This window comes from Ptychodera flava, chromosome 7 (genome assembly GCF_041260155.1).
Source record: "Ptychodera flava strain L36383 chromosome 7, AS_Pfla_20210202, whole genome shotgun sequence".
In the NCBI taxonomy this organism is placed as follows: domain Eukaryota; kingdom Metazoa; phylum Hemichordata; class Enteropneusta; family Ptychoderidae; genus Ptychodera; species Ptychodera flava.
In genome coordinates, this window is record NC_091934.1 from 26,600,142 (window position 1) to 26,730,107 (window position 129,966).

The 129,966-nt window shown below is 38.5% G+C and overlaps 6 protein-coding genes across 6 annotated transcripts; 3 read left to right on the forward strand and 3 right to left on the reverse strand.

Annotated features, from left to right (window-relative positions):
• The first annotated feature begins 5,759 nt into the window (after nucleotides 1-5,759).
• On the forward strand, nucleotides 5,760-6,680 carry LOC139136410 (E3 ubiquitin-protein ligase TRIM56-like). The gene has a single exon (XM_070704134.1). The coding sequence runs from the start codon at nucleotides 5,760-5,762 to the stop codon at nucleotides 6,678-6,680; it is 921 nt and encodes a 306-aa protein (XP_070560235.1).
• A 4,731-nt stretch (nucleotides 6,681-11,411) lies between these two features.
• Nucleotides 11,412-30,618, reverse strand: LOC139137131 (uncharacterized). Its single transcript, XM_070705098.1, has 8 exons — nucleotides 30,443-30,618; nucleotides 25,911-26,103; nucleotides 22,266-22,382; nucleotides 20,620-20,939; nucleotides 19,300-19,397; nucleotides 17,992-18,312; nucleotides 16,833-16,981; nucleotides 11,412-15,818 (listed from the first exon to the last, which is right to left on the reverse strand). Exons 1-8 carry the CDS (start codon nucleotides 30,523-30,525, stop codon nucleotides 15,714-15,716), a joined length of 1,386 nt encoding a protein of 461 aa, XP_070561199.1. The 5' UTR covers nucleotides 30,526-30,618; the 3' UTR covers nucleotides 11,412-15,713.
• On the forward strand, nucleotides 30,612-49,738 carry LOC139137132 (transmembrane protein 222-like). Its single transcript, XM_070705099.1, has 5 exons — nucleotides 30,612-31,109; nucleotides 42,710-42,794; nucleotides 43,829-43,948; nucleotides 45,174-45,304; nucleotides 46,994-49,738. Exons 1-5 carry the CDS (start codon nucleotides 30,904-30,906, stop codon nucleotides 47,070-47,072), a joined length of 621 nt encoding a protein of 206 aa, XP_070561200.1. The 5' UTR covers nucleotides 30,612-30,903; the 3' UTR covers nucleotides 47,073-49,738.
• A 2,609-nt stretch (nucleotides 49,739-52,347) lies between these two features.
• On the forward strand, nucleotides 52,348-69,841 carry LOC139137133 (uncharacterized). The gene is made up of 16 exons (XM_070705100.1): nucleotides 52,348-52,510; nucleotides 56,355-56,444; nucleotides 57,104-57,193; nucleotides 57,339-57,437; nucleotides 58,239-58,337; nucleotides 58,702-58,800; nucleotides 59,776-59,874; nucleotides 60,520-60,618; nucleotides 60,833-60,925; nucleotides 61,327-61,428; nucleotides 61,525-61,623; nucleotides 61,925-62,023; nucleotides 62,346-62,444; nucleotides 63,704-63,745; nucleotides 64,093-64,200; nucleotides 64,449-69,841. Exons 2-16 carry the CDS (start codon nucleotides 56,394-56,396, stop codon nucleotides 67,647-67,649), a joined length of 4,479 nt encoding a protein of 1,492 aa, XP_070561201.1. The 5' UTR covers nucleotides 52,348-52,510; nucleotides 56,355-56,393; the 3' UTR covers nucleotides 67,650-69,841.
• Nucleotides 69,841-83,357, reverse strand: LOC139137135 (organic cation transporter protein-like). The gene is made up of 10 exons (XM_070705101.1): nucleotides 82,590-83,357; nucleotides 81,583-81,686; nucleotides 76,352-76,506; nucleotides 75,121-75,295; nucleotides 74,461-74,599; nucleotides 74,019-74,146; nucleotides 72,780-72,994; nucleotides 72,197-72,305; nucleotides 71,425-71,634; nucleotides 69,841-71,019 (listed from the first exon to the last, which is right to left on the reverse strand). Exons 1-9 carry the CDS (start codon nucleotides 82,722-82,724, stop codon nucleotides 71,517-71,519), a joined length of 1,278 nt encoding a protein of 425 aa, XP_070561202.1. The 5' UTR covers nucleotides 82,725-83,357; the 3' UTR covers nucleotides 69,841-71,019; nucleotides 71,425-71,516.
• Nucleotides 83,358-107,102: 23,745 nt separating this feature from the next.
• On the reverse strand, nucleotides 107,103-112,531 carry LOC139136185 (organic cation transporter-like protein). The gene is made up of 5 exons (XM_070703933.1): nucleotides 112,333-112,531; nucleotides 111,700-111,803; nucleotides 110,507-110,661; nucleotides 109,687-109,861; nucleotides 107,103-109,082 (listed from the first exon to the last, which is right to left on the reverse strand). The coding sequence occupies exons 1-5, from the start codon at nucleotides 112,384-112,386 to the stop codon at nucleotides 109,025-109,027; spliced, it is 546 nt and encodes a 181-aa protein (XP_070560034.1). The 5' UTR covers nucleotides 112,387-112,531; the 3' UTR covers nucleotides 107,103-109,024.
• Between the last annotated feature and the right edge of the window lie 17,435 nt (nucleotides 112,532-129,966).

Below are 129,966 nucleotides of genomic sequence, written 5' to 3' on the forward strand. Positions count from 1 at the left end.
CTATAATAGTTGTCCTAGTAGCATTTCTTATGATATCTACATTACGTTTGAAACGACCATAACACAAGTTTTCTTCGTTGACTTGTATTGGCCAATAACAACAACAACACGACTAATAAAACATAAACAACAATACAAACAACAACAACAACAACAACAACTAGATTTCTGGGTTCCCTATGATATACATAGGGTAACCGCTGGGAATATCACTATATCGTCAAGTGATTTGCCTGTAGCAGTATCGCCAGTGCATCGGCTCATCTTGCGGACTTTTTTATCAAAAACACTGCATGCGGGATGTCTCATATAGCAGACGCCGTTCATTTTACATGACCAATTAACAAAGTAATAAACAAAGGTGAATCAATATCGGTAGCCAGCTGCATTTATGGTCAAGTAACCTGGCCAATGCTGGTCTCATATAGTGTTTCAAAACTATTTTGATTTTTGAAAAGTATTTGGGTTGTGTAATTGTTGAAATATTAAGAACAGCTCTTTGTATGTTGAGGATTTCAAACCATAATCTGCTTACTGAAAGTGGTCGTTTTTAAGGTCTAGCCAGAGAATATGCCAGTTATGTAATTAGCAATTTCTGCTTTATTTTTCCCGTGTATGAAAAAAATTCCTTTTTCCGTTCTTTTATGATCAACTCACGTTGTAAAGTTCATGAATCACTCACATACTCGCTATCACATATCGCACACAAACTTTATCGGAGCAATGAATGAATCGCTCAAACTTGGCGAAAGACAGCCTCGGGGGACAATTCTGTCCACCAGCAGAGCTATCATCCCAGAGTAGAAAGTACGGTGTCTTCAATCAGGGTTCGAGATATACACAGCTCTTCACGGATAAAACAATAGATAGAACATGTTTGACGTGTTGTTTCTCTCTGAAACTTTTTTAGATAGCGCAAACTCTTTCAATGATGTACTATTCCTGGGTTTATAGTTGAACGAAAATATAGAGTTGGGAAAAGAGCTTATATTCGTCCAACATTTGTTACACTAGAAGGTTTGACTTGGAATGTGATCAACTTGAAATCATGCCCACTAGAAGCATCAGTTTCCTGATTGCCAGTATTTATAGACCACCTTGTAGTTAATATACCATAGAATTAAAACACGCTCACGGCAAACGTAACTTCCGCGTTTAGGGGGGGGGAGGGTTTGGCTGTCTTTCGATTACCGTGCACAAAAATCGCACTGTATGTTTTCATTTCAACATCTCGCTCAACGTTTTACAGTATCGCAAAATATCGCGTTTGGCGTGTACCAGTAGTGGATTTGTCGAGTATTTCTGTCTGTTGGTTCTCCAATAGGGTGACTGGAAGCTTTATGTGTGAGTTCGAACCCGATTGAAAATACTGTATATTCTTAACCACGTAATTACCGATTGTATATAGGTGTGATACAGAATGAGGCTCGGTTGGATTGTCGGACTTCCAAACTTTCGTTTAGGAGGGGGGATGAGGCCAAACGCACTTAGTTTCGTTTACCGTGCGCATGCTTTAATTATCCACGACCCCGGAGTCTTGCGTTGACCATATCTATGCCTCCGATCGTGAGAATGTCGCCAAAGATTTTGTACCTGAAATTGGTCTTTCTGATCATTATCCTATTATTGTGGTGCGCAAAGGAAACTTAAATTTTTGGGGCGTACCCTCTCATCTTATAGTCAAATTTCGCTCTTTTACTACTTTTTACCATAGTCTGTGACTTTTGTCATTCACCATGAAATTTATTAAATATTGCGATCAATGTAAATATTGGGATGAAAATGTGGGTTACTATATTGAACAAAATTTGTGATATTCACGTTCCATTTATTGAAAACGAGTTAGACGTATTAGGCAACCTAAATGGATGAATACCTAATGTAATGCATGAAAGAGATGCTCTGCTAAACCAAGTGACATCGGACCCTAGACAGGCAAGGAGTAAAGTTGTTCACATGATTGAAAAATCAAATAAACGGAAGTATTTTCTTCAATAACTCAGAAGTAAAGGTTCTAATCCTAAGGCAGTTTGGAACATTTATAACATTATTGCAAAAGCTGCAAAAGAAAATTCCACGCCAATAATGGTTGACGGTACTCTTGCCCGGACCCTTCTGTTATTGCAAATGCGTTTAATTCCTTGTCGAATATTTCTATTACAAATGTTTCTGTAAACAATAATCTCGATTTCTCTCCATTGGCAGATCATCTCCGTACGCGTGGCAAGCTTGACAATGGAAGTTTTGACATCACACATTTATCATGTTAAAAGACACTCTTAAAGCGAAGTCCACAGGTGTTGATAACGTTTAAGCAAAACAATTGCGCATTGGTGCATCTGTCATGATCCCTTTGTCACCTTCCAAAGTGTTAATTTGAGCATTGCTAGTGTAATATTATATTCCCTGGTATTTTGAAAAGTGTAATAGTTGTTCAGATTCATAAAGGGGTCTAGTAATGTTGATGAAATGGCTAATAACAGATCAATTTCAATCTTACCAGTTATTTCAAAAGTTCTTGTCAATCATGTTCATTATAATTTTTGTAAGGTTTTGACTGACTGAAGTTTGCTGGTTTCAGAAACCTTTTAGGTCCGTCAATTGATGATACTTTGACATGGGATAAACATGTCAGTAAATGTCAGTAATGTATATAGCAAAGTTGCTTTAAAGCTTTTACATTAAAGTTTACCCCATTTTGATTATTGTTCGAACGTATGGGGTCATTGTTCAACCACTCTTTTATCTCGTATGGAAAGACAGCAGAAATCTGTTGCTAGAATGATTTTAGATAAGACTTTAATACTCCAAGTTATGTTTTATTTAAATCCTTAAGGTGGTTGCCAATTCGTGAATGAGTTTCATATAATGAATCAGTTTTAATGTACAAAGTTCTGAATAACCTTGCTCCTGATTATCTTAACGTTTTAGAGGTGTAAAGCAGATTCACGGACGTAACACAAGGTCTGCAAACAGAGAAGATTTTTAAGTAGTTGGGATCCTCTCACTTTTATGTACTTTTTTATTTGTGTTTAGATATATTATACTCGAAGTGTTTTTACATTATGTATTTTTTCAGTATAAAGTTTTGTTCCTGTATTTTTTTAAATATAAATACTGTAAATTTTGTTTTACTCGACACTGTGTGAGAATCTGGTCCAACAGCTTATCGAGTTTAAATAAAGGCTAATGATAATAATAAATATAAAAACATCACTCGTGTCAAACAGCTCTACTACGTATGTGTGACAATTATTACGAAATATTGACAATGGTCGTCTCTCTGCAGTCCTTTTTCAAGATCTTTCTAAAGCATTCAATCTTTTAGATCACGGCATTCTTAAAATTGTCCCTGTGTAGGCTGAAAGGTAAAGATTTAAACTGGTTCAAATCTTACTTATCTGGTCGTTCAAAGATTGTCTGTCATAGGGGTAATATCTCAGAAAGCCAAAAAATTGTGTTTCGCGTGTGCCACAAGGCTCACTACTTGGTACTTTGCTTTTTACGATGTTTATCAATGACTTAATGTTGTGCCTAACTTTCCTTCTAACTTAGACATGTACGCAGATGACTAGATTCTTCTTTCATCTGGCCTTTCGATTTCCCAAATTAACAACTCACTTCAAAATGATGCAATCTCTGTTAATAATTGGGTCATAACGAGCAAACCAAAGTTTTGTTAATGGGTCTAGCCAGAAACTGCATAATGCAGACTAGAGTGGTGAAAAAACTATTGTTATAAATAATATTTGTATTACAAATGTTACCTTTGAGAATCTTGGTGTAATTCTTTATAACTTGTCTCCTGGGATGAGCACATTCACGACCAATGTGCCACGTTGAGTCAAAAGAATTGGTTTACTTGGACGTCTACAAAAATGTATTCCCTCCCATCTTCGAACGATCTTTTACTATAGTTTAATCCATTCTGCAATCGACTTCTGTTGCGTTGTTTGGGGGAAATGCAACCATGAAAAATATTGACAGGGTTTATGAAATGCAGAGAGGGGCACTAAGAGTTCTTCTCGCTGATTTTGACAGTTCAAGTATTTTTGGAAACCGCCGATGCCCTCTCTGTAAAACGTATTTAGTGTTTGAATATTTCGAGAACTCTATTCCAATGTATATTGCTGACATGTTGTTCCATTAATAATATCCATACTTATCCTAGACGTGCCTCTTCTACGTGCAAATTGCAAATTCCACAGTTTCGAACCGAGTCTGGTCAGAGATCTTTGTTATGCATGCTTCCAGGATTTGGAATTCACCATCATTGAATCTTCCATTTCAGTGCATTGAAATATTAAGAGCTGATGATAGAAGGAAATCATAAAAAATACAGCATACTTTTGAAAGCAAGTCTTCGATAGAAAAGTATTTGGAAATGATAAAAAATGCACATCAAAGGCAGGTATGTGTAAACATAGAATTAGTGGCGTACTACAGATTAGACTTGTCGAATATAATAATGTGAGTAAGGTAGGTGGGAAATCCCCTTTTTGTCAAGGACAACAAAGAAACATGAAGCACAGGGACCCAGAAATCTGGTGGCTGTTGTTGTTTTGTATTGTTGTTTATGTTTATTAGTCGTTTTGTTGTTGTTGACCATAAAATTCAACGAACATAACTTTTGAGTCGTTGTTCTCTTGTTTCCAACGTAACGTAGATGTCACAAGGAACATAACATGGATGGCATCTACATTGCGTTTGAAACAACAATACAATTGCTTTGTTCATTGAATTTTATTGGTCAACAACAACAACAACACGACTATAAAACATAACAATACAAACAACAACAACAACCAGACTTCTGGGTCCTGTATGGATGAAGCACATTTTCTACTTCTATGTAAACACTACTCAAAACATCAGGAATCGGTTCTTCACTACGTTGAATTTCAACCTGAATCAAACACAGACAATCAGACATTTATAGGCAAAGAAAATACGGGTTTTTGTAAATTCTCTTACAAGAATGATATGTGACGATGCACTTTTGTTATTTCCAATTTCGGCTGGTAGAATCAAATAAAATAAAATACAACATGAATTACTACATGGAACTGATGCTGAAGAAGGAAGAATTGCGTCCAATTCCTGTCAAACTGACTGAGAGCTCCCCTTAGTCTAATTTCACAATCTCCGCTACATTATAAGTTACTATTTAAGATTTTGTGAAAGAAGTTTTCGTCAAGATAATCGTGTACAGGTTGCACATACATTTAGGTTGATAAATAAAAATCACAACTGAGAATAAAATTCACGTATTTCAAGAAGATTGAGAGGAATAAATAGGTAAGATTTTTCTTTGTACTTGAAGAAATAGACGTATAGGCGAAAGTGTACAGTAACACGAGTGGAAACTAATTTTGGATCATTAGGTAAATAGTGAAGTAATTATAATGTCGGTTTAAACTGCAAATGATAGCTCATCAGTTTTTCTTTGTAAGTCATACACTTGTTGATATGAGCAACATTAAGCTATAGGGCACCCAACACTTTTGAGAAATTTGAAAAATAAGAAGATCCAATTGTCTACATGTAAAATTAGTTCCAATCATGTTCAGTGCTTTATGACCTAATGTTTAGGGAGATTTTAGTTGCCAAAATACGCGCCGTATAAAGTTTGCGATTAGGTCGATATCATTTCTGATAGACTTTGATCTTTCAACGACCCATCCAACCTGATCAAATTCTACCAACCGACTGCACCTGGTAAACCGGTTTATACCAGCCTAGGTTCCAAGGTTTACAATATGGCTGCTAAAGCGTCGTTTCCCGAGCCTCTAGCAGGAATCGACGAGAATTTTCTTCTTTGCGTGATATGTTCAGAGCGATACAAGGGTGCCAAAGTCCTTCCTTGCCTACACAGTTTCTGCGAGGCCTGCCTCTGTAAGCTTGTGAAAAAGAAAAGCTCTCTTACCTGTCCCGTCTGTCGTCGCTCACACAATCTTAGCGATAAAGGCGTGGCGGGAATTTCCAGCAACATTTTCCTGAACGATCTGGTAGGACTTTTCTCGGAACGAGACAAGGAAGATGAATCAAGTAAGTGCGAAGGATGTGAGGAAGGCGAATCGGCCAAGCACTGCATTGAATGTGCCTTCGACATTTGTAACAACTGCGCGAAAACCCATCTCCGAAGTCGACTGTCGAAGTCACATCGCCTGGTGCCACTGGCCGAGTATAACGCGAAAAAGACTGCTGACCCCGCTTCAGTACAGCCTCCGATCTACTGCAGTAAACATCCGAACTATGAGACCGAATTCTACTGCGATACGTGTGCGAAGGTGATCTGTCTCAAGTGTACGGCGCTCGACCATCGCACACATAAATACGGCTGTGTCAAGGAGGCCGCTGAAGCATACAACAAAACCTTGGTCAGGATCGTCGACAAAGTGAAAGTGAAAGAAGTCGAGGCAGATCAGAGTAAGGCCAACGTGCAGAAGGTTTCGGAAACTCTAGACGAGTGCTATCAAAGAGAAGAAGGAAAAATAAAGGTGCATATTGAGCAAACGATTAAGAACATGACTCGCCTCATTCAAGAGGACGGCAACAAGATCCTCGCAGAGTTGAAGAACGAATACAACACGAGAAAAGTGAACTTGAATGCCCAGCTTAAACAACTCGAAATTGCGGAACAAGATATCACAAGCACACGCGAATACATCGAGAATTGATACGGTATGGAAACGCCGCGCAGCTGATGGCCGCAAAGAAAGATATAGCCCCTCAAACAGACGATTTGCTGGAGGAGATCCAGACCGAGCCGGTGGAGGACGAATACATTGAGTTCATACCGTGTGACGACTTCTTGGTAGAAATGAGCCTAGGGGTGGTACGCATGAACCTTGCAGCTGCATTTGAACTTGGTGCTATACCCATGGGCTCAACAGTCGGTGACGAAATCACAGTTGTCTTGATGAGCAATGAAGAAATCACCCGGCAAACGATAAATTCTGGGCTCATCAAAGTCGACGCTGTGATGATTACACCATACGATGATAAAATGGCTGTTGAAGTTGGTGGCTTTGAGGCCAAGGATGGTACTGTGACCTTGAGAACAACTGCAAATATCGAGGGAGAACATGAACTACACGTTTCTGTTCGTAAAAAAGAGTACATGGATCACCTGCTAAGATAACGATCTAACCAATAGAGATGTTGGCCGATTCCTTTCATCAACGCAAATCTTGGAAAAGGCGCGATCGTGATAGAGGATATGGTAGCTATAGAAGAAGCTATTATGATTAGAATTAAGCGACCTTTGATGGACCAATTGAACGTATATATCCACAGAAGGCAGTCAACTAACACAGCATCACGTGATTTTGACAAAATTATTGAGGACAAAGCCACTCCTTAGCTATTTTAGCTTACATATGTTATATGTATAGGTACCAAAGAGAGCTTATATGGTAGGTCGATAGAGTCTGTATGTATGGATGGACGGACGGATGGTCCGGGTGGAGATGTGAATTTGTTTGAATGAATATGTTAGTGTCAAACATTTCAAATACGGTAAAAAGGCCTGGGGCAAAATCCTGTAAATTGCTAAAGATCTGTAACAACAGGCCAGATTTTGTTGAAACTTGGTATGCAGGGATCCATAAAGGGTAGCGGTCGTCGGAACTGCGCATGTGCCACTTTCTTGTTTACAAACAATGTATTTCATGCACTATATATGAATACATCATATCAACATAGCTGCAACTTTTAAATTTTACGATGTACATTATGACAAACACGTTTTACTTTCATCAATCGCCTAGATACCTTGGATACAGAGTTTACATCATTCGTAAGGACCCTAGCGATCTTTGAGCGCAGTTCAATGATCACCTCCCTTTAGGGTGCCATAAGTTAGATTTGTGCAAATTTTGATGAAATTATTTTGAGGCGATTTTTCTCATATTTGCTTAAGAAATTCTCCGAAAGTGCTCATCATATTGACTTGAAACTCTGTCAGAGGTTTTTAAATTGTGTTGAATTTTCTTATTTGAATTTCTTGCATAATTTTTCTCATTTTTAGTAAAAAACTATCTTCTCAGAAACTGCTTATCTGATATGCATGTTCTTATGGGCAACCTTTGTTGAGAGTCTTAAAGTCATGGTGAAATTGTTGATATTTGTATTTTTGGGACAATTTTCCTATTTTCGGTCAAAAAATCATCTTCTCTGAAATCAGGAGTCCAAATACTTTGAAACTTGGTCTGAATGTTCCAAGGGTTAAACTTAATTTTGTTCAAAGTGCGATGAACTTTGCGTATTTGTATTTTTTGTCACTTCGTTCCTTTCTCGTCAAAAATAAATCTCTTGCTGGTCCAATTGCTTAAGTTTGACAAGGTTATCAGGGATAATCTATACCAGTTTTGTTCAAATTTTGACAAACTGTGCAATATTGTATTTGGTAAAAAACAAAATGTCAAATATCTCGTTCATGAATTCCCTGGTCCACTGAAAATATCTGAGAGCTGCTGCACAAATTTCGGCTTTGTATTCGGTGTGTAGATGCAAGCTTAAGTGTAAATAGGAATTTTTCAATGAAGTTATGATTTTCCTAAATTATGCTAATGAGTAGCAAAAGGTTTGGCTTGGTGAAAATCTCAATAATTGGAAGTCATAATTTCACATGTTTGTGATGATTTTTACAGAAAGACGACCAAAGACCTCCAAGACTGTTGTAAATTGTTTTCTTAAATATTACTGCTTGATGATTAGCAAGTTCGCTAATGCAATGCAATACAGTATTAAAAGTCTATGAGGAGGTCACTAATTTTGATGTACCAGGCTGCATGGTGTTTTATGTGTGTGTGTCCACTGCAAACGTTGCCAGCCATTTAAATACTTCGCCTTGTATTTGATGGACTGTGCATCAAAATGAGTTCAGATGTACTTGGCATTATGAATTATTACAAGCTATACAGCCCATAGTATGTGCCTCGAAAGTGAAAGACTTAAACTTTTGCTCAAACTTTCCTTGAGGAATTTTTCAACCATTTCAAAATCAGGAATAAAAATTGGGGTTCACCATGCAAATTTTGGTACTAGAGATGCAAATTACCCAAGATTTACCTATAGTCGAAATTCAAAATGGCTGCCATCCCTGTGTTAACTCTATGGAGAAAAATAAAATTTTCAATTTTCGGAAAACTAAGACAGTAAAACGTTTTCTTACACCAAGAGCTTTAAAATGAACCCCCACAAGTGGTAGATCAGAAAGGAATTGTAAAAGTTTGAAAGCCCGAATATCTGTCCCTGTTGCGCGTTCTACCTTAAATGCTTTATGTATCCCCACTCGGGCCTGCCTCATCTATCAAAGTGCCAGCAAAGTGTCACTGACACTGTTTTTCATGAATTTTGTTTGATTTTAAAATAAGTTTACGTCGTTCAACTTCTTGAAACATGCTGCAATACTCAACTGTGCCCAATCTCAATTCTGCTTGCTTGCAGCAAGACAAGATTAAACATTAGCCCAAGTGAAACATTTAATTTGCAGTCAGTAATACAAAATGTCGCATGAACACGTGGCCTGCTGTCTGTACAACTCCGGTAATACACCAATGGTCAACAATTTTAAATGGAACACAATTGGAACTAATTTGGGATAATTGGATTGTGAAGTAATGTCGGTTTAATCTTCAAATGTAAGCTTATCTCCTTTTCTTTTTAAGTTAGACAATTGGTTTTATGAGTAATTTGTAATATTGCAACATTCAGCTATACGACACCCGACACTTTTGAGAAATTTGAAAAATATGCAGATCCAATTATCCAAAATTAGTTCCAATCGCGTTATGGGATCATGGATTTATGAAATGAAGTTTTGAAGTCTATCGCCATCCACATTACCTATTGGCTATCACAGAAATTCTCAAATTTATCATAACTTCTTCTATTTCTGTCTGGTGAGAATGCACATAACGTACAACCCAGCTCTGGCTCATCACTCAGAATATCACAATACATGTGAAAGTTTCCCAATGATAATAAGAGTTGCCTCCACAAATTATTTCGGAGCAGTTTTAAAATATATAACAAATGACAGCTGCAGGAGAGTGTGTCTCAAACATTGTATCTTGTTGTAGGTACGCAGTGGCATTGAGCACAACCATAATCAACACAACACTGATTGATACTGATAAAAACTTGTCAGAAACAAGTTTCATGAAAGCTAGCAATAGAAAACTGGGTGTAGCTTTTGAAACTGACAACATTGAAATATTACACACTGATGATAGGAGGAAATCATAAAAATAAACTGCATACTTATAGAACTTTGACAACAAAGTCTTCAATAGAAAGTATTTAGACATTAAAATATGCACATCAAAGGCATATGTAAACATAGAATTAGTGGATACGTACTTACGGTACTACATATTTAGACTTGTCAAATATAATAATATGAATCTGGCAGGTGGGAGATGTCCCTTTTGTCAAAGCCAACAAGGGATGATGAAGCACAGGGGACCCAGAAATCTGGTGGTTGTTGTTGTTTGTATCGTTGTTTATGTTTATTGGTCGTGTTGTTGTTGTCGACCAATAAAATTCAACGAACATTACTTTGTGTTGTTGTTGTTTCAAACGTAATGTAGATGTCATAAGTTGTTGTTGTCGACCAATAAAATTCAACGAACATTACTTTGTGTTGTTGTTGTTTCAAACGTAATGTAGATGTCATAAGAAACACTACAAGGATGACAAGCATTACGTTTGAAACAAGAATACAATAGTTATGTTCACTGAATTTTATTCGTCAACAACAACACTGCTAAAAAAATAAACAACAACCACCAGACTTCTGGCTCCCCTGTGGATGAAGCATATTTTCTGCTTCTATGTAAACACTACTCAAACATCAGAAATCAGTTCTTTACTAGGTTGAATTTCAACTTGAATCAAGCACAGACAATCAGACGTTTATAGGAAAAGAAAAACATTTTTTTTAAGTCTCTTACAAGAATGATATGCGACAATGCGGTTTTATTTTGTTTTCAGCTTGTAGAATCGAGCTACCGACATAAAATAATTGTACGTATATATATATATATATATATCTATATATATCTATATATCTATCTATCTATCTATATATATATATATAAAACCATGAGGGAACATAAAACAAAACTTCCCATAAAACCCACGATGCGTTTTATACCCAGATGTTTGCTAATAGTTTTCCGATTTTTTTCTTTAAAACATAGACCGTTGCTTACACAGTCTGTGCTTAAAGGCCCATGTTGGTGTCAGATTGTCTTGCAAGGAAATCTACTTACTAGATTACAATTTCAATGGAAAACAAAAGGCTGCGACACTCCATAATCCTCTTACAGATCAGAACAAACTCGATCTGGGGATCAAGTTCCTGGCCTTTAAATGTGTAAGAATGACAATGACACAATGTATTCTGAGGATATATATATTTTATTTTAAAAAACAACACTTTAAACAAAATGTATTATGCTGAATATCATCACGTTACTGTTTGGATGTAAAAATAAAAGTATTTGCCAAGACTTGGAAAGTAATGAATGTACTATGGTTATTCCCCTTAAGGATATGTAAAAACCTGGTGTGGGGTCAAAAATACCTGTACAAAGTAGTTATGTATGTGTGTGTTTTTGCGGTTAAAGGGAAACAGTCGTAGGAACTGCACCTGTGCGAGTTTCTTGTTTACAAACAATGTATTTCGTGCATGATATCTAGATGCACCTCTCATCAGAGCTGCAACATTTAAATTATACGATGTAGATTATGAAAGACATGTTTTAACTTTCATCAATCACCATCGTACCTTGGATACAGTGTTTTGGTCGAATGGGTCCCATACGACCTTTGAGCGCAGTTACGATGACTGTATCCCTTTAACATTGAGTTTCATATCTGATATTGTGTGAGTGGAAAGACTACAAAAGAAATTTAACACTTCGTTTTATTTTGCACTATTTTGCAGTAACTAGATGACTGACACATACGCACCTATGAAGCTTTCACCCCTGATTACGTATCAAATGGTTTCAACCCATGATGCGAAACAAAAAGGGGTAATACTTCACTGGACTAGAGAAAGGGTGAAGTATTTGTCGCACCATGTAATCATTATACACAGTGCATTTCTTCACTATATTACTTCATGTAATTAACAATGAAGTCTTTTTTAACAGATGAGCTTCAGTTTTGTCATTAGTGTACTGTCTACAGAATGTACCAATAAATCAGTAATTGATATGTTACACACAATAACATCAAAAGCAGAATTACTTGGTATGAGACATTCAAAAGAATCCTTTCACTGAAAACAACTGAATGTAAGTCATGGAAAAAATAAGGAAACAGAAAACAGAATATGGTATACAATATAAAAAAACAGCCATGAATTACTGCTAAAATAGACATGGTACTAGGAATATATGAAAATATTATATGAAAATATATCAGTAACATACTTTGATGAATTATCAAGTGTTCTTCACACAATCATACAATTCCCATTCAATATGATTTTTGCATGACAATTATTGGAACAATGTACAAAGTAACATATACTAACAAGATAAAATTGAACCAATTTACATGATTTCTACGCTTTTACTCTCAAAACAAAAACGAATCTTTAAACTGAGGCATCTTGTCATTATGATATAATAGGACCAACGAGGAATTCATTCTTGTCCCTAGTGGCATTCTGGACAAGCACTGATGCACATATGCTTGCTTCATTATATGTTTTAACAGAAATAGAACAAAACCAAAGCAAAAACTGCCTGAGTCAACAATTCTCTTGGAGGGCTGAGCAGTTTTCTCTTTTAAACCATGCTGCATTCATTTCTTTCAAAAATCACCCAGTTTGGTGTCAGTCTTTACATCATAAGCTAGCTGTTAGTCCTCACCTCTTCCCCACCCCCCCCCTACCCCCCAAAAAATTACAAGTTCCTAACTACATGACCGCCTGACCAGCTAATGCTGACAATGACAGGGACATTTTCCCATGAAGAGTTCTCACAAATAGTGGTGCGGCATTTTACCTCGCTGAATATAATGAAAAAAATATAAAATTGTGGATTTTCTGCATCAATTTAAGGTACACTTTGATTCACTGGTTAGAACTGCCAATAAAATGGGCTCAGGCAGGATACATACAGACTTTAGAAAAGGTATTTCTATGTCATGTTTCACAACAAACGGTTGAGGAAAAAAACAAGGCCTAACACTAATATTTTAATATGAATACTTTTCAGTTGGTGTAAAATCAAGTTTTCAACATGCTGAAAAGTTTGATAGCAATTTACGTACAACTTCTAGACCCTTAGACTTACACGGTTTATCCTACATCACGGTGTCATATTTGACAATTAAAAATTTGCCCCTCACTTTTTCAACTTCAAAGATCAAAAGTGAAGAAAAAATGTAATCACTACAATTAATCTAATAAAATTTTCATCTGACCTGGATGAGGCAAGATTCATGCACAGTTGCAGCACTATCACGGCATATGATTTGGAAATAAAGCACCAAAGTTGTTAATTTTTATGATAATATTTGGCAGTAAGTATAAGACTGTAAAATAACTAGAAATTCTAATCCTGAGATCCACAAAACTTATTGAAAATGCATATCTCCAATTTTTAAAAATAGATCCATCAAAAGTTTACTACCTTTAATGCGTAAAAATTCAAATGAGTTATCTGTTTGTTATGTCATTTTAACTAACATTTCATCCCTAGCCACAAAAAAACAAAACAAAAGCAACCGGTATGTTCATGACTGGGGGCGCTATCATATATAAACTCTGAAAAGGCAGCGTAGGTATCCATTGACTCTTTCAATCCACTATGAAAATCAAACCAATGTGATTTGCATACATACAAAAATACTGTACAATAACAAACTTACTATTTCTATTAAACTTTCTAACTATACTAATACACAGAATATTAAACATTTCTGTGTCTCTGAAAATTGAAATCTTTGGTCAATGAAATGGGAAAAAAAGTAACTCTTTGAAACACTGGAAAAAATTCATTTGTCTGCTTCTGTATTACTCACTACATGTACATTTTTCAATTTTTAAACACAAGTCAAACTAAAGCAGTGTTTCTGCCTTTAAAATAGTCTGAAGAAAAAATAATCACTCTTTCATCTGTTGGTTAAGAATTTTGTAATCTGGAGACTAAGAAATACAGCAACTATCACTACATAGACAGTTTGGAATCTTTTCGTCTCTCATTTAGATTTTTCTGAATCTTGTTACCCGTTTCCTATAATAAAAGTCCAACTATACTGTTTTAAAAATGGAAATGAGATTTTTGTAGCTAGGATGAAGAGTTAAAGCATCAGTAAGGTCATGTGCCTGAAAGGGCCATGGCCATTGGCTGTTACTTTTGATGATTTTTTCCCTATTTTTGTTTATTAATATCAACCACAGTTTCTTGTTCAAACTCCCAAAATGCATATTAGGATACACAGTATGTGGCTTGTCAACTCAGCCTGTGCAGGTGTGGACTGTGTTGTTATTGTTAAAAGGTGAGTTCTGGCCTTCACTGCAATTCAAAGATGAACAGTAACACAGCATTTTACAAACATAAATGCTGTATTGACATGCCTAGTAGTGTATCAACATGCTCTGGGGAGTGGAACAAGAAACTGTAGTTGACATACAAAACAAAAATAGTGAACAAATTATATTACATTACAGCTAGTTGTGCTTCAACAGATCACAGAAAGCAACGATATTTTGTCATGGATTAAGCTGTTGAAGACGCTGTCTCAAATCAATTTATTAAGGATCACAATGACAATCTTATAAAAATTTGCTCTAAACAAAAAACCCTGACTTAATCAATTTTTCTAGAATATGGGCGTACTAAAGAACATGAGTATGTCTTCATCTGTTGACTATTTCATTAAAACAAGGCTCTGAGGTGTATATATATGTTTGGTTCACTTGTCTCGGTAAGAACAAAATAAAATGAGTAATGCGAAGGCATAATAATATGTGTTTCAAAATGTAAAGTTCTGTAAAGATTAAATTTCTATATTCTGTCATGTTGACACTATTAGTTTACATAAGCTATTCACCAACTGGGCTTCTTGAATGTGGCAACGCTGGTACCACTACATCCTTTAATTGGATTATAGCTATTCATGAACAAAAGATGGCATTAGACTAGAGCCATTGATTGACCAGATTGGTATATATATCAGTATAACCATTTCTGGTTATCTATCTACCAAATATGGTATTATTATGACCATATATGGTGTTGCAACCCTAATCATAAAATGGGTCCATCAACATAATCAAATACGGTATTACTGGCATGGCCATATAAAAGTATGAGTATGACATTACTGGCAGAAACTGTAATTCCATCAACTGGATTAATTTTACAAGCACAAGTTCTGTTAGAATGAGTATGTCCCAAGCAAAATTACATATTTCCAAACCAGCAACCAACAGACTGGCATTTGAGTTTACGAGTCATATCAACTCAACACCTTATTTATTGTAAATGTGGAAATTTGCATTAAAGCTGAACTTATCATTTGTTCTGTGACATTAGAAATCTACTGGATGAAATTCCAACAGGCATGGTGTGACAGACACCAAGAGTTGTGGCATCTTAACAATGTCCTTATTATACCTGTTCTTGAGAATTTCAAGGTAGGTGTTGTTTCCAGTGGCTGGCTGGTTGTGTCGTTCCATCTCAGATACAACCACAGTGAAAGGCTGTTCTTGTGTCCCGCACTGCATCATAGGTACAACCCATGCAGTCTACGTGGTACCAACCGTCGCAATCGTCACATTGTACCTGTCAGATAGAAGGATCAAATTGGTGACATAACACTGAGGGCAGTATAGGTCTAACTATTTCTTTTCATGCAAAATGTTGGCAGCAAACCAATGTGGATGTAATTTAACAATATACCACACCAAGGGATGGTTTGACTAGTCCACAATACCCGTGCATATATCTAGCGAACTGGTGAAAACCGAGTATTATACTGTCGCTGGGTGTAGTTTGTTGCTATTATATCATAACAATATATTGATATTCTGGCAGGGAACGTCAAACAGGGTTTTTCCTCTTGTCGATAGCTGACATGTATGTAACCATGCAATATTGCAAATATAGCATGGCTATTTTCAAGTTTCAACCAATCAGATCACTGTATTTGAACTATCACAGCACAGTAGGGAAAAATGTACCATAGAGCAATACATAGACTGGCATATGGACGTGAAATAACATTAACAGTGGCAACAATGATACTTGTGTCTCAGTCAACTTTATGTGAACCTCAGGCAGGAAATCACATATGAAGAGGAATGTTGTGAATAAATTACCTAATTGGCTGTTTGTGCAGTAAGCTGCACCAAGCCTATATACCAGTATGTACTGCAATTCATTGAACAATCTCCTGGACAGTTCTGCTGAATCATGGTAATCCCCCGAAAATTTATCAAACAAACAAAGATATTCACAAGGTCTACATGCATACAGCATCAGACTTGACCCAAATCAAGTGCTTCATATTGCAGCTCTAAAGTGTACTGAAAAGCATTCTGGCACAGTATGTTAAGTTGCGTGGAAAAGATGTCTGTGCTTTTATCCTGTTCTTTTTATATCAGTTACACTTCATTAAGTGTTATATAAATCTGCCACTTTGACAATTCTACATTTAATTCACCAACATATTTTACATTGATTTGAGCCATCGAAACCCGATGAGAAATGAATTCAAAGACATGTGCAGTCGCTGTATCTTGAATCTTTTGTAAAAAAAGGTGACGCCAGGCAGTAAAGAGTGAAAATTGAACTTACCCATGCAACGGTGTCATCCTGAGGTCTCTGACATGCATAGAAGTCACATCTGTCCCATTCCTTCTCTAAATTGCCAGCTGACTGTTTTGTGGCAGCTTTCTTCTTCTCATAAGGAGTTGGTCGTTTCTTAGTTTTACCAGCCGGCCTCCCTACAACAGAACATACATGACGTGATGTTTTCTGTTTGACCAACCTTTGTTGTATACAGGTATGAAAATTTTGACCAATCAGGGCCAAAATCTACATTCACTGGGTCATTGGTTTTACAAAGGGTATAAATGTTGATATTTTCAACACTAGTTCACACAACAAAACGCTATTTGAAGAAGTCCTATGCAAATTTTACATACTGCTGATTAAAGAGTGTTTGTGACTGATGAAAATCTCAAACAACACATGTACCAGCTTGGGTCTAGCTCATGGATATTCCAAGAAATTCCCAAAGTGATTCAGAGAGTTTGGAAATCTTAGAGTTGGAAGAAACACAGATGAGAATCAAGAAATTTTGATGATATTTCGTGGGTTCTCAAACAGCTCTGTTGATGTTGCAATGTCCTGGACAGAGACTAGACTCTGTTGAATAAATAAGAATGGTGGGTGGGGGCTCTAATACAGGATGACTTGGGGTTGAGCTGGGGTTGAGCGTCTTCTTTTTAGCTCAATAAAACAAAGTAATACTTATTTGCACATTACAGTTACTGAAATGACTTCAAGAAATTGAAACTTGTCTCCTAAGGCAAAAGATTTTCAGACTCTGCAATTTTCACAGTACTTTTCTGGTCTACTGCCTGTGGTGGCCCATTTCAAAACTCTTGGAGTGGGCAAATTTTCAACACAGTAGGTTTTGAAATTTCACTTTTCTCCATAGAGTCAACACAGGGATCATTGCGACCATTTTGAATTTGAAATATCACTAAACATTAAGCACTTTGCTTTTCTAATAAGAAGAAATTTTGCAAAGTGACCCCTGATTTTAATCTGGATTTGGTAAGGGGATAGTTGAAAGTTTCATCTAAGGAAAGTTTGAGCAAAAGTTTATGTCTTTTACTTTCAGAACCTGTGGTACCTTCTGATTCTCACTTGTATTACCTTCAAACATATCATTTCAAATATTTAGCCTGTAGTGTGAGTACTTGAAGCCAGTATGTAGGAAACTCACCTCTCTTCCTTTTGGCAGTGGCAATGACGGCTGGTGCTGACATGACCACCGGCATTATCACCGGAGCAGGCTCCGGCGTCATACTCGTATCCCTACACGACGGAGGGAATACCTGCTTCCTCCTGTGCCTGGAAGTGGATGTCCAGCTGGATGCCTGCAGGACTGGAGATGCTCCTCCTTGCTTGCTTGATGATGGCACGATGGGAGTAAAAGCTGAAGGCAGATTAATCTGCCCATTGGATGAAAATATATCCTCTTCACTGTCAAAGCCCGCAAAGTCTACTCCAATTTTCTCTGCTAATTTCAGAAGCTCATTGTCATCTGAAGAGAAGAAAACACGCTGCTTTCATATTCTGTGATGTCTACAGATTATTCAGAGAAACACGGTTGAGTACAGTGAGTTAGGTTTATCACAGAAAATCTTAAGTATCATGATTATGGGCCAGCAGCTTTCACTTTTGATAATATTTTCCTTGATGTTTATGTTTGTATGTCAATTACCATTTCTTGTTCTGCTCCCCAAAGTATGGTAAAAAGCAATACCTTACTATTAAGCTTGTCAACGCAGCGTCTATACGGTGCTTGTTAAATGCACTGTTATGCTGAATTCACCAGAATTCACTTGTCAACAATAACAAACACAGTCAGCACATGTAAAGGCTGAATTGACAAGCTGAATACTGTGTATCTCAACAAGTTTTGGGGAGTAGAACAATAAAGTGTAGTTGCTATAAAAATGAAAACGGTGAAAAAAATCATTAAAACTTGCATCTATTGACCCTTACCATTTCAAAAGTGATGTGTGGTGTAAAACTTAAAAGACCTGGTAGATGAAACATTTATGTTTTTCTTTATAAAAGTTCTCCATACAATTACTGTTGACAACAAAGTTCTGGCCTGATAGAAATCAAATACTATAGTCAACAATGAGAGCATAGGCAGCGATTACACGAACATAAACTGTTGACAGCCCATATACAAATTAGTGATTTCAAACTAGCCTTATGGATTCAAATCAAGAAAATGTGGCTGATCAAAAAAAAAAAAATGTCAGAATTGTACTTCTTTGACCACATGTATGGCAGTCATGTGAACAAGCAAGGTTCGCAAATCTATTAGTAATAGATTTATTTTATGTCAACCGTTGATCTCATCCTTGCCATAACTTTATCTTTCTCTGACAGAGTTCGGTAGCTTGACAGAGCTGGAACTGACAGAGCACAAAATTTGTCATTCTAATTTGCCAAACAAAATCAGCAAATGAGAAATATAATAATTCAGCTAAGAGAAATAGAAAGCCTTATTTACCTTCATCACTATCAAACAGATCATTATCAAAGACTCCGGAATCTCTCTCTACAAGTTTTGGTCGTAACCCTGATGTCGCAAGATTGCTGTGTGATGAGCTACAAGACAGGAATAAGATGACAAAGAACATGCATGAATTATCTACGAATGGTCTAACCCTTTTACGGGTATTTTTTGGCCGAAACCCATCATTATTGTGGACCGGTTTACAGCGAGGCAGGGGTGAGCAGGTTGATGACCACTTTTCAGGGACAGAAGTTATCATTGTTTGAACCTTTAACCCTTTTCCTGCCAGACAATAATAACTGTATCACTTCCCCACCAGCCAAGTCAGTAAAAAGCGGTATTGAGCCAAAACATGACGTATTTTCACCCACTTGGCTTGGTATGTTATAGCATCTTTGGTCCAAAAAAAATCAACTTTACAGTATTATGTTTTCAACAGCCTTCAAATGTACAGTATTATGTTAAAATACATCATATGGAATATGTTGTGTTTCATTAATTTTAACCATCTTGACCTTGTGGTGAAATATGGACTTGGCATAAAAAGGGTTAACTCTCTTCCTGCCAAGTTCATATTTCACTGTCAGGTCAAGTTAGTTAAAACTAGTGAAGCACAGCATGTCACATATGTGTATTGTAGCATAAAATTGGATATTTGAAGGTCCCTGAAGACACAGATACTGTAAACATGATTTTCACAGTTTTCACAGACTAAAGCTACTATAACATACCAAGCCAAGTGGGTGAAAATACACATGGTTTTGGCTCAATACCACTTTTTACTGACTTTGCAGATGGGGAAGAGATACTGTCTGGCAGGTAAAGGGTTAATTGTTTAAACAGAGGATAGAAAACGATTCTGAGGATTGATATTAAAAAAGACAAAGTGCTGATGAGATTAAAGAGAAAGTACATTATCTTAAAAAGTGTGAATCATACAGGCATCGAGGTAGACACATACCGCAATGGGTGTACCACGTAAAGGAATGCCCTTTGGGTTTTCCACAAGGGGATTTTGAGGGTAAGACCACCCCTCTGGTTTTGTAATACACAAGAATATATTTTCAAAACAAAAGAATAGGCGTATAATACACTGTTTTGTAAATTGGGTACCCCGTGTCTCAAAGATTTTGAGAACAGAGAGTGTGATACAGAATGTTTTACACGCAGACCTTTGGGAAGATTTCTCTGCAGCGAAATATAATTTGCTAATTTAGAAATTTAGAAATATAATTTGCTAAATTAGATTTTGTCATCAGTGGCTATAGAGACTTGATATTACAACCCTGACCTACTGTATTGTTCATTACATACCTGGGTAGAGCGTCATGTACTTGACCTTCTGAGGGCAAGAGCTGCCTTGGTTTGAAATCACTTTTATCAAATCCGCTGACAATCGGCGTCTCTCTATGGTTGGTTTTCACCTCTTTGAATTCCGTGCCGTCAGTCATGTCTGCACAGTGCAAGGAGTTTTCCTTTTCGACGGAATTCCCGCCGGCCCTCCCGGTTCTCCTGATCATGCTGAGTGGAGAGATGGAGTTGGAGTTCCACGTCATGGATAACACTGAGTTGACTTCCCTGGGAGGTGTTGACGGGAGCACTCCGACTTTCCTTTTTTCTTCACATTGTTCAAACTAGAAAAAACAAAAGAAAAATACCATGGCTTTAATATTGATGATGTTATAGACATATACAGGTCACTGTGTTAACGCAAATATAGAGGGCTAGTAGCTGTGACTTTGATAATTTTTTTCACTATTTTTGCTGTTAATGTCAACGGCAGTTTTCATGTTCTTCTTCTCAAGGCACATTAAAAAAAAAACTATTAAATTGTCAACACAGTGTCTATGCATGTGAAATACAATCTTAAAAATGTCTTATGTTTTACATTTGAATTCTAGTGCAGACTGGATTTCACTTTTCCCCACACAGGGATGGCAGCCCTTTTGAATTTCAAAGGTTGGTACATATTGGGTAATTTGTTTCTCTAATACCAAATTTGGCACCGTGACTCAAGATTGTTATTCTTGACTCAAGGAAATGTGATATAATTTAACATTGTCTTGTGGAAAGATTGAGCAAAAATAAATCTTCCAACTGTGAGGTACTTACTACCTTAACTCTCTGTATCAATTTTGGAAGTTGGCTGAGGTTTACTCCTGAAATTTATTCTGTTTTGATATTTATATGCCAACAGACTTGGAGCAAGTCTAAGTAAGTTACTTGATTCAAGAATGGCGAAGTATTTCTACAGAAAAGGCACACTTAGTGTTCCTACCAACACGTACAAGACAAAAAAGACATTTTCAGTTTGGTCATTGTGACAGGCCTCAAAATATTGTGCTTTTTGAGCACATTCTCAATTGAAAAATCGTCTACCGTAGTTCGTATGAAGCAATGGATGAGCTGAAATCTCAGAAAATCTGAAATATGTATGATACAATTACAATTCTACACCTCTTCATGCAAAGACATTTCTATTTGTATATCTTTGATTACAATACACATTATAAAAATGTTGATTAATAAAAGTTAGAATTCTATATAATTTTTTAATGTACAGTATTTGGAACAATACCTCTACTTATTGAACTAGACTGCTGATCTGAATAGCAATTTATAATGAAATTAAATCCTCTTATTATGCATATCAAAATTCTACAGTTGTCATACAGTTTAAGAAACAGGATAAAGCTTATAACCTACACACAGACAGTGGGAATAGAAGCAGACATGTATTTGACCATACCCTTTGCATAAAAAAATTTGGTTTCATATCAGGCTAAATCATAAATGATATCTGGGCTCCCGACAAAACCATTTCTCTTTCTTCCCAAATCTTATTACAAAAACCACAGACAGTAGATACTGCCTATGCAAAAACACAATAAAAATAAGCCAGTACAAAACTGGTCTTATTTATAAAATAAATAAATACATGTATGTGTGCAGTAACTTACCCGGAATATAAACTCTGTGTTGAATTGCTGTGAGTAAGAGCCTGGGTGCACACCAATGCCTCGGATATGTCCAAATGTAATTTTATCACCATGCTTCAGACATGCTGACCCCGCAACCTGCAATAAGAGCACAAAAAAATCTGTCTATCAGTGATGATTTTCAAAAAGCAAATTTTGTCCAGGAAGAATCTGTACATACAGGTATCAGGCAGACTTATTTGCAGAACGGAAATGTGGATACAGTCACGAAAATGCCCAATGTATGTTACTTGTACCTCCATGGAGTGACCAGCATGGAGCTGCTTCATAAAAACCTAACTGTAAGCATCGAGCTGCTTTTCCTCAGCTGCATGTGTGTGCTCTTTTGACCATAACCTTTGACCTTCCCATGTAGGCAACAATTGATAAGAGAGTCAGAGACTGTTCCTTTGATTTCAAATACCCCTTTATGAGGTCACACAGCGAAGCACTGTGCTTACAGTGTGCTATGGACAGACTTTATGTCTTCTTCTTTGTTGCATTGTGAACTGTTCATTCAAACCGAGAGCATAGACTGGGTATAGACACTGATAGAAAACTGGGATCCTGGCCTTGACAGCCTTGGTGCACCCATGGTGATCACAGGGCCTCTACCTCATGGTACAAGTTGTAGAAATGCACCTATAAATGTTTTCAACCAAGGGGAAGGATGTCATATTCAAGGAGTTGGATGTCATATTCCCCACCAACAGACTTCAAAAGTTTGTCAAATACTCAAAAGTGGGGAAAAACAGAAGCTAGTGTAAATAATTTAGGAATTTGTATCATTTAAAATTCTACAGTGCATATCGTGGTGATTAAATTACTGTGTCCTAGGATACGACTTGTGATTAATTTCCCCTGTTGTCCCCTGCCCCCTAGCTGCTGAAAAATATTGATAGGTGCAGAGTAGTGATGTTTCCCAGTATGCTAAAGACAGTGCACAGCAAATCCACAGATACCGTACAGAAGAAACTTCCAGTACAAGGGACTTTGCCCTATAACCACTCAATTATGTTAGACTGGACCTCTACAGGGTGAAATAGGGCGGTTATCAAGGGACTGTGGTTGAAATTTGGCAAGCACATGCCTACCCCTACACACAGTCTGACAATGGAGGTAGTTCTACCTCCATGGTCTGACCGTGCCCTGCAATAGGATACCTGTTGAGACTGTTTCATGACTTAGGTGAAATAAAGGTCTTGTCTTTGCTACGGAGGTACATGACTTAGGTGGCATAAAGGTCTTGTTTATGCAATGGAGGTACCCACATGTCTATATTGTGCTAAGCGGTCATGCTGCAAACCAGGGTTGGACTACTGGTACAACCACAGTCTCCTTACATTATAAGAACATTAATATGTAAATGAATGACAAGAAGACCATTTTAGATGCATGGACCCCTTCATTGTATAATTAGCAGATTGTCCAAAACACAAAAGAAACATAACAAGAATGGATAGCTTGTTGTTGACACCTAATGAATCAATACTTAGATGATACCAATTCAGAGTGGACAAGGATCTCTATAGAGTGTCTGGCTTTTGTGGACCCCATGTAATTCTGCTTGTAGAACCACTGACTGGACAATCATGTCAACAACAACAGCTGACAATAAACGATGCAAATTGAAACCAACATCGACAAGGACTGACAAGGATAATCTTAGGCAGATCTGCACTTGTCAGAGAGGGATGAACAACCATATGGAACAACGAACGACTGTTGACAATAGGCTTGGGACTGAGCCTTTATATGTGAACCAATCATTCCTGTAGTTACTAAGAATGGCTGGGGGTGGGGGATGGATACCCATGAAGGCAGTATGGGAGACCATGGAGGTAGCAGAGACCTCCATGGGGAGACCATGAACCATGGACACTATGGACAGTTTTTCACTACCTTTACCAGTATAGAACATGGTACCCTAAAAAGAAGATCTTGAAACACAATCTTATGATTATTGGTTCAGGATTGGTCAACTTTATGGTGAAAACAAACAATGTCTCACAGACCTGATGTTTTACATTGAATGAATCTCCAAAACAAAATTTGAATTTCAAATCTTACATAAAAAGGATCAGTTAACATTTTTTTGTAGATGATTACAAATTCTTTGTAATGTTCAGATAACCCATTACCAAGTCTTCAACATTCCAGTGCAAATTATCGGTGTTAGTTTTCATAGTATAACTACACAACTGGGGAAAAAAACCACAACATTCAACAAACAGTACTGTTGTGTGAACTACGGATATTTGACATGATATATATGTAATCATGGAGGGCTGTAATCTTGCAGACTGCCTGCCATTTGCTATGCAGGAAATGGCACATTTAGCTTTCAATTAACAAATGCACGTCAAAATGCAAAATTGTCTATGTCAAGACGAATCATTCAAATAACCAGCTACTATGTCCTCAATGTTTGGGTGCAAATGATCAATACAAACTTTACTTTTCATCATCATGGAAACTAAACAACTGTCAGTGAAAAAAAACTAACAAACAGCAAACAGTGTACTGCTGTGTTATCTACCACACACCTGTGATTTTTCTGACCGCTGTTTGATCTATTGTACAGGAAATGACACCATTGTGCTTACAATAAACACGGAGGTAGTAGCTCTCTACTACCTCCATGCAATAAACAAATGGGTGCCAAAATGCAAAAACCCAATTGACACTCTAGTAAGCTTGCAATTTAAAAAGCCTGTGACTTTGTGACTCTCATTTCGATAAGTCACACAATAAGTCGATAAGTCACAATGCAGTAAATCTGGTCACCTCAGCGACAAGTCATGACAGACAATATACAGAGTGGAAGTAATAATTACTAATATGGAATGTTAATAAAGTCTAAAAATTAAAATACTTGTTTACTTTGCACTGTGTGTGTTCAATCTTACTGATCGTTGGGGTTTACTGATTTTAAGGACAATAAATGATACACGAGATCAACCACGGGTCACTGTACCTAAAATGTTGCCTGGTTGTCGTACAGTCTCAGACTAACTCCTACCTCCATGTGGAGGGACTCAGGAGGAAATGTAGTCTGTGTCTCAGTGATTACCCCTCCCCCCTCCCCCAAACTCTTTTACTGGTAAGTTAATGACACAGACTGATAAGGATTATCCCATAAAAATCAGTATTGGTCAAAAGGGATTAAAAACAACTGTTGACAATACCTTTGGTGTTAAAATGTTCCCAGTGGATATGCTTTTTCACGGCAACAGTACGTGCATTCAGCCCCTGATCTACACAACAGGCTGCCAGCATGTAATGCTGAAGTTTATGCCATCAAATTTCTCTGTTTTGATTATGATATGCAAACAGACCTGGGGCAAGTCTATTTAGTTGTGTGAACTAGTCTTGATAATGATGCATTTCTCGCCTTTGGAATAGTATGTGAAAATAAAATGAATACAGATAACTAACCAAAATATTCAAAAGTAAAATCATTTCATGGCAAAATTTGGGACTTGTGAACATGGAGGTAGAAGCAAGAACTACTGTACTAGTACTACCTAAATTCTTCTCATCTAGTACATACATATCTCACAAACTTTATCATTTTTTTCACAAATACGAAAGGAGAGAATAGTATGAGGTCTTCTTGACTCCTACCTTGACATCATTCACGTATGTTCCATTGGTGCTTCTGTCGATGAGATGATAGGTTGGGCTGTGAATTTCTTGTTTACACTGCACTATCAGTTCAGCATGCACCCTGGAGATGAGTTTCTTGTGAACGGATGAGAACAAGAAGAAATCAACTTCATCTTTGTTTCTCCCAATCAGAGTTCGCGTCTTGGTTATTCTGTTGGCAAAAAAGAAACAAAATGTGAATAGTGCTGATTGCAAATGATGTCACTTTATCCCTCATTAATATGCATAAATAAATATTTGTCCTCATTTACCGCATAAACGATGAAAATAAAACCTGCTACTATTACAATGGCTGCTAAAAGTCACACTTATTTGTATGAATATATGGATTAGACTACAAGCATCAACAACAGCCTCGCATACAACAACAAATTTTGTCTGATTTCAGGCAGTTTTGTCCGTAGTTGCATGCCTGCAGCTATATTTAGTAACAAACCTGAAATGGCAATCAACACTATTCAGTTCTAGGAGTTAAAACGTTGCGAGTGGGAGAAGTTGGAAAACACACATGAGTGGAAATAATTTTTTACACTGATAATGTGTAACAGTGGGCTTGAGAAAATTCTTCCCTTGAAACATATTATTGATGCAAACACAGTGGTGGACCGTGGCGGAACTATGAAGTGTTCCAATTTTCATGAGCATGGGTGTCACAACCGTTATCTAAGACTCAGAGTATAGTGATTATTCACACTGTGTCAAAATGTACACCGGTGATGTTTGGGTCTGTTATCATCACTTGGTGAGATTGTGGAGTATATTGTACAAGAAGTACATCCATGGCGAGATAGAGGCTGACTGCATTGTTGCAGTAGTGGATTAATACTCACTAATGGCCACAGTGGGTGTGCTGACACAGTGGTACCACGATCACTCCATGGTGGAGTCACTGTGGAGATGAGACCATGGTGGTACCATGGAGGTTATAGGGGCTACCTCTATGGTGGTACTAAGCAAGATCTCAGCAACTACTAGTAGTACCTTCATCGTGCTGAGGGCTGTGGCAATCATTGGTTTATTTGTGTATTTAGAGTACAGCCTAAAAGGTACCACCATGGGTGGGTGTAGCCATGGAGGTACCTCCATGATGTAGCGTAGGCTCATTCGGTGCTTTGGAGGAATGTACCATTAAAGTAACATTACAGGGCTGTCAAAGTGCCATATGTACAGGCAGGGAGCGTGGTCATTCTATGTCCATGGTGTCCATGGTGTAAGCACTGCGAGGTTGTACCTTTTATTACCCTGACGCTTTTAAAAGTAGTGGGTTTAAACATGGAGGTAATCTACTACCTCCATGGCAGGGAAAGACACTTATTTTTTTATCCACTTGCCCTTCGGGCAAGTGGGGGTTCAGTTCACTTGCCCGAATTGGAAAACCACTTGCCCAGTATAATTACTGTTTGAAAAAATGCTAAAACATTGGTTTTTCATTTCACGCACTTTATTTTGAAAATTATGTTATCATGAGAAAATGTCAGACATTCTCATAGGGTTCTCTTCACACTTCTAAGAGTGCTGGATGGCTCATTTATATTCCATTAATTACTAAAGCCCCATTACCTGTACCTTTTAGCATTCTTTATGTGATTTTAATTCTGAACTAAAACAAGTTTTTTGGAATTTTCTCTTTGAGGGGTTGGAATACAAGTATTGTTAACTGCCCAGTGAGACTGCATATTATGCAATTTTGAACAAAAAATAATAAATATGTGCCCAAATGTAAAATGGCACCCCATACAAATGCAGCAAAACCAGTGTACACCGTGCATATATGCATTTGGATATTCACGGAAACAACAGAGTAGTCCAATGTAATGCATAGTGTTGAATGTTTTCAACTGGGACATGCTTTGTTTTCTTTTTAGTATGGTGGGAAATCATAATAAGGTTAAAATGTAAATTACTTGTCCAATTTTTCACTAAAGAATGTTTTGTAAAGCAGTAAAAGACTATAAGCTTATCCTGTAAATGGGTAGAATTTAAAGAAAACCAGAGAAAATAGGAAGCCTTTTTAGGTCAACAATTTCAAGATTTACAGCTAGTGGGGCTTTCATATTCATAGAAAAATTCTAACAGTTCATATGTTTGTATGTTTACTTTCTTGGGGCTTAATGTACAAATAATAACAGCCATTTCAATTGTACCTTCAAGGTCTTTTTGCTTTTAAAAGTTTTAACTTATCTATACAGAAAGAAAAAATCTGTAGCTATAAAGGAATGTTTTGAAGCTTCTGAAAAATAATGTACTTCTTTGTCATGTTTTTACTGCGTTTATATCATACACCAGCCCTATAAAGTTTGAATTGCCATTGCACTATACCAGTATCCTATGTTTTTCTAATAACCTAGGTGGTCTTATTATTGCTCATGCGCAGACTAAATAGAATTAAAACCAACAACCTAAGGCGTCGGTGTTTTTCAATGTGTCTAAAAGCTGAATTTCTCGATGTCAAACTCGCTCCAATTGCTTCTTGACAGTCATTTTAGAATGGGAAGATACACAAACAGAGAGGTTGGTCGCCACGGACAAGTAACTTTTGGCTTATTGACCTGAAAATTAAGTCAGTGTTTGTTGAAAATTCAAAGACTTGACCCGTTGACACCAAATATTGCTATTGACTTCATTGCATGCGGTCTTGCCACTCACTGTCCCTCAACAAGTTAACATTGAAGAGTACGTTTTAGTAAAAGTCCAATTTTATGTTGTGATTTTTAACCATTGGACTTTATTTTTACATTATTATAAAAGTTCATACAAAGCACAAAAACCGCTGTGTGTTTCTTTTTTTACCGTATCGACATATTGTGAGACACCGTAACTTCACAGTCAATGCAATGAACTTTGGTGAACGTACGTTCCACCAGCTGAACAGCTTTTTCATATGCAAAATCAGCGTACGGTAATTTACGGGTACCGGTGTATTGTTTGAACTGGATTTTATTGACAGCGATTATATGATTCTTTTCGTCAACTCTTCATGCAATTTTATGAAAAATCTTATGGAAATGTTCACAATGACATAATATGATTATTTTTGTTGTTTAAGTCCGTGTTCCCTCACCAGAAAATCGCTCTCGTGAATAAGATTTCTAGGTAATTATTTTTTCACTTGTCCCGTCGGGCAAGTGGCATCGGAGGTTCACTTGCCCGAACGCGACTTTCACTTGCCCCGGGCAATCGGACAACCCTTAGTGTCTATTACCTCCATGGTTTAAAGTACCAGGCCTCTCTACTACCATTGTAGTAGTAATGTTCAGCCATTGATCCTTGAAACCTTTGAGGGTCTATGGTTCAGCCATGCAGCCTTACCACAGCTCTTCTTTTGTTGCCATAGCCTAACAATTTTCAGTGATTAGCCTCGGCTGTCATCTATCGATTTCATGAAATCACAGAGGTAGTAAGGATATTCAAGTGGAAGGGAAAATTCACACCTCTACTGCCGACAGTGAAATAAAATTTCTAACGTTGCAAACTGAAAATCTTGATCATGCCATGATCACGCTTACTGCCACTGATTATCAATTTAATATTGATTATTCGGACTTGTAAATTGTACATCTCTGTGTCTAACTCCTTATTTTGCAATAATTGTTTTTCAATGACTCGAGCGAACATAACTATCTCAGTCAGGATGCAATTCAAATATGGCCAGTCAGCGAATCACAGCAACCTCTATACACTCAGGAATCAATTTATGAGAAAGGTCACATTTCCAACAAATTGATTCTCGAGTGTATCTGTGTATGGGACAGTTCTCTACTCAATTTGCATATTCAGTCGGTCAGCTGTCCAGTGATGAGACTAAACAAAGTTCAGAAGGGAACCCAACATTTCATGTGTGTTGAACCCCTTTTTTAGAAAAGAAAGAACACAACTTCCCGGGTGGAGAACAACTTTTTTCGAATATTTCTTTACCAGAACAGTCAAAAAGACAGAGAATGAAGGAGCTGTCTGTCTCAGGAAAGATCAAGACAGAAGCACGATCAATGTCCCTTGCTCCAAAGTATGTCAGTTGGTAGATTATGAATTGTTTTGAGCTATCGACACCTCTTTGATTTGCATTGACTGATTGACTGTTACACAACGAAAAACTAAACGCAAGTAGGTTGGTTTACATGTCTTAGTTTATATACATATCGCACACCAAATGCTTATAACATGACGCCAGACGGTGTACAAGATGTGCACCTCGGCCTCACTAAGCATCAGAATGTACTTGAAGGTGAAAATTTCAGTTTTTAAAAGATTTACGTACTCGCAAAGGATGGGTTTTTAACCAGCGCATAGGCAATTTTAAAAATTTAACCGAATTCTTTACTGGACACAAGCTTGTCCCGGGCGATAACGCCGTTGCTAAGTTCCCTGCAATTGAGGTGTGGTATGCGAGGCTAGAACACAATGCCCAAGTGTTGATATTTACATATTGTGCCTCTCCAGTATCTCGCAAATGTCAGAACTTCAGCAGATAACACACTCGCGCAACAACTGACCTAAATACATCAGGAACGCCTCGACACGTCGCTGGCAGGCCAATTCTTCTAAACTGGAAATTGAAGATATCTTCTTTTCCCATTCTGACCAGTCATCAAGGCAGAATCGCTCGAAAAACTGCAACGTGCATGGGGTTTTTACCACCGTTGGACAGCTTGCCTTGCTTTCAAAACTACCGCCATTAATTTATGCCAGACACGCAATGTCTCGCGTGATTTAAAACGTGATTTCCTGATATGATCTCGTCTTGAATTTTCGAATACAAGATTCCTTTTTAGAATTTTTAGATCATCGGATATAATGCAACTAGAATAGAGCGATCCCTTAATATTAACTACAGGACTAAATTTTTGTCAAAACTTGAGGAAATTCTCGGTCAGATTTTTTTGTACGAATTTTCACCGTATGACAGATTGCGAATTACACAATACTGTCAATTTTATCTCTGAGTGTATTTACTATGGAAGTTGCGAACGTCGACGACAACAGTAGAAGCTACGGCACGACGTCTAACTCGGAAGTGAACGTGAACGAGACGAGACCAAACCAAGAAGGTAGCATGTCAGAATCAAAAATTTCCATGTATTCCGAAAGCTCTTACAAGATAGACAAGGAACGTTGTCGGTATCCGTACAGCATTGTGTGGACTCCAATTCCTTGTTTGACGTGAGTAATAAAATGTAATATCATGACGTTAGCTCTTATACCTTCGGTTAGACTGTCGACAGTCCCTCGCGTCTTTCTTTCTCTCACTGATATAGTCTCTCGTACACACGACGGTGGGGGAATCGCCAGCGCCCCAACGTTGTGTCAATGCATGCATTGGGAAGGCCCAGCTTGCGCCCCCCCCCCCCCCCCCCGGTTGCATGCGAGAGACTACACCAATAACAGACAGAAAAGGCACAAGGGTCTGTCGACAATCCAGCCTTCAGACTTCACACCTCACAACGTTTCAGTGAACACCTTCATGTTGATGTAGACGCTATGCTTCTGCTGGCATATTTTTTATATGAAAAAAGGTTATATCCTAAAATGTGCAGTTGATATTCACGAATTGTAAAGTGTAGTTCTTCCTTGGACACTCGGGCCATGGAGTTAGAAAGAGACATTACCTCCATGCTCGGGCGGACCATGGTACAGTAGGTTTGTCATGGACGTGGAGCTATCTTCCTCCATGGTCATGGCGTAATTACACATACACACATATATTCTGAATTATATCATACCTGTATATTAATGGTGCAAATAAAGCAATCTAATTGGTCGAGATGTAAAAAGAACTGTGGTATATTCCTGATATACCACGGTTGGCACACAAACGCACTCTCAGCAAGAGCAAAAATCTCTTGTTGACGTTCCACGCCAAATTTTCAATATACTGTTAGGATATAATAGCAATAAATCACCCAGCGACAGTATACCACTAGATTTTGACCAGTTCACTTCATGTGCACTCATTATCGCTCATGATATATAAAAGTTTTAAGATCCATGTATAATCAAGTCAAAGCCAGTGTAAGGACACCACATGGGATTACTGAGTTTTTAGCTCCGCTGTCAGCGACGCGGAGCTTATCAAATAGGTTGATTTTCCGTCGTCGTCCGTCGTCGTCCGTCGTCGTCCGTCGTCGTCCGTCAACAATTGCCTTCTCCTCTGAAACCGCAAGTCCAATTGCTTTGAAATTTTATATGCAGTTTACTTGGGGTGACCTCACTTAAGTTTGTTCAAATTGTGGTGATATTTGCATATTTGTATTTTTGGGGCATTTTCTGCTGTTTTTGGTAAAAAAATCTTCTTCTCTGAAACCGCTTGTCCGATTGCTTTTAAATTTAATATGCAGTTTACTTAGGGTGACTACAGTCAGATTTGTTCAAATCGTGGTGAAATTTGCATATTTGTATTTTTAAGGCAATTTTTGTCATTTTTGGTAAAAAAATCTTAAAAAATCTTCTTCAAAACTACAAGTCAGATAGCTTTGATATTTGGTACATATGTCCCCAGGGATGATCTATTTCAGATTTGTTCAAATTGTGCAGAAATATGCAAATTTGCATTTTTAAGACAATTTTTGCCATTTTTGGTCAAAAAATGTTTTTTTCAAAAAGTACTGGTCTGATAGTTTTGAAATTTGGTATACAGGTTTCTATATATGAACTTAGTAATATATATTGAATTTCTGATGAAATCTGTAATTTTGTATTTTTGGGGCAATTTTTGCCATTTTTGGTCCAAAAATGTGTATTTCCAAAACTGCTGATCTGATAGCTTTGAAATTTGGTATACAGGTTCCTACAGATAAACTTAATGATATTTATTGAAATAATGATGAAATCTGCAATTTTGTAATTTTGGGGCAATTTTTGTGTATTTCCAAAACTACTCATCTGCTAGCTTTGAAATTTGGTATACAGGTTCCTACAGATGATCTTAATGATATTTATTGACATAATGATGAAATGAGTAATTTTGTAATTTTGGGGCAATTTTGCCATTTTTGGTCAAAAAGTGTGTTTCTCAAAAAGTACTGTTCTGATAGCTTTGAAATTAACTATAAAGGTTTCTACAGATGAGCTAAGTAATATATTGAATTTCTGATGAAATCTGTAATTTTATATTTTTGGGGCAATGTTGCCATTTTTGGTCAGAAAATTTCATTCTCAAAAAAAACTACTCATCGGAGAGCTTTGGTTGACATGTTCTTAGGGATGATCCAATGTGATATATTCAAAGTATGATGAAATTGTGTATTTTTGCAGCTTATTTTAGCCACTTTTTTCTGGCCATTGCATTGAGCTATCAAAGATTTCCACCTTCTTCATCAACATGTGTCAAAAATAGTTACTCTCTACATAAACACAGCGGAGCTATATCGGCCGCTAGGTCGCTTGTTTCAATGTACTTTTGGTGTCTAACAGGGCTCTGTGTTATCTCCTCTTTTGTTTAACCTTTTTATAGACGATATCGGTAAAACCCTTTGGAATGGATTATATTCGGGTGTTTATGTTGGGGTCTTAAAACTTTTGTATCTCTCTTTCGCAGATGATTTATCAATATTTAGCAGTTCTGTTATTGGACTGCAAAGACTACTAAATAAATTATCCCATTATTGTAAGTTGTGGAAACTGATAATTAATGTATCAAAAACCAAAGTTGTTGTTTTTAGCTACTATAGACTATAGTCTATAGAAGCTATTGGGATGGGTATCCGTCCGGCGTCCGTCGTCAGTCTGTATGTATGTATGTATGCAGGGCTCGAAATTAGCGGTAGTCCTGCGTCCACAGACTACCAACATTTCCCTGGGACTACCAAAGTCCACGAAATGATAGCCCACATGGACTACCAAAGCCTGGGACATGAAATTTAGTCAGTACTTTGCGTGCCATGTCCGGTCTTTCACTTTTGGACGAGCTAAATAGCTAAATGCAGTCAAACCCAGCTGGACACAGTAAGGCCAGACTATGACATTGTTTTGCAAATTACAAAGACGACCTTGCCATGGAACTTTACAACAAAGTTTCAATATCTTAACTGATGTACTTGGATGACAGGCACAGAAAATGATGGCCAATGAAAACGTATTCTCATTGCATTTTGATTAAAATGTATAAATCACAAACTCCTTACTACAGAAAGCCCATGGTCTGTTTTTAGCCCTGCTGAGAAGGTGGTGGTCATTGCCATGACGACTGTCAGAATTGGCATACAACTCTGAGAATGAAACGGATTGTCAATACAATGATAGGTCACCAAAACTTTTTAGTGTCACTGTCGTCAATTATACAAGTTTCCTTTGGGTAATAATGACTAAATGACTAACAAGTTCACTCTATTGACAGAATCTTGAAAAAAAGTATTTTTTCTCTTGTTAATGAAATATATCCCACAACTAAAATATGCATGGGCTACCAACTTCAGAAAATGGTAGCCCAATCGGACTACCAGGGAAAAAAGTTAATTTCGAGCCCTGGTATGTATGTATGTATGTATGTATGTATGTATGTATGTCCGTTTGTGAGGCGTCCGTCCACTCAAATATCTTGAGAACCGCAGTACTTACTGATTTGATATTTGTTGTGTAGATGAAAAATATGATTTTGAGAAACTATTTTTTTAGCTACTATAGACTATAGTCTATAGAAGCTATTGGGATGGGTATCCTTCCGGCGTCCGTCGTCAGTCTGTATGTATGTATGTATGTATGTATGTATGTATGTATGTCCGTTTGTGAGGCGTCCGTCCACTCAAATATCTTGAGAACCGCACAGTACTTACTGATTTGATATTTGTTGTGTAGATGAAAAATATGATTTTGAGAAACTATTTTTTTTTATTTTTTGATATTGTTGAAAATAGGCACATTAATGCCAAAAAAGGTGTTTTTGGTAAAAAATCTTCTTCTTCATAACCGCTGGTCAGACAGCTTTGTTATTTGGTATACAGGTCCCTAGGGATAACCCAACTTAGATTTGTTCAAATTGTGATGAAATATGCAAATGTGTATTTTTAAGGAATTTTTTTGTCATTTTTGGTCAAAGTTTGACTTACATTGTATGTAATTCTTGTACTGTAAAAACCCTATCAATTCACCCAGAAAAAAATAATTAATATGTTTTTAAATAATTGAATTAATTAGGAAATCATCAAAGCCAAAATAATTTTAGTGTGGAATTATCAGAAAGTTAAACTTTTTTTGACAGTTCATAGTGAATTGAGGATTAAAACATGTAAAGGCAACTTTCCTGAATCCCAACTTTGATATATTCTGAACCACCATCTAAAAGAAATTGCTCATAATAGTTTGTCGTGATAGGGTGGTTAAACAAATAGAGAAAGTTCTAATTTCCATACATGGTTGACTTGGTAAGGATAAAATAAGATTACTTTTGGAGCAAAAAAATAGTGGTCAATTAAAAGAGTGGTCAAAGTGATAGGGTTTTTATGGTAAAGCTTGGCTGTAAGATTCCTCATGTGCTATTTATAGCAATTATGCAATCTGTGTAAACAGTGCAATGAAAGTGTAACATGATTCCTTATAATGCTTTTGATGGCCTTGAACTTCTTAAGTTTCAAACATTTGTCTCTTTAGTGTGCTTTCTCTGAGTACGCACAGTCTCAACTTATTCAACAGAACTTACTTACAATGTTAATTTGAAAGTTAAAATGTGCTTGGTTAATAGGATGAAACTACTGATATTAAAAGATAACCAGCTCAAGATTCTTTATAACCTGACAGATATGCTGTTTTTTTATGATGTAAATCTTGATTTAAGCAAGTCTTGTTTACTTTAATTAGAATGTAATTAACTCTCGTTTATTTGCTATTGTAGACTAATATAGTCTGATGAAATATGCAAATTTGTATTTTTACGGAATTTTTTTCCATTTTTGGTCAGGCCATCCTGAAATGAGCTTTCAAAGATGTCCACTTTCATCAATACATGTGTCACAAAAGGTTATTCTCTACATAACACAGCAGAGCTCTGTCAACTGTTGAGTCGCTTGTTTTTTCAAAACCGCTGGTCAGACAGCTTTAATATTTGGTTTACATGTCCCTAGGATGACCTTAGTGAGATAATTTCATACAGTCAGGAAATACTTAATTTTGTATCCATGTCTATAGTAGCTTCAGGGACTTTGGCCCTATGTTTTAATTTTTTGATATTGTTGAAAATAGGCAAATTAATGCCAAAAAAGGTGTTTTTTGTAAAAAATCTTCTTCTTCATAACCGCTGGTCAGACAGCTTTGTTATTTGGTATACAGGTCCCTAGGGATAACCAAACTTAGATTTGTTCAAATTGTGATGAAATATGCAAATGTGTATTTTTAAGGAATTTTTTTGTCATTTTTGGTCAAAGTTTGACTTACATTGTATGTAATTCTTGTACTGTATAAACCCTATCAATTCACCCAGAAAAAAATAATTAATATGATTTTAAATAATTGAATTAATTAGGAAATCATCAAAGCCAAAATAATTTTAGTGTGGAATTATCAGAAATTTCAACTTTTTGTGACAGTTCATAGTGAATTGAGGATTAAAACATGTAAAGGCAACTTTCCTGAAACCCAACTTTGATATATTCTGAACCACCATTTATGTTATCTAAAAGAAATTGTTCATAATAGTTTGTCATGATAGGGTGGTCAAATAAATAGAGATAGAGAAAGTTCTAATTTCCATTTATGGTTGACTTGGTAAGGATAAAATAAGATTACTTTTTGAGGAAAAAAATAGAGTGGTCAATTAAAAGAGTGGTCAAAGTGATGGGGTTTTTATGGTAAAGCTGGGCTGTAAGCTTCCTCATGTGCTATTTATAGCAATTATGCAATCTGTGTAATCAGTGCAATGAAAGAGTAACATGATTCCTTATAATGCTTTTGATGACCTTGAACTTCTTAAGTTTCAAACATTTGTCTCTTCAGTGTGCTTTCTCTGAGTATGTACAGTCTCAACTTATTCAACAGAACTTACTTACAGTGTTAATTTGAAAGTTAAAATGTGCTTGGTTAATAGGATGAAAATACTGATGTTAAAAGATAACCAGCTCAAGATTCTTTATAACCTGACAGATATGCTGTTGTTTTATGACGTAAATCTTGATTTAAGCAAGTCTTGTTTACTTTAATTAGAATGCAATTAACTCTCGTTTATTTGCTATTATAGACTAATATACCGGTAGTCTGATGAAATATGCAAATCTGTATTTTTACGGAATTATTTTCCATTTTTGGTCAGGCCGTCCTGAAATGAGCTATCAATATCCATCTTCTTCATCAATACATGTGTCACAAAAGGTTATTCTCTACATAACACAGCAGAGCTCTGTCAACTGTTGAGTCGCTTGTTTTTTCAAAACCGCTGGTCAGACAGCTTTAATATTTGGTTTACATGTCCCTAGGATGACCTTAGTGAGATAATTTCATACAGTCAGGAAATACTTAATTTTGTATCCATGTCTATAGTAGCTTCAGGGACTTTGGCCCTATGTTTATCACAACTGGAAGTTGTGATATAGAGGTGGTTTCAACCGGTGTTTGATGTCGTCTATTTCCGTAAACGACAAAAAGTCAAAAACTGCTGAACAGACTGCGTTGATATTTGGTACCAATACATAGACTGGTTCCAAGGTTCCAATTCGGAAAAATGGAGCCAAACGGAGCGCCGGTTAGATAGTTTTGGGAAATTTCTAACCCCCCTTTTTATCTAATTGATTTTAGGGGTCTTTCATATATGTAGTTTTGGAATGTACACCAATCCTGCATTGTGGACTGTTTTATGAGTTGTTGAACAGAAATGAGGTTTTGATGAATGTTAGAAATATGCAGGATGGCTGATTCGAAGTATAAGAGATTTCTATGGTCTTTTGGGCATCAAAAGCATAAAAAAAACATATTTCATAGTTTAGATTCTCACTTTTGAGATGACCCTAGGCATTTGTTAAGTAAACATCCTTGAGTCAATATACAGACTTTGACATTCCAGAGATTAAGTATCCACAACCTCACATGTTACAGTCTTTCACTACAATGGTATGGCCCAAACCCATTGTTATCAATGGAGAGTGTGGACCTGTCTACAGGAAATTGGGGTGAACAGGTTAGACAATGACGTTACAAGTTGTAGGTTAGTTATCAAGGTAGCACCAGCATAGAGTCCTGAGCATCTGTCCATGTGTTCTCACAGCAAATTACAGGGAAAAAAAATAATTTGAGAAGTTTCTCTCCTTTAAATAAAGTATATTACAATTTAAACCTGTCATGGATAGATTGCTCTCAAATGATCTGAAACACAGTTATTGCCCATTAGCAACAAATCTATAGCAAGATTTATGTAAAGTTCATGAACTTACACAAGGTATTAGACAAAAGATGACCATGACTTTGCTACTTTTCAACAGTTATTTCAATCAGATTTCCCCAGCTTAGTGTATAATTTTGTAATCTTAATTACTGTCAACTTAGCTTTACTAACTTATTCATACCTCATTATTCTTACACTACTGTTATACCTTATAACCACAAAATTTCAAGAGATGCATATATGATTGTCACTTAACAAACAATTTACAAATATGTCTTCTGCTTTTTCTCCATATACATATACATGTCTCTTTTCTCATAAAAATGAGCTTAAAATCGCAATGTGAAAAATAGTCTTTCAGCTATATGTTGCTCATTGACTTCGTGGTCTGTCTAATTCACAGTGAGTGTGGTTGTTGATAAATGCCGATAATACTAGGCGGTCATAATGCACCATTGGCGGTATTTTTTAACACAATGACCATAGGTCATTATCACATCTGGAAGTTGTGATATAGGGTTAGCTTCAACCGGTGGTGGACAGTGTCCATTTTCCGTAAACGACAAAAAGTCAAAAACCGCTGAACAGACTGCATTGATATTTGGTAGAGATATTCAGACTAATTCCAAGGTTCCGATTCCGAAAAATGGAGCCAAACGGAGCAGCGGTTAGATAGTTTTGGGAAATTTCTAACCCCCTTTTAACTAATTGATTTTAGGGGTCTTTCATATATGTAGTTTTGGAATGTACACCAATCCTGCATTGTGGACTATTTAATGAGTTGTGGAACAGAAATGAGGTTTTGATGAATGTTAGAAATATGCAGGATGGCTGATTCAAAGTATCAGAGATTTTCATGCACTTTTGGTAATAAAATTGATAAAAAACAACATATTTAATGTTTTAGATTTCTCACATTTGTTATGACCCTTAACATTACAGACTTGATGACATAACTAGCTGCTGGACCTGTTTACTGGCGCATTGATTTAAAGACAAAGATCGTTTTATTTTGTAATAAGGACGTGTGATTTCGTAAAACATAGTCTATTAGCCTGGAAATGTGATTTTTGCGAATATTGCTTACCCCACTGACAAACAGTGTGGTTTGAAAATGGCTGGAATTCGCTACTTCGGGACTTTGTTTTCTGTGTGCATTTACAGACAAACTCCAAACCCGCAGCACCTACCCATTCAGTATTTCATGTACAGGTGTACCCAGAGATAGAGTAGTTTCACAATGTGCCAGTTGTGATCAAGTGCCATTGGCGCTATTTTTAGAAACAGTGGTAGGTTAAAAAATTATGAAAAATGGAATTTAGATGGTAGAGATCTAGAAACTGTATCTTATTTCAATTACCTGGGAATTTCTTTATCTTGTACTGGACTTTGGTCTCATGCCCAGGAAAACTTAGCAAAACAAGCAAAGAAGGCAATTTTCAATGTCAAAAGACGTTTAAGTGAATTTAAAAATGTGGATGTTGACATTGCGTTGCGTATCTTTGATTGTAAGATTTTGCCAATACTCATGTATGGTTGTGAAATCTGGGGGTTTCATGAGGGTAATGATGTTGAAAAGGTACACCTTTCATTTTGTAAGTATATTCTGCAAGTGAGTTATTCAACATGTAATGCCGCTGTCCTAGGTGAGCTTGGACGTCATTCTTTAAGAACCCTTCGATTATCACGGATAATTAAATACTGGATAAAACTCATTCACAGTGATGATACTAGATACATCAAACATGCTATAATTATCAATTTGAAATGTCCTCGAAGGGTTATATGTGTTGGGCAAAACATGTCAAAGATATTTTGTTCACTTTTGGTTTTGGTATTATTTGGGAATCACAGAATGTAGGGAATGAGTCTGTATTTCTTCATGATTTCAAACAACGATGTAAAGACATAGGATCACAACAATGGAAAATGAACCTGGAAACGTATTCAAAGTTAGATACATATCGTTTGTTTAAAAACAGTTTGATAGTTGAGGATTATTTGAAAGTTATAAAGATTGATATTTTTAGACGAGCCTTGTGTAAATTTAGAGTCTCTAACCACAATCTTCTCATTGAAAGTGGAATATCAGAGAAAATTCCAAGAGAAAGCAGAATATGTCAGATGTGTAAATTAAATCAGGTGGAAACTGAATTTCACTTCTATTTAGTTTGCCCTGTATTTCATAATTTAAGACAAGCTTTTTTACCATCATTCTTTTGGGAGTTCCCATCACATAGCAAATTTTCAATTCTTTTATCATCAAAGAACCCAAATACTTAATCTAAGTTTATATTTTACGCTTTGAAGTCAAGAGAAAAGTCACTCAGAAACGAACCGCTGTAAATTTCATGTTGTTTAGTTTTATGCATATTTCGCCTCACTGTGTCGAAACTTATTTCTTATTTTTTGTACTGTATTGTAAATAAGGCCGGAGGCCTCTATTACTGAATAAATTATCATATCATGATATATGTCGTGAACTTGTCAAAATCTCGTGGTATACCATTGCTGGGTGTGCTTTATTGCTTAATTGTCAGGCAACATTAAAATGGATTTGTATAGACCATTTTGTGCCCAATTAATGATAGAACACCTTCTGTATAGTGAGTGTTTTAACCATCACAGTTTGCAAGATGATCTTCAATCTTCAAGTGCTTCATTAAGCTGCTTGATATTATTCCTCCCACAGTGCACATTCCTACAGTAACTTTAACACTAGGTACAGTGACTCATCCAATTATCCATGATTGAATCATCATGCAGTAGACGTGAGATCTCACCTCTACCTAGTCTAGAGGTAGAGGTGAAATGGACTTAAAATACTCCTACCTGTGAGGGGAAATGAATATTACATGTACCATTGAGTCAAAACACCTATGTCAATGTATTATATTTTTAGGATGGATTAGAAGGTCAAGGATATTCACTGGTAACATTGGCTGTCATAGCAATTATTACTTGAGAAGTCAGTTATTATACAGTGTCTACAGCTGGTATTTACGCATTCAATGTTACTTTTATTTGAAATGTTTTGATTGAGATTCTGCAATATATTCATGCGCCATCTTCACTCTTGTGTGAGATGCAGATGAACACTGTGAATATTGGATTTCCACATGCGTGGAGTGAAGGACATTGACAGCAAGTTTCTCCCAGAATCACAGACATGGAATGCTTGCATTGGATGCCGTGTGAATCTTGCTGTAACTCCACTGCATCACTGTCAGAAAATACAGTCGCACTTAGTCTACTGCATCAGCATTCACTAAATTAGTGTTCATTCACAGATTCGGACAAAGTCTATACGGTGTCAATTAAAGAACAAACATACCTCAAAAACCCACTTACTTTCCTTCACAACAGATCAAGAAAGCAATACCGTGATATTTGTTATTTAACTGAATTATGGTACTTGTACATCAGAGTTCTCCAAAGAGGGATTTTAGGGTTGGACCACCCCCCACCCCGGGTCTGTTTTTAGAGCAGTCTATTCATATGTTAATAACCATACAAAAGTATACATTTTCAAAACAAAAGAATATGCACATCACAAATTGTCATGCAAATTAGCCGTCCTGTGTTTGTCCAAGTTGTGGTGAGCCAAAAGCTGCTATGCCAATGTGAATTATCAGTGTTCAGTAAAGTGATGTTTCCTTTGACAACTTATCATACAGGCATTCAATTTTTATGACCTTTACAAAAGGAAAGAGCAACTTTGCTGCTTCATAAATGAATCTGTCTACATCAGTGCAAGCACACAGGCACAGCTTCTTATCACATGTTACATTACAGCTTTATTATAATACCAGTGAATTTTGCGATTCCATCTATTACTGATAGTGTATTCAGTTATCCGGTATTATGACTCCTGATGTGCTATATATAATGTCCCCCCCCTTTCCCAGCCCGTAATGGATGAAAGGAAACTTTGTACAACCATAGAGGTAGAAAGAGAGACTCTTTCTACCTCCATGGTACAACATCATACATGTAATGCACTTGAGAAAACTGAGTACGTTATGGAGTACAAAGTTTGCATGAGTCTATTACAGTCTGGGAGGGGGTACTATACAATGTAATTATGGGTAAGAGTATTCAACTTTGCACGATTGTAATGCTTCCTTCACAAATGATCTGTCATCACAAACAGCAGTGTATTCAGTGTTTTTGCTAGGGCTTGGGAATAGTGGTAAATGATTTGGCAGAACTGCCCAGGTGACATTGCTGCTGTTCCCCATTCTAATTGTATTGATACACCAAGGGGAACCCAGGTAAAATTACTTGGGAACCCCAGTAACATTTACCTTCTTACCGCCTTTAGCAAAAACACTAGTATTTCTTATTGGAGTAAATGTCCATTGTTCTGTGAAATCCCGCAGGATCACTTGCAAGTATTGACATGAAACTTTACGATGTTTGTCTGATCACAGTCTGTTTTCTGTCTTTCTGTCCTTTTCAGGTGGATATTGCCTTTCATTGGTCACATGGGAATATGTATGTCGTCAGGCATCATCAGAGATTTTGCCGGGCCCTATTACGTTTCAGTAAGTCAATTTCTACATTGTAAATGTACCAACTATCTACACAAAGCTCTATTTGCACAAATTTGAAATCATCCTTTTTAGCATGTTCACTAGCTTTATTAATTTCATATTATAACTAGTGCATTAATGGGTATGGTAGTTCACTGAGTAAAAGTTAGGCATGTACTGACGAAATACGTGCCATGAAATTTTAGCCTCACTTCTTTTTGCAGTGTGAAACAGGGTTCTCAGCAAGAGGATTTTTATGGTTGGGCCAACTCTACTGTCTATGGACCACCCCCTCTGTTTTTGGAGTAGTCTATTTATGATAATAACTGTACAAAATAATTATCATGACAAGGGGATATGTAAATGGTGTATTGTTATGTAAATTGACCACCTATATGCTCTCAGCTGTTGAGGGCACTGTTGAAAGCTTGCAGAGTGTTACTGATTTTCATATCTTCAGAAACTAAACCACACTAAAAGTTGAGTATGCTCACAGTTGACTGACTGTGTTTGTGATCTGAGAATGCAACCTACTGAACACTGGAAAGCTGTACATCATTCCATCTCTGTACAAAATTCTTAGAGCCAAATTACATGACAAATGGTCAGCTGCTGTTATGTAAATTTAGCCCCATTAGTACTGTGTGAGAGAGAGAGAGAGAGAGACAGAGAGAGACAGAGAGAGACAGAGAGTGGAACAACCATACTTATTGCTATTCTTTTTAGTTGATGTATCAGATCACAGTACAGTGTTTACATTTTTTATTTGCATAGTAAAAGATAATGCTGGAACAGTCAAAGTTTGTTGGATAATAGATATATTCATCATGGACTATGGAGTAGATGTCCAGTTCACCACTGTCAGAAATGTTTTGTGATGGTTGAGGCAAGTTGGCAGGAGCAGTTGCAAACATCATAGACTGATTTAAATGGCATTCATACAATATGGACATAATATTCAAATCCACAAATGACTTCCCATCTTTCAAACTCAGAATATAATCTGTTTCTGTTTCACCGTGTCTGTTCTGTCACTCCACTCACAGGAAGACTGTATGGCGTTTGGCACACCGACAAGATACCTTCAGTTGAAACCATCGAATGCACGGAAAGACAACTGGGACACTGCAGTCTTGTCAGCATCTGAAGAATACAAACACAGAATGGTTAGTAGTTGCATTGTGAATAATAGATCTCATTTCTCACAAACATTTGATAATACCACACTGTAGACTGCAGCTTTTCATTATCTTATACCAGTAGTAACACACTCATGTGACCACCCTTACTTGTGATTAGTGCAACAGGACAGGGCAGACAGCCAGTGCTTAATTGATATGCTAATGTATGCAAAATACCTAGGCTAGGCACCTGTAACACAATTTTTGGGATAATGTGCAACGTCTCAGAAGCTGTTATCCAATTGGTTGAATCTTACTGTTATAATCGAATAATACAAATAGACTCCCTAAGTTGCTTTAAATAGTGACAATTGACCAATCAGATATAACCTGAGCGTGCTGCACATCAGCAAGGACAGGACAGGCAGTTAGTGCTAATTGATATGCTAATATATGCAAAAATGCAAAGGCTTTGAGCTTGTTATACAATTTTTGGCCTGACTGTGAAGCTTGCATGTCAGCTTCCATCCACTGGCTCAGCAGTAAACTTCCCAAGGGAAAACACAGGTCAATACAGGGACAGCATGGTTAATCACGTAACTTTCTCAATGTAACAATTTCTCAAACTCCTGTGATCCCTTGCATACATCTAGGATTTTGCTAGAATTATTTAGAAAAGTTAAAATCAGACTCTTCCCCTTGACATTGAGAAATGGCATCCATTTGCATTTCACATATCTGTTCAGTTTTTGCCTCATGGTTATCTAATAAAAAAATTTGAATCTTTTGCTTGTTTCTTGAGACTTATTAGAACTTTCACTGAGCAAAGTGTAATGATTCTGTAACCCTTTCAGGCCCGACTTTCTGGCAGCTTAACTTAATAAGAGCTACCGTAGTACATACCGGTATGGGAGTTAGGCCTGAATAAATAACAAATGAAAAACATTGATTCAAAATGAAGCCATCGTTCTCCCGTTCATTTTACACACTAATTTTTAAAAACAAAATATCTTTAAAGAATTTTGAAAGCTGTGTTAACAAATATATATCAAACTTACAGCATGATAAAACCATCGCTTTGATAAAGAGCAGAAGTCTAGAGTCACTTAACAATGGTGTACAATGCACACTATTGGCATGCTAAGCGATCATGATTTATCAAAGTGTATCATATGTGATGGCAGAGGCCTATGTCATGTACGCAGTGAAAAGAGCCTTGTAATCGTATAAAGCTGTGTTAAAAGAAATTACAACTCTCCTTTGTTTACAGCATAACCTTTGTTGTGACAACTGCCACTCACACGTTGCCATGGCGTTAAACATGATGCAGTACAACGGCAGCACTTCATGGAACATGGTGAAGCTCTGTTTCTGGATTTTTGTCAAAGCTAAATATGTCAAGTAAGTAACAAATTCAAATATAATTCATTAATAACCCTTAACGCTTTCACCCCCAGTTCCCTGTATACAGGTCCAACTTTGCCATAGAAAACAATGGATTTTGGACAAACCATGGTAGTGAAAGGGTTAAATCATTTCAGACAATGTAGTTTATCTCCTTTTCAGTAAACTGTGTGTGAATGTGTTCAGATGAACTATTGCAAAATGTTTACACTCACATTTCTACTTCATTTATATTAAAATGCACGTACATGTAATAACGTAATTACCAACATTCCTCTGGACATATCTAATAGTTCATGACTACTTTTTCTCCATTAGAAAATAAAGGAGGAATGTACAATCTAAATTCATTTTTGCAATACACAGTAAAGTCTCATCATGAATGCAATGCCATTTGTTGCCCATCACAAATGTAGACATCGCAGAGACAGTCAATCTACTACCGATTTTGGCATCAAAACAAGTAAATGAGCAAAGTTTTTAGTCTGTCAGATATGTACCTCTCAAAGAAATTTGGTGTTTTGGAAAAGTTTTGATTAAATCATGTATTTTTCGGGTTGGTAAAACCTATGTGTGTTCGAAACACACAGGAAGTATTCCAGCTGACACTGCTTCAATGCAAGCTGTGCAGTTAAAAACCTGAATTTCTCGAAATGAACAGCATGGCATTATTGAATGAAGTAGTGTCTGAAACACAGAGATGTCCAAATATTTGTGAAAGATAGTGGGTGGTTGGAAGTAAATTGACAAATTGGCGCTGAAAATCCTGCAAACAAGTGCCACAGACACCACCGACTAAGGACGCTAACACTGCTGTGAAATGATCAACTCCAAGCATAGGGCAAAACCTGCACTATGTTAACAGTGCAGGTGATTGACATCTTTGAACCAAAATGTTTCATAATCATTTGTGGAGGGGACCATTTACAACAACAGTAGTTTTAACATTTGATTGCGTTTTCAACATATTCTGATAAAACTTGTAATAATTTCGTTCTGAAAAACAAGTATGCCTTGCTTTTCCTTGCCCTGAACAAAACATTAGCCTTTTAAACATAACACACACTGATACAATTCTGGACCAATGGCAAAGGCTCACTGATCAATGATGACATTGGATGTTACATACATAGAGGCAGTGTTTATTGAACCCCGTACATATCACATCACTGTGAATGTTTCTTTTTCACAAACAAAAAAATACAATGGGCAATACATGAAAGATAAAGCAGATGCAGCTTGCAATTCCTGTAATCTAGTAGTTACAAGGTCCCAGCACTCCTTGGAGGTCCTGGAAAAGCCTTGAAAATGAAATTGAATCCCGGAAAAGTCTTGGAAAATTGATAATCCAACCACAATTTTCAAAAATGACAGGATGATCAGCTGTGATATGATGGCAATGATATGCAAACTAGTATGAAAATGATATATTGTAAAAAGAATATCTTGAAAAAGGTAATTTGAGCGTAAAAATGTCTTTGAAAATAGCTGAGAATGTCCTTGAAAGTCGCTTAATTTTAAGTGACTCGTGAGTATGTGAACCATATAGTTTAGCCATCTCATCTATACTTATAATGTGAGGAAATATGGCGGCTAACAATTCATGTCACATGTGAATTAGTAGGACCCATTGCGAACATAGTGAAAGATTTAATCAACTCTTTTCTCTTTTTTATCCCCCTGCAGTTTCCTGGCCATTATCAAGCAGTGGTTACCATTTACCATCTTAGTGGCTGTCATTGTGTGCCTTGCGGTGGTGTTGTGAGTTCCAAGGAAGATTAATACTGGACGGAGTCAATGCAACCAAACTGAGCTCTTACTATCATGTACTGGTACATTATCCAATCACGTGGCTTGTTTGATTGTGGAATCTCGCACTTGTGGATAGGGGTCGCAGGTTTTTGGGAGGGGCCATTCTCTGCACAAGTACAATCCATATCCCTATGATGAAAACACATTTAGTCCTAATGTGAACATTGTTAAGAAGCTACATAATGCTTAATAAACTGTTTTGAAAAACACATTTTTGCAATTGAGAATTTTTATGTGTAATTCAAAACAAAATCGGTAGAACATTCTCGAAGCAAATGTGACAATATTTCTGGCAGAGTGAAGATTCATTGAAATTTTTGTCATGAAAATTTTCATCCAAGGCAGCGGTTTCAATTAGAAAATTCTAAGTTTGCAAAGAGGATGCATTCGCCTACTCAAACGTTTGATATTGAAGTCTGTGGATTTTTTGGCAATAATATATATGTTTTATGTTTCAAATTAATTACTCTCTCAACTAAATGCCTTGAGAACAAACATCACAGCCTGTTTCTTTAAAATCTGAGATTTTACAGAATCTATCACTTGTCCCACAGTTGATTTTAAACTTGAAGGAGTGTGCAACTTAAAGTGTATCAGCATTGGCTGTGATTATTGCTTGCTTTTGCAGTGTAATATCAGTTCAACATATAGTCTGATCACAATTGTTGGAAGCATATTTTAAACTACAGACTTATCAAGCAACATACTTCTCTTTGTCCACATACAGATTTTGCTGCAAATTCTACCCTTTTACTGATATGGTAATATATGACAGCTGTCTGCCTATCAGGTGCCTGTTTGTTTGTTTGGTCACACTCTACTTGTGACGCCCTCCCCAATGAAAAGCCTGTACAGTCATGTGACTCAAAGTTGTGCCTACACATTGAAAGCTCTGTTATAATCAAAATTTTTCATGTGTGTTTTTTTTTGTTAGAAGATGTAACTAGGTTGTGCCATAGTGGCATTGTGATGTTGAAAGTTTACTGTTGGAGTTAGCATCCATTTTGCTTCAGAAAGCTTAGAGCCAGAATCTTTCCACAAAGTTTCATTTTCGACCAGTGAACTAAAGCTATGCAAATGTATCTATTTATTACACTCAGCAATTTTTATCATCAAATTTCGCAAGCTGTTCAGTTTTCTACAGGACAGAATGGCAGAACACAGCCTGCACAGAAGAGACATAGATGATACTTTCACCAAAACATTAAACTCCATTCACTGTGTTTATCATTGAACCATTGTTGTACATATAATATCTAACTTCTATGATTCATTCATGATTAACTGCATGTGTACTGGTATATCAAACACCGGAGTTTGCTCAGTTTTTTCATGCATTGAACATTTACAAGTAAATCATGGTGTTAGGTTAATTTAGGGTAGTATGCGCCTGGAAAGTGAGAAACTTCACATTTTGCTGAAATTTTCCTCAATGAAATTTTCAACCATATGTTCCCTTACCAAATCAAGAATAGAAAATCAGGAGTCACTGTGTGAATTCTTGGTACTAGGGGAAACATACAACTGTAATCCAGTTACTGATATTTGAAATTCAAAATGGCCGCCATCCTAGTGTTATCTCTATGTGGACAAATAAAATTTTCCATTTTCAAAAAACTGGGAAGTTGGAAATTTTTCTTACTCTAAGAACTTTAAACTGAAATCCCACAAGTGGTAGATCAGCAAAGAATGTAAAAATTTGAGAATCCGAATATATATCCCTGAGATGGATTCTACCCTGCTTCAGAAGCATTCTGCCTTGATGATTTGAAAATCTGTCAACCATATTATACCCTGTTTTACATCTCTTCATATTACTACAGTACATGATGTAATGTAAACTTCAATATCTCATGTAAAAATCTATTACCAGTGTTTTTGCAAAGGGTAATGCAGTTGCCTTGGTCCAACAAAGAGAAATCCTTTTCCAGGAGAGGGTTACACCAACTTTGGTGGCTGTTTATCACCTTTAGGTAGTCTGCACCTTGGGAGACAGATATTCGGATTCTCAAATATTTGTTTAAAATCGTCTGATATTTTCATCAAACTTAAGTGAGATCACTTCAATGTAAGCAAGGGTAAAACTCAGTCACTTTGACGCCTAGTGGAAATCACCAATAATTATGGCTCTCTGGTTAATAATTTTTATCATCTGAAAGAAAATTCAAGACCTGTGCATGACTGATACCTCTACCCTTAATACAAACATGACTTTCCATACCAAACCACACTGTGATGTGTCAGATAAATTGTATAGGCGCCAGTACTATGTCCATATTTTAAAAAAGATATTAAGTATCAATCAAGATGATTTGCTTGTTGTGGAATTTGTTTTTAGAAAGGAGGGGAGTGGTTTATGTAATACGTTTTCTTTCCATTTTCAAAAAACCAGGAGAGTAGTTTAGAGCTTCATCAACTACTAGTATACCCTAACAAGTATAATAGGTATCATATACACAGTGGTGTTAACAATTGTCATCGCGAATGGCCTTCCATGAGATGTGTAATTACTTTTTGATGATGTGGGAAGGCCAAGTAAAGCTGCATGTGAAATAGACTTTAACGGTGTCAACATGTATATTTCTATAACATTTAAATAAAGATATCTTTTAAACCGAACATTTTGAAGAATCTCTATTTTCATAATTTCGCTATAGAGAAAAATACTTGGATGTGGTTGTTATCTTCTGACCGCTGGTGGAGTTGTGTGTCGTGGTTTAGCAGAGCGCCACCTAGAGATTGATCGAGCCGCTCCTGCTCAAAAGCGGTATGATATGCAGACAAGGAGAGTCCTTGGGTCACACCGTTGTGGATGAACAGTGTACATTTACATAATGGTGTTTGTAGTTTGTTCCCTAGGGTGCTCTCTCTCTCTCTCTCTCTCTCTCTCACACACAGACACACACATATATACACAAACAGTGTAACATTCTCACATGGATGGAATTGTTTTTGCACTATAACAAATTTGCAAGTTTTCTGAATCCTCTACCAGCTTACAGATCGCATAAGAACTTAAGTACGGTTATTTCAGCATTCAGAAGTATTTATCTTTGCATTTCAGCAGCAGGTCTCAATAACCACTGGCCTCTGCCGTACGTTTGTCATAAATGAGCCTCAACAGGTGTCAGCGGTTTCGTGGTAACTTCATTTGGACATCTCCTTGTACACTTCCTCTGCATGCCAATCTCGATAGACTTGCAAGCATGGATGTCACAGGGAACGACTTTCCTGGGACAATTATCCCATTACGGCAGTTGTCAGTATACTCAGGCTGACGTCGCCAATAGCAGATATTTTTATTTCGTTAAAGGGAAACCGTCGTCGGAACTGCGCCTGTGCGAGTTTCTTGTTTACCAACAATGTAATTGGTGCACGATATCTAGAATGATGTGCCTCACCATTCTAGCTGCAACATTTATATTATACGATGTAGATTATGACAGACATGTTTTAACTTTCATCAATTACCATCGTACCCTGTACAGTGTTTACATCGGTTGTATAGGTCCCATACGACCTTTGAGCGCAGTTCCGGCGACTGTATCTCTTTAAGATGTGAGAGGTGAATGCAATGTCAGTGAAATAAATGTGAGCAAGCAGCCGACTTGCGAAAATTTTCACAAAGTGAAGAACCAGCTAATAAATTTGTCACTATTGAAGATGTCCAAGTTGAAAGCCATACAAAGGGTGATCTTCGATTTGATACTCGCACATGAATCCCGGTATTTTGTGAATAACCTGATATTATGGAAAAATGTCCATGGCATCGGCTAATAACGTCCTAGGTTTCAAACGAGGCGCTATTTCGTGTGCACCATTGTCGGGAACCAGCCAAAGTTGTGATGAAATATCCCCATGTCTGAAATTTTTAAATGCTCCCAGGGTAGACTCTCGTATTGATTTGGGGGGGGGGGACTTCAACATTACAACGAGTTGGAATGGAGATACTTTATTGTTTTGTCATTGGTAGGGGCCACTTCAAAAGGAAATCAGGGGAAATTTTCTAGACCATCTAGCTCTCAAAGTGTTATTAAACATAAGCTAACACTCGTCACGGAATCCACTTTCAATGTACATCTGATTTCAATTGACCGAGACAATTTACACCAAGGGCATGTGTATATATATATATATATATATATATATATATATATATATATATATATATATATATATATATATATATATATATCAAAGCTCCTTGTGTTTGGGGGGACTTTGGGACGAATGTGAAGTATATACACCTCAGAGTCTGTAATTTAAAATATATACCGTCACTTCAGAGGGATAACGAAATAGTTCTGGGCGTTGGCCAGCATAAATGCCCGACGAGACGAGGGAATTAACCGTACCAGTATATGAATACATCGGGTTTCCCCCGCTTCACCTTGGGGTCAAAACAAGCTGACGCTTTTGTTATGCGTCTTTTCTTTATTTTCTTTCATCCCATGATGTAGGCGCAGACAGCAGGCTTGTAGGCTAAGCTTTGTGTGTGTAAACGATACAGAGCTAGCATTTTCTCTGTTCCTCTAACCTAAATTTACGCTTTCGACCGGGTTTATGTTTTTATTAAAACGACTTTTCCGCATGCGGGAACTGTTATTTCATCGAGAACACCACACGCATCCTGCATAACGTCTTGTGACCCAGTCACAAGACGAGAACAATACGGTGCATGCGTCCAGCCCATTATTAGACTGGCCCCCGTCGCTTGGCGTTTCTTGGCACCAGCTACTGGCTGTAGGCCAACACATTCACTCCACGATATATGATGCAACAGCCTACAACAACTAACGCGACAGTCTGCTAAAATTTATTCCTTCAATTTATTGTGTTGATACATATGCCCCTAGACTTTGGGCAAGTGTAGTCTACCAAGTGCAAAGACGAGAAACGTGCACGTAGCTCATCCTTTAAACGTAAAAGTGATTATGAACAGGTAAAAAGTCCATTGACCTGCATGATCTCTGCACTCTCTCAGAGGTGTGGCAAGGAATCGTCGAGTTCGTACTGTGACAGCAGAGCCATAATGTAACATCTATATACACAACCTATCAAAACATACTTCTAAATAGCTCTATAAGATTCTTATTGCAGGTTAAAAGTCAACTTGCTTCAAACTCGTATTCACGTACCTACACCCTACCTCCCCAACAGTGAAAGTGGAAGCTACCGAAATATCCATTTACGACGTAACTGAAAGCAGTGTTGAATTAGTTGTGGAGAACAAGCGCAAAAGATGGCGTACTACTAGCAGTCAACTCATCAATGGGTGAAAACGTTCAAAAATATCGTTCCATAGCTGGGTGATTGGGACCGTAGCGAAAGCGTTCAGTACTTCCGAGGCGATGCAACCCTGCCGTATGGGACAACTCATTGATACACCAGGTGAGTGAGTGTTGTCAAGTACTAGTGATAAATGAGGCCATAATGAGGTCAGGCGAACCGGAGCTGTGAGACTCAGAGGAAACACGATTCTGTTTCTTTGCTACAAAGACTGAGATTAAGTTTCCTGACGTTTATAAAGACACACAGACTAACGATAAGTTTCTGTACGTAAAATTGGTCGCCATTGTGAACAATCATCATGATGACGCAAAAAACATTAAATGTATCAAAAGTCTGCTTTTCTTCAAAGGGAAGAAGTCGTCAAACTGCGTTTGTGCGAGTTCTTGTTTACAAACAAATGTATTTCGTGCACCATATATAGATGCACCTCGTCATCATAGCTGTAACATTTAAATTATATGATGTAGATTATGACAGACATGTTTTAACTTTTATAAATCACCATCGTACCTGGGATACAGAGTTTACATTGGTCGTATGGGTCCCATACGACCTGTGAGCGCAGTACCGACGACTGTAAACCTTTAAAATGAAACCATCAAATTTATAAGCAGGGAATACTAAAGTCTTGTTTATTTATTTTATTTTCTGTATTTTCTGTGTTTTCTACTGCACTGTTTATTGTTCAAATGAGTTCGCAACTTCTAAAATTCTATAGGATATACTTGACGTGTGCATCTCTTTATATAAAATGAGATAATGAGTGTCGGTGACGCCCGTTATCTTGTCGGAACCTCTCCGTAGGTTCCGGATAAACTTTGGAGTACTTCTATACATTCATTGATCAGAATGTGGCTCGTCTGTCCCCGATGTCTGTCGAGCAAGACAAGTACAATGTAGATTGTTTTATTTACTCATGTTTTCACTACCGTTCGGAATGCCATCAACAGATATAATTTGCCATGGTGATTTATAGCGTGTCGACGCTATTCTATTTTTAGTGGGCGGGGATTTCCAAACATACGCTACCAATTACACAACAAACATCGTTGCTTTACAAATGATTATAAAGCCTTCTCTGTGTCACGGTGCCACCTCAAGTGAGGCTAGATAGCAGAGCTATACAAATGAATGCATACCAGACTGGCTACTGCATAATTTACCATAAGAACATAAAGTATATTCGGCGTCTCAAAGCGACACTTCAATACAACAAATTAAACCAAGAAAGTGCCGATAAAACACAAACGGTTATACAGGTATGCACACAAACGGCCAAAACAGGAATAACATATAGGCGGCCACAGGTCACAATTTTACTCGTAATTGGTGACCCTGGTTGGTGACTGACAATTAGCATATTGGCCACCATGCAGCGTTAAGTCATTTTCCAAGAATGACTTTTTCGTAAAGGCTCATAGTTTGTTTTCGCGTCACATAGCACTGATTCCAAATGACATCACAGTACCATTATTCCTAGGCAAATACAAATATGTGGACGACAGTCTGGACGTGAATTATACTATTTAGAAGAATTAATTGCGAAATCGGTACTTTATTACGGTACTATCTACGTTATAATTATTGCAACGAGGCCCAACAGCCTGCTTTGTGGCAGCGACAACATGCAGCAGACGGTACGCACTCTACTAGTATACGCTTTCACTATCGTTTGTAGATCATACGTGGCATGTATGTCGCAATGTGATACATTATTCATCATTCAAGTTAGAGCCCACTATTTCGTCACACATGCAAATTACATTCTCGGCAGCTCCCTCCTCGGGTCATGTGTTGACCCACTTTCCCCTATAGCGGCCTCGCAGGTTTTATTGTGGTTAGGCTTGCACAATACTTATTTGATATCACACATATAGTGTATCGCAGCAGCTTATAAGCTAATTTGCGGGGCGTCGATGACATAGATATTTTGAGTGGCGTCATCAGTGAAGGTATTTTTAGACATGGGAATTTCCACATGGCATCATCACAGTCTAGTAATAAGAAATGGAGATTAGGATCGCTTGCCCATTGAAGCAAAGCTAATCATTTATCGATAATGTCCGTGGTGTCGCAGACAAGTCCACTATAGTCGCTCTTGGCATTTCTAAGACGTGCACGGCAGTTATTCATATGTTCCTTTCACCATCTACGAGACAGTCTGTCCGCCTTGCACAGTGATGTAGGGGCCGTCCGCCAAAGTACAGGTGCCACCAAGTGTTAAATTGTGTAAATTTTATATAATCATCACAAAATATACCCCATACATAATTTAGAGGGGAAAGTGAAGTTATTCGTAACTGCCCCACCAGCATATGCGACTGGAAAAACATGCCCTTCCATTTAAGGGACAAAGTCGGCCATTTTTCATGAATTTTGTTTGATACAAGATACTACTTATATTGTTTGACACGTTGAAAGATACTGAATGAATGGGTGACCATGCATATATTGGACCCCGGTTTTAGTCAAATTAAATGAAACCATCGCAAAAATGAATTAATGGTCACCATTTATTCATTTTTTCGATGGTTTCATTTAATTTGTCTAAAACCGGGGTCCAATATATGCATGGTCACCCATTCATTCAGTATCTTTCAACGTGTCGAACAATATAAGTAGTATCTTGTATCAAACAAAATTCATGAAAAATAGCCGACTTTGTCCCTTTAATTATAATGCCAACTGTCCTTCTGGTTTCTATCTTCTGTCTGCTCACAACTCCCAACAACATTTCAAAATCCCCGCTGCCCTCTTCGCCTAATGTCGCTGAAGTTCTATCAACCACAACATTCCATTCCCTCTACCTATTTTCAAGAACCCACTGGCAGAAATTTTCTCCTCACCCACTTTTAAAACTGGAATTTCTTCCCTGTTCGCAGGAAAAATTAATTTTTCGCCCTGCCCACTGGTTTAAAAAAATGCCCTACCACTGAAAAACTGCGCACAAACACCATTACGCACGATCAACTTTGTTGGCTGCACCCGAGTATATTGCCTCGATTTCGCGATCACCTCACCAACTACGCGACAGTCTGTTGAAGTTTATTCCTTCATTCTGTTCAGATTATTTCTATTCCCACAGACTTGGGGAAGTCAAGAGATGATTTTGAAAATCGCGAAATAAAGCTTCATAATATTTAATAATTGTGATAACTAGGCAAACTATGAAAATATATCACCTAACATTTCAACAATAACAACTCTCATGCCAGTTGTTGTCAATGGTCGCAGCTAGTTTATTCATACGGGGATCATTTGACTCAAACCGTAATTTATACCACTACGCGTGCGCAGTACGGGTCATCCTGTTCAGAGCCTAATCACCTAATCTTCGCCATCACAGCGCTACGCGAAAAGACCCACCAGGTCGATAAATTCCAAAGCCGGTGTGTGTGCCAAAGCATTTGATAGTCATTTTTACTGCACGTAGTCAATTCTTCAAGTATCGATGACTCATCGCCACCCGAATGAACTCATTCACCTTCAGAGAGATTTACAAACAGGGATATTTTTACGAAAGTACACGTAAGATTAAATTAAACTGTGGGAGCAAAGTTAGCCAGTTTTACATGGAGGACGGTGTTCAAATGTTGAGAAAAGTTACTTCTCTGAAGTCGAAAGTGGTGTGAATATTCTAGCGTTACTTTGCTTGTTTAGTGTCTCTGGATTCGAATGGCGGATTTTAGAGTTGGCTTACGGTGTCTCGCTAAATTTAATGGGACAGACAAGGCGGCTTGAGCGGGAAATGAGGGCCAGGTGAAAGTAGAAATGAAAAGAGAACCGCAAATACCTACAGAACAGTCTCACGTGAAAATAATATGAGACAAACGAACATGAAACTTGGTATAGCGAAAGTGAAAGTGAAAAGGCCCTGAAGTGAAATTTAAAATAAGTGATTACTTTCCTGGACCTACAGTCACTTTTCTGTCTTTTTTTTCAGGATGTACAATAACTGTTCAATATAACTGGTAAAATACTTATGAACATGGCAACAGACGAGGCTGGCAACGCCAAAGACCTGTTTGATGAGGTATGTGACCTTCTAATACTTTCACTTCCATTCTGTCTATCTAAGATTCTCCGTCTTCATACGTCCCTATGAAACCTGACAAAAAGCAAGCAAACACAACAAGGAGCTGTTTCATCGTATATTGTGAGACTGAACTTGGGAATTTTGAGTCTAAAGGTTCGTAACTTTGCTGTGCAAATGTACGACATACGGAATTGATTCTGAGTGCGCGAGAAAAAAGCGTGCGCGCGCATATCGCCGACACATCTCAACTCCTTTCGGTTTATTCAGACACAACGCATTGCCATGATGACATGGTGGAATTCTAACAATAATTCGTCTCCAGATGTTGAGGCCTCTCCCCGAAACACTACTGGCTTTAAGCATAGGTAAAATGAAAGGCTTTCACGTGAAAAAAACGCCGCCTATCGTGTGATTTGCTCGGTCGCCCCTTCTTGTTAACATTTGAGACTAAAACGTACCAGGCCCCAGGGTACCAGGCTAGCTTTTGTATTGATTTTTGATGATCCACATGCACACAGCATCGACAAAAACGGCGACATTTGGTAAAGTTGCCTTCGCAGAATATCCCGAGATTCAAAATGCGAGGAATTGCTCTCTTGGGCTAATAATGTGTAACTTTAACTTTTAAAGATGGGTCAATTATTTATTTCTTTTAGGATACTCTATTTACGGCTTTAAGCGAAAATGACAACGAAACATTTCATAGCTTGATTAACGCCTGTCAAGATCTTAATATTCGTGGACCGGTAAGTGTTCCAACCCGCCGTAATTTTTAAAGATACTGTAATTACATGCATGACTAACTCTCAATTAAATTATTTTCTCATTCTTAAATGAAGTCATGTAATTAAAGTAGTTTTTGGTTATTTAACATTTTCTTTTTGGAAACAGGACGGAAATAACTTTTTACATGTATCTGTTGCGAACGGCAATCTGGAAATAACAAAGCATCTGGTCGATATTGGATCTGATGTAAACGTGAAAAATGAGGTGAGTTGTATTTTCCGAAAGAACCTGCGAAACGAAAAGGTGATTCACTAGTTGTTGCTGCACGTGAATGCGTGAGCGCCACCTATCAGTGAGTACGGAAGAATGTAGAATATTCTAACAGCTGTTGTTCAGATAATAGCTGGCCTGTTGCCAAATGATAGTCGCATGGTGTACATAAATATTGTGTTTGATTCGGTCGACACGATATAACTCCTGCAATTTCCTCCACAAACACATTTCTTATATAGAAAGAGTCTACCGTGTGACACCAACAAAACAAGCTATGAGTGTGACGAGTGGGTAGATGATCTAACAGTATAAAATATATTTATTCGACAATGCATTCGCCATCAAAAACTTTTCTATTGACGAAATCCCATTAAAGTAAAGCAACCAGAAACATGACATAACGTATGTAGGTGGTGAAGATTCGAAGAGTATTTTTGTAAAATATCGTAACAGTAATTATTACCAATTAGTAATTATTATTGGTGAAACTCTAAAATAATATAGTATCTCAGTGATAGTAGTGAATCGAGGTTGCGTAGCGTGCACCGCAGGTGCTTTTGAAAATGACACCGACCACCGCTAGCTGCACCCTTCGTAAATGTCTACGACATACTTTGGGCCTTGAAAATTGACAGGACAGATTTTAAACAACCACGACAATGAAATTTTGAAATAAAAAAGTCATAAATATCCGAAAATCAAATTGTAGAGTAGCGCAATAATTTTTATCACAACAGAATGCTAAACTTTTAGAAAAAAAATAAGTAAAAACCATTCTCTTGGTTTATGTAGAATCACAACACTCCATTGCATCTGGCAGTGGAGAGAAACGACAGTGAGATGACGCGGTACCTTCTTCAAAATGGCGCCGAGGCAAACATTGGTGATAAGGTAAATCTTCTCAAAAGCCCATCGTCGCAACCTTGACCTCAGATAACTGCCACAGCTTTGACATACCATGTTGGTGGCAACATGTTAACAATGCTCTCATTGACGTAGAGGGCGTTTCACACTATCCTATCGTTCGTACCTGTTATCATGTGATACTTATGCAGGAATAAATCCACCCATCCTTATATAGGCAAGTGAAAATTAGGGCGGGGGGGGGGGGATAGGACCTTTCCTCATGTACAGAATTCCATCAAAAAGACCGAAAGTTTTCCATTGTGTAACTCTGATTAAAGTTCAATTGAAAAACCTGTCCTTTGTAAATAACGATTTTATTCAAATCACTTTACATCTGTGCACGTTGCAGTCCAATATGACGGCTTTACACAGAGCTGTGAGGAAAAACAATGCAGAGATATCGCAACATCTGATTGACAATGGTGCTGATGTGAATGCCCTTACAGAGGTAAGATATTCAACTGAGCAGCCCTGTTCATAGCTAGTTTATTGGTAATGAACTTGATACGGAGAACTTTAGGCGGCAAAACTGTCACGATCAATATTCCCCTTATTTTTGTCACGTATGAAAAGTACTGTTCCAGCAGAAACGTATGCTACACAAATCATGCACGAGAATAATGTAGTGTTTGTACTCGGGCAGGTAGATATGAGGGCAGTAGACTATGGATGACGGTGAGAAAGTATTTCATTTAACATCAATACTCACCATTACATCAACGATGTGTAAACTAGTCTCAATAACCAAGGGCTACCCCCGTTGAAACAATTTAAACACCGTAATAAAGAACTCCAGGGGTGCATCTACTCCACACTGCAGGTCAATAGCTGTGACGGTGGTAATCTGACGGGTTTTCTGTCTTTTACGTGCTTCAATTTGACTTCGACGACTTTTCATGCCACTATAGCTATGGTAGATTCCATATAGATGAGCAACCGAATCCGTACGTAAGCAGGGGACCGACTCGCATCCAAGTTAAGATGTGGCAAAATTCATCTATAGCCTTGTTATTAAGGGACTTACCATGAGCAAAATTCCCGAAAAATTACACCTGAATACCACTGGCTTCTAACTTTTATTCAACATGACTACTAAACAACTGTGTTTTGTTGCCGTAGGGCCCTATAGCTGCCGGACGAGGTTTGCACGTCACTGCAGGCACATCAGCGGTGAACTTTTATCGCATGACAAAGACAGACTGTGATCGTACCAAGACGACGGTTGGCAGATTACGAATCGGTCGAAAAATATCGTGTGTACTAGCAGCTTGCACACGGACTCGGTTGCTCGTCCTTTGAACGTTCCATAACTGTGGTCGTTTTTTTTTTGGGGGGGGGGGGCGTAAAAAGACCCGTCGGATAGCAATGCCCACAGCTATGGACCAACAGCTTTGACACTCCAACCTGTATCTTTCTTTGACAGAAAAGAGAAAGTGCTTTGCATACCGCCGCCTTGAAGAACTATCCAGACATGGCGAGGCTATTGGTGGAGAAAGGTGCTGACCTTGAAACTTTGAACTTGGTAATAATCATGTGTGTTTGTGGCAAAGATTAGATCATATCATATATACCAGAACATCCCTCTGAAATCTGAGAACGGAATATCTTTCGAAAGTACATTGAATTTATTGCAAGTTTGATATTGTATGCCGCAGTAGCTCCAGGTTCACAGAACTTCGCCCCCAGTCTCCGGCCCAATACTCTCGTTCATTGGCATCCTACCTTAACTTTGAATTTGATGAGACTATTTCAAGACTGTTGATCGTTGCATATTTTGAGGTAGTATGTGCTTCCAGAGTCGAAAGTGAAAGACTGTAGACTGCTCAATTTTTACTCAACCCAAGTTTCAACCATTCTCTTGCCAAATTAAGTAGTATAATCAGGGGTCACCGTGTAAATTTTGGTGCTAGTGGAAAAAAATATTAAAAAATCTACCTATATTTGAAATTCAATATGGCTGCCATTCCTTGGTTAAGTCTATGGGAAAAATAAAATTTTCGCTTTTCGAAAAACTGTACGGTGAAACTATTTTTTGCTCTAAGAGCTTTAAGATCAGCACCCACAAGGGATAAATAAGAAACGAATTGTAAAAATTTGAGAGCTGGAATATCTGTTCCCGCGAGACCCATTCTACTCTAAGTATGACAGTGTGTTATTTCAATTCCAGGAGGGTTTTACGGCTATACAAATTGCAGCGGAATGTTGTCACTTCGAGATTGTGGAGTATTTATTAGAGAAGGGAGCTGACAAACGAGACATCGACAAGGTAAGAATTCTCAGTTGCAATTACAGCGTGTTAGTGCGTCGAACAACCTGGTAAGCTTCCCTAGCTGATTTTTCTTCTCTGCCAACGAATTCTGCACTGCAACGCTCTTGTCAGATTCTGATGTCATGAAATGTTTAATATGAGAGAGAGAGAGAGAGAGAGAGAGAGAGAGAGGATAGAGTATAAAGAAAGCCTTACATTAATTCGCTTTCAGTACAAACTGCACCTTGCAGCAGGAAGAGGAGACCGCCAACTGGTAGAGCAGTATCTTCTTGAAGACTACGACATTGAGTTCAAAAATGCTAAAGTAAGTTGAAAATACCTTTCCGCGAAATCACTTTAAATTTGTAACGCTAACTTAAAACATAGTCTATAAGTGCAGAACTTCGATGTCAATGGTATAAAAAATCCCAAGGCACACAGTTTCAGTATTGTATGTAATTTTGTGCGCAAACAATTACGACTAGAATACCAAAGAGAGCGCCGCTACGGCAGCAAATGTGTTCCCATTCAAACAGTTGCAGAAATCATATACCTCCTACCCATCGACCTACCATCAACTCGTACCTTCTTGCGTGCTCGCGTCTTACAATACCGGCTCGTCCCTTCGTCCCGTAAAGAGAGCTTCCCATGTGCATTGGTTTTACTTGTTCAAATTTATTCATGCTGACTTGTGAAATTTAAGACAAACTCTCCTTCTCCCTGCAGCTGGGACACACTGCGCTACACTGGGCCGCAAAGAATGGCGCTGGCGAAGTTATACAGATTCTGTTGCGACATGGCGCTGAAGTGAACTCAATGGATATGCTTGTAAGTTTTCTCTTGTTTCTTTTGTGTTTATGCACTTTCTTTCATAACTAACCACGGCTTTAAATCCCAACTATTTTTCTTTTTTTCCAATTTTAGTACGGAGACAGACCTTTACACAAGGCGAGTTACGAAGGGCATGCAGATGTTGTTAGGGCCCTCATCAAAGCCGGCGCAAACAAGGAAAGTGTAAATCACGTAAGTTTAACCCTGTCACCACCATGGTTTGGCCCAAACCCATTGTTATCAATGTTGAGTGTGGACCTGTTTACAGGGAATAGGGGGTGAACAGGTTAAAAGTGGTCCAGTATACATGCCAACGTGGTACATCTAGTCGTTACAAAATACCAAAAACAATTGTTCTTCCAGGTACAGAACGCTATCGATCAGCATCGCTATCCTGGCTTCCCGATGAAAGTTTGCTTTTCCAATTTCTCCAGTAATAGAGTTGTCGCAGGTTGGGGTCATACATGTGATATCTTTCTATATTAATTCATAGGACGGTCACAGAGCAGTTCATGACGCAGCGGCGAAAGGTCACCTCGAGGTCATAAAGATCCTCTTGGAAGAGGGAGCTGACAAGAACGTATTAAATGCTGTAAGTCAAACAGAGTCTCTTTAAACAGGTGAACGATCTTTGTATTTCGATAGAAACAACTGTAGTGTATGATAACTAGTAGATGTGCATGAGAATGAAAATATTTACACGTCGTATCATAAGTCAACATCATTACATCCTCAATGTCCTGATAACTAATAGAGTACTCTCACCCATCCAGGGCTCCCACGTCACGTGACTTTTGTAGAATCTCGTCAGCATTTATGTCTTCTGACGAGATCTTTGAACGAGTGGACGACAGCTGATATGATAAGTTGTACGTATGAAATGACATTCTGAGATGAAACATCTCTTCTCACAGCATGGCGAGTCTCCACTGATCCAGGCAGCAGAATTCGGTCACGCTGATGTTGTAAAGGTCCTCCTAGACGCAGGTGCCGACAGACATTTACCGAATGACGTGAGTATACCATTTATTCAGCACATAGATAAATCGAGTAACAATCTATTAAGGTATCGGGTATCACCTGCCACCGCCACCCTCCTCTAAAGGCAAAATGATCCACAAGTGTCAATGCTGGCTTTCACAAGATAAACTAGAAAAAATCAATGGCACATTATTTCTTCAAACACTATAGTTGGTTTCTGTTTGGTGCCACAACTCTTTGCATGGGACAGTTTTCGCGGAGAAAACATCTTCTAAGTAAACTTTCAGCTGTGATTGTTACTAAAAACAGCTACATTGTAGATCAAGTGCAATCACCTGTCCAGCTATTGGTCCAGACAGAGTTGCCCTGTGCAGGTTTAATGTAACAAATAAATAAATTGAAACCTTGGAAAGGTATGGTGATACCCAAACTAATCGTTTATAATGTACATACAATGTGTCTGTCTAAAACACAGAGTTGTAGCACCGAATTGAAACCCACTGTACTCGCTAACATATCACAGGCACCGTATTCAAACGAGATTATCGCCTAGACGAGATATCAGCGCCGCATAGTTGATAATACATATTAAACGTCTACCCTTTCCATGTTTTTAAAATTTAAGGTAGAGCTGCACATTGCCAACACAGTTTTTTGAAAGGAATATTTCTAATCTAAGATGACAAGAAAACCCCCTCATACTATATATTTTCAAAAAGCAAAAAATCTAAAGTTTTGTATGGTAGCAATAGTTCACTCAAAGGATGAAGGGGTGTATATTTGGAGAAAAAAACCTCTCAATTTTTGTAAATTTTTATTATGATAAAAATTAAGTCAAAAACTTGATGTATTTTCTACAATGTAATAATTCACTTAAACAAGAATATATGTAGAGAAAACGACTATTTTATTTAGGATTATCTATCCTTATTCTAAAATGGCATGGGTTGAAAGACTGACACTCAAAAAAGTGATTAAAACATGATTGGCAACATTAAAATGCCTCTTAATCTGTTTTGGGTGCAGCGCACTTTCCTTTTACGTGAATGAGATCGATGTGGTGCGGAAATGGTGATGAAATCGACTCTGAGCCTCACATGGCCTTCAAAGAACCTCATTCAAGCCCCATTTGTCTTTACGTTCATATGTACGTTTGTATGCGCTATTAATTATTGAAAATGGTGTAGACTAATATTGCAGTGGTATATGTTGAGAAACAAGTCTCTTTGCATATTTTAATAGTACGATTTAATTAATATTAACAAATGTTTATGACTCATTTGATTTTCAGTATGGAGTTTATCCAATATGCCAAATAGCAAGACGATACAATGTAAGTGAATTTTAGGGCAACCCGCCCCCCCCCCCACTTTTGAAAATGTCGTCATTGACGATCCGATTCTGGTCATATTGATAACTTCTACTTTGTTGCATATTCTCATTATGCATATTGTCATAATTATGCCTTGCTATTATGACAACGAAAGTACATTCAACAGTTGACTTAGAAAAAAATATGTTTCATAAGGTGCACATTTAACTCGAAAGACAAAACAAATTATAATCACTGGCTTTTGGACTTCTTGATGTGTGCAAGACATTGAGATAATAAATAAGAACATAATAGAAGACGTGACAAAAATGAAGATTTATCGAGTATGTATTGTTTTATCACCGCAGGATTATGTGGTAGAACATCAAGGAAACACTGCAGAGGAAATCTTTAGCATGTTGAAGACTTTATTTCACTTTTTGGAAGCAGGCAGCTATGTAAATACGGAAACTAAGGTTTGATCACGATAATATCCTGTACAAACTATGTATACGCTAAACATATAGATACAAAGAAACGCATGCATACAACGCTTAATTACCATATCTGCTGTACGAACGTCTATCTCTACCATCTTCCAACCTCTAAAAATATGTTTTTACAGAAACCAAGTGTATGTATGTATGTATGTATGTATGTATGTATGTATGTATGTATGTATGTATGTAGAGTAAATTCATGTACTGTACTTCTTTCATTACAGGAGACTCTATGCAAGCTGCAGAACATCGCAAAAATAATTTGTCACCGACGGAATGGACAAGTTGAAGTTCATGACATCCTTGCGAAAGATATTGATGACAAAGTTCAACACGAATTCGGTATTGGTAGCGAACTGTCAATAATGATATTTGGCATGGAAAAACAAATCCTCAAGACGATCATAAGACTTTTCGGAAACAGACATGTGAGGTCTTTAATACTGGGCAATATGGATGTAAGTTCGATCAACGAATTGGAGGGCCGTTTGGGAATCTCACACAGTGTAGTTATATTCAACGCTATGTCCTTCAATCAGTATGTTACCATGTCTTGGCTGTTAGATACAGTGAAAGTTGTCTGTTTCGTAGCTTGTGACCTTGTTGTGCCATATAAAATCCAATTTCTCGGCAGACTGAATGTCTTGAATGTCAGCCATTGCAAGCTAATGCCTAAGTCGGAAAAACAGTCAAATTTGAATGGAAGGAAACACCACAGCTTCTCGACGAGAACGACAAAACTAATTCAACCTAGACTTCACTCCGTCAAGGAACTCTTCCTAAACAACAATGGTTTGACAGATCTCCCAGAAGACATCGGAGACATTCAGGGGCTTGTGGTGTTTTCTGCGCATGACAATAATATCCATAACATTCCGTCATCATTGATCAATAAATCAGATTACGAATCATTTTCAATTCATAATAACCCTGCAGTGCTGATACCTGTTGCGTTACAGGAGGAAGGGAAGGACGCCGTTCTATCTTACTTACGAGAATTTCTCGCTTCGAGATTAGTACCCAATGACACACTGAAATTAATTCTCGCAGGTTATGAAGGGTCCGGTAAAACAACTCTCGTGAGGGCGCTGTGCGAGAAACCAACTGATGTCGACAAGACAGATGGGATAGAGATGGCAACCATCAAAATGAAGGAATCTGTTGTAAAGTTGATAACTTTTGATTTTGCTGGGGATGTGGATTTTTTAGAAACTCACACCCTCTTTGTTACTGACGATTCCTTAATCATAGTGACCTTTGACCTCAGTAAATGCGCTGTTGGAGACAAGTCGTCGCGTGCAAATTCACTCAATCAGTATGGTAGGGTGCTCTTGTGGCTGCAGACGATACACGTGTTCGCGCCTAATGCAAGGGTGATTATTGTCGGCACGCACGCGGATATATCGATGTTGAATCCAAGTGTTCTCGATTACATTTGGCAACAATTTTCCGACATATTTCGAGCAGCTTCTAGACAGCATCAAATTGATCACCATGACTATTATGTGCTCGATAACTGCTTTTTGTGCCAAACGTCCGGGTCCTATCAAAGGATGAGCGACTTCAAAAATGGTTTGGCGGGATATGCTGCTTTCGACAATCGTTCATGGCCTCCACAGTGCAATAAATCAGCCAAACATAGTGCGCAAGCGTTCGAATTCAAACTACCCCACATCGTGGGGTACTACGAGGTCAGCAGCGTTAAAAAAATTCTAGGACAGTTGCGAAATGACAGCATAAAACAGCTTCGGCACGCGTTAGCAGGCGAGGCCGAATCGATCATATCCGACCTCTTACCGAACATCCCCGAGTCTTGGTGTAAATTTAGGGAACAGTTAATGGCCGTGAAGGTTGACCAAGCCTCAAATCCGGTGATGCGGTATCGCGAATATGAACGTCTCTCACGGGAATTTTTTGGTGACACTGGGGCCAACGCGTCACTGAGAAATGCCACCGCCTTTCTTTGTTGCCAGGGTAACATCATCTTCAGGGAAGGCACAACTGGGTTAGAGGAGGATGACTTAGTCATATTAAACCCGGAGTGGCTCGCTTCGCTCTTGCGAACTTTGATATCGTTCAAAACCAACTTCATCGACGATAATGGTATTTTGACGATGGAAAACCTGCAGCGAGCATGGGTCAGTGTCAGGCCCGAACACCATGACTATCTCATTAGACTGCTGATTGACATGGGCATATGCTTCAAGTTCAATGACTCTGAGGGCACTTTTCTGTTCCCATGTAAGTTGCCGATAGGACAGCCTGGCTTTGACGATTGGCCAGCCTCCCCGAAGAAGGGAGAGAGGCAGGCAAGTCAAATGTGCCACTTCAGTTTCCTTCCGCCCCTGCTGTTCTGTGACGTCATCGGCACGGTCAATAAAGACCGGGCATTTATAATGAATGCACCGATATATTATGCTAATCAGATGGTCTACCTCTCGAAACAACCGGTGAAGCATTGTGGGAAATGTCGCAAAGAGTCGCATGCGGCACGTGACCCTATACATCACATCCGCCTTGAGCTCCTGTACCATAGCAACAGCATCCTCATCACTGTTAGAGGAAATCAACCCTGTTGCTCCCTGGAACAGGTTGTACACCACGTGATCAACGTCTGGCAAAAAGCAGAATATCGAGGACTTACCATGCACCGGTTCATACCTTGCCCGAAGTGTATCGACAAGGGAGAATCCTTCCCAGGGAACCTCGACAGAAAGAACTTCAACTGCTCCCGATACCAGGGACACCGATACAACAGCTGGCGGGAATACCTGTCAACAGCCGGGCAGGGTGAAGTAATAAAAATGACCGACATCGTGGATAAACTGCACAGAACCCTCGACGACCGGGAATGTCCACGATTGTTCCTCTTGCTGCCGATCAATGAGGGCAGCTACGCAGGAGTGGAACGGCTCGGCTTCAAAGTGTTTTCACGCGTCAGGGACGGATTTGCCGTCCACTTGCTGTGTGAATGTCCCGGTAATTACCATTTTCTCGGGACACCTGGTTATAGGGTCAATAAGATTAACAAGTTTGTAAAGAAGTATGGTGCTTATGTGTGCAAAGTACTCAAATTTATCGGCCAGTTAAAAGGAATTGAGGCCGTGGCGGGACCTACCCCCGTGGCAGCGTCAGTTTTTGCTGCGACGACCGTGTCTTCCGTGGCAGGGCCCCTATTGGAGTCGTTCCTCGAGGACTTCGGTGACAGTTTTCCCGAATTGGCGAAAGCAGTCGAAAATCCGACCAAGGAGTCGTTATTTGAATTTGCCAAGCACGACGGCGATCTTCTGTCTCGCCGAGAGCTTGCCAGATTCCTTAGAAAAGCGGATGAAAACAGGCAATTCGGTGGTTTGATACCGATTGCGCACGGTGAGGGCGTGGTTTGGGTTTGCGAAAAAGATGCGAAGCTTTTGCTCAGGCGGTAACTGTAGTTCAAATCATTCTCAGATCACATCAACATCTCCGATGAAACATTCATCCATTTTTTCCGGAGCGATAGAAACCAATTATTGCTTACAGGTGCTGTAAAATGTTGTTTTGAATGAGGCCAGTATACCATCCCCGGCTAGTTGCCGGTGCATTCGAAGACCCCGCGCATGTATGTAGTGCATTTGTGAATATTTCAGTAGACGTGGGGATGGTACTAGATAGTTACGCTACATGTGCAATATTGCCATTTAATTGAACATTAATTCAAAATTACCTTTTCATTTCTTTGATTGACAAATGACCCTATTTAATATCTGTACTGCAGAAAGGGATATTATAAGTTGCATATTTAGTCATGTTCGGATATTTACTGCTTCTGGTTTGATGACTTTTTTACTACTTTGAAGGTCTAACTCAAGTTCCATAAGAATATTATGTGAAACTAGAGCGAGAATTCGTTCATTGTGTCTTGTAAGTATGACAAAACGAGTACCGTTTATTGGATAAATCGGACGATTTCAAGATGGCGTCCTTCCACTCTGGCCTGCCATCCACTTGGCTTGAATCGCTATCTAAATCTGCGACCTTTCGTAAGGGTGCAATCGACAAGTAGGCCTACAGCGATCAACGGTTCTTTTCAACTGAGAGCTCTCAAGCTTTCTGTTTTTCAACCCTCACAAAAAGCCGTGGTCACTTACAAAAACGGTTGGGTGGGATTTTGAATGGCCATTACCACATAACATGACTGTAACTACAATAGTATAGCATCATAGACAATAGAGGGGGAAGATCCGCCGCCGCTGTCTATGAAAGAGCCCTCTGTTCACAGATGTGCTCTAACGGACAGGTAGTGCATGTTAAGATTTCCTATCAACCTCAACGATTTGTGACGAATAAATTGGCCTTGCGTGGCAGTGAACCACGAACTTGAAGTGCATGTCACAATGTTTACTTTTCCTGTACGTCAATCAAAGAGTACCACACTACTTCAGCTATGATAACAAACTTGCCTGTGATAGTTATGTGGCCGAAAATAAGTTTCGATTTGCTGTTGTACCGTGTTTACTCACCTACTGTAACAGACTCTTGTCATATTTTATGGGTATAGAGGATATTCAATGATAACTTGAAGCCTTGTAAGTCAATATCATCGGGGAGGATTAATATTATTATCAATGGTGTGTATCTTGAGTACCATTCATATCGTCGAAACAATTTTTTTCAACGTTTTGGTCGACAGGAAAAGCAGACAAGTCAATCATGAAAGGTAGTGAACGATTACTTGAAAAGTCACACTTTTTTGGCGCCATTAACAATTTTTGTGCTGCATCTTTCCATGCTACTGTAGATTTTATCAAAGTTGTAAAACACTCACGCGCATTTACTTTTGTACTGGAAAATGACTCTTACATACCGGGTGAAAAGTAGTCTTATGTACAGCTACGCTGGTCGAATAAGTAAGTAAAACTGTTTGTTCATACATCCTCGTTCACGCGCAAATTAAAAGTGATCTGTAGATGACGGTACGGTTTGTTCGACCCCGGGCATCTTCCTACAGCACCTATACCATATCCGCGACTGTAGCCCCAAATAGCCAGTGGCAAATATCCAGTTAGTTGATATCGAGGGGTTAAACCGTCCTGATACCTTCATGACGTCAGCAGCTTTAGCACATTACCAGTGAAATCCTGCACATATTTCACATATCTTCATCGGCTGCATGTAAGATGAATATTTTCAGCCAATGTTTCTTCGAAGTTTTTCTCTACACAACATTTTCTCAATCCATTTTACCAAAGCAACCTAAAGATCGCACGTCGATCTGTCAACAGATGTGCCGATAACACTTACCCATTTCGGGGAAAAAACGCAGACTATTTTAGTTATATTTTTAAGCAAATGATGATATTCCATTGTGTATAGCATACGATTATCAGTATAATATATAAATACTGTAAAATACTTAATACAAGCGCCAAAATCATGCTGTATATATAATTTATATCTAATGTGTGTAACTCTTTTCGCTTGTATGATGTCACTTCCTGTTTGCATTGGACCCCACCTTGCTGGTCGTGTAGATATTTTATTCCGTTGCGTTTGATTGTGAGGTGTACGATGAATATTCAACTTGACGAGCTGTCTTATTTAAAAATATTTAAGGACTTTACAGAATAAAGCAAAGGTAATAATGAACTCATAGTTTCGTGTATGACTTTATTGACAAAAACAGTCTTATAGTCACAGCTCTCCAAACGTTTGACTTCTCCGTTGATCTTTTAAATGACGTCATCAATCTCCCTTCTGATGTGTATTATTCTTGATAGCTATATGATTGTTACTAGTAATCAGCCATCGCACGCACAGGTTTCACAGTGTTCAAACACTTATTTCAGTCTCATAGAGTCGAATGCGAATTTGTGATAGATGTTCGACTAATATTTTTACAATTCGCTCTCATCAACCACACGTTAGGGCTCATTTAAACCTCTTGGAGTAAGAAAAAATATCGTCATAATTGAAAATTTTATTTTTCCCCATAGAATTAACACAGGGATGGCCGGCGGCTACTTTGATTTTAAAGCAACGATAAATGTTAGATAATTTGCTTCAGTACCAAAGTTTGCGCGGAGACCCATGATTTTCATTCTTGATTTGGTAAGAGAATGGTTTAAAGTTTCACTGGGAAAAAGTTTGAGAAAAAGTTTGAATCTTTTACTCTCGAGGCGCATACTGTCTTAAACTGTGTCAAACCATAGACCCTCGAGAAAAAACTTAGATCTCGACAAGATCCACTAAAATATTAATTGCACGGGTGTCATACTTTTGGGTTATGTATATTGCACAACCAGTCGATTCTTTCACTCTCAAAACAAATTGACCTTAGTTTCTTCAATGTTCAGCTGTAAAAACAGCTTTAGTCAACAGAATGAGCTGAGGTATGTACAGGTTTTCAGTGTCATATTCGCATGAGGCGAACCTTCCCTAGCCAGTTACGCAGATGAAATCACGGCTGTCAGACCAGGCTTCATTCAATCGCATTATCTGGACGACAAGAACAGACCATACTATATCTCAAAAACACGCAGATCCCCAGTCTCTAACAACGATGAAATTTGAATTTACCGGTCGTTTTTGCCGAGGCGGCACGTTGGATTTCACGAAATACGACTAGCGCTTCCCGTCTCCTATATAGAAGACGAAAGGACATTAATTTTGAAGAGGCCGGCAAGCACAGGTGATCGCTCCGGAAGTAGGAGACAGGCGTTCATACATCACAGTTCATGCCAGATTTCGCAAAGTTTATAGTCTGACTTTCCGGCTATCACAGCATTGTCGCCCTTTTCCTTCGCATTTCTTCGTTTTCTGTCAACAGAAAAGGCATAAAATCTGTGTATTTTAAATCTAAATTCGCGACGCAATTGCAAGGTGAGGAAAAAACTGTTCGAAACGCATACCAGTATGATTGGTGCCTCCAATTTCACTTCCATAGGATATTGCGAGGTTTGATAATTGTTCAGTGCTTTTGTCCAGTGTATCAACAACAACAATAACAATAACAACAACAACAATGTATCAATGGTCGGTTGACATCACGAAATTAATGTGCACTATACTTGAAATGAGAATTTGAATTTTTAACCGAGGATAAAAAACACCGTTTACATGCACCCTAAGATTCTCAACCGGATACCAATTCAAAAATGTATTGACGTCTGTACAGTGTAATAGTCAGAACACGCAAACAATATGAAAGCAGCACACACTCACTTGTGTAGTTTTTTCAAACTCTTCAATCGTCGCCGGTACGGGACGGTTTTTCGTTTCCGGTACCAATAACACCAAAGCCCCCGCTAACACTGTCAAGGATCCCATGATGACGTAGGGAGAGGCTGCCATACATCCGATAGCAATCGCATGAAAGGCATAAGGATTGTGGATGTGCGGCTTACGAGAACACAAAGGCTAAAACCACTGTTACTGCAACAAAAATGATGAGATGGAAATTTCATCAAGACCAAAACCAGATTCTGAAGACAGTTTGCGTATTACACCTATATACGATGGCTGGTGCCGCGTACTCACCCAAAGAACTCTTCACTGATATTGAGATAAAAAAAATTCATGCCCTTTAAAGCCCGTTATCCATTCGTTTTTTCTATGGATTTCAAGGTTTTTGACTCATAAAAAAAGTAAATATTAGTATGTCTTGTCCTACCGGCAAACATGTCGAAATGCTTTGTGTTCAACTCTTGGTCACGGTCTGTACGAAAATGTTCACCGTCCTTGTTGTCCACAGACTGAAGTTGAGTTCGGCCTAGGATTCATATGCAGAAGATATCCATCGTATACGTAACAAATGTACAAATTGCATCGTTACAATGAGAACAACAAGCGCGCGTATGTTATAGGGCAAAGAGACCTCTCGCTTACAACACCTGCTTCAATTATTTTGGCTTTCCTCTCGTTTTTAATTGGATGAAATTATTGCATATCGCGTCGTGGCCCACTTCTATGTATTATTATCATTAATACAACTTACCCGACGACAGTTGGGTAGAGCTCGGCCACGTGAACAAAGCTGGACCAGAAGGCCGCCGCAGCCCCGACTTTAGCTATCAGTGCGAATGCAGTGCCTAAGTGTTGTAAACCTATTAAATACAGATAAGATCTCATTAAAATTTTCTTCACATTTAAATTGTCAAGACAATGGAGAGCAGGCTATAACATGACGATTGAAACTTAAAACCACATGAAAGTACATAACGATCAACTTTCCACGCACTCGACACATCTTATGATAAGCTTTAATTGTCCTTTGTACTCGTAAAACATGTAATGAGTCTGTAGATGGAAGAATTCAAAGGTTTTTCCGCTCGGTGAACCAAAGACATGTATTTCTGTTTGCTGCGAGCATAGACCCTCTTTATGTAGGGGCTACGTATGCCAAGAGATATCACGAGATTAAGACTTTCAATGTGCGGACCATTTCTTCTTCAGGTGTGCCCATTTGCTGCTCAAATATCTATTAATGCTTAACATAATAAAAATATATTTGCACGACCCAAGCCTACAAGGTGTTCAATAATTGATGAATATTCAAAGCCAAATCGAACTGAACTCACCGTTCTTTGGAAATGGACTGAGGAAACAAAAGACGCCGCAGACGATACTACACACTCCGATCGGCCTAGGGCGCCCCCAGCGGTGGAGTGCGTAAGACGAAAGCAGTATAGCGAGCACTTCAACCAATCCAGACAGGAAGAAATTGACATATCTGTTGCCGGCAAATGACGTCGAAAACACCGATAATCCAAAATAGGGCAACACAATTGAAAAGCTGGAGAAGTAAAATATGCATAGACACTGGTTACTTTGTATGGTAGAGCAGCTCAAAAACCATCGAAACTATTTGTGTTAGAAGGGATTAGCTTATTTCTGCGAAGCGCCTGTTGCATTGTTGTTGTTTACGTGCCTGGCAACATTATAGGATATACTGTTGCAAGACGAGCTCAACACGAAGTGTGAAATTGTTGTAATTTGTTGTCTGTTTCGCGTGATTTATTATATTATCTCAGAGTTATTTTAAATGCAATCAGTTGATATCGTTCGTCTAAAAGGGATTTTAACAGCAGAATATAGGAACATGTTTGATCGCATTTAAGATTCTCCTGTATTCAACTCTTTGTGTTGTTTTAATGTATTGATCGATCGAAAATAAAAACCATCGACGAGCATGTTATTGCCCTATTAAGGTAGAACGCGACTTTTGGATACTAGTAGTCATTCGGTCTCTCAAACCTTTATAATACTTTTGCTCGAGTAAATAACGTTCTCTTCGCTTTTTTGTGAAAATCGAAATTTTATTGTTCCCGTTAGAGTACGCAGGGATGGTGACAATTTTGAATTTCAAGCGTTGATAAATATTGTTTTTTTTCAGTCTCTAGTACCAATGTTTGCACGCTGACCCCCGATATTTAATATTGATTGCGGAAGGGAATGGTTTAGAGTTTCGTTGAGGGAATTTTGAGCAAAATTGTAAGTCTTTCACTGCACTTTCGAGGCGCGTTCTACCTTAAACTAAGATGTTATATCTATACTTTATACTACAGTATGTATCATTTTACATCCGGGATACTTTTCATGTTACTCTATAAGTGGCAACACATGCGCTTATGATTGGCTCGCTTTATAAACAGTAATTATGTCTTACATTAGTTTTGTTCTGTATTCACATATGTATACATTTTTTATTCGGTGACTAAGAGACAAACAAAGAAGGGAAACATTCGGGAACAATTTTAATGACATAAACGATGTCGTCGGATCAAACCATGACGTATTATGAAATATCAACTACTTACCATAAATACAGAATGATCAGGGTTGTTTGGCAAAGTTTCGGCGTTTTGAACAGATCAGTGTAGTTGTAGTGGTTGCTTTGTGACTTCGAACTTTTCTTCGGAATCTCTGCCTTTTCCTTCATCGAATTCTGAGTTGGTAGAGAAAAAGAAAGATCTGTAGCAAGCATTCATTTTCAATCATCCTTGGTATTTAGCAGTATAAATTCGTTTGGGTGAAGATTTCGTAAAAAGCTAATATGATGCTGTCATTGTTGCTCCGTGACTAGTCAAGCAGGATGCTATCACATGTTGTGTTTTACCAGTGGTTATACTTAGCACAAAATGTATACTCCTTAAATTTTACCAACTTTAGGAGTTATAACTCTCGCAGCTCAGGTAATGTGACTTCCGTTCTAATTTAACGCAAAAAATTGTGATAAACATTTCCCGCATATTTTCTTACGTGTGATGATAATCTTGTATACGCAAAATAGGAACTTGGAAGTGTCTTTTGATTGGTCCGCACCGCTTCTCGTATGATGATATCAGCCTCGTTCACGTGCCCGAGTGAAAGCAGCCATCTTGGTGATTCTGGAATGAGTCTGCAATGAAATAACGATTAAGAGAGTATTACATTTTCAAGCTATATTTTGATTTATTCGAATGTATTTGCTATGTGCTGTCTTCAGCCAAAGGCGTTTGTTAAAACTGCATACGTTACAGATCTAAACAAAATGCGGATGAAAGTACATTTGTGTACGAAACACGAGACCACTTTTTCATTACCGATGATTGACCTTGATATTATAATAAATTTGGTGTTAATTAATTAACTTCACCGCAAATAGGGCGATTGGAGGCTTACGCGGGATTGACATACAAATTGTTGTCCTAGCTTCGCCTACTTAAGCTTGAACAATTGAATGTCTTACCCAAAAAAGGCGTCGGGTTGAGGTGAGGTCAGAAGGGGAAGAGGTCACGGTCTCACACAAATAGCATGAATCATTACGCTCTATAAATTGAGCCTTTATGCGCCCCAATAGAATCAGTGGTAGCATTTATGGTAGGTGGACAACAAATGGCCAAGATTCTCTCGCAAAAGACCCGGGCAACAGACTCGCACCTGAATACGAAGACAGCAAGTAGGACGGCTTGAGGTATCCCAACAGCAATTTGTAGCAGCCTCCAGTGCCTCAGGAAATATGCAACGATAGCAAAGATCATGTGACCCAGTGGAAATGTCAGCGCTAACATATTTCCTATGATGGCTCTCTTTGAAGGTCCAGTCCATTCGATAACTGTATGGAGTGACAAGAAAAATCCGGCTGAATGTCTTTAAATATGCCATCTCTTAAAAGATATCATCAACGCAAATGTAAAAGTTACGGTAGAATGCGCCTCGGGGGAGGGGGTAGGGTCTCGATTTTCTTCAGTGATTTTCTTGTTCGCTGCGTGGACTGATTTTAATGCTCTTGGTGTAAGAACAATTGTCACCATCTAAGTTTTTTGAAAATCGAAATTTGATTTTCCCGGGGACTTAACATACTTGGAACGGCGGCCATTTTGAATTTCAGACATCAGAGAATGTTATTAGGTAATTACTTTCTCTGGTAGAATAAAAATTAGGGTGACCCCTGATTTCTATTCTTGATTTGGGTAAGAGAATGGTCGAAAGTTTCATCGGGAAAGTTTGGGCTCAAGTTAACTTTTTCATTTTCGAGGCATACTATCTTAATTCTTCCAAACAGTCAAAACTTGGTTGATATTTCAGACTTTGGTAAATTTCCTAGGTATTCGTCTGTGCAAAATCTGATGAAGATCGTTTGGGCGGAATAATGCAAGAATCATGACGTATTGTCAATGGAAAACATAGAATGGCTTAGAATACGGTCACCATATCATTACTTAGATGTCATTTTAGACGACAAAACCGCTCATACGATCTTCAGAGATAATAAAGGATTGACACAAATCGTGAATTATTGTCATTTAATATGCCATTGCGTTTTATGCGTTTTCCCTGGGCGATAAATTATTCGTTCTTATATTGGCAACCGACATATTAGCAGAATTTTGTCTTGTTCTATAGGCGATAACGTTTGAAGATAGTTAACATTACCACATAACATAAAACATGACAATATAAAAATAACAGTAAAGTCAGATTCAGACTCAGAAAACTTTATTATCTCCTCTACAGAAATTTACAACCGACTAATTCTGCTAATATGTCGGTTGCAAATGGTCAACAAACATGCGAGGAATAGGTTTGCTAAGAAAAGCGATTAATGTTATTTGATGGTAAAAAAATGTCTAGCTGCCTAGGCAGTGCTAAGATTCTATGTGCAACATACCGTATGTATATGATGCTACCAGAACACCTGGGTATGTGCAGCCAACGACGAACTGACAGAAAATAAACATGGCGAGATGTGGTGATACCGCAGACAGGAAGCAAAATACGCTTTGGATAAACAAAGCCGAGGCAATCGACGGCAATCTTCCATACCTAAATATCAGATAGAAAAATGCACCATTTTAGCCAAGATCTGTAATCACAAGTGAATATGAAAATGTATCACTACACGTAACTGCATACAGTGAATAGGATGTGCATCCATACTACTAAAGAACTGAAGGGACTTCCATCAATAAGCATTCGGAACAACTCGGAACAACTCAGAAGAGTTTAAGCATGGGAGCGCAGGCTCTTTAAACAACCATTTATTTATTTATTTATTTATTTATTTATTTATTTATTTATTTATTTATTTATTTATTTGTTTGTTTGTTTATTTATTATTTATTTATTTACACTTTATTTAAAGAGGGTAGTCTGATTTACAAAATGATTGTATTTTACATCAGAGACCTTAGAAATATACATCGCTAGTAGAAAACAATCTGTCCCGAGTTTAATAGATGTCATACAAATAAGGACAGATGGAAAGAATAATCTAAGGAAAAGCCTATAAGCAGTCGATTTTATAATAATGACACATTTTCAACATTTCTTATATAGGAGAGAATATCGTTCCAAAGCAATGGACGGATAATATGTATTATATGCAATTACTGTGAACAAACAGTAGGGGCGGAATGTAATAACCACGATAAATGATAAGTAGTTTGTATACATGAGGGAAAATGCCGAGAGAGTTTGACCGGTTAAGAAGGGCTTGACTACGCAGTTTCTGCGTAGTGAAGCGTCATTACGTATTCATGGTGACCTCTGGCCAGCTGTCAATATCTTTGGGGGCTTTTGTCTTTTGGCCTGCTTTGCATATGCGTCGTTGGACACGACCTGCCAATCACCCAGGTAGTCAATTAAACTATTAATTGACTGTTTACCGACCCAATTAACACTATCCAGCAGTATCAGTCATATTTTAATCGCGTGGCCCGGGTGGGCACAACGTAGGAACGCGTGTATTTCTATGTGTACGTTTCACTTATGGTGTTGTTTGTACCATGGAGGTAGGAATGTTTGTACCATCGTGCGTTTGAAGTAAGCTTACTTGTTTCACCTACAGCATTACCTTCAAGGTGACAGGCTTACTATTAATGTTCAGTATCATTGCACCGAGTTCTGCCCACGGTGAAAACCACCTGTTTTGCCACGGTCCCTCTGTGGAGGGACCGTGGTTTTGCCTACTAATTACTGCCCGTCGCTGCCCGTCCTGAATGTAGCCTATCTATAGCTACAGTAATCAGTCAATATATATATACTCCGCGCCTTATAATTTTTATATAAACCACAGTCTCTCTATCCACGAGGGACTGTGTATAAACTTATAAAATCATAGTCCGTGCCGTAAAATTGTTGACTTTCGATGCGATATACAGGTTGATCGTTGAATCGCACCGGCGCATCCATATTTACTTGCCCCATAAGCTTACTACTCTGTAAAGGGTGGGTAGATGGAATTCCTGGGCCAAAAATGAACACCGGGGCGAAACTTTTTGTGAACCCATGTGAAAACATAAATCATTTATCAGTTTTGATATATACTCCTAAATTGTAAGTTTGATCATGGAGGTACCTCCATGGTTTGATCAAAATCGAGACCACATTCAAGGGCTATGCAGACTGTCCATGTACGCACACACAGTGACAAGAAGGCGGCAAACACCTACTTACCAAGCACATCGAATCGGCGAAAAGAAGCATAAAAAAGCTATAGGCTCATCGCCAAAACAAACGCGCCAAGCGCTAACAAAAACCCATACCGAGCGGCCCTTTTCAGGGCCACCAAACACTCCAAAAAGAGAACTACCAAAAAAAAAACCATAAAATGACATTGAACACACAAACACTTAAAAGAAATAACAAAAATCGTACACATAAAAATAACGTGACAGAAAAAATGGCCGTGGAAATAAATCAGCTATTTCCAAAGAAAAGCCGACAACAACATGAAATTCAACAACAACCTATCATCGCTCAAACTATGAAACTCCGAAAAATAGTACTAGGCAAAGGCCTTAAAATTAATTCGGACGCCAACAAAACCAAACAGAATAAAACCACCTCAGGATTTCAACAAATAAAGTCGTAAAATGTGACTACGCTACATCGTGAGACACAAACAATCGCAACAACACAAATTCAAAGAAAAGTCAAATTGGGCTCCACAAACAACAAACACCAAAAACTTGAAAGCTATCTGAAGCTGCTAAACTCGCACTTCTAGAGATACCCTTTCAAACAAGGAAACAAAACATGTCGCGTGCTAAAAGAATCGCGATAAACCAGCTTGCAAACAATAGACAAATTTCGGGGAAAAAAAAACCCTCGACAAGGGTCGGGTTTTCGTCATTGTCAACACAAACGATTACGTACTCGAATGCGAAAGGCAATTACGCAACACTCAGTATTATACACAACAAGCCAGAACAAACAGTAAACAAAGTAAACGAACTATGAATCAAAATGTACGAGAACAAGCACATCAACCAGGATACTTGTGAGTATCTTGATCCAATAAACATAAGATCCGTACCCCCAGTGGTACTTATTGCCTAAAAATTCACAAACCTCCGCAAAAATCTAAAAGACACACCAGTCAAAACAAAATTTACCGAAGTAAAGAAACATAGAACAAACAAACCGAACCACCAAACGGACTCACAACGTGACCAAAAATTAATATACTTGCCTCGCTAATCGAAAAGCAAGACCACTAAAATGCATTAAATAAATTTTCACAAACACAAACTAAGGAAAGAATCTACACCGCGACTGATGAGAAACCACACCCGGGTTTCGAAACGCAAGCGTCAAAGGGCGACTCTATCAACTTTTGTAACAACATAGGTCCGGCTGCGTCTCGCCATAAGCTTTCCCCACACAAACAAAAACATTACCGTACACACTAATCCAAACTTCTCTACAAATATCCAAAGCGAAACAAACATTTTTATTAACACACACAATCGGATAAGAATGTAGGAACACATTTTCGAAACGAATCAAACACAAACTCGACACAAAAACATTTAGGATAGTTAGATGGGGAGCCTCTTCACATTTTTTACATCTCGCTATACTGTCTATGATTCTAAAAATAAAGTCATCTGCCACTTTTTCTGTATACGCGGTTTGGCAAAACTCATCTCTTCAATCGAAAGTCGGGCGATTTCATGGTTCTTTGGGGTACGTCGAGCTTAAGGAATGTGGTTATATTCGCGATGTTTTATTCGAAATTATTTATTTCTTCTAGGGCAAATGCACGTAATTCATGCTGTTGGAAATACTGGCCGCTCATAAACAAGACAATAAACTCGATATCTGTGCATCTTTACTTTTATTGTAAAGTACCATCGACACCCAAAAAAAACCAAATGGTTCAGTCCACGCGTGGGTTCAGTCCAGGTATTTGCAACGCCAGTCACCTAGGCGACGGTAATCCGCACCACTTATCACCATCGGGAAGGTACTCCTCCCCCTATACCACTGGCGATCCCACCCTCAAGGCACTGCGTCATTCGACCAAGCATTGTTATTGTAATTTCCTGCATAAAATTAACAGCGAGGTCAACCGGTCAAACTCTCTCGGGATTTTCTGGCATGAATGTTCATGTGTGACACTTTCTGTGTTGCTTGTATCGATGATAAGATTCACACAGGCATGTCACACGGACAGTACGGCTATAACATGAACCATAGACTGTAGACTGTCTATACATAAACGCTATAATTAACAGGCACTTTCGACCATAACACAGACGATTACACACCCAGAATCGTCACACATCGTTGGATAGAGCTATGCTAACATTCCACATACAATGGTAGCGACATGCACGATTGCTATTCATGGAACCGAGGGCGATTATTTGAAATTACCACCGATTTAAAGGGCCAACATACAATTATCATCAATGAAGGAAAAAATGATTAATGACACAAGGGGTCGATTTACAGTCATGACAAATTAAAATAATATCTTCAATAGGACACTCTTCTGCTGATAATGCATTGTGGGTAATGTACCAGGTTATGGCAAAATAGACAGCGCTCTGTTTATGAGATGCAAAGCAAAGCCTTATATTTATAATATGTCACGCCCCTAAACGTTACATTAATTTTCAAAATGTAAAATTTCCTATCAATAAATTTGAAGAGGTTATTGAAAAGAGAATTAGGTTTATCTACTCATTACGGGAAAGCTCCATTAACTTAGGAATACCCGACATCCCTAGAGGATCAATTTCACAGACCTGCCTTTCCTACAATGGCACTACAATGGCACCAGCTGGATTAGACAAACATAACAATGGAACATTCACACCTTGGGGATTAAAAGTCTTCTGTTTGTCACCCGAGTTGGTCAGGCAAGGACTCGGGTTTCAGGTACCATGCAAGTTAATGTAGCCTTCCCCTAATGTGAAATAAATAAGGGACTGGTCAGTTACTTCGGCCAGGGGGCCGGTGGATTCATGGGATCACCTGTTTTTGACTTTGGACTTGTGATAGGGCTACCATGTTTTGAAATGCTCAATAGGGGGATCTGTGTGTTTTTGAATTACAACACGGAGTCATAATTGCCTAAACACATCGTACAGCCACGAATTTCATCATTCAATTGCATTTATCAGACATTTCAATTGCATATATCAGATAAATAATATATATATATATATATATATATATATATATATATATATATATATATATATATATATTATATATATATACATATCAGAGATCTCTGCATGTTTGCAGCTTGAAAGTCTGTTTTGCAAAGTGTACTTATCATTATGAAATCTGCAGAACATACGACAATAATGAAACATTCTCGATTTGTAGCGGGGGTCACCCTGTCTTTAAAAGTTGGAATGGGGGTGCCACCCTGTATTCGAAAACCGGAATGGGGGAGGGGGGGGGGTAAGCCACTTTTTGACGTTGGCAAAAATAATCAACCGCCTCGAGGCCGAAGAAACTGACGAGTCCCTAAAATGAGGTCTTATTCGACTTTTCAAAATGGTGCGTGCAGAATTATTTGTTATTTGTGAGGTCGTCTGCGACCGCAAGTCTTATTACAAGTATACATCAACAAAAGTAATGGTGGATTGTAGTCACCTGTCCGAAATTGTTCCGTAGATGCCGGATCCAACTGTCATTCCCGCATAGACTGCAGACTGGGCCAGTTCCCTCAGCCATTTTCTGTCACACACCAGGTTCCACTATACAAAGCAAACAACGTCACGAGTCACGCCTTCGTTGTTTGTCTTGCGAGATTTCGATGTCAATAAGGATGGTGATATGAAGCCTGCTTAGGGACTGGTCAGTTTCTTCGGCCTCGGGAGCCGCTGGATGTATATGGGTCACCCTGTTTTTGACTTTGGTGATGGTGGGTCACCATGTTTTTGAAATCCCCGATAGAGGGGGTCAGTATTTTTTTGAAGTACAACACGGGCTCATACTTGCCTAAAATACATCATACAAGCAGTGAATTTCACCATTTCGTTGCAGTTTTTTCGGCTCGACTTTCGGGCGTGTAATATATCAGACATACATTTTTCTCTACGCGCCTTTTAAATATCATATATATATATATATATATATATATTATATATATATATATATATATATATATATATATGTATGATGTATGTATGTATGTATGTATGTATGTGTTTACCTTTGTCCGGGGGTAACCCTGTTCTTGAAAGCTGGAATAGGGGGCGGGGTCAGCCACTTTTTCACGGCAGCAAATATAATCCACCCCCCAGATTAAAGAAACTGACCAGTCCCTTAGCTTTCCGCCAATTATTGACGCAAGTCAATATCATCTCTGCACGCATGCGCTGTTAAATGGGCGTCTCCGTCTGCCGTCTAACGGCGAATAAATAACATCGGCCCATTTGTGCGTACGAGCGAGTGCCACAGCCAGCAAAATCTATGTGCAAGTGTGTTTCCGACAATCAAACGTATTTCAAAACCGAACCACATTGGCTTTTTACGTGTTTCAAAATCGTGCGAATTTATTAAATACTGCTTTCCGGGGGAAAAGTTAAAAAAACAACAAACAATTTTGATAAGGTCTAGAATAAAACGACAAAAAGCAATGTATCGCACGTGTTTACCTCAGTGACTGTGGTGGATTGGTGGTGCGATCTGTCGTAACCCCATTTCATGCACGTTCGGCCTTTTATAGTCGTATCAAAGGGCAAAGTGCCGTTGTCTCGGCCCGATAAAAGATCAGTACTCGTGTATGCCATTGACCAGTTTCCGGTGAGTATATTTTCCAAAAGGTCACATCGGTCTTTATTTTTAACGATCCGAGTTGCTCTCAAAGACGTCGAGTTTGGGGATGACCTGTTTTGAATCTCAGCCAGGCACACGAAGTCAACATCGTCGCTTACGAAGACTTGCGCAAATACGATGAACGGGACTGTTCATCAAGAAAGCCGCGTTAAACACGAAGAGTTTCCTTTGATACGGTCCAAAATCGCCCAGGGAGGCAAGTATTGTATCGAAATCCATCCCACGTCCGTGTCCTGACACGCGTGATGTCTATAATTTCAGCATTGCAGCAGGTCATGTCCCATTGTGCGCCAAAACAGCAACAACGTTCGAACAACGCGATGTAACAATCACTGCCTGGAGAAAGACCTTTGTGCTCGCTGATAACGCCGCCATATCTTTGCCGGTTGACATGCAAATTGTCACAAACCCAAGTATGTTGATACTGTAACCTCGCTCCAGTACTAGCTACAACATTGCATCTGGCGGCTACATTGTGGGTATTTCTTGCGAGATTCCGAATCGATGTTGTCATAACCTCTACACATTTACTCCAAATTTGTACAGAATGTCTTGTTTTGGTTAGCAGACCCTGATTTCCAGGCGTCATAGATAAAAAAATCCTGGTGTTACCTTTTACATACCAGCGTATTATAGAGCTGCTGAATCTAAATTTAACCTCACTGTTGCTGACGCTTAATTGTCAGAGTGAGCGAATTTATTAGGTCTATTGTTGCCTTTGTGATAGTGGGGTCATGTGTTTAAGGTTGCACGCGCCTCGAAAGTCAAAGTCTTCAGCTTTTTCTCCAACTTTCCTCAATGATGAAACTGTCAAGCATACTCTTACCAAATCAAGAATAAATATCAGGGGTCACCGAGCAATGTTTGGTGTAAGACAACTAATTTGTCTGACATTTACCGATATGTGAAATTCAAAATGGCCGCCATCACTGTATTAACTCCATGTGTGAAAATAAATTGTTCGATTTTCGAATGACAAAGAAGGTGAACATATTTCTTAATCATCAAAAAGCTTCAAAATGAGCTCCTTAATGTGGAAGATCATCTGAGAAAAGTGTTGAAAACAATTTAGTCCGAAGAGAGACAAATTGACTCCTCTAAAAACGGTTTCGTAAAAGTCATCCCCCCCGATTTCCACCGACCCGTCCCCATCAAAAAAAACAAAACAAAACAAACGAAAAAACAAAAAAAAAACGAATGCTCCCTTGAGAAGCCAGTAGACATATCCGATGAAATTACTGGACTGCATTCTAGTACGTCGCTTTGTCTCAGCATACGCAGGAACTTATCACTTCTGACAATTGTTTTTGCCAATGTGGCAGTATTAATATTGAGATGATATAAGTAGGAATATTAATATATAAATTAAGCAATCGTACTGAGTAAAATATTGTATGTCAGGGAGCCTTCATCATGTACGGCCGGGGGGAGGGTTGGAGAAATTTCATCGGAAACTCAGAAATTTCTAGTAACCCCCCATAAAAGATTGTATGTTAGGGAGCCTTCATCATTAACTGACTGGGGGTCGTAGAAATTTCATCGGAAACTCCAAAATTTCAAGTACCCCCCTCCCGGCCAACCATGATGCATTTGAGTAACCCCAACATCACTTAGAAAGTTTAATATCAATGCAGTTATTTGAAAAATGTACAAAAATACACTGCAGCAATAGTGAAGATCTTTCAAATCATTGAGTACTCTGCTAGATTACCATCGGTTATCTCATGAAACCAATGAAATTAAATTCAAAGTCGCAACAAAATATAAATATAAAAGTTCCCGCTATAACAAGTATCCAACCATATAGCTTTGTTTAATTTGGAAGGGTACCATGACAGTGTTTTCACTAGGATATCTGACTGAGCAGAATTTTAAAGTACAAGGGAGAGAACTCGCCGGAGGCTGAGAGGGGAGTGTGAGAGGGGAGTGTCCCCTATCTTGTGTGGAAAATATTGAGAAATTGATGTGGTGTGCAATCTGAGAGGTGTTTTTAATGTTTTTATTCACTAAGTAAAACTGTTAGGACACCCCACTTGGGAGCACGAGACGGGGTGTGCCCCCTCTCGCATCGAAAATTTTGAGAAACTGATGTGAGCAATGGTGCAATCTCAGAGGTGTTTCAATTTATTTTGCACCAAAAATTGAGTAACCACCCTTCTTTCTCCCCATATTTTGAGCAACACACTTGTAGCTTTCAATTTTAGTGACCCCCTTACATTCCTCCGACCCCAGATTGTAAATAATGGCGGCTCCCTTATTGGCTTAGGGTTGTATTCGTGTGCGACTACCTCTGTTTGGCTACAGGAGTCATTGACTTCTTCTTCTTCAGAAAAAATACTCTACAGATGTGTTTTTTCCATACATTTTTTTTAAATTTTATTCAAGAGACCGTGAATGTTTATTTCATATCAATCAAAGACAGTTTCATTTCGAGTTTTCATTTTAAGTCCCAATATCCTTCCAAATGCACCCAAACATTGATATTTTCAAATCCCCTCTGTCAAGTCTCCCGCAGCAAACTCCAGAGATGTTTGTGAATGCAACCTATTTTCTACCATTTCAAACATTAAACTGAAGTCCAAAAAGAATTCTACGGAAAACGGAACGTGGAATTCAATGCATTGTTTCTAATAAGTATGACAAAAGATGTTGAACTTTTCAACTACTATATACAAACACTTGATTTGTTTAATAGTCGGGAGCTGTGACATTATGTAAGGTTACATTCTGTTTAACCAAGAGCTACTCAGCTTTCGATTTTACTCACGGTCATTCTAACTTACAAAACGGTTGAGTAGCTATGTAAATGGAAATTCTAATGCATGATTTACTACAATAGGGCATTACGTCTGTCTTGAATACGTCGTGGCCAGAGATTACGTATAGCATATTAAGGTAATGGGCGCCTCGAAAATGAAAGACTAAATCGTTTGCTCAAACTTTCCTTAAACAAACTTTCAACCACTCTCTTGCAAAGTCAGGAATCAAAATCCGCGTTACCGTACAAAGTTTAGTCATGGGGAAACAAATTACTGAACATTTATCGATATCAGTCATTCAAAATAGGCGCCATTCCCATGTTTTCTCTATATGGGGCCCGGGAAAATAAAAATTCTCGATTTCACAAAACTAATCCAATTGTATTTACTTCAAAAGCTTTAAAATGAGCCCCTACAAGTGGTAGGCCAAAAGAATATTGTAAAAGTTTGAGAGTCCCAATATCTGTCCCGAGACGCATTCTGCCCTAACGAGCACAGTAGTAAAATAAAGGTGGTCAACTGTGACACTTACCTAAAAAATCTACACACTTACCTAAAAAATCTACAAGGAGGGTAGGAAAACCCTCACACTTCCCTTCCCCAGAACTACTCGTTGCTCCAATATGCGGTAACCGTGGAGCCGGAACGGGCTTTGTCATTGATATGGCTACCTATCGGTGCGAACTTGTTCACCCGATAGATAAAATTTTAGTAATTTCCTCTGAACTTAAAATGTGACGGAAGACCATTACTTCAAATAAAATGAGACGTTTCAGATGAATAACACTGATATCTAAAGTGTTCACCTCTTTATCTCTACGTACAAATGTAGTTCCTAAGTCGTTCTCTACTCTATTCCCACCAACAAAACATTCAATACTCATTTCATTGCGATCTTTATCGATACTTATAATAATATCACAAGTTGTTCTGTTATCTGTTTTCATAGCGTAATATCCAACCAAATCGTCAAACTCGTCTCCCGTAGCTAACTTTACACATCTAATGAGAACTGTACCATGTTGAAGTATTTTCATATTATCAGTCATCTGTTGATTTACTGTCTGTAAAGTTAATTCAGCTGCCTCATCACCGACACTTTTCAGACCCAGTTTCTTTAAAGTTGTGTCCCAAAATAATCTTACTGGAACCCCGCTAGCATTGTATGAGCAATAATTCTCCCCCTCGTTTATCCACCTTCTTAGTGTATTATCTGAAGACATTATTGTATTAAGAGGACTAATTTTAAGGTGAATCGGTATACCAAGAAGTGCAATGTATGGATTCGTAGGAGTAAGCCAACTACGAAAATCTAACAACTTGTACTTGTTAACATTGCTATCGAAATAAATAACATTTGGAGTTCCTGGCAGTTCAGTAACTCCACCTGCAATTTCACTATCTAATATATCTAAGATGTTACGCGGTACATTATAAGGCATGAATTTCTTACTATCCCCATCCCACGTCAGAGCAAAAGGAGTTGGATCATTTGAAGCCTTTGTAGCGTCTATTATGGACTCATCAATGTCTTTAAGTTCAGAAAATTCTACAGCATGTTCGTGACTTTGCACGTCGGCTAAGGCTAAGACAAAAAGTTTCTCGCGGTCCTTATAACGAAGGACGTAATCCTTATTATGATTACCTGCTATCTTAGTATTATTGTTAACTTTAACATCACTCAGATCTTCGAGCTCGAGATTTTGTACGTGAATTGCACCTAGACCGAAGTTACTTGGACCAGACATACTCCGTAGGGACCTATATACAATGAAAAATTAAATAATACCTTGTAATATACAACTAACAATCATGGCTTCAGCTATAGGAATGACAGTTCTCGGTGCTGTATTAAATGCAACGGCATTCACAGGAGGAAATATTATCGGACAAAAGCTTAGCGGGAATGGTGACGCTCTTATTGAAGAAAAGGTTCGACATGATAAAGCATTAGAAAAATTTGAACATGATCGCAACGTCTGGTCAGAAAAAAGATTACTACAGGCTGACTGGGAAAGAGAAAATCAAGCAAAGGACGCGCATGCTGCGGCAGAATTAAGAGATACAGATGCAGAAATCCTGGAAGAAGCAGAAGCGGTGCAAAGCAACTCTACGTCAGGCCGTTCCGAAGGGGCAGTTCAATTCTCAGATTATTATCAGCCCAGTCCTGAGCAAAAGAAATATGAAATGATTTATATTGCTGGAGGATTGGTCGTGGGATGGTTTATGTTACACCGGTAGGGCTACAGCAATTCAATACAAAAGCTAGTTGGCCAGTTATTGAAATTGACTATGTTTCCATCCTGATCTGTTATCCAAATACGCATTGAACTCATATGGTCTGAACCTTTTCTCAATGGCATGGAAAGTGCTCCGTTTTTAAAATCATAAGTAACCTTTTCACTTATTTCTTTTGTATCCTTGACGGGAAGTATTTGTAAACAGTCCGATAATTTTCCCTGTATGTATTCACCAGAGCCAAATGAAACATAATTTCCAGTAACATCAACGACATCTGAATGAACTATGTATTTAGTAACTGTTAAGAAATCTGCTCGACCTGGACTAATAGTACTTTTTATAACTGGGTTGTCCTCAGGTTTATCTGAAAAGCCGACTACGTTGGCGAAGCTACCTGTGGCATTGAAATAGACTTTAATATCTTTAGCCAAAGTTAGAAGAACGTGGTTTGTCGGCAGATGTTTTTCAAAATTAATTTTTTGCTTCAACCCGATTGCTTTGTTTAACGTATCGATATTGTAGTTACCTGGACGTATTGATTTAGTCTTCTTTGGTTGGTCACCTTCTTGATATTTTAGTACATTATTTGTCGATGTTATGTTATGCCATGAATTATATAGTCCACACTCTAGCAGTCTTATTTTAGTAAACTGTGTCATGTCAATGCTAGGGTTAAAATTAACAGTAACCGGTTCACCTGTTTTGCTTACAATCCAAATGATCATCGTTGTACGTTGTATGTATATATTACTAAGTATAAGTGTTCGATGAATATTATTACAAAGTATAAGGTTCTGCAGGAATAATATTTTTCTGTTCAAGGAGATCTTTGGTCGCAACCGCGGCAGCAGTCGCACCACCTAATTTTGCCAATCGAGTTAAATTTGGTCGACTTGGATCGCCCATATCTATTTTCAGAAATTTGCTGGAGATCATTAGATATCCCATCGCTAGTCCTGCGATTACAATACCATCGTACATTGTGTTTACAACTGTTTTAGTATCCATGATTGCTGACTAGTATATAAAATAGAAAAATAAAAAATAAAATATGGGGGAGTTAATCCATCTCATGCAATGTAGAGGAGCTGGCAACCCCCCTCCCCCGGAACCCCTGTCGGAACGGTTCCGGAGGGAGCCGCTACGGGCTCTGTTTTTTTCGCTTTCTGGGGAGGCCGAACGGGATGCCGAGCACGCCCCCAATATAGCCCTAATGCAGTCAATGAAACTCCCACAATTCCTAAAACAAGATAACATTTATTATACCAGCTATCACACTGTTGTGGTACGTCCCGAAAGGGGCTTATACAGTTTGCCGCTACCGCATCGCTATCATTAATCATTGCTTGGCGTTTCTTCTCCTTGTTTTGCCTGTTCCATTCCGCTAATCGCCTGCCCGCAGCAACTCTCCCTGGATGCTTCGTCGGTAACGTAATTTTCTCTATGTTGCGCTGTGGCGTAGGAGGTGTCGGTGTCGGTGGTAGAGTCGTCGGCGGGGCCCCTGACGGAGTCCCTGGCGGAGCCGTTTGCTGAGTCGGTGCTTGCGAAGTTGAATCCATTTATTTCAGGTATTATATTAAACCCGATTTTTTAAAAATCTAAATGTTTACCCGTAATTAAACCGGTGGAAACTAGAGCAAGTATGGGCCCCCATGTGTAGGCTATCCGTCCTGATAATCGTTTTATTTCACTGTTTAGAATAAAATCCTTTTTAAGATCAGTGGCATAGTTATCTCGGTCATCGATTGGAACTACCTGACTTATTGCGCGGGCTCCTAGATCTATGAAACTTTGAGTGATGGTATCACTTATAAGAGAACTGTATTTCGCTTCGTACATTTTGAAGGCTTTAATTACAGACTCATCTTCCCATTTTTCTACGCCAGCAACTGAAATCTCCTTGCCAAAAAATAACTTACTTTGGCCACTTGCGATGACACAGAGTATTTTTTCACGTTTCGTCTCTATTATGGATCGAGCGTCCGAAGGCGCCAAAGGTAGTGCCCCTTCGGAACGCGTATTTGCCGCTGCCGATGACTTTATTAAATTCTCCATTGTTTGCAGTATGTTATCTATTCTTAGTAAAAAATAAAAAATTCGTTTAAACCTGAATCCGAAATAAAGTATTAACATAGTCTGGAATGTTAGTACCCCTAACGGAATGATTCCGATTCCGAAGTATGGAAAATTCTCCTCCATTTAAATCTATCTGTATATAGAAACACGAATAATGAGTACAGACGCATTCCCAGTTGCTTTTCAATTGAATAAGACGAGCGTACCGACAGTACAGCATGCTGATATTCCTCCCAAACCGAATGGGGGAATAAAACCTATTCTCATGGACTTAGAAATATATGTAACGCCGACAGATAAATTTACTTTTCATCCTCGGGATATATTTAAAGATAACGTAATCACTCATCGAACAGCTAAAGAAAGTAATGTCTGGCTGGGCGGTCCGCACATGAAATACTGGGACCAGCAATTAAATTTCGCCGTATGGTGCAGCACTACTGGTTGCGGTATATCATTCGCCCATCTCGTCGATAAGAAATTTCCACCACAAATACGATCATTCTGCCGTTTCCATGTATATTTTACAATACGTCGTATTCTTCATGAAATGGGCGTTGCACTTCCAGACGATACCCCCACCTTCAAAGCCGGCGACAATCCGTACAATCTCGTCCAATATGAACTTCTATGTACAGAATTTGGAAATATAAGTCCAACGAAGTCCGACTTTCGATATCGAAAAGGCCAAAACTCAGGTCTTGGTTATGGTTATGAATATTACACTAACCGTGGCCCCGTTCGACAGCCTGCCGCTGTATACAATGGACACGACTTTTTCCTCTCTGACGACGGAGGCGTTTTCTATACACATACAATTTTTGGAAAGAAAAAACATGTACTGTCCGACAAAGACTGACCACACTATTATTTCTTCCGAAATGATGGATCGGAGGGGCAATATAATAGTTTCATTCCTCTGACGGGAGACTCGGGACTAACAAAGGCCGGTCTCGCCCGCCTCAATGAAAGCCTTGAAGCCTACGTATATTGCATACTTGGCGCACAAGCGAATATTCATAGTACCATAGTGGGCGATACTGGCAGTGCACAGCAAGTCCGAAAAGAATTCGGCGTTCTCCTCGAAGATGAAATTCGTAATACTGACAAAGTAATTAGTTATAGGCGATATCAAGACACAATAATGAATACTGGTGTCAAACTTGATATGGCAGTCTCACCCAATTTACTTCTCTTGCCGTCTGAGATGGTTATTCTTTCGGGCCCGGCAATCTCAGGTTATAATAATGAATTGCAATACGCAACAGAATCTATGACCTTCGGGGTGAACGGTGATATAAACACGGAAGTTCGAGAAAGTGCTATACAAGAGATGGAAGGGGACCAGGATCCTGGAAGTGGCAGGACGAGCCCTCCGGGCCGACTCACAATGATACGAGTCGGATTCCCCTATCGGAACGGGCAGCATCTGCCGGCGCAGACACTATTCACGAATATGGTAAAATTGGTTTGTTATCTTTAGCAATATTCATTACATTTATGTACAGTATATAGATCCGATGTATGCAACTGTACCATTCAACATGATTGTAACTGGACCGACAAATTCTGGCAAAACAGAATATGTAATGGATCTCCTCACCGGTTCGTACTTATAATATAGTTTTCATTTGTCCGACATTCATGAACAATAAAACATACAATAAAAGATTCATTTTCACGGATGATAATGTGTTTGTGTTTCCGGTCGGACTCGATGCTGTGGATGATACACTAGCCTTTGTGCATAAAGAATGGGCCGGCACGAACACTTTAATAATCCTCGACGACTGCGCCTCGTCCAAAGATATGAAGAAGCGCAGTGACGTTTTAGTCAAACTTGGTTTCAGCGCAAGACACGACGGATTATCTGTCTGGGTTCTGACTCAACAATATACTAGTATTAGTAAACCATTCAGGGAAAACATACAGATGTTAGTACTTTTTTACACACCGAGCAAGACAGACAACAAGACTATTATAAAAGAATATGGAATGGAGGTGTCAGAACGGGAGGCCACGGACCTAATCAAGCAATTAAAAAATACACCATTCAGTAAACTAGTATTTCATTTACGGCATCCGTACGACATACAATTTTTCGTATAATATAGCAATTATGGAAGGCGACACCCCCGAAGGCGACACCCCGAAGGTACTCTTAGAGAATTATATTACAACCCGAAAACTGGTTTTGGAGGTGTACAAAAATTATATGATGCAGCACGCTCCAGCGGGCTCCTGTCAATTACTAAGAAAGAGGTACAGGACTGGTTAAAAACTCAGCTAACTTATAATCTACATAAACCGGTACCTCGTACTCGTGGCGCGTTCCGAAGGGGCCGGCGCGTTTTCGTAACATCGATAGACTCACAGTGGCAGGCGGATCTCGTGGAATTCCCTGCAGCATTCGCAAAAGAGAATCGTTCCGAAGGTAAAAACATTTGATACATGCTAACAGTAATCGATGTACTCAGTAAATATGCATGGGCCAGGCCGATACAGTCAAAAACGGCTGATGATACTCTTAAGGCACTACAAGACATAATTAAGAAATCCGGGAGGCAACCCGACAAACTTCAGACAGATGAGGGGCGGGAATTTACGAACCGAAAAATGCAGGGGTGGTTGGAGGAGGCGGGAATTCACTGGTTTCACACCTACAGTGACAAAAAAGCTAGTGTTGTTGAACGTTTTAATCGGACCCTCAAGACGATGATGTGGAAATACTTTACATACAGACAGACACGTTCCTGGCTCCCCATTCTACCAGAACTTCTTGAGAATTACAATAACACCGTACACGGAAGTATCAAAATGAAACCCGTCGATGTAACAGAGGAGAACGATTGGCAGGCATTTTATACACTTTACCCTGAGTTGGCAGCCATGGGAGCTAACCCTGAATTCAAGCCGGGAGAACGGGTCCGAATTACAAAATACAAGACCACTTTCAAGAAGGGATATTTACCAAATTGGACCGAGGAGATTTTCATAGTTTCAAAAGTGGTGTATGCAGCTGGACTAGGAACGCCACCAGTTTACAAAATAAAAGATCTGAATGGAGAGGAAATACTTGGCACTTTCTATTCTGATGAACTGCAGAGTGCCCTTTCGGAACGTGCCGACGAGCTGTACAGAGTAGAACGAATTTTGAAGACGAAAAAAATTAGAGGAAAGAAATATTATCTGATAAAATGGAAAGGTTATCCAGAAAGTTTCAATAGTTGGGAGCCGGAGGAAAATGTTATTAGAACTTCGTAAGTTCCTGTGCTGGTACTTGTCAAGTACTAACGTAAGTACTAATGCAAGTACTAACGTAAGTATTTACAAAAGTTATTCAATAAGTACCATGGAAGAAGTCTTAATTTCTTGAAAGCTGAAAGTGTCAGTTTACCACCCTGCTTCCAACCGCCTGGCCAAGTATTTATCATGTACTGTCGTAAGTAATGTTCACTTATTGCATCTTGTTTGGCCGTATGTGGATGAGGTGGTACCTCGGTTCCTGAACATATTAAGTTTGCAAGATCTTCAAAGCGACTGTACATGTTGCCCTTATCCGTTCTTTCGAGTCCCCCTTGTTCAGCTTTATCTATAAGTTCTGGCTGAAGTATAATGTACACAACTGACATGAGCCATAGACAAGTAACTTCAAAGTCTTGCCTTTTCATCATATCAAGTGCCCGTAAGTCAAAAGAAGCATTATAAGCACACACTGTTTCACAAGCATTAAGAAGTTTGTGTAGGTTCTTGAGTGAGACTCGAGGTTGTTCTAGTTGTTCTTGGCTAGGTGGGTAGTACGCTTTTTCAAGTTCCTCCTTGCCGAAACCGTCTATTAAAAATCCCTGGCTGCCGCTGCTATCGCGTGAGCCGCGTGCCGAAGGGCCGCTCCATGCAATTCCAAAGTCAAAAGCTCGTGGAGATTCTTCTACTGGTCCGACTGTCTCGGTATCAATTGTTGGATTAAGTATATTCTTGAGAAGGGCAGGCGTAAGAGATGAATTACCAAACATGGAAGCCTGTAGTCATTACAAATTTCTAAGAAAGTCTGTTTGAACTTATTGTGAATCTCTTCTAGTTCTTCTAAGGCAGCTATTTCATATTGTCTGGCTCGAGTCAACACATTCTGCCTGCAATAATCCCAAGGCATATCTTTGAATATGATAATGAAACTATGTAAATGGTCAAATGCTCTAGAAACAATCTTTTTTTCTTCCGCTGCCACGGAAACGCCCCGGATTCTAGAAAAAGTTAGATGTTGAATTATGGAAGAGTCACAAATAATGTAGCGTTCCGAAGGGGCTTTCCCAGCCTGACATTGTAAACTAAGAGTATGTTCTATAAACTGCTTCTGAAAATCGGCAATCAAAACTTTCCCATTATAAAAGTCGGCAATGTTGCTGGAAAAACTAGTGTCAAATTCTGGTACGTGAGACGCAGCCAAATTTACTGCATCATAACTCTTACCACTTCCAGTTGGTCCATTTATGAATATGTATGACATTTTGGGGATACTATATCATAGAAAAAAAATTTTTAAAATTATTTTTTATTAAGATATATACGATAAGACAATGGCAATTCTTTCTATTTCAGATGCAATAAAAATACTTGAAACCGGAGAAATTCAAATCAGTGACGATAAACTCATATTTGGTGAATCTTTGGTAGATCCTTTCATATACGTAGACAGTGAGCTAGAAGTGGTTTTCAACATCGGACCTAAATATGATTCTAAAGATCCAGCTACATGCGATGAAATGTGTGTCCGTTGGCAACAAAGTCTTCAAAAGTTTACCGATTTAATAGTATTCCGTACCTTAGGTGAAAGTTTCGATGCAAGCACTGCTAAAAGTTATGCTGCAAGCCTGGCCGCTCACTCCAAGAATCCTACCGGATTTTACAATCCATCTAAAGTGTACCAGAAGCGAGGGAGTGAGGCACAGATAAAGTATTTTAAATTTCGGTTTAAAAGAGGGGGAGGGGCTCACGATTTCGCTACATGTATTGATATGGTTCAAGAAATTGACTGTGGTTTTAAAGCAGTGAGCCAATTGCCAGTCCGAGAAAATCCTGCTATTGTACCTCGTAATATCCGGAAAGGTAGTAAGATAGAATTCTTAGCATTTAAACCGCGCTTAAATAAACGTGCTCTTTCTTTCACTGTTGAGAGGTTATTTTGTGCTGCGCCTAATAAACCAGAAATTCAAGATGCGGAAGAACTAGTCGACTTAGAAAGATTAGGCGAGATATATAAACAAATAAATGCTGCCAAAAATATTATAGTGGATGACCTATCATAGAATAATTATTTTTTTCTTTTTAAAAATTTTTAGGATAGTATATTCATAAAGATTACTATGGCCCGTCGATTACGTACAGCATTCAAGGGAGCAGTTTTACGAAAAGAATTTCCTGAAGTCAAGCGAGTCGTGGATATTGGGGCGCTGGTGGATATTGAAGGTATGGCCAAAGAAAGAAAGATGTACTCTGTTTATGCAGAAATGGAAGTCAAATTTTCGGATCCGAAAAACGGTAATACACAAAATCGTACATTGCCTGTTAAATTAAAAGATACATACACAAAAGATGTAGGAGGGTCGGATGTGAAACAACAATTAATAGATCGCTACGACCATATGCTTGATACAATTGAAGATGTTGAGGGTTCTGGTCTCGTTCTCGAGGAGATACTTAATTTTGAAGTAATTCTAGTAGAAGTTTTACTCGGAGCCGGACCGGAACGGATTAACTTCCCGGATGGTTAAAAATAAGCATTGTGTGAGTGATCTGGTGCTACCTTCTGGCAGCGAGAATTGTTTTCAGTATGCCGTCGTAGCAAGTATAAAGTTGGTCGACCCCGAGTTTCGCAAAAAGAAATGTGGTCAGGTAAGGAAAAAATGGAATACGTATGACAAATTTATGGCTGACTACTGTTGGGATGGTATTCCATTCCCCCTCCCGCCGATAAGACTGTATTCAAGCGCTTCGAGCAGCAAAATCCAGGCACGAAACTCCAAGTATTTCAGATCTACGAAAATGATCCCGCCCCGTCCGACATAACTGTGTTATATAGTGGTTCCGAAGGCGGAGCCGAAGGTGGAACGGATCAAATAGCAAATATCTTACTGATAGTTGGCGAAGACGGCAGCCACTTCGTACCAATTACTTCGTTAAATCGCCTTCTTAATTCTCGTAATAATCGAAAGAATGAGCGCAGACAGAAGTGTATTTGTATGGTTTGTAAGCGAGGTTTTGCGTCAACAGAAGAATTAGAAAAACATCAGGTATACTGTGGAACAGACACTGCCCAGCCAGTTTTTCCTAAGGAAGTGTGTCAATTCGAAGGACATAAGAAGAAGGTGCCCTGTCCCTACGTCGTGTATGCAGATACTGAGGCAATTATTGAGAAGGGGACCGGCCGACACATTCCAATTTGTATTTCGTATGTTATGGTGGAACGATGGGGACTGGACAGTAAGCCAAAAGTTTATGGTTACAGAACATTCACGGGTCTCTCCTGTGTTACAGACTTTCTAAAAGATATGAAGAAAAGGGCTGAGCATTATTCGAAATCGTATTATTGGAAAATAAAACCGATGAAAGATCCTTCTAATTACAACGATCCAGACTGTATTGCATGTGCGACACCCGCCGGATACCGAATAGTGAAGGACGGAACGACTTTTTATTGTGAGGGATGCCGTCCGTCGAGAACCATTCCTATCTACTTTCACAACCTCAAGGGATACGATGGTTCTTTTATTTTGCAAAAGTTACATGAAATAGATGAGGGTACCGGACCAGAGCCAAATATCATAGCTAAGACGGGCAATGGTGGAATTATGTGTCTTATGAAAACATTTATTTTTAGTGCCTCAATTGTTGTTGATGGGGGGAGGGAGACAAAGAAACGTTTCTTTTCTATAAAGTTTATGGACAGTGCTCAGTTGATGTCTGGGTCGCTCGCGAAGTTGGCAAAGACTGTGCCAGAGGATGGATGGACGGCAGTACCACTTTCGTACCCGGACATTCAGCGGGCGAAAGGTTTCTTCCCCTACGAATATTTAGACTCGGTTGACAGACTGGAAGAGGAGGAGCTCCCGGAGAGGGACAAATTTTATAGCGAATTAACGGAAGAGGGAATTTCGGAGTCCGATTACGAACATGCATTGCGAGTATGGGACGAAGTTGGATGTAAGACGATTCGTGATTATATGGAATTCTATTGTGAGACTGACGTTCTCCTTCTTGCGAATATATTTGAAAATTTCCGCGACACATGTTTAAAAGCATATAAGTTAGATCCAGCCCACTATATGTCAGCGCCCGGCTTGACATGGGATGCTATGTTACTTTACACAGGTAATAAATTTAAACTCATTCAAGATGCTGAGCAGATGACTTTCATTCAGAGGGGAATTAGAGGCGGTATCAGCCAGTGTAATATTCATTATTTACAGACAAATCATCCAGCTTATGCTATAGACGAGCCTGGCGGAGCTGGTGGGAATTATGATCCGGAGAAACCATTGTCCGAAATAAAATATCTCGATGCTAATAATCTTTACGGATGGGCAATGAGTCAACCAATGCCAACGGGCGGACTTCATTGGATGACGATGGAAGAATTGTTAGAATGGTCTGCTCAGAATGGCGGAGCAGGATTTGATTGGGGACCCGGCGCCACCTTTCCGCCAAGTTTTCTAGAAGTAGACTTAGAATATCCGGTCGAATTACATGAAGAACATTCCGATCTACCACTCGCGCCGCATCACTATGAATTTCCGAAGCATGGCAGTCGACTGATCACGAGTCTAATGGACAGAGAGAGATACGTCTTACACTACAAGTTACTTGAATTCTATCTTCGGATGGGAATGCGACTGAAAAAGGTGTATAGGGCGCTTGCCTTCGAAGAGGCGCCATGTCTCGCCGACTACATTGACTTTAATACTAAAATGAGGGCACAGGGAAAGACAGATTTTGAAAAGAATTTCTATAAGTTGATGAATAACGCGATGTTTGGTAAGACAATAGAAGACGTTCGAAAGTACAGAGACTTTAGATTTGTTTCGGACCGCGGTTCCGATAGTGGTCATAAAAGATTCAGAAGTATAATCCAAAGATGAAACATATAACTTTCATAACTTCCGAAGAGGATGGTGATTCCTGCGACAGTGTTCTCCTGGAACTGAAATGGGAAAAATATGAATATAAAAAGCCAGTTTTCATTGGCGCGGCAGTGCTTGAACTTTCTAAGCTGCTTACGGGCGAATGGCTGGCAGAAACATGGCCGATAGGACGGACCTACGGTCACGGTTTAAAATTTTAAAGAATCTAATTTACTATTCTTAACATTGACCTGGGCATCACTGATAACATAAACGTGGGCAAATATATTATCATCGCGAGCGTCGTCGCCAACTTTTACTGAAGTGTCCATTTTATTATCTCAAGTTGAATTCCATCCTTTGTGTTCATTACTCTAAGACCATTTCATGAAATTCAATATCTTTAAAACTACGCAGATCGATAAACAGACAGAATTTATTCTTCAAATAATCGACTTCATCTATATCAATTTCACACCAATCTTTATCTTCAGCATAATACCGTCGTGCCTCTTGCCAAAATTGTCTTGGTATCATCTTCTGAGCGTACACTTTATTTGCAATGCCTTCGATTGATACAGACACAGATTCAATGGATGGGTTAAAGAAAAGTTCACTATTAAGTTCTGACTGATTCTGATTTTTAGTGAAGAGTAGCGCAATACCTCTAATGCTACGTCGTGGTACATTTATATTTTCATTGATAACCATAGTTGATTCTTTGAATGGGATTGTTCTAAAATAATGTATATGCTCGTAGAGAAAACTTTTCCCACTGTTGTAATAACCAGCAGTTGACCTCGCGAGTTCGGGATCACTTAATGTTTCGTATTCCATTTGAATGTTTTTTAATTTATAATTGGGTGTAACAACATTATTACTGACAAGTAATTGGGAGGCGGGCGCCAACGTAATTCCCATTCGATATGACTCTCTAACTCTTTTGGATATGCAACTCCATGGCCTGTTATGAGGGGGTGATTCAGACGAATAGCATATTTTGTTTTATATGTGTCGAAAAGTAAAATATCGTCCCATTTTGAAAGCCTGTCGTCATTGCATCGGCCGCGCCACTTCTCAATTTCTTAGATTTTCGTTCTGAATTCCGTACAGTGTCATGTTCGTTCTCTCCTTTTTATGTTTGAAGAGATCGCGATAACATTCAATAAGGTTATATTTATTCAAATTGAAAAGTGCCTGACCCTCAAATGTGAGAACCATACGCTCCACCAAATTTTTTGCAACATTTTGTACTACTCGGTTATCTTCATGTCCCGTTACTTCGAGATCAAAAACCAGGTCGAAAGTATCTGGAACTAGTACTACTCCGCTTTCTAACTTTGGACATCGTATGATAAGTGTCTGGCCTGGATCTGCCTCACTTGGATTATGAGCAACCACATGATGAGTTCTTTCTGACTTCGTTCCATTCGGTATTCGGTTGGTGAAAGACGGTGATAATGTTCTATCATACCCCATTTTCGTGTAAAGTATATAGTAGAAGAAAAAAAAAGAAAATAAATCACATCTTTACATAAATATTTCCGTCTGACTGAAAGATAAATCGATTGCCTGTGTCGCGAATCAATCGAAGAACCCAATATTCTTGTAAATGTTGGACTTCCATTTCATCATTGTCAATCTCCTGAAAGACGTTTATGAATTCTAGTCGCTTAAAGAAGTTAGTCTTTTGACATTCCTTAATGAAAGCTAATATGTTATGATATAGATTATCATCTTTGAGTCGGACACCTGGATTTGCTCGAAGGATATGTCGATTTACCCGCCGAAGTTTGCACCATTCCAATTCGACAGAGAAACCAAACAGGTCTTTATTTTTAGAAAGAAACTTTGCAATATTCTTTTCACCAAACATGCGGGGCCATATATTAATACATAATTTTATTTATTATGACTAATGTTAATCCAGTTAAAAATATCCATAGCTGTTCTCCAACAAACCCGACAACACCGATACCAACCGATCCCGCTGTTTTTAATAGAAAACTGACAAGTGAACCGATTAAACCTGGTATTGCAGCAGCACTTTTTGAGGCCAATGTTTTTAACCATTCACCAAATTGCTTTACAATTTCTTTCGCTTTTGTGTAGCTATCGCTTGAGCCTTTGGGCGGACCTGAACCACCTGTGTTTGCTCCAGTTCCTCCTCCTCCTCCTTTAGTTACAGCTAGGGCAATTGTTGATATTGTCATTCCAAGAGCGGTTAGTATTGCAGCAATTGTAATACCATTTCGTTTAAATAATTCTGTCAGTTTCAACCTAAGTGACAAATCTGGATCGGAAATTACATCACGAAGAGACCTAGTCGTAGCGAGACTTTCACGTGCCCCGCTAATCTTACCATTTTCGTATTCAATTCGATTGTCAATTTTAGCTTCTCTTGTTATAAGTTCAGCTAGTAGTTTTTCAGCTTTTTCTTTTGCTTGGGTGTGTTCTACAGGAATTTCCTCTAACTGTTTTTCAACTTCTCTTTTCTCTAGCCTTATTTTAACTTTTTCATTGTTAAGCTCGCCAAGACGCATATTCGCAATCCTTAATTCATCATTAATAGCTCTATATTCAGGGTTTAGATTGTTCCATTGTTCGATTTTATTTTCAAAAGCATGTATTTTGTATGCTTTACCGGAAGCATCTTGCCGTAAGAATGTCAGTTCATCTTTGTATATACCCATGTCTTCTGGCGTCATCTTCTCAGCCGGTATTTTATCATTTTTCACATCTTCAGAATACAATGTACGACTCACATATTCGGGCTCTGCGCTAGATCGACCTCCGAGTACATCTCTCATAAATTCATGTCCTCCTTTTTCTCTCATTAATGTGGTGAGCTTATAAAATCCACCTCCTCTATCTTTAGACAGCTTGAGGTTTTTATAATACAGCTTTCCATCCCTAATCTCAGATTCCGTAGCCAATACATTTAGTGCATCCGGATCAGTAATTTTATTCTCCTTTAAGAATTGATTAACCATACTTAATTTTTTATCTACTCTAAGTTCAGTCAAACGACCCACCTGCGGGCCGGCCTGGAAAGGATCGGCTTCTGCAAGAGCATTATCATCGTCGAAAAAAGATGTTTCAGCAGTAGCATCATCATCATCATTCAAATTTGCATCATCGAAATCCTGGAGTGGTATATCTTCTCCTCCTTCTGCCATATTGTCTTTCTATATTACTACAATTATTTTTTATCATCCCTTACATATACAGTAAAAAATGCACGTCTCAGTTGTTGAAAGCGTTGAACAATTGGCCGACTATATCAAAAGAACCAGCGCCGCATATCGACGAAGTTACAAATTGATGGGTCGAATTGATATGGCTCTTAATGTGACTAAGGGAATTCTTGTAAGTTCAGCTGTCATAGCAGCAATTCCGACAGTTCCAGTTCTTTTAGCTTTAACTCCTATACCAGGTGTTATTATTGATGTGATACAAGGAAAAACAGGAGTATCAAAAAAGCGAGAGAAATATAAACATTATTACGTTCAATATAAACAGCTGCTTACACAAATACAAGAAAAAGGCGCAACAACAGAAAACGGGTCAGAACTTATTCAGAACATTTTCAAGCAGGCACTAGAAATACAAAAACAAGAAGGATTTAGTCCGCCGCTGGAACGATACCTACGACATTATGGATTAAATGGATATGAAAGTTAGTTAACGAGATCGTTCAGAAAAACAATTCTGAAAACTGTAGAATGTTTCATCTCAATCATGACATCACAAGTTGCTAAGCAACCGGAACGGTATTGCGAAAGTCATACTGGAAAAGGTATTGTGCAACATCCCTACGGTTCCAGTAGGGTAAGTAGCTGCGCACTGTAGAGGATGGGTCCACTGGTCATCAAATATAACAACCATTCAAATTCTCCCGGTTCTTTCAGTGTTGGTTCCAATAACTATATCACACACGCCTAATTCGCTCATTCAGAGCTGCTGGACTCCGTCTGTAGAGCTTGAAAGTGCCAGTCAATTGAAGTCTGTGTTGAAGAGTCTCCGTCCATTATTGAAATGTGGCTATTTCTTTCTGTACAGATGTTGAAATACCAGTTTAGTCATCTGAAAAACACTGACGTCTGTTTCCTGTAGGCTGAGTAATCTGTGGTGGTAGTGACGTCAGCGCTAGCTGTTGCAGAGGTCACCTTCACTTCATGTAGGGGACCTACCAGCAGCTTTCATGTCTATACATACCACACTGGATTATTTTTAGATAACCATCTGTTAGCCATATCAATGACAAAGCCCGTTCCGGCTCCACGGTTACCGCATATTGGAGCAACGAGTAGTTCTGGGGAAGGGAAGTGTGAGGGTTTTCCTACCCTCCTTGTAGATTTTTTAGGTAAGTGTGTAGCTTTTTCGGGTAAGTGTCCCAGTTGTACACCTTTATTTTACTACTGAGTACTGTGCGCTCATAGACGATTATCAGAATCATATTCTTTTTTATTATCCTTTGGTCTCAACGATGAGTGATTGATAAATTGGCCGCGCCTGGCGTCGAATCTTCAAAAATTTTCCGGCGCAAGATACTTTACCAACTATTTCTAATAATCAACATTCAAAGTTTACCACTGAAGCACGTATTGAGTGCAAACATGATGCTTTTTAACCCACAACTGCTGACGAAATACATAACATAATCCTGTCCGAAGTTCGCCATCCACCTATTGTTGCGCAGACCCAATTCCCAAGAAGATTTTTAAGAACGATGTTGTTTGAAATGGTCATAATACTGAGATTTTCACCGAATCGTAGTAGTCTGGTTTTGTACCAGATGTATTTAAGTTAGCCGTTGTTAAACCACTCCTTAAAAACCCATCTCTGAACCAGAAAATTCTCAAACACTTTCTATACCTGTTTCAAATTTGTCGTTTTATCGAAGATTCTAGAACGTATTATGAACCAATGCAATCTATACAAACCACGAGCCAAGCACAACACTGCAACACTGACTACGCATGCACAGATTCATAATATACTATGCGAGTAACAGGAAGTGTGGCACAAGACCACCCAATTCACTTCGGGTACGAAGATAGTTCGGAAGAAAAATAGTGCAGACCTTGAAGTTTGCATGGATGCTTGTTTAGTTTGAACTTTAACGACAAGAATTTTTGTGAAGATATTTTTCTGCCTGAATCAAAATGCAGACTGTTGTGAATAATGGCTGAAGCATTTGGTGGTAATATGAGGAGTTCTAGGGCTAATAGAAATCATAACAAATAGCCTGAATTTTGTCAAAAACACCACTAAGGGCGATCTTTCATCGCTATCTCCAAATTTCCGTGGACTTGCCCACACGAAAAATTAATCAGTAGTCAAGCTGACATTGACCTAACACCTGTTAAGAGGATTCGTGGCGCTGAATGTTTTAAAATAGGAAAATCGAGCTCAACGCTACTGTGGTGGCCTATGGCAAATTAATTAGTGGTCTTGTGCCGTGTACCCTACTTTCATGGGCGCCGCCATGTTTTTTGAGTACTGTAAATAAACAAATACAAAACGTGTAAATTATTATTTTATGACACGCCATTTATAAAATACATCTCTTTTATTAGCCAGTAAGTGTTATTATACACCTTGTCGCTGATACAAAATATTGTTAATATCAAGCATAAAAATAGAAAACGGGAGGAAAATGCCGTGCATATGAATAGGGCATACGCAAAGAATGCTGGGATTGAATTTTAGAAAAGCGCCCCCTGTGTCAATAATTAGATTCAAAAATTGCCAGTTTTTAGACGGAACGCGCGCTATAGTTTCAGCTTGCAAGTGGAAGGTGGGCAGTGCGGTTACCATTGCAATGATAATGATTGCATAATACGTCCCTTGTTTAATGCAATAGGCTGTTATCATGGTAAAAATTGCCAAATTTTGTCAAACATTTTTACACATTACAGAAAATCTATACCTGCACTGCTGCAGGGTTTGACGTCGTGTACGTACGTGAACTGCTTTCATCAGAGGGAAACTGGGCATAGTTGTCATACAAACGTATATGAAGTAACAATTAATTCTATTTTATCATGAATCAATACAAATAACATTGCCAATCTTAACCCCTGGTGCGACACCAAGGGCTGAGCCCTATATAATATTAGTTTTTTATGCTGATGATTCAAGATTGTATATGTGTTTCAACAGGGACATTGCCATTAGTAAAGAATGATTTCAAATCTGTCTACCAATTTTCTCACTTTAAACGACGATAGTGGAATGTGTAATTTTCTCCTAGGATAATCCGTTAGATAGAAATATTACAGAAATTCATGTATGGTATGCTAGAATTCCTGTTAGCTATCAGGCTAAGCCTGGGCGCCATCCTTGACTCTCATCTCACACTGAGACCTCTCACATGTATCAGAGATCTGCCGTACAGCAAACTTTCATCTACGACGCATTGCACTTATTCGTAAATATTTACCAAATCTGCCGCAGAACAACTTGTCGCTGCTTTCTGTAACTCTCTGTTGTACGGACTTCCGAATAATCAGTGAATAATTCAATTATTCAGATTCAACATGTTCAAAACATGGCTGGAAGAATTGTGACCGTTCAAAAAATACTCTTCATATCACTCCAGTTCTGTACCAGTTGCATAAGTTACCGGTTACACACCGATTTGTTTTTAATATGTTAGTCTTGACTTTTAAGTGTAATCAAGGGTTTGCTCCCAGTTATCTTTCAAATATGATCTCACTCTATGTTCAAAGTCCAGCTGATTAGTTCAGACTTTGTCACATGCGCTCGCGCACGAAGAAATAGTTTGTTCAGAGCAGCGGCTCCCGTACTCTGGAAAAAGTCAGGCCAGTGTTTCGGATCTCCTCTGAACTGAACGGACCGTTTGAAGAATCCGACAAGCACAGCTGAACCATTCGACAATCAGAGACAAGCTATCACACATCACAAATCATGCCAGATTCACAGAGCGTGTGGCCTGTCTTTCCGGATACCACAGCAATGTCGTCCCTTCCCCTCGCCTTTCTTTGTTTTCTGTTGAGAGAAAAGATATAAACGTATGCTGTACATGTATACAATTCGATTCGCACGACAAATTGAACCGCTTGAAAAGCTGGTCGAAACGCATGGCAATATTATTATGGCTCATATTGTCAGAACTATGTGCAATTTTTCAGTACTTTGGCTAAGAGTGTCAACAAAACGTTTATTTACACACCGTAACATCACGGAAATTTTGTTCCAGACAAGTGTTGCCCGACTGTTTTTACGGACAATGATTACGCTGATTACGCTGGCGACTGCTGAAAGTTAAGCACTGTGGAATAATCAGATTTGTTTAAAGGGAGGCAGTACTTGGAACTGCGCGTGTGCGACTTTCTTGTTTACAAACAATGTATTGTATGCATGATATCTAGATGCATCACGTTAACATAGCGGCAACATTTTGAAACTTTACGTTATTCATAGTTAACAAACATGATTTTAACTTTCATCAATCGTCAACGTACTCTAGATACTAGTGTTTACGTCGGTCGTAGGGGTCCCTGGCAACCTTTGAGCAGAGTTCCGACGAATGCCTCCCTTTAACCGCCCTGAGAGATAAACTACCTTCGCCGAAGATACAAGCAATTATATCAAAACCAACACTCACTTGTGTAGCATTTCAATTCTTCAATCGTCGCTGGTACGGGACGGTTTTTCGTTTCTGGCACCAATAACACCAAAGCACCTGATGATGCTGTCAAGGATCCCATTATGACGTACGGAAGAGGTTGCCATACATCGGACAACAATCGCAAAAAGGGCATAATAATTGACGATACACGACTTGCCAGAATACAAACGCTTACACCACTGTTACTGAAACGCAAATGATGAGATAGACATTTATCAGGTACTAGAACCTGATTCAGATGAAGTTTTGCGTACCATACATCGCTTGTTAGTTCCTTCCTTCGAGTCTGGCCCAAGAACTATTGATCAGTGCATTAATGTGAATAAAAGAATGAAAGACTTCTTATGTTAAAAGCTCTGTTAGGCGTAACTAATGACTAACATCCTGTGTATGTTCTGTTTGTAAATACATTAAGGCTTTGTCGTTCTGCCAACAGCATGTCGAAACTCATGTAGAAACAGTTACTGTAGATTTCAATACAATCACAGTACTTGTAAATACCAATGAGTACCAACTTACATCTCTGGCTTTGTCTATTTGAGAAAAAAGCAACAAGTCGCGTCGTAGCCTGTATGTGTGTGTTTCTTGCAGCATGTCTAATCAGAGACACCTACCGACGACTGTTGGGAAGAGTTCGGCCACTTGTACGAAACCAGACCAGAATGCAGCCGCAGCGCCAACTTAGCTATAAGTGCAAATGCAGTGCCTATGTATTGAAAACCTGTGAAATACAAAAGCCACTAAAATTTTGTCATTCGTAATTCCTGCATACTTTTAGCTGTCGAGTATTATCACCTGTGTAGATTTCAAGTACAGGAGCATTTCATTGGACGATCAAAATTGAAAACTACCTAGAAGCGAAACAACATTGAACTCCACATGTCAATTAACTAATTTTAAGAGGTGAGTTTGTGCAATAAATTTGCGCTCGTAAGTGTTACTGCCATATCAGACTTAATCTGGTCACTTGATTAATAAGTCGTCGATAGTCATTTGAAAGCTTTTCCGCACGATGCAAGATATTTCGCACTGAGTGAAATTTGTCTACTTAAGAAGGAAATCTCAGTTTGCTTCGCGATTCGGTAATATGTCAATTATGTCTTTTTCTGGCCTGGTCATTTGCTGTTTTTGTTTATATTTATTGTCTTATCCTCTATAAATTAACTCTTGTTACAGGCTGATATCGATGCTAAATAATTAAGCAACATTCAAAGCCAAATCGAGCTGCACTCACCGTTCTTTGGAAACGGACTGAGGATACAAAACACCCCGCCGATGAGACAGAACAGACACTGCGATTGGCCTAGGGCGCCCCCAGCGGTTTATAGTGTACGACGAAATGAATATAGCCATTACTTCTACAAACCCAGACAGGAAGAAATTGACATATCTGTTGCCGGCAAGTGACGTCGAAACACCGATAATCCAAAATAAGGCAAAACAACTGAAAACCTGAATGAAATATAATAAGTACCGCATATTGACTACTTTGCTTTTATTAAAATAAATTGTATATTTTCTTCAATTGTTTAAAGTGTTTAATTAGGAAAATCGATGATCATGCAATGGTTGTCATGATAACTAGAGTATACATATCATACAAGACTGTTACGGCTATGAAAAAATAGACAAAGCCGGCCAACTTTTTTTGAGAAGATATATTCAAACTGTGGCTGAAAAGGAACTCCAGGGAATTAGCAATATAGCAAAATATAATGTTGGCTTACGGCATATCAACGGACAGGAATGAATCTGTATGTTGTTTGAATAAAACATACTGACGCCTTGCTTGCAAGTGGATGGGAAGAAGATGACAATAGAATGTTTGCAACAAATTATCAAAGCACAGATCTTCGCGGGTAAGCGTGTGCAATGTGAAGAGCAAGCATAAAGGGATTTCATATTGGTAGGCAGAATAATCTAAAATTGGCTATCGATGTGCATTTAAAGGGAGGGTGGTGGCCCTGTCTGCGGCTTTGCATGACTCCATTTGTCATGCTCAACATATCCCGATATCCCTTGTGCATATTCAAAATTTCAAAGTGGCGGTTGTACCGACACTGGTGACCGCGGCCGAAGCAGATCCATATAAACGAAGGGACGCAACAGCTGATTTGGTGAAACTCTTGCGGCGATTGGACAGCCACAAAACTGGTAAGCTATGAACATGTATCAAATGCTGACTTTGCTTCATAGTTGTTTAGACATTCATCGCGAATTTCTTTGAAGAGGCAATGTTTATCACCGGGAAAGTTGCGCAGCCGCAGACGATTGACCCCTGCCCTTTACATTTTACGGAAACCATTGCCATCAGGCATAAGCGCATGGTTGTCTTACGCCTTTTAAGCAGTATTTTTGTCTTGAATTGATTGTTTGTCTCTTGTATTTATGTATTTAAGCATGCAGATCCCAATCTTCATCTTAGAAAAACAATGGAACTTTCCTATAGGCCCCATTATAGTTTACGAAAGAGCTGGACCTCCTGGAATTATGTAATTTATAAAATTGTTAAATATTTCAAATCTCGTTCCGTCTCCCGAAATCGTTAAATATCAATAACTCACCAGTTACACAGAATTATTAGTGTTGTTTGTCGAAGTTTTGGCGTTTTGAACAAATCCGTGAAATTGTGGAATTACTGCGTGACTTAGAACTTGTCTCCGGTTTGTGGCGTCTTTACCTTTTGAGGACGGTCACCCTAAGTTGATATAGAAAGATAAAAATCCAGCAAGTACTCAGTGTTGTTCAGATGTAGCATTGAATGACAAGCTCGACGACTTTTTAGATGATGCTTGCGTACTTATATTGTAAGATTTCGTTAGAATGTTCTGCAGATGCAATGGTATGCAGACTACAGTCGACGTCCCTGGGATCACATCACGATGGTGTTTTTAGCTCTCTCTCTCTCTCTCTCTCTCTCTCTCTCTCTCTCTCTCTCTCTCTCTCTCTCTCTCTCTCTCGTTGATCAAAAGCACGCGAGATACATAATAAATGAGCAAGTCCTGCGTAATGATGATGGGTCTGTATTCGAGGTCATATCTCGGAAATCATCAAAAACGCACAAGGTCACTAGAAAGGGCAGAAAGAGGGGTGAGGTAGTGAAAAAGGCCTCATACAACGGACATTGAGGTCCTTAACTTTCCATAATACTGGTACACAAATATTTAGCCAGCAACTTCACCACATGGCGCACGGGCCTCGAACAATCCAGCCTGATCTCGCGAGCTTTTGATGAATATGCCAATACCTATCTCTCTGTAATGAGTCAACACGTGTATTTCATATCCAGTGGCGAACGATATAAATACTATTTTCCTCTTACGTATGATGATAACCTGGTATACGTAAAATAGGAACTTGGAAGTGTCTTTTGATTGGCCCGCACCGCTTCTCGTATGATGATATCAGCCTCGTTCACGTGCCCGAGTGAAAGCAGCACATCTTGGTGATTCTGGAATGAGTCTGCAATATATAAAATACGAAAACTACTTCATTTCAGTGTACAATTAACAGAGTCAATTGTATTTGACAAGAGTTGTGTCCTGTTTAGAGTGTTTATTAAAACAGCATCTGATCAAAAACTTGTGACGGTGTCATGAACAGGGGAAGGGATCAATTTTACTTTTTTCCTCACCTAAGTTTTAGCTTTGCATTCTGATAACTTTGAAATCTGTTTCAAAAGCAACTAAGGATTACATACAAAAGAAACAGAAATGTAAGCGATACACTTATAAATGCCAAACTTTACAAAAGCAAAATAGCTCGAACTGGCACAAATACAACGAAGCCGCACCGTAGACATTCTAGCTTCCCGACTTAAAGAACAAACTTGACTGGATCAACATGGCAACCACACAATCATACGATTCACTTATCAGAAATGAATTTTAAGCGATTGATGAATAAAACTCTGTTTTCAAAACGTAGTGTCAAAGCATTTAATATCATGTAGACCCCCGCACAAGGCAAACGCTATTTAAGGTCGCGAGAAGCATTCGGATTGTGGTATGGAGATAACAAACGGCTACGGTCCCCCTCAGAAAAGAACCGGCCGACAGACTCGCACCTGAATACAAAGACGAATAGCAGCGCCAACTGAGGTATTCCCACAACAATTTGTAGCAGCCTCCAGTGCCTCAGCAAATAGGCAACGAGAGCAAAGATCATGTGACCCACAGGAAACATCAACGCCAGCATATTTCCCATGATTGCTCGCTTCGAAGGTCCGGTCCATTCGATAACTGTGTGTTAATTGTGAGAAGGTGAAGTGAGTCCTCAAAAGTTGCAAATTTCAAAAAAAACCATCAACTATCTGCTTCATCTTCTGTGAATTATATGTTAATTAATGTTAATTCTTCAAAACGCTTGAACTTGTGCAACACTGCATCACGTGGTTAATTTCCAAAATGTGTGTGTTCGCTTACACGCAGTATATTACATGTCATGAACATCATTTGAAGATGTAAGTACAAGGGCCATGACTTGTTGTCAATAGGAAATGCATTGGCCTAAAATTGTTCACTAGGTGAATATTTGGCCATCAAACCATTTCTCCGATCTTTCTTCAGGAGAAGAAATAAATTGGTATGTAGCATGATATGTTGCCCGCCTGTAAGTTCTTCCACCTACTGCGTTTTCCTGGTCGATCAATGATTCGGTCTTTTTAACAACCGTCGCATTAAAATCGTTACTTGGTTCACGGACTTGATTTGTCGAAGGAAATTAAACAAATTACAAAAATGAACGGAAATGTGATGTATTTGCACCAAAGACTTGAATAAATGGAAATAGTTAATGGAATGTAGTTTCATACAAATTAGTCACAAAAGCTATGCTTTTACAAAAATATCGGCCTAGTTAGTGTTTACATTCTATACGCAACATACCGTATGTAAACGATGCCACCAGTATACCTGGGTATGAGCAGCCAACGATGAACTGACAGAAAATGAACATGGAGAGATGTGGCGATGCCGCAGACAGGAAGCAAAAGATGCTTTGGATAAGCAAAGCCGAGGATATCGCCCGCAGTCTTCCATACCTAGAAAGTAGACGGAATCACGTGGCATTTTGGAACATTTCCTATTGGCTAAAATGGAGAGATGCTGAGGTTTAAAGTCAATGCGACCAAAATCTCTGCAGAAAGGAATGTTCCTGATAGATAAATTCATATGAACAAAAATCAACACGTGCGACAACCGTCAACATAGGTACCACTATTTCAAATGAACAGAACTTATTGTAGGAACTACCATCGACGTACGGGAGTTCCTATGTACGATGATAAGTAATGAATAGGGGTACTGTTTATCTGTACCGCTTCTATGAATAAATAGTTTGTATCACGGGTACCTGCAATCAATTAGACAGATATACTAACAAAATTCTTTGTTTGCCGTCCTCAGACCTATGGAAAACCTACCAGCCAGCCAGGAGAAAAGACAAACACAGACAAAAAAACGAGTGTATTACCATAAGGTCAATTTTTATTTGGTTTCCTTTGGAAAAATGATATTTTTATTTTTAATAGTGTTAATCTTGTCTTTGTTTTCTTAATTTTCTCTGAAAAACCTTCCAGCACGCGGACGGCAAACAGAGAATTTTATGTAAGCATAATAATAACTTTGTTGCATTTTAAGGGCACCGGCCAATAGACAAGGGGAGAAAAGAGTGACCAAATCTAAGTTCACACAGTTATTATTATAAAGAATTGTATTTACAGCACCTTACTATAAATAAAGTCGAGATGGCAAAAAAATTAAAAAACAAACAACTATACCATAAGTGTCGAGAAAGCTTTTATAACAATGAACATAGGCAATCACTTTATCATAACTGAACAGACGATACAATTCTGAATAGGACATGTAATGCAAAAAGACAGTCATGCACAATTATAATAATGAACTATTGTGACCACGTGAAAGTGTCATTCATAAAAATAGACAACATAAAACGATCAAAAAATGGAGAAAAAGTATGAATACATGACTCAGGAGGTCGATTTGCTGTTTTCGATAAAAATGACATGATTTTCCAGAAAGGCCACGCGTTTCTAATAATGGTTGATTGTAGTCACCTGTCCGAAATTGTTCCGCAGATGCCGGACCCGACAGTCATTCCAGCGTAGACTGCAGACAGTGCTAGTTCCCTCAGCCATTTTCTGTCACATACCAGGTTCCACTACAAAGAAAACAGTACCATGGTGTATGTACTATATACTTGTATATGATGCAGATATCGGTACGACAGTATCAATGTGCAGCTCGGAAGGTTACTTGTCACTATTCATATCAACTTAAGGAGTCTATTGTATATAATTCAATGATAACGGTAACTGAGATTCAGGGAACCAATTGGATCACAGCTTCCGAGATGCTGCACATTAGCCTTTATCTAACGTGTCATCGATCGCTTCATTGCTCATCTTTCGAAAGTAGACCTTGTTTCAATGTCAATACGTATAGTGCGTTACATGGCCCGGCTGACCTTGAGTCGATCATTGACATAAGCGTCAAATACGGAGGCGAATGTATCGTTTCTACTTGCCCTATTCCGCTTCCTGGCAAAACAGTTAAAACACACTAAGTCTCCATTGACCCACGCAATGTACAAGAGCCATCTTACAACAACGCAATTTTTAAAATTTCAGTCTATAGTTGAGACTTAAACACAGCAATACTTAGCAATGTTACAATATCATACGTGTTACCTCAGTGACTGTGGTGGATTGGTGTTGTGACCGGTCGTAACCCATTTTGCGCATATTCGCTCTTCTACGTTCGTGCTATACGACAATGTGCTGTTATCTGCACCTCCGGGTAGGAGGTCAGTACTCGAGTATACCGTAGACCAGTTTCTGGTGAGTGTCTCAAAAATGTCACACCCTCTATTTTCAACGATCTGAGATGCTCTGAAGGACGTCGCGTTCGCGGATGACCCGTTTTGAATCTCAGCCAGGCACACGAAGTCGACATCGTCGCTTATGAAGACTTGCGCAAATACGATGAACGGAACTGTCACCAAAAATGCCGCATTAAACAAGAAGAGTTTCCTCTGATATGGTCCAAAGTCGCCCAAGGAGGTCAGAATTGTATCGAAATCCATCGTGAGGATTCCTTTTTCTCTCCTGGCACCCGTGACTGAGGGCATTCCCGCGTTGACAGTGGCTTCACGTCCTTTCCCAAAACAGCTACCAGTGTGTAAACAACGTAATGTTATATAACATCACCTGAGACCGAGACGAGACAGACACCATTGTGCACCAGACGACCTCAAACCCACTTCATGTAGGTTTCTGGTTTCGTTGGCATGCAAATTTCAGTAAACTCTAATCGATAACTTCTTCGTTTTAGTTCAAAAGTGCGTGCTCCCTACAGTAGTTGCTACCCGCAGTCAGGTACGGGGCCTTCGCCGCGTATCCACTTATGAAGCAACTGTGTGTACAGAGGGGCCGACATATATATACATACATACATACATACATACATACATACATACATACATACATACATACATATATATATATATATATATATATATATATATATATATATATATATATATATATATATATATATATATATTGTGAAGCAACTGTGTGTACAGAGGGGCCGACATATATATACATACATACATACATACATACATACATACATACATACATACATACATACATATATATATATATATATATATATATATATATATATATATATATATATATATATATAATAACACAAATTGTTTCAAGTACAAAGTAATGAAATCTGTTACTTAAACTAATGAAATCTGTTACTTAAATTTCATGTGTCCTGCAACCCTTCTGTCTGAAGACTATAGGATGCAAGGCGCCCTTCTCAATCCCAGGTTCTCGCATTCGCAAATGTGTCAATGGCCCATTAACAGTTTGTCATTCTTTTGTTTTCCATTGAATATTTCATCAAGTAACTAACATTTAAGCTCTGTAATTTACCAAGACGACATCTGTACACTTCGATATATATATATATATATATATATATATATATATATATATTATATATATATATATATATATATATATATATCGAAGTATACAGAATGTCCTCGTGGGAATTTACAGTGCTCGATGCTAAAGCAGAGCGTTATAAATAGTATCACAAAATTACTTCAAGTACAAAGTAATGATATCCGTTACTTAAGAGGCACTCCCATTTGGTAACATTTTTAAAACACATTTTTTAATGCCAATGGTCGATATTTGACGTGGCGACTGCGCGCGGATCGCGAGATATCGATAAAAACATGTCTTCAAAAAAGTAAAAGTTTGAATTCCGATGGCCCACCTAAATTCAGCTTCCGAACATCGAACGTTCGGCACTGGGGCCATTGTCAACTAAGCTATGGAGTACGAGTCTACGCTGACGCTGCTGTACGCCATAGTACCACTGGCGTCGGTGATCGGTCATGCCCTGTGGGAGAAAGATGAGTCTTACTGACTTGGCGTAAAAACGAAAAAAAAATTTTGCTGATTCCACTAGAATTCGCATAGGTGAGCACAGTTACGTGCGGTTGATACATAGCGGCCACCGCGTGGTATGCATAGACGCATACTACGCGCGCGGCGAACCACACGTACTGTGTGGCAGACGACAAATTGTAGTCATCGAAGGCGGCTATTTAACACGTAAAAACTGATGTTCATGTGGTATTGGTTAAAAATATAATACAACTGATTTAGAATAATGAAAACGACAAAAGCTAAGAAGTTTTCAAAAACTGACCTGTGGTAAAGGCATAATGCTGTATATAAAGCCTTCGCAGTGGGAGGTAAAATTGCGTCGTTCGAATTTATGGACTCCCTAGAATATCGTCAATTAGCACAACAACAAACCTTCGGGGGATTTCGCGTCATAATCAGAAACGATCGTAAAACTTCGGGATGTGAAAAATACACTCGGGAAATGACATGTATTTTTCGATATCTCGCTATCCGCGCGCAGTCGCCACGTCAAATATCGACCGTTGGCATTAAAAAAATGTGTTTTAAAAATGTTACCAAATGGAGTGCCTCTTTAAGTTTCATGCATCCTACAATCATCAGACAGATGAAGTGGAAGGATTCTTAGCTCGACAGTCTTATATATGTGTGATCGGGACGTACCATTCTATTTCTAGGTGGTGTTAAAATTTGATAAATAATATTTGTTTTGGTACGACATTTTGAGACAAACTCCGAGCGCTTGTTTAACAGCGTAGATTTGTTGCACTGATAATGTGTAGTAGTTTTTCTGATATACAATGATTACATCGCTTGCTTATGTTAGAGTAACTTGATGCTTAGTCATAATTGACCACGAAATGTCAAAGACCTGGTTCTTTTGTTTGAGAGACCAGACGTACTTGGAAAGCTTCGTGCAGGGCCGAAACCTCTCGTTACGGAACGATTGCATGTGATTAGCGAGGTGTTATCAGTAAGTCCGATGTAGACTTCTCCGTGTTGTCCCCGTCGATACCTTCGCCTTTTAAACCACACCTTCGACTTGACAGTTACCCTGCTTCAAGGGGCATGTAGACTTGTCCCGGCAATTACAATCAGCTGGTCGATCTTGACGTTGGTCCTCGGTGATTACTTTCTAATTATTATGTGATTTTGATTATACTAGCCTATATTCTTCATACAACTGTGTTTCTATTGAAGATCTTATAAAGCTTAGACCCCTTTGGGAAGTGTTTGTCAACAAGTTCAAGGAATTTCTTGTCAAAAAGGAAAATAATATCTGGAAGCAAAGCAAGTATGGTCAAAGGCCAGTCAAGGTCATTCCCAAATTCTTTAAAACATTGTCCCAGCTGATCAATATCCAGCAAAAGCTGAAGCTCCAGCCCTCGACGAACATGCAAGTCGGTCAAAGGTCACCAAGGTCATCAAACTAATTGGAGGAATGAGTTTGGTACAATACTCGTTGATATCCAAACAAAACGAAACCTCTAGCCCTTGTATTTACTCAATAAGTTGATTGAGATATGTAAAAGCGTGTTAAAGGTTTGGGATATTCAAGGGAGTTCTGGATGACTAGTTGACCATAACTATAGATCATCATGGCCAATAATGAGTGTTATTGCTACATGTGGCGTGACTTTTTAAATTCTTAGGGTACAGGAGTAGATATAGTAGTAAAGCAGCAATAAATTACTAGGCTCGCCGAAAACTGTAACTATATGATGCACTTTATGGCTACTATGATGCTTTGCAAAACAGACTTTCAATTTGCAAACAATCGCCTGAAAGACTACACATGAATGATGCATTTCGTGGCTGGCCCGGGTACGATGCATTTTGTGCAAGAATGAACCGGTGTCTTAATTCAAAAACACACTGACCCCGTCCCCGAGCCTTTCAAAAACATGGTGACCCCTCACCATCACCAAAGTAAAAAAAAAACAGGGTGACCCCCGTGAATCCACCGTCCCAGGCTGAAGAAACTGACCAGTCCCTTACTTGCTTGCCAAAGGGGTGTGGTTATTTTCTTGAAGTATACAGACATGGAAACCGAAATGCGTTTTCTCCCTTTGCAATTGTATTTTTTAGTACACTTCATGTAGATTTTAATATTTGGACTTTAAAATGATTGCAATTCTTTTCTGAACTGCCACTTGTTGGGCTCATATTAAGGCTCTCGTCGTGGGAAAAATTTACGTTGTCTTAGTTTTCGGTTTCAAGTCTTGGGATCCAATTAGACTGAAAGATCCGTCGCCCGAGGGCGCCCTTTACGCTCCCCGCTCGTACTTCGTCGATCTTTCAGTCTGGTATACCACGTACATGTGCAATGTGCACTTCCTTGGATTAGGCTTACAGCATATTGGTCTTACAAAAAGTGTGGTTTGATCGCAAAACATTGAGCACTTTTGTGTAGATTCGTATGAATTGCAAAAGAAAACGGAACCAAATTTCAAACAATTTTGCATTCATTATAATTATATTAACGGTTCCTATTGAGATTTTATTTTAATGAAAGTCTTACAGGCCTACGTTAGACAAATCTGATTTGTCTGTTTTCTTTGTGTGTAAATTTGTTAAACACGTAACTGCAAATTTTGCCTCGGTTTCCTAATATCTATCTTTGCAACAGAGCCAGGAGTTTGAAATGCGTTTCACACCAATGTACAGATACAGCGATAGTCTGCCTCGCGTACACATACATACACATACAAAACGAGGGGATGCAATTTTGGCATCTCGATCCATTTATCGCATTCAAGACTCCAATTAATGCCATGTGCTTATGAAGTAGGTGACTTTGGTATAGTTGCCATATTTAATGGCCATGAAAATGACTGAGTATAAATTACAAGTTCAAAACTCTTCTAAAACCATTCCATATGCAAGCAAGCTTACTATGGAGTATTACAATTATATGCTGATCGCAGAGTGTAGTGTTTCGGCTGTTTCAACACCCATTGGTACAGTAGATGATGTAGACAATTGGATAAAGAGATCATATTTTTAGAACAAACGGAGAGCTGTGACTTCGACTACTCCTGGCCATTTTTAAGATGATGATATTTATTGATCTTGTGATGAATTTCTGAATAAACTGATGTAACTTATCCGAGTAACGTTATTTATTTTCACTACATGTACTGGGTATACATTCATTCCAATCGAATACTTTACACAGCCTATCACCTCCTTGGCTCAATTCGCAATGACGTGTGTATGAAATTCACGCATGCGCAATGCAAAGAGTAGCGATCACCGTGTCTGTGCCCGTTACTTCGTACGCAAGGTAAGTTAAAATCATTATTATTTTGGAGACAAATGTGATTTTGTTTGCGATTTTCGATTTCTGCGACTAATCAAACTAAATAATTGATCCTAAATACTCATGAAATTTTAAAATGTTCGCGCAACTTTACTTTTGTTTTCTCATAAATGACTCAAATATGCTACATACTGTTAAACATGGAAGCCCACATTGCACAAGACTTGCTATTGGAGGAGAACTGTATTTTCTTGTGATTTATAATGAGAGCTTGCAAGGGAAAGTAACCGAGTCAGTATTCTTCCTGTGTAAGTACAGGCCGTCCTTAATTGATTTTAAAATCTTAGAAAACTTGAACTTGAGTCTGTGTGGTAGACTGCAGGTTTCAATGGTTGCTATGTTACTGCTCAAAAATATTTCGCCAGCCTATCCAGGAGAAGTAACCTTTTAATTCGTTTGATTTGATGTCTACATCGACGTATGGACATTTTCTTCTGAGTGTAATACGCATACGAATTCAATTTTATATAGTCTCTTTCATTAATCCCTGTCACTGTGACATTGCATTTACGATACACTTGTTAGTACTTCTTTTTGTAAACTAATTTCGAGCGACAGCCTGTTTTTCCGGCAGTAGCATGCTGTCTCATTTCTCGTGGCATCTTGTTTCAAATTCGACACATTCGGCAGCAATATGATCTACATCCCTGAGAAGGCTTTAAACGGCTTTTAAAATACATTTCGAGAAAGAAAAGGCGGGAAACAAATTGTCGGTGAATGTGAATTTCGATATTACGATGACGCAAGATATTATCGAATTCAAAATAAGTCAGCTCTCTTGATCTCGGTAAGTCTTGATTGTTTTGAAGCTGTTTAAGATACAACTGACCCAAACAAAGTTAGTACAAGCAGGAGTACAGAAAAGTAACGATGCTTGCAAAACATTTCGTGATTAAGGTAATTGTAGCGTGTATATTTATGCAGATCAGTAATATTGTGCATATGTATGCGGCTAGTAAGTGGGGACAAAATGGGTTGACGGGCAGATAGATGGAAGGATAGTTAGATTGATACAGCAATAGTTTGCAACAGATAAATACCAAGTTCCTGTTTATCACAAACTTTATTTATCAACAATCACAGTACATACGGGGCTGAGGTATATGCAATGAAACACACATTTGGCGCCAAATAGTTAATGTAAAACCCTTGTCATCACCCTCACGAAACTTTAAAAGTTAACTTTGCCCATTCCTAATATTGTTGAGATCAGATGACTTTCTCCGATGTTACCAGGGGCCTGTTTCTTGTTTTGATTGTGCGAGGAGCGATGAAGCTATAAGCCGCATTGTTGCATTTTTTTATTCTTCATCCGTATTTCCTTTCATCTCAGTACTTATACGGACTTCACTTTTTTTGTGAGAAACAGCGATCAGAGTGCCCGTTTTACTCGGCAAAATTATAACGGACATCCTTGACAGTTATTCGAAATATCTAGCGAAAGTTCACAAGATTAAACGCATTTTTTACGCTGTTTTTGTTTCATCACAAGAAATATACTTAATTGACCTTCGACCCAGTCATATGCTACCCGTCGACTATGAGGTCTATTTATTTGTGTGCTGTTTGGTTTGGTTTGGTGGATATAAGAATGAGAAACACCAATCTCTTTGTACAAAATAAAATCATGTCCATCATTGTAGCAATATAAATTCAATCGAATACAGTTCATCAAGATGGACCCGTAAGCTTAGATTTCGTCCGACAGATAGGTGTGGGTGGAATGATTAATAAGTACGTCATTAAGCAAATATTGCGCGCTGATTAACACCTTGACTCGGGTCTTCTCCAACGACCCTTTTGTCTTACCTCCCTGCACTACCTAAACCTATCCAAAGTATTGTGAAGTTACTTTTTATCTGTATCACAGACAGAGCAAAGCTTACAGGCAGTCGTTCGCCACAATACAGGCATAATCAAGTTCCAGGATGAACACAGGCTGTAGCTACAGTTATCTCCTTGTGCCCTAGATGACCATTCAACATTTAGAGCAGAAAGGGATTGTTGAGTGCGAAAGAGCCGGTTTTCGTTCCGAACATAACTGCTTGAAGGGTGAATGGTGAGTTCTGACGTGAATGTTTGAAACAGTGATTATTGGTTCATATTTGTCTAAAAATCACACGAAAGTGTAATACCTCCCAATTCATGAGGTCGGAACGACCGTAAGCGTTCATTGGGCATGAAGGATATTTGCTTACATTTTCCTCGTAGGGGTTCTATTAAACCTTTTTTGATCTCAGACTTGAAGATCACAAACAAAAGGAACATGTCAGCCTATGACGTATAATTCACCATCCCTTTCATCCCGATATTTACAAATCTGTGCTCTATTTCAAGTTTTTGATGAGTTATGTGATGTATACCACGCGAGGAATAAATGTTAATAAAGCACAGCCGAAAATAAAAAAGTCCACCAAGAAACCTTCGGTTGGATGGCAGGAGAAAATGGAAATGGCGCAAAAACAAACAGAAATTTAAAATCGCTTGATATTTATCTCAAATCCAGCCGGCTGCAGTAAAAAAAAGACACCTAAGGCCTAAATAGCTGCAGAACCCTCTCTCATTTCACAATACTAGTTTGAAAATTGAGGTTTGTCATACTATGGTAACCACTGAAAGATAAGCCAATATTGGGTACCCAGGCTTTACTGTGACGTGTGCTGAATAGCCGCCTGTTAGAAAATGGCAGACCAAAGTTCAACGACACCTGTCCCAGCTTTGTCTGGAGATTAGGGCAGCATAGACATTCCTTTGTTTCACCGGAACCAGAATTTCTTTGAACATGCGTATATTGATCTATACTCGAAGCAAATTAGGCCAGATGAGGCAAGGTCGAAGGCGCCTCGGGGACAGATATCCGGAATTCCAAACTTTTACAATTCTTCTGATATACCACTTGTGGAGGTTCATTTCTTTGTTGCAAGAATACTTTTAACCGTCTTAGTTTTACGAAAATCGGAAATTGTATTTCTCTCCATAAAGTTAACACAGGGATGGCGGCCATTTTGAATTTATATATCGGGGCGTAAATCTTGGTAATTTCTGTCTCAAGTACCAAAATTTGCACGGTGACCCCCTATTTCTACTCATGATTTTGAAAGAGAACGATTTAAATATTCTTGAGGAAAGTTTTAGTAAAAGTTTAAGGGGGCGCTGCACCCAACACAGCATATTTTGCTCAAAAATCACTTTTTTGCAAATATTTATTCAACTTTAATTAATTTGTTGACCCAAGATTAAAATATTGGTTGGGTTCACCTTGTAGCTTGTCAAGCAGTCGAAAGTTGCGTGATAAAGAAGTGTTAATTTATGCAAATGTATGCAAATCACCCGATTTCCTGGCTTCTTTTCTCCTCCCAATTTCAAAATTTCCAAAGAATTTAACTCCACTCTGGCTGGGTCAAATTTTCTGAAATTTTCACATTATGTTCTTTAAATGCTATATAACAAAACGACTATTTTGTTTGGCAATAAAGTTCTTACATTTTGAATAAGAGGCATTTTAATTTTGCTTATCATGATTTTAATCAATTTTTAGAGTGTCAGTCTTTCAACCCCTACCATTTTAGAATGAGGATAGATAATGCAAAATAAAATTGTCGTTTTTTTCTACATATACTCTTCTTTCAAGTGAAATATTACATTTCAGAAAATAGTGTCAAGTTTTTGACTTAAATTAATTTTTATCATTAATACCAAAATTGAGGTTTTTACCCCAAATATACATACCCTTCATCTTTCGAGTAAACTATTGGCACCATACTTAACTTTAGATTTTCTGCTTTTTGAAATTATATGGTATGAGGGGGGTTTCTTGTCATCTTAGCGGAGAAATATTCCCCTGAAAAACCCGTTTTGGCAACATGCAGTTCACCCTTAAGTCCTTCACTTTCCAGGCGCATACTACCTCAAAATAGAGACTAGCGGCAGAAGATCTGGCATAAAATGAAAATGTGACATCGCAATAGAAAATGAGAATGACCTCGGGAAGAGAGTACTATACAATAACACGGACAGCAAGGATAGTAAGAAAAAGAAGGACCAATATGGAACACTGCATCAAAACGCAATAATACAGATAAATTCAAACTAACAAGTTTCTGTATTATAGAATACTACACGTGAATTCACATGAATCCACATGAATACAGGCTTCCTGAATACAAGCAACGGATAATTGACTGTATTCAACTGTATGTGCACACTTTAGCTACTATACAGGCAATAATCCATGCAAATACATTAAGTATTATTGGGTTTTCATGCAGCGGAAATTGAAATCTTACTGACTGATTTGAAATAATCACATAAATACATGTGCTTCTATAGTCTCCGACGAAAATAAGTCAAATAATGAAAAAGTGAAGAGTAACATTTTAATGAATTTCGTGAATATTCATAAGCAACTCGCTGCTGGTCGCGTGTTTTACGCTTGGGTCCCGTAACCCTACAGCTTATCTAATGTATTTTCTTTGATGTTTCAATCTTGACCATCGCCGACTGGAACGACGTGCATAGTTAGCGCCGTTGATATTTTATTCATTTTCATTCTTGAAAATAGTGCAGCTTTGGCTGAGGTGAATTTCTAGGTCTGAGTTATTTTGAAATCGTGTATAATTTCCCCAGACATTCGTGTTAGACCTAGCATAGCAGCAGAGCAAGTTCCTCAAAATAATTGACAACTTGCGAAAGACGTATTAATATCATTACAGAGTTAGTTCAAAACTTTAAACGCAATATCTTTTTAGGAAACTGCATTTACACTAAAACATACTTGTACATGTGATTAGTATATATTATTTTCTCTTGGCGAAGAAAAGTGCGATCCTCTTCAAGACGACTGTCTATGTCAGTAGTATTCTGTGAGGATGCAGCATACCGTTCTTTGGGAAAATATTTTGTACCAGAAATATTGGCACTTTTATGGCGAATTCAAAACACTCCATGACATACTTGCTTGGATACCCTTTGTTCGAGTGACCCTCTTTTGTTGACGTTTGAATTAAAAATTCGCGCATGCGCGAAGCAAATGGTCCGAATATTAAATACGTCCTGTTCTTTCATTCTTAAGGTAAGCTAACGATAAGTTTAACTTTTTACGTGACAAGTCAGATTATGATAATGGCTTTCGTATGTGAGTGGAACTTGCTGTATAAAATATTAGACGCCTGACTCGTGAGATTTAAAATTTTCTTCGAAGTATTATATGGCACATAATGACGAAGTCATAAACATAAACTCATAGTGTGTATGATCGCGACTAGCTGTTCGAGGCGACGTGTACTCCATTTGATCATGATATACGTGAAACGACGGGCCAGCGATAAAAAGTATACGTAGTAGTAACCAGCTGGTTTTAGTAACTGTCTTTCATACACTGAATTTTTTATTCAAACCTTGATTCACTTATGTTTCGATTTTGTACATTGTTGCCATGGTTGCAAAGTTTGTGCGCCTGAGCCGCGGGGTTTACAAAACTTTAAAAAATTCATGCCAACTACATTTCAAAGATGGGAAGAAGACTCGGATTTACTTCACTTAGTTTTAGTGCAGCTTTAACTTTTAATTCTATTTTCGACCCTTTCACCAGTAACACCCGCTAATGTATTTTAGGTTTCGCTTATCCAGTTTTTCAGTCATTAACATTAAGGTTTGATTAAAAAAGAACAAAAAATAATACTTAATAAAGTTTTAATGGTATCTTTGCGCTACTTATTGGTAGGTGTACTCCTGCTGCGATATATTGTTTTTCCTCTGACAATTAGATTTTTACAGTGACGACTCATCGAAACCTAAATGAGGGAAATCCAAAATACCTAGACGGGTGTTCAATTTCTCTTGCCGTGATAGGATCTTTATTTCAGACTCCTGATCATGCATTTTTAAAAAATTGAATTTCCAAACTTTCCCGAAATGACTGGAACATCTGATTTCTTTTAACTTATTGTTCAGGATATCTTGCAGCAACTCTGTTTATTATTGTTAATATCACGAAAGGCTTTCGGTGCTATTTTAACACATACCGAAAAGCACAAAAGTTGATCCACTCCTCTAAAATTTTGAGAGCGTACTCGCAAAGCTATGTAATTTCTGTATGAATTTTTCGCTAGCAATACGTATTTGCCTTCTTCTCTTTGATGGAGTGTAGCTACTTTGCGGAAAAGATACTGCCAATTTAATTAATTTTAAATATATTGTGTTCAAATATCAAGGGAGGGAGCAAAAAACTAAAACAGTTTAACTTTTTGCAGTTTTGCTATTACGTTGTCAGGCATCAAAAATATCAGTACCGCCATAGCTTTGACCCTTGCAACATATTAGCCGAACGTCCAATGGTCCTATTGAAATAGTGTCGAACATGTACACTGTAAAAATAGCGGACGCTAGACGCGTCTTTACGCGTTCAAAATGTACGTGTCGGTGTTCAAATTTGAACGCCTGGTGTTCATATTGTTAACACCAGTGTTCATAATATTAACAATGATGTTCTAAATCTGAACACTATGTGTTAACAACGATCTCCTTCAAGTGTTCAAAAACTCAGCATCACAGAAATTTTACAATACTGTGAAACAATTAACAGTCTTTTGTGGTTTTTACTTTACAATGGCTATATTAAATTTACTATTGCTTCACTGTCAGGTAAACGTACACGGATTTTGGAGTAACGAATTTCACACTAAGTGAAAAATATTTCCGGCATACAATTGCTGAAAGCATGTTTTTTCTAAAAAAGGAAGTATACAAAATAATTTTACACGTTTATTACGATTTTAAAGGTTAAAGCCCCAGTATTTGTAACTTTTAACCTTTTTTTATGTTCGAAATTACATGTTATTCTCTTACATCCATCGTGAAATGTTGTTCAGTAAAGAAATAAGCCAAATTTGTGCTCCTGTAGTGACATACAAACGCTAAATATTGCCCGATCGAGTTGGATTGCCGCGCGGGTTTGTTGACAACTTGTAGGCTGTGCACGTGACCGAGAACGCCGATACTGATGACATCATCGAGCCTGCAACATTCCTGGGGCCTTGCCATGCCACGCCACACTGCCTGGGTAATCGCCCATGGTCACCGGCTGAATGACCTGCGAATGGTTTTATTTGTTCTTCTCTGTTCAAATACGTACTGTTACTGTGTTTCAGAGGATACAGAACTTTGGCAGAGGAGGCTGACATTCTATTCTGGTACAGTGTGCGTTATATACGGATTATTCAAACTGCAGTCGGCAGTGCACCGATGCGCACCCTGCAGTTGGTCACTCAGAACTCCGGGTACCGATGTAAAATCAAGACGACACTATATACACTTGGCTCACTTCTGTAGGCAAATAGCTATCAAAATTGAGTAACTTGAAGTAATAAATTTCAGCTGATTGTTGCTTTAGCGGCAAGGTGATTGCGAAATCGAAGCAACATAGTTTGGCAATGTATGGTAGGCTGTCGAATGCAGTGAACGCGATGGCCTTTGGCAGCAAGTAAGGGAACCGTCAGTATTTACGACCTGGGGGTCATTCAAAAATTGAAAGCTATAAGGGGTGCTCAAAATTTTTTTCCTTTGTATTACTCTGTCCTCAATGACATAATGATTAGTTGACAATAGATATTTTACTCTGATACATATTAAATAAAGAGAAATAAATACTTTAGCAGAACAAGTAAATATCAACTAGATGAAGCAAGGCAAAAAACTACAAGTAGTTGCCACTACTAGCAATACTTATTATGAAAGAGAAGATAGTGACAATGAGAATGATATCATTGTTCATGTACTCAATGGCACCAGCGACAGTAAAGATGAGGATCGACAGTGGTGATGATGATGTCACACAGTAGTTTTCTGCAGTCGTTACCAGAGATGGAAGGAGGGCTGGGTCATGGAGAAATATTTTCGACAGATATCACTATAAGTGCACAGGATCTTGGGCAAAACTGAACTGTTGTGAATTCATCCTTTATATTATCATAGACATGTATAATTTTAATTGACTTGAGTTCAACAACCATTTGGACATTTAGCCATACCATAATGACATGCTACCCATCCAAATTTAACAATACTATATGGTCGGAGACTGGTTATTAGGTGAGCTTTTATATCTACATATTGTAACATGGGCTCAGGTAAACAAAATTTCTGTTAGAGAGGGGTTACTCAAAGTCATGGTTGGCTGGGGTGTGACTCAAAATTTCGAGTTTCTAATGTAATTCCTCCGACCCCCAGATCGTAAATAATGACGGCTCCCTAAACAGCTGTGAACGCCTGAGTCAGAACGATCGGGACCAGTATACGCACGGCTGTATCTCAGGCAAAATTTAGAAAAATACAGTGGAGCTACTGCTAAGAAATTTACAGACTCTTGGCTCTTGATGCATCAGTTTTTGAGCTTTTATACTGGTAAATAGGCATTCTGAATACAGCAGTAAATTTCCTCCCGAACGCGAAAGGATAACACGCGGGCATTCTGCAATGGACGCTGTCAACTTTACCTTGCTGAAGGCCCCACAATCTCGGCCCGGTCCCGCTGCACTTGTAGTCTACTACCTCCATGTAGTACAGCCTTACAGGACAAGTAGCCGGCCAAACACAAAAAACAACACCGCAGTGTAAAATCCGTAGCTCAGAACCATTGATCATAAATTTTCAGAACCAGTGATGTTTAAAAGTTTTGTATTGATCACTTCATTTAGGTTTATGTGAATGACTTTCTCGAGCTGCGTCTATAATTGTCCCGGGCATTCATTGTCCATGCAAATTTTGGGCCTGCCTTAGCTCCCTCCGATCGTCTGTAGACTACAGCCAAAATCACAGTCCTAAGCAAATTGTACAGTTGTGCAAGTCAGATATATTATTATTATTATTATTATTATTATTATTATTATATCTTTATTTCGGACTTGAGCGTCCATATAATAGTCAAATAAGACAATAGTATGAAAATTCAGTTACAAAATTAAATTATGGTTGAAAAGATAGAAAAATTGATTATATCTACATACATAATCCGATGGGTTTCTTTTTAAACAGACATTTAAACATAGAGTAACTTATTCCAGTGTTTTACCATCTCTGAGTTTGAAATACAATGATTTACATACATTCCGTACAATTGCATTGCTACTTTTCAAAAGTCTTTGTCTCAGGCTGTTTATCTGATTTCTCAGAAGAGCATCAAAGTTGCTTATTCTATTAGATACAAACATTAGACTTGCGCTGCTCCGTTTCTCATAACCCAATAACAGTCGTGCAGCATTATTGTAAGCAACTTTCAATTTTCTCAAGACATTTGCATAATAGCTATTCCATATTGGTCCCCCATACAACTGATAACAATACGCTTTAAATAGAATGCATTAACATGAAAAGTACACATGTGGAATTTTCTCATTAGCATATTCGCTACTACGTAAAAATATCTCGTCTGCCGCTCAATGTCATCATCATCTCTGAAATGGTCAGTTAACACGAACCCTAGATGTTTTTTCTTAACAACAAGGTTAATTTAACCCCGTTCAGATACACACATGGAATGCGCCGAATCTTACTGTGATTCGCAAACACGCACATACAGTTAGTCTTTTTACTGTTGAAAATGATGTCGTGAATATCACTATAATGAGTACAGAGATCTATTAACTTTTGTGTACCTTTGACAGAAGGACTAATCAAGCAGATATCATCCGCGTACATTAAGTGATTAACAAAAATGCCACCAATATTACAGCCAGTATTCAAGTTTGATAAGAGAACACTCAAATTATCAATATAGATATTAAAGAGCTTTGGTGATAAAATACCACCTTGCTTTACACCGTTTGTGACAGTAAAACCCTCAGATAAACATGTACCCCAACGAATAATAATAATTTGAGTTCGATACCATTTGACAAGAAATCTGACAAGGTAAATGGGAATTTTACGTTGAATTAATTTCTTGAAAGCGTCCAATGGTTCACTCTGTCAAAAGCCTTAGAGGCATCCATAAATGTAATAAATACATTACTACCATGTTGTCTATAATAATTGATAATTTCCTTCAAAATAAAGACGCACATATCAGTGGAATGTCCTGACTTAAAACCAAATTGGTTATCAGTCGTTCCAAGATAAGAATCAATGTGACGCAATAAAACAAAAATGTATCATCAATTTTATACAAAAATATGTAAACAACAGAATCAAACCAAGAGGTTACTTGCTGTCGGGCCTGGTGCGCAGGGGACGACTTTGCAGTGAGGCCGGGATCTCTCTGGTGTTCGAACTTCTACCATGCCTGGAGCTCCATCGCATCGCAGCTAGCCGATAATTGTACTACTGTAGTCCTTGTGAGGATTAGATACCCGTTACGTTCGATATTATTTGGAAATACTTTTAAATTTAATAAGTAAGACTTTTGTACTGCATTCAAGATACAATTTTTCCTTTCTGAGCGTTTTCAATTACGGCAACGATATGCGAAGTTGATAGGCTGTGTTGCCTGCAGCGTAGCCTGGCCGTACACAAAACTTCGTTTGAGTAGACGGAGCAGAATCAGTCCCTTTATTTGTTTTCAACGAAATTTTCATTATACTCCATAATGGAAGAAACGACTAGTTTGGTGGACAATGGTGAAGTGTTGAATCTTTATTCATGTATAATTTTCTCTCTCAATTAATTCAGCAAACTTGAACTCCGTACCGTCGGTCACAACGTGCAATGCCTTGCATGAAGCTTATAATCGACTGCCTCCGTCGTTAGTTAGGCTGTTCAAGACGTTTGTTTGCACGGCTCATTATAGTCGGAACAATCTGTAAACACTTACATATTTACATCTTTCCGGTATTTCACCAAACTTTCGCGTGTTTTTAACTGAGTCTCCTGTTTCGATGGACCAGACCTTTTCGAAGAGCGTATAGTTTCTACGGACGCCACAGTAAAACTTGCGTAGATGTGGTTGAGCATGCGCGGTGGTGTGATTACGTTTCGTTTCGTGTGTCAACAAAGCTGACTTCTGGTCCGGACAAGAAGTCATTTTTCACTCCTTGTACTGTTAATCGTGAGGCGGGCTGGGCATGCAAACCATGTGATTCAGTATTAATTATGGTCTACTTTCACATACTGAGGATGTCATTTTAATCAAAAATATGAAAAAAATTGTTAAAAGTTACAAATACTGGGGCTTTAAAAATTAGAAAAGAAAATCAGAAAACCACCATGAACGTTTTAATTTTAACATCGGCGTGCAAGAGGCGTTCTACTTCTAAACACTTGGTGTTCAAGTTTGATGTCTTTTCCTATCCCATGATGCATCAAAACGGAAGTTGCGACATTTTTCTTGTAAGCACACCCTGAAGTACTGATCGTGCGGAAGCAAGACCAGAAAGGGTAAGTTTCCTCTCCAAAATAGTAAAAGGTATTAGATTTTTGAAACATCTATATTATCGTCCTTTGAAATTAATTGTATTGTACCTTGAAATAGCTTAACTACGTGAAGAAACCTTTTTTCTTTCGTGGCTGCTATACCAACAACTAGCTGTGACTACGCAGTGGTACTTTTGGCCATAGCCTATCGATCGATCTCACTCGGGTCAAGGGTCATAAAAAACACAACAGTAGCGATAACCCTTGACCTGAGCGCGATCGATACGCCTTGCATAGTACTGCTGCGTAATCACAGCTAACACATGTCTTTTAGTAAAAACAATCGCATGTAAAACATCGTTAAGCATCGTAGAGTATACAATGTATTGTTTCAGCATATGAGAGTTTGGCTTTTTTATTTTAATCAGTTGATGACAAGAAGCAGCAAATATTATTCCTTAACCTAATCAGCCCCTTGTCTTTCATTTAAAGTTTCATCTCGCCATATTACCTATTGTTGCATTTTCTTCAGGATGTAAAAAGTTGGATCAAACTGAAAATCGAAGAATTGTTATAGAAGCTGGTGGTACAAATAACGAAGAAGATGAGTGTACAGGTAGCTGTCTGGGAACAAGCTTGAGAACCTCAGTTCATCTCTAATGTACATTTAAACTTCCAAGGGTCAGTAACTGAATTTTGATAAATTTCTGTATTTGTGTTCTGAATTAATCTAAGCTTTGGTAGCATGCTATGATCAACTAAATGTTGTCGGAGAATAAGCTTTCACAAACGTGTAGTCTCCCTTATTTAAATTAAAGCTGAAGGCGACAGACCATTCAGAGTGAAAATGTCCACTCTGAATTACTGGTTTTTCTGAAATTTTCACTCTGAATTTTCTGTCACTTTCTGCTTCAATTTTTCATCATCCTCCTTGCATCTGATGAAGGAGACTTCACGTCTTTGAAAGCTTATGCCCTTGTAACATTTAGTTGATCATAGCCTGCTACCAAACCGTATATTATTTTGTATTGTAGCTCAACACATCTCTTGTACTTAGCAACTGGTTTTTAGCTTTGCTGTTAGCTAAATATGTGGATGTGTAGCATTGTCCTCAAATTTGTACATCCAAAGGTTTTTCTTTAAAACAGCCTGTACGAATCCTTTAATATTTGGATTACAGGTCCAAAGGGATTACCCTA

Bases quoted from the DNA above. Each gene is read 5' to 3' on its own strand.
- LOC139137131 (XM_070705098.1), bottom strand. From the start codon at position 30,525: ATGGGAAAAGAAGATATCTTCAATTTCCAGTTTAGAAGAATTGGCCTG. The intron at 26,104-30,442 runs GTCAGTTGTTGC...TTTTGCCAACAG, and splicing joins GGCGTTCCTGATGTATTTAG to AATAACCAAGACGCGAACTC. The intron at 15,819-16,832 runs GTAAGTTCAATT...TCTATCTGACAG, and splicing joins AGGATGACACCGTTGCATGG to GTACAATGTGACGATTGCGA.
- LOC139137132 (XM_070705099.1), top strand. From the start codon at position 30,904: ATGGAAGTTGCGAACGTCGACGACAACAGTAGAAGCTACGGCACGACG. The intron at 31,110-42,709 runs GTGAGTAATAAA...TGTCCTTTTCAG, and splicing joins ACTCCAATTCCTTGTTTGAC to GTGGATATTGCCTTTCATTG. The intron at 43,949-45,173 runs GTTAGTAGTTGC...CTTTGTTTACAG, and splicing joins AAGAATACAAACACAGAATG to CATAACCTTTGTTGTGACAA.
- LOC139137135 (XM_070705101.1), bottom strand. From the start codon at position 82,724: ATGGCATACACGAGTACTGATCTTTTATCGGGCCGAGACAACGGCACT. The intron at 76,507-81,582 runs GTGACTACAATC...TCTGATATTTAG, and splicing joins TACGGAACAATTTCGGACAG to GTATGGAAGATTGCCGTCGA. The intron at 72,995-74,018 runs GTAAGTAGTTGA...TTACTTCTCCAG, and splicing joins CTGATCATTCTGTATTTATG to CTTTTCAATTGTGTTGCCCT.
- LOC139137133 (XM_070705100.1), top strand. From the start codon at position 56,394: ATGAACATGGCAACAGACGAGGCTGGCAACGCCAAAGACCTGTTTGAT. The intron at 58,338-58,701 runs GTAAATCTTCTC...TGCACGTTGCAG, and splicing joins AGGCAAACATTGGTGATAAG to TCCAATATGACGGCTTTACA. The intron at 59,875-60,519 runs GTAATAATCATG...TTTCAATTCCAG, and splicing joins ACCTTGAAACTTTGAACTTG to GAGGGTTTTACGGCTATACA.
- LOC139136185 (XM_070703933.1), bottom strand. From the start codon at position 112,386: ATGCGCAAAATGGGTTACGACCGGTCACAACACCAATCCACCACAGTC. The intron at 109,862-110,506 runs GTATGTTGCGTA...ATTAACACACAG, and splicing joins GGTGGCATCGTTTACATACG to TTATCGAATGGACCGGACCT. The intron at 109,083-109,686 runs GTGCGAGTCTGT...TATATATTGCAG, and splicing joins CTATTCGTCTTTGTATTCAG to ACTCATTCCAGAATCACCAA.
- LOC139136410 (XM_070704134.1), top strand. From the start codon at position 5,760: ATGGCTGCTAAAGCGTCGTTTCCCGAGCCTCTAGCAGGAATCGACGAG.